General features: G+C 38.6%; 2 protein-coding genes, 1 non-coding gene and 1 pseudogene across 4 annotated transcripts; 1 reads left to right on the plus strand and 3 right to left on the minus strand.

Annotated features, from left to right (window-relative positions):
• The first annotated feature begins 22,122 nt into the window (after nt 1-22,122).
• On the plus strand, nt 22,123-45,162 carry LOC107768791 (branched-chain-amino-acid aminotransferase-like protein 1). 2 transcript variants are annotated; one of them, XM_016587943.2, is made up of 20 exons: nt 22,123-22,462; nt 23,296-23,394; nt 23,583-23,654; nt 24,668-24,760; nt 25,039-25,176; nt 27,516-27,574; nt 29,153-29,255; nt 29,786-29,974; nt 30,081-30,181; nt 31,263-31,317; nt 31,435-31,521; nt 31,680-31,731; nt 32,307-32,392; nt 33,787-33,840; nt 40,720-40,803; nt 41,110-41,181; nt 42,302-42,382; nt 43,764-43,799; nt 44,318-44,461; nt 44,691-45,162. In XM_016587943.2, the coding sequence occupies exons 1-19, from the start codon at nt 22,382-22,384 to the stop codon at nt 44,444-44,446; spliced, it is 1,671 nt and encodes a 556-aa protein (XP_016443429.1). In that variant the 5' UTR covers nt 22,123-22,381; the 3' UTR covers nt 44,447-44,461; nt 44,691-45,162. The 2 variants fall into 2 exon arrangements, with proteins under 2 accessions (XP_016443429.1, XP_075094591.1); XM_075238490.1 differs by having other exon boundaries at nt 22,143-22,462; nt 25,054-25,176.
• Nucleotides 45,163-48,990: 3,828 nt separating this feature from the next.
• LOC142173994 (small nucleolar RNA R71) lies at nt 48,991-49,097 on the minus strand. Its single transcript, XR_012703358.1, has one exon. It is a non-coding gene; the product is annotated as a small nucleolar RNA R71 (small nucleolar RNA).
• An 11,788-nt stretch (nt 49,098-60,885) lies between these two features.
• On the minus strand, nt 60,886-61,706 carry LOC142173682 (uncharacterized). The gene is made up of 2 exons (XM_075239302.1): nt 61,411-61,706; nt 60,886-61,318 (listed from the first exon to the last, which is right to left on the minus strand). The coding sequence occupies exons 1-2, from the start codon at nt 61,704-61,706 to the stop codon at nt 60,886-60,888; spliced, it is 729 nt and encodes a 242-aa protein (XP_075095403.1).
• A 1,321-nt stretch (nt 61,707-63,027) lies between these two features.
• On the minus strand, nt 63,028-92,832 carry LOC142173683 (GDSL esterase/lipase At5g03980-like; annotated as a pseudogene).
• Nucleotides 92,833-144,179: the final 51,347 nt, after the last annotated feature.

A 144,179-nucleotide genomic window follows, 5' to 3' on the forward strand; every position in this document is an offset into this window, starting at 1 on the left:
TTTAATGTGAAGGCTCCCGCGGTGATATAAGGAAATGAGATATTGTGGATTTATTTATAATTTGGGACTACGAGGCGGTACCTATAGAGTGTCCTTGTTGATATTTCTTTATGGCTGCATTGCCTTTGGTTATTTTTGGTGTTTTCCTTAAAATTGTAAATTTTTGTTTTCCTTCTGTGAGGTGTTAATTGCCCTTATTATGTGTAGTTAAATTGTGACATACTACTTACTTGATTTATCCCCATTATCATTATTGTTATTATATTGTTAAACTTTTCTCCTTATCTTTTATTATTCCAGTAGGGCCTGACCTGACCTCATCACTACTCTACCGAGGTTAGCTTGGCACTTACTGGGTACCGCTGTGGTGAACTCATACTACGCTTTTGCACATCTTTTTGTGCAGATCCAGGTACATCTTATCAGACCAGGCACCAGTAAACTAAGCTGTACGAGGAGACTTTGAGGTATATCTGACAACGTCTGCAGACTCTGGAGTCCCCTTCTATCTTATTATGTTGTCTTCCTTATTTCCTTTAGACTCTGATGTATAGAGACATTGAGAATAAATTCTTAGAAGCTTATGACTTATTTCTACCGGGTTTTGGGAGTTAAAATTGTTAAATTTGCAGTTCTTATTTATTCGACTGTTGAGGATTAAATTTCAATTTATATTTTATTATTTCGCATTGATAGGCTTACCTAGTCTTAGAGACTAGGTGCCATCACGATATCCTATGGAGGAAATTTGGGGTCATTACAAGTTGGTATGAGAGCTCTAGGTTCATAGGTGTTATGAGTCACAAGCAGGTTTAGTAGAGTCTCGTGGATCGATACGGAGACGTATGTACTTATCTTCGGGAGGCTATGTAACTGTTAGGAAAATGTTCACTTCTTGATTCCTTATCGTGCGCATTTGTTGACTTCGAAGTTCTAAACCATTGTCTTTCTATTCTCTCACAGATGGTGAGGACACACACAACTGGATCTGATGATCAGACATCCGTGCCCCCTGTTGAAGCCGCAAGAGGCCGGGGCAGAGGCCGAGGAAGACCACGTAGTGCAGCCAGAGCGCCAGCACGAGATACTGCAGAGGAACCACCAGAAGCTCCAGTTAGAGAACAGGCACCTGAGACGCCTGTTACTACTCCTCCACTTCAGGAGACTCTTACCCAGTTTTTTAGCATGTTTGGAACTCTAGCTCAGGTAGGGTTAATTCCACTTGCTCCTGCCATATCTCAGGCCGGGGGAGGAGCACAGACTCCCACCGCCCGTACCCCAGAACCACAGGCCCAAGTTGACCATGATCTAGAGGTTATACCAGTGCAACCAGTTGTCCCTGTTCGGCCCGAGGCTAGGGCAGCAGTTTCAGAGGGGGGGCAACTCAGGCTCGAGAGGTACAAGAAGTACCACCCTCCCACTTTCAGCGATTTAGCTTCAGAGGATGCTCGGGGTTTTCTTGAGGAATGTCATTGTATCCTTCATACTATGGGTATTGTGGATTCCAGTGGGGTTTCTTTCACGGCATTCCAGCTTAGAGGAGCGGCCTACCAGTGGTGGCGGGTATATGAGTTTGATAGTCCGACTGAGGTAGCTTCACTTACTAGGACTCAATTTTCAGATATTTTTTTGAGCGAGTATGTTCCTCAGAGTCTTAGAGATGCATGGCGCGCAGAGTTTGAGAAGATGCGCCAGGGTTCTATGACCTTGTCAGAGTATGTGGTCTGATTCAGTGATTTGGCTAGGCATGCACCAACCTTAGTTGCTACTGTTTGAAAGCGGGTTCGTCGTTGTGGGGATCCACCCTAGTATCAGATTCAATATGTCAGAGCTAGAGATGGACATCGCATACCAACAGGTGGTGTCAATTGCTAGGATATTGGAGGGTATGCGGATCCAGGAGAGAGAAGAGAGGGAAGCTAAGAGACTCCGAGATTCTGTCACGTACAACATTTCTCGTGCCCCAGCTGCAACCCGTCGTGGTAGAGGCTATGTGAGTCGTCCTATTCATTTAGCACTTTCATCTTCCAACGGTATTCCAGCTACTCCCAGACCTCAGGTTCCGTATTATGCACCGCTAGTGTCTAGTGTACCTCCTATACGGGGTCTTTCAGCGGGCAGTCTAATCGATCATGCCCGAGCCAGTCCCAGCAGCCACATCCTCCGAGGGCTTATTTTGAGTGTGGCGACACTCGTCATATAATAAGGGATTGTCCCAGACTTAAGAGGGGTGCACATCCACAGATTTCTCAGGCCCCACCCATTCCACAGGGCCCTAAGGCTTCTCAGGCCATGATCACTGCACCAGTTGCTACTCCACCTGCACAGCCAGCTAGAGGTGGAGGTCGGACAGGTAGAGGTCGCCCTAGAGGGGGAGGCCAAGCCAGATATTATGCCCTTCCTGCTAGGACGGAGGCAGTTGCATCCGATTCTGTTATCACAGGTATTGTTCCGGTCTGTTATAAAGATGCATCAGTCTTATTTGATCCAGGCTCCACTTATTCTTATGTGTCATCTTATTTTGCCCCGTATTTGGGCGTATCCCGTGATTCTTTGAGTTCTTCTATTTATGTATCTACACCCGTGGGTGAATCTATTATTGTTAACCGCGTGTATCAGTCGTGTTTGATTGTTATCAGTGGTTTTGAGACCAGAACTGATTTATTATTGCTCAGTATGGTGGATTTCGATATTATTTTGGGCATGAACTGGTTGTCACCCTATCACGCTATCCTTGATTGTCACACCAAGACGGTGACGTTGGCTAGGCCAGGTCTACCGCGGCTAGAGTGGAGAGGTACCTTGGATCATGTTCCTAGCAGGGTTGTTTCATTTCTTAAGGCTCAACGAATGGTTGAGAAGGGGTGCGATGCGTATCTGGCCTATGTGAGAGATATTAGTGTTGATACTCCTACCGTGGAATCAGTTCCTGTAGTAAGGGATTTTCCTGATGTATTTCCAGCGGATCTTCTGGGTATGCCACCCGACAGAGATATTGACTTTGGCATTGATTTGTTACCAGGCACTCATCCCATTTCTATTCCACCATATCGTATGGCCCCAACAGAATTGAAGGAATTAAAAGAGCAGTTACAGGAGCTGCTTGATAAGGGTTTTGTTCGGCCTAGTGTATCACCTTACAGTACTCCTGTCTTATTTGTGAATAAGAAGGATGGCTCTATGTGGATGTGTATTGATTACCGCTAGCTGAACAAGGTTACAGTGAAGAACAGGTATACATTGCCATGTATTGATGACCTATTTGATCAGCTTCAGGGTGCTAGAGTGTTCTCTAAGATGGACTTGCGTTCAGGCTATCATCAGTTGAAGATTCGGGAATCAGATATCCCGAAGACTGCTTTCAGGACTCGATATGGTCATTACGAGTTCCTGGTGATGTCTTTTGGGCTGAACAACGCCCCAACAACATTTATGCACTTAATGAATAATGTATTCTGGCCCTATCTTAATTCTTTCGTCATTGTGTTTATTAACGACATTCTAGTGTATTCCCGAAATCGGGAGAATCATGAACATCACCTGAGGATTGTGCTTCAGACTTTGAGAAAAAAAAAAAGAAGTTGTATGCAAAATTTTCAAAGTGTGAATTATGGCTTGGTTCAGTAGGATTTTTGGGTCATGTGGTAACGAACAAGGGGATCCAAGTAGATCTGAAGAAAATTGAAGCAGTACAGAGTTGACCCAGACCATTATCAGCTACTGAGATCCGGAGTTTTCTTAGCTTGGCGGGGTACTATCGCCGATTTGTAGAGGGTTTCTCTTTTATTGCTGCACCTATGACCAAATTGACCCATAAGGGTGCTCCGTTCAGGTTGACCGAGGAATGTGAGAAGAGATTTCAAAAGCTCAAGACAGCTTTGACTACAACCCCAGTATTGGTATTGCCTACAGGTCCAGGGTCTTATAATATGTATTTTGATGCTTCACGCATTGGTCTTGGCGCAGTGTTGATGCAAGACGGTAGGGTGATTGCCTATGTATCCAGACAGTTAAAGGTACATGAGAACAATTATCTGATCCACGACCTTGAGTTAGCAACTATTGTTCATGCCTTGAAGAATTGGCGGCATTATTTGTACGGTGTCCATTGTGAGGTTTATACTGATCATCAGAGTCTACAACATCTGTTTAAACAGAATGATCTTAATTTGCGGCAGCGGAGGTAGTTGGAGTTGCTTAAGGATTATGATATCACCATTCTCTATCATCCTGGAAAGGCCAATGTGGTGGCCGATGCCTTGAGTCGTAAGGCGGAGAGTTTGGGCAGCTTAGCATACTTACCAGTAGTAGAGAGACATTTAGCCTTGGATGTTTAGGCCTTGGCCAACCAGTTTGTTAGATTGGATGTTTCCGAGCCGAGCCAAGTTTTGGCTTGTGTGGTTTCTCAGTCTTCTTTGTATGATCGTATCAGGGAGCATTAGTATGATAACCCTCATCTGCTTGTCCTTAAGGACACAGTTTAGCAAGGTGTGTATTACGGATGCAGGGGCAGGCTATATGTGCCTAATGTAGATGGTTTGCGTAAGTTGATTCTCTAGGAGGCTCACATTTCGCGGTACTCCATTCATCCAGGTGCCGCGAAGATGTATCATAACTTGAGACAACACTATTAGTGGAGGCAGATGAAGAAAGATATAGTGGAATATGTAGCCCGGTGACTAAATTGTCAGCAGATGAAATGTACATCAACGACCGGGTGGATTGCTTCAGAAGTTAGAGATTCTAGAGTGGAAATGGGAGCGGATCACTATGGATTTCGTTGTTGGGCTCCCAGGACTCAGAGGAAGTTCGATGCAGTTTGGGTGATTGTGGATAGATTGACCAAGTCAGATCATTTCATTCAAGTGGTTACTACTTACTCTTCGGAGCAGCTGGCTCAAGTTTACATTCGCGAGATTGTTAGGCTTCATGACCTACCGATATCTATCATCTTTGACCGGGGTACGCAGTTTACATCACGGTTATGGAGAGCCGTACAACGGGAGTTAGGTACTCGTGTGGAGTTGAGTACAATATTTCACCCTCAAACGGACGGACAGTCCGAGCGCACTATTCATATATTAGAGGATATGCTTCGTGCGTGTGCGATAGATTTTGGGAGTGCTTGGGATCAGTTCTTACCACTTGCGGAGTTTGCTTACAACAACAGCTACCAGTCGAGCATTCAGATGGATCTGTATGAGGCCTTGTATGGTAGGCGGTACTGGTCTCTAGTGGGTTGGTTCGAGCCGGGCGAAGCTAGACTATTGGGTACGGACTTGGTTCAAGATTCTTTGGAAAAAGGTTAAATTGATTCAGGATCGGCTTCATACAGCTCAATCTAGACAAAAGAGTTATGCGGATCGGAAGGTTCGTGATGTTGCATTCATGGTTAGTGAGCGGGTCTTGCTTCGCGTTTCGCCTATGAAGGGTGTTATGAGATTCGCAAAGAAGGTCAAGTTGAGCCCGAGGTATATCGGACCTTTTGAGATTCTTGAGAGAGTTAGAGAGGTGGCTTACAGACTTGCACTACCACCTAGTCTCTCTGCAGTTTATCCAGTGTTCCATGTTTCCATGCTCCGGAAGTATCACGGCGATCCGTCTCATGTGTTAGACTTCATCTCAGTCCAGTTGTTGAAGGATCTATCTTATGTTGAGGAACTAGTGGCCATTTTGGACAGACAGGTTAGAAAGCTAAGATAAAAGAGCATTGCTTCAGTGAAAGTACATTGGAGGGGTCATCCGCTCGAGGAGGCGACTTGGGAGACCGAGCATGATATGCGTAGCTGTTATCCTCATCTTTTCACCACTCCAGGTATAATTCTAAACTCGTTCGAGGACGAACGTTTATTTAAGAGGGGGAGAATGTAACGACCCGACCGATCGTTTTGAGAGTTGTAGCCCCATTCCCTCATTTACTGCTCAATTTATGCTTTACAGTTGTTATGTGACTTGCCGGGGTGATTGGTTTGGGTTCGGTGAGGTTTTAAGAATGAATTGGAACACTTAGTTTCAAGGTTTAAAGTTTAAGTTGAAATAGTGACCGGATGTTGACTTATGTGTAAACGAGCTCGGAATAGAGTTTTGATGATAGTGTCCGAAAAATTATTTGGAAGTCCATAGTGGAATTTGGCTTGAAATGGCGAAAGTTGAATTTTTGAAAAGTTTAACCGGGGAGTTGACTTTTTGATATCGGGATCGGAATCCAGCTCTTAAAATTTTCATAGCTCCGTTAGGTCATTTATGACTTGTGTGCAAAATTTGAGGTCAATTGAACTTGATTTGATAGGTGCCATCACGATATCCTACGGAGGGAATTTGGGGTCATGACACCTACCATCCTCCAGATTTACCGAGCACATACAATCCAACTTATGCAGAAAAAGCACTGCAATTGCATTCATAACTGATGCAAAAGGTTACTGAGGCTACCAACTGAATGCTTTAAATTGAATGCTTTAAACTGAATGCTTCATAAAAGCACATACACGAATGCTTTAAACTGAGGCTACCAATATCATTTAAATTGCATTCACAACTAAAGTGTTTACAACACCAGTCACAATTCCAAACAACTAAAGTGTTTACACCTTAAAGTAGTGCCAACTAGTGACCCAAAAAAGACACAATAATCAATCCAAGTCTAGATACTTAGCAAACTACATGAACTCAAACTCAAAATAGCATAATCCTAACACAACTATGGCGCTGGAGGGGTTGGACTTGCAACTGAAGAGGTAGTTGACGAAGATCCAATTTGATTTCTCCTGTTTGCACTTAGTTGTTGTAGCTGGGAAATAGTTATAGCATTTCTTCCTTTAAAGTTAAGCCCAAGAGGTTTAAAACCAAGATCAATATTGACTGCACTGGTATCCTTCACAACCTTAGTCCCAAATGATACAACTCTTTCACCTGAACTACCAGGCTAAAATTGACATAAAAGCATATAGATTAGTCATAAAAAATGGTAGTAATAACATGTTGAAGTTATGAATAGGCAGTCCTTACATTAATGACAGTCATTCCAGTTGTAGGGTTGGTGTAACATCCAAAACCAACATTTCTTGGCCTCTTCTGTCCATCAGATGGTGGTGCAGATTCAACACCTTTCCCCCTTGTTCTTTTAACCCCAACAGTAAGTTTTTCAGGAGCAGTTGCTGGAGGTGCATTTGGAGATGCACCTCTGCCAAATTTAGTGTTGTTTCCCCTTCCTCTGCCACTGCTTGTGCCTGTATTAGTTACTGGAGGTACAAAAATGCACCCCTGCCAAATCTAGTGATGTTTTCCCTTCCTCTGCCACTACTTGTATTAGTTGCTGCAGATTCTTGAGTTGCTTGACTTCCTTGGTTTTGTTGAGTTGCTTGAGTTGACTGTCTACTTGTAAACTCTCCCATTCCACCCTAAAAAATATTCAATTATAACACATATATAAGTTAGCATTTGAAGTGAATAAAAAAGGTGAAAAACATTACAACTTACCTTGATTGGCAGGTAGACTTGTTATGGCCTGCTTGATGACATTTTGAACATGTTATCTTAACTTCTTGCTTAGAGAGCTTGCCATACTTATTTTTTTTAGGCTCATTCTTGGCCTTTTTTTTGGGGGGAGGGGAGGGCTGCCTGGCACTGACTTTGGTGCAGAAAGCTCAATTACCATATTATTAGTGTCATGCCACGTTTTCATGTTGGGGATTGGTTCAAGAAAGTATTGATATGCCTTAAGAAATATCTTATTTATATACCAGCGATCCATATAATTATATGGTTCTTCTTCTTGGTGATAGATTGCACATATTACATGTGCACAAGGGATCCCTCTTAACTGCCAGGATCTACAAGTGCATGTTCTTCTCATCAAGTTTACTATATATCTGTATTCATACTCATCAACCTCAAACACATCAGTTCCAAAGCACAAAACTTTGCATTTCCTAGAGAACTCCTTATTTTCTTCTAGAATTACCCTTGCCAGAGGAGAAATGTTTGTAATCCAAGTCTCTGCAAACTTTATCATATCAACATGTCTCCTAACTACTTTATGTCTAATGTCCTCTAGCATGCTAATAATAGACTTGTGCCTAGGTGCCAATATCCAAGAATTAAAGGTCACACACATATTATTTTCTACAATATCACATTCGGAGTGTTCAAGAAAAAAAGCTCTACACCAATACTCTTTGTTATACTTTAATAAATTTTCACATATACGTTTTCCAAGCTTTCCCAAAGCAGCCATTTCTTCTTTCAACTTCACCTCAAAACTAGCCTTAGAACACCTCCAAAATTGCTTTCTCATCTCCTTACCTCTCCAGATTTTTGACTAGTTAGACCATATGTGCCTAGCACACATTCGATGCTCACAATTTGGTAGTAACTCTTGAATGCTTGGTAGCGATCCCCAAAAACAGAAATGAATCAAACAAAACCCTACAAAATAGAGATGAAGTAGAAATTTAAAACAGAAAGTAGAGATGACTTAGAAAGTTAAAACAGAAAGTTGAGATGAAGTAGAAAGTTAAAACAGAAAGTAGATATGAAGTAGAACTTTAAAACAGAAAGTAGAGATGAAGTAAAATACCTTTTGCATATCAGACATAACTGTTAATCCAGCTTCATCTCCTAACTCCAAATAAGATATTAAGTTGTTTATAAACCAACTCCAAGATGCTTTTGACTCATTGTCTATCACAGCGCATGCAATGAGATACATTTGTTGATTCCCATTTTTTCCAATAGCTACCAACAATTCACCCTTACATGCTCCCTTTAGAAAACACTCATCAAATCCAATGATCTTCTTGCATCTTTCCAACCAACCATCAAAGCACACATAGAAATATTTAAACAGATTCTTTCTAGGCTCTGAATTTCTATCAGTTTTGACCAAGCAAGTGATACCAGGATTGGTTTGTGTAATAATATCAATATAGTCACATAATCTAGCAAACGCCATCTTCCAATCCCCCCTAAACGTCCTAAGAACTATCTATTTTGCCCTGTAACCGATGGTTCTACCGACATATAAACCCAATTTGTCTCTAACCAATTCTTGCATTTCCCAGATCCTAATATAGGGCTGAAAAGTGATCCTATCTCTGAAATTGTTAGCAATATACTTAGAATTAGAAAGTTTGTTCTTGTTAATTGGAGTGCACTTGTGAATAGGATAATACTTCTTAACTATAAAATTCCCCGAATCCCTATCAATATTTGCAAATAACTCCCACTAGCAAATCTTAGATTTACATTTCACCCTCACCCTAGATGGTTCATTGGGTTTGACTTTCAACTGTGCATGGTATTCAATAGCATAGTTAGTAACTGCCTTCCTAAATTGATTGACATTCTCAAATATCATGCAAAGTTCAAAAATAGACACAACACAATCTGGATCATATCTTAACTGTGTACTCTTCCTTCTACTTGGCAAATCAACACCAATTTCAGCTTCCACATCTAGCTCATTATCAAAATCATCACTACCTATATCAGAACTATCAACATAGTCCTCATCCCTCCTAATTTACCAGCATATTTGTCTGCCTTGTTCTTGCCAATGTCTTCAAAACCTCTATCTATTTTTCCTTTTTCTAGAGGTACTTCTACATGAACAGTTGGTTTTTTCCTTCTTCTAGCCTTTAGCTTTGTTCTCTTTTCATTCCTGACAGCTATCAACTCTTTATCAGCATCACTATCATCTTCTTCTAGTACAACATCAAAATCTGAGTCACTACTACTTTTCAGATCTGAAATAGCACCATCAAGATCCGTAACATCACCTTCCACAACCTCTTCCCTCCCCACACCATTTAAATCAGCAGAAACATCTTCCCTAACAACCTCCTCTCTCCCCACACCATTTAAATCAGTAGCAACATCTTCCCTAACAACCTCCTCACCACATCATTTAAATCAGCAGCAATATCCTCCCTAACAACCTCCTCCCTCCCCACACCATTTAAATCAGTAGCAATATCTTCCCTTACTTCAGTTTCAGCAAAAACATCTTCCCTCACTTCATTTTCAGCAGAAACATCTTCCCTCTCTTCTATGTTTGTTTCCCCAGATACACCATTCACTTCAGTTACACCTATTTCTGGACCACCAATAAGTACAGTAGGTGCCACATCATCCACTAACTCACGGTCTAGAACAATATGATGAATATACAAATGTATCTCATTTGTATTTTCTAGGTTACACACAATATTAAATAATTTTGCACCATTATCCACATAGACAAAATTCTTATTTTTCGGGTCTTGGTAATATAAGCCACCCACTGTAGCATATCCCATTTTTTAGTGTAATATAATAGTTCCGAAATTAAAAAGTGGTCTTTGTCAATATCAGCTATTAACACCTCCTGTTCTCCCACATATTTCGAGTTATGGTCAAGGGTAAAGTTACCACCATGGTGAAAATTAACAGTAATAAAGTTTGACATCACTATTTTTTAATATTCCCAAATTCCTTTTAAAAAAATCATAATTGTGGTCCCAAATCGGTCCAAAATCACGAATGCCCACCACTAAAATGACTACAATACAAAACACCAAAAAGACTTACCCTTTCAGTACTTTAATGATGAGTATCAAGCGACACTTCAACATTTCAGCACTTCCAATTGATGATGGTTCTTCAAACACAGAAGGTAAATCGAACAAATATCAATCTTTAACACTGATTACCACTGAATATCGAACGAAAACAAAGCTGACTCAATGGACATGCATCGCTTTGGACGGATTTTACTGGAATCGAATTTGGGACTCAGGTTTTTTTTGGCCGTTTGTCTTTAAGACTGTGTAAAAATGAGTGGGTTATTAGGAAGAGGGTAATTATATTTGGTTTTACCGGCAAAGAAGTCTATGTGGCATTGTAAAAAATATGGAAATGTTTCATTGGTTAGATTATTCATGCTGGTAGCGCGTAATAACATGCATGATTTTTTTTTATAAGCTCAGATCAGACGTGTTAAAATGGTGCAGTAAAGGTAGAGTAAAAGTGTTCCGGTGGAAAATAGATTAGTTGAGGTGTTCAAGTGGAATTTATGTGATAGTTAAAGTGTCTGTCTATGTATTCTGCCTAGAAAATAGCACGATTGATAGATATGGTGAACAACATATACCTAATAATAATGTTATAAAGAATAGTATGTCGTCAGACTCCTTAAAATACAATGTGAAATGAATCTAACTTGTTCAACTGCAATGATTAGAGTTTCACAATTAACGGTTTTCTTCGCAAAATCTGCAAACTATACATTGGTATAAACTTCTTGAACTCTAAGCTTCGCCCCGTTGGCCTGTCTATCAATGGATCATATGTTTATTAGCTTTATTGTGCGTAGTATGTACTTTTTTTAAAGGATAAATAGGGAAAGAGATGTTAGGTGTTTGTCATCATTGTTTTACCATATTTGATTTTCCTATTCCTTGGAGAAAAAGAAACATATTTACTATAATTGAGTTTTTCTTTTCCTTGAAGGAAATTATAATTTTTTTATATTTGGCTAGTCCTTTTTCTACGAGGAAAATGTTTGGATTTCTATAAATTGAGAATCTTCCTTCTGATTCAATAGCATCCACAATGTAGCCATAAGGAGTTTGCGAGGCTTGTTTCGGGGGAGAACTTTTCGGGGCAAATATTAGTGTGTCACTTGTGTTTGCCTCTTCGTGAGGTTGTTCTCTCAATATTTAATACTCTTTTTTTATATAGTGGATTGCTCATCTCCATATGTGGATGTAGGTCAATTGACCGAACTACGTTAAATATTTGTGTCTCTTTTGGTATATTTCTTTTTTGTTGTATGATTTATCGTCGTTCAAGATTTGTTTTACTAACTTTCGCATGTTATGATCTAACAAACAGACTAAGCAAACAAAATGGAACTTTGATTTCTGATGATGAAAATGCAATACAAGTTAAGATAAAAAGTCAACAAACAATTGGAAGAGAAATAACAATGACAGAAAGAAAGGATAGGGGGAGGATAGAGCCACAGACAGAGGAAGGGGAATATTCTAACAAACTCTTGCTTTTCCTATTCTGTGCGCACTACTGCTATTAATACTAGTACTAGTCCCAATTCCTAATCAGTCCTTGTACACCAAGGACTCTTAGCCAGCCTCCCAAACATAATCATCTAATCTTTGGGCTGGTACACGACCTCTTTTGTTCCTCCTTGGCAGACTTCTTTGCCCACTTGATGGCCCATCTTGCAATACGTCCAGGACTGGCACAATAGCTTCAGTAGCTTCTTCATCTATCCAGATTGAACCTTGTCCTCAAGGTTCTTCTGTGGAGAGTCATGTAACTACAGTGGGGTAACTTGATGATCAGGAACTCCTACGCACTTGCACAATATTGAGATGTGAAAGACTAGATGTATCTTCGCTTCCTCTGGAAAATTCAATTTATAGGCGATTTCTCCAATTCGTTTGATCACCTTGAACGGGACAAAGAATCGACGTCCCAACTTCTGATGTTTCTGCAATCTTAGGGAATTCTGCCTATATGGTTTCAGCTTGACAAAAACCCATTCCCCAACAATAAATTCGACCATGGAGCGTTTCTTATCTATGAATTCCTTCATTTTATGCTGAGCCTTGGTGAGATTGTGCTTTAAAAGATCCATCATAACATCCCTTTACAACATATACTGCTCAATAAGCTCATTCGAGCTGGACCCCAGAGCATAGCGAACCAAAGTTGGAGGATCTCGACCATATAGGGCCTAAAAAGGCGTCATCCCACCAGAAGTTTTGTTAGGATCGGGAACCCGGGTAGTGTGGAATATAGCCAAACAACGATATAATGGCAATAACAAAGACAATGGAAGTTGATAACAACGAGAATTAAAGTAGATAAAGAAGACACAAATTTAACGTGGTTCGGTCAAAGTGACCTACGTCCACAAGCGGAGAGGAGCAATTTACTATAACAATAAGAGTACAAAATTAGAGTAAACACTCTAATTAATCCCAAATACCCTAAGAGAATAACCTCACAAGATCACTCCAAATAAAGGGTTCACACAAGTGCTTTCCAACACTAACTCTCATACAAAATACTCTTAATAAAGGAAGAAAGGAAGAAACAAGAAATGAAGAAGTCTTGTTGGTGTATTTCCAAATGAGTAGAGAGTCCTCATTATATAGGAAGAGAAGAAAGAAATGCTTGGCCAACAATTGGCCACATCCTCTCAAAATACAAGGCCATTTATTTGGCCAACAAGGCCTTAAATAAAAAGGCTCCATATGTGCCAACAAGGCTCACAAATAAAAAGCCTAAAATTAAGGCCACATTTTACAAATCTCCACCTTGGCCTAATTTTGGCTGATATAGTAAATTTGCTTCACCTTCTCCGCAAAAGCCTCAATGGGCATATGTCAAAATTTAAGGCCATCAAAATCAGACAAGTTGTCTGATACCGAAACTGCAGTAGGGCCTATAACAGTGGAGCTCAATAAAGTATACAACGAACCAGATCTGTGTGCTTTCATGATCACAAGAGCATCTTGAAAAACTTTTAAAGCTCCACCTTCACTAGTGAATTTGCACCCAAGGGATTCTAAAGTGCCCAAAGATATGAGATTTTTCTTCAAATCGGGAACATATCTAACATCGGTGAGAGTTCTCACCACATCATCGTGCATTCTGAACCGAATTGTACCTTTGCCAATAACGTTACAAGTAACATTGTTACCCAGTTGGACAACTCCACCTGCAACTGAATCATATGTAGAAAACAAGTCCCTGCTAGGACACATATGATATGAATAATGGGAATCTAAAATCCACTCATTGTCTAATCTGAAACTAGTTTCAGTTGCTAAAAATATAGTTCCCTCAATCTCATCAGTTGCTACACTAGCTTCGGCGGTGTCAGCATTTTTGTGCTCATTTTTTCTTTCTTTATGGTTTTCTTTATTTTTCAATTTATAGCATTCAGAGATATTGTGACCTTTCTTATGACAATAGCGACACTGTAAATTATTATATCTGGATATGGAGTCGAATTTGCCCCTAACAAACAAGCCAACTTCCGCTTGAGTTCCACTAGCTTCCCTAGTAATATCACTATCTATTTGTTCTTTTGATTTTAAGATAGATTTAATATCCTTATAAGATATATTATCCTTTGCATAAAGCATAGTATCTCTTATATGCTTAAAAGATGGGGGGTAGAGAACAAAGCAGTAACACGGCTTGATCCTCATCTTTAATTTCAGCATCTATATTACTCAAATCCATAAGAATGGAATCAAAGATGACAAGATCAGAGAGAATAGAGGTACCTTCACCCATACGAATTGTATAAAGCTTTTGCTTCAAGTAAAGTCTATTTTCCACCGTCCTCTTTATATATAAGGTTTTCAATTTTTTCCACATGCCTTTGGTTGTGGTTTCTACAGAAACTTCACGTAAAACCTCATTTGAGAGATTTAAAATGATACATGCTTTTGCCCTTTTGTCTATGACGGCAAACTCCTCATCCGTCATTTTATCCTGCTTCTTCTCCTTTCCTTGCAACGCCAAGTCTAAGCCATCATGAATTAGGATATCTTCCATCTTTAATTGCCATATTCCGAAGTTTGCACTTCGGTTAAATTTCTCAACATAGGTCTTTGTTAGAGTCATTTTGGCTATTGAAACTAACCCGGTTAGATCCGGCTCTGATACCAATTTATTAGGATCGGGAACCCGGATAGTGCGGAATATAGCCAAACAACGGTATAATGGCAATAACAAAGACAATGGAAGTTGATAACAACGACAATTAAAGTAGATAAAGAAGACACAAATTTAACGTGGTTCGGTCAAAGTGACCTACGTCCACAAGTGGAGAGGAGAAATTTACTATAACAATAAGAGTACAAAAGAGAGTACAAAATTAGAGTAAACACTCTAATTAATCCCAAATACCCTAAGAGAATAACCTCACAAGATCACTCCAAAGAAAAGGTTCACACAAGTGCTTCTGAACACTAACTCTCATACAAAATACTCTTAATAAAGGAAGAAACAAGAAATGAAGAAGTCTTGTTGGTGTATTTCCAAATGAGTAGAGAGTCCTCATTATATAGGAAGAGAAGAAAGAAATGCTTGGCCAACAATTGGCCACATCCTCTCAAAATACAAGGCCATTTATTTGGCCAACAAGGCCTTAAATAAAAAGGCTCCATATGTGCCAACAAGGCTCACAAATAAAAAGCCTAAAATTAAGGCCACATTTTACAAATCTCCACCTTGGCCTAATTTTGGCTGATATAGTAAATTTGCTTCACCTTCTCCGCAAAAGCCTCAATGGGCATATGTCAAAATTTAAGGCCATCAAAATCAGACAAGTTGTCTGATACCGAAACTGCAGTAGGGCATATAACAATGGAGCCCAATAAAGTATACAACGAACCAGATCTGTGTGCTTTCATGATCATAAGAGCATCTTGAAAAACTCTTAAAACTTCACCTTCACTAGTGAATTTGCACCCAAGGGATTCTAAAGTGCCCAAAGATATGAGATTTTTCTTCAAATCGGGAACATATCTAACATCAGTGAGAGTTCTCACCACATCATCGTACATTCTGAACCGAATTGTACCTTTGCCAATAACGTTACAAGTAACATTGTTACCCAGTTGGACAACTCCACGTGCAACTGAATCATATGTAGAAAATAAGTCCCTGCTAGGACACATATGATATGAACAACCTGAATCTAAAATCCACTTATTGTCTAATCTGAAACTTGTTTCAGTTACTAAAAATATAGTTCCCCCAATCTCATCAGTTCCTACACTAGCTTCGGCGGTGTCAGCATTTTTGTGCTCATTTTTTCTTTCTTTATGGTTTTCTTTATTTTTCAATTTATAGCATTCAGAGATATTGTGACCTTTCTTATGACAATAGCGACACTGTAAATTATTATATCTGGATAAGGAGTCGGATTTGCCCCTAACAAACAAGCCAACTTCCGCTTGAGTTCCACTAGCTTCCCTAGTAATATCACTATCTATTTGTTCTTTTGATTTTAAGATAGATTTAATATCCTTATAAGATATATTATCCTTTGCATAAAGCATAGTATCTCTTATATGCTTAAAAGATGGTGGGTAGAGAACAAAGCAGTAACACGGCTTGATCCTCATCTTTAATTTCAGCATCTATATTACTCAAATCCATAAGAATGGAATCAAAGATGTCAAGATGAGAGAGAATAGAGGTACCTTCACCCATACGAATTGTATAAAGCTTTTGCTTCAGGTAAAGTCTATTTTCCACCGTCCTCTTTATATATAAGGTTTTCAATTTTTTCCACTTGCCTTTGGTTGTGGTTTCTACAGAAACTTCACGTAAAACTTCATTTGAGAGATTTAAAATGATACCTACTTTTGCCCTTTTGTCTATGACGGCAAACTCCTCATCCGTCATTTTATCCTGCTTCTTCTCCTTTCCTTGCAACGCCAAGTCTAAGCCATCATGAATTAGGATAGCTTTCATCTTTAATTGCCATATTCCGAAGTTTGCACTTCGGTCAAATTTCTCAACATAGGTTGTTAGAGTCATTTTGGCTATTGAAACTAACCCGGTTAGATCCGGCTCTGATACCAATTTGTTAGGATCGGAAACCCGAATAGTGCGGAATATAGCCAAACAACGATATAATGGCAATAACAAAGACAATGGAAGTTGATAACAACGACAATTAAAGTAGATAAAGAAGACACAAATTTAACGTGGTTCGGTCAAAGTGACCTACATCAACAAGCGGAGAGGAGCAATTTACTATAATAATAAGAGTACAAAATTAGAGTAAACACTCTAATTAATCCCAAATACCCTAAGAGAATAACCTCACAAGATCACTCCAAAGAAAGGGTTCACACAAGTGCTTCCCAACACTAACTCTCATACAAAATACTCTTAATAAAGGAAGAAAGGAAGAAACAAGAAATGAAGAAGTCTTGTTGGTGTATTTTCAAATGAGTAGAGAGTCCCCATTATATAGGAAGAGAAGAAAGAAATGCTTGGCCAACAATTGGCCACATCCTCTCAAAATACAAGGCCATTTATTTGGCCAACAAGGCCTTAAATAAAAAGGCTCCAAATGTGCCAACAAGGCTCACAAATAAAAAGCCTAAAAATAAGGCCACATTTTACAAGTTTGGTATGCCGTATTGTACCAGTATTCGGCCCAATGTAAAAGAGCGAACCATTCATGCGGCATGTCCGCCACAAAGCACCTTAAATATTGCTCGACGTACTTGTTTAGAGCTTCGATTGGCCATCAGTTTGGGGATGGTACGCTGTGCTCATTGAAAATTTGTGCCCCGAAGTCTATGGATCTCCTTCCAAAGAGAGTTCATGAATCATGTATCTCGATCAGTTATAATAACCTTAGCATGTCTATGAAGGCGTATAATATCTGCCACAAAGGCTGCAGCTACTGTTTGCTCTGTGAAAGTGGAAGGGAGTGCCACAAAGTGCGCATATTTGGATAGCCGATCCACCAATGTCATAATGGTAGCCTTACCCTTTGAACTAGGCAAGCAGGTTATGAAATCCATGGTAATCTCCTCAAAAACCAAATCCGGCACCGGCAGTGGTTGCAATTGACCCGCTGGTTGTCGAAATAAGTCCTTCATTTGCTGGCATACTTGGCACGCAGACACAAAAGTTTGTACATCCTTGCGCATCCATTTCCAAAAGAAGTTAGCAGAGAGCCTATGGAAGGTGCGAAATATACTGGCATATCCTCCAACAGGGGATGAATGAAACTCCTCTAGGAGCTGTAACCGTAGAGGAGAATCAGGTGGTATAACCAAGCGCCCTCGGTATAGCACCAACCCCTCACGAAAGACAAAGTCAGTAACAGATTCGGGAGCCTCCTGAATTTGTTTTTGTATATCCAATAATTCAGAATGGATTGGTTAGCGAGCTGCAAGTCGGCAACAATATCGAAGGTACGTCCAGAGAAGGCCAAAAAGGAAGTTTCAGGAGCGCGAGACAGAGCATCAACAACTATGTTATGCTTCCCAGGTTTGTAGAGGATCTTAAAATCATAGCCCACGAGCTTGCTAAGCCATTGCTTTCGGGCGTTTGTGTCACCTGGTTAGTAAGATTTTTTAGAGCTTGCTGGTCCGTGTAGATAATAAAATGCCGTCCAAGCAAATATTGCCTCCATTTGCTGACTGCTTGTGTGATAGCGAACATTTCGAGATGATAAGTGGAAGCATTTCTTATCTTCGGGCATAGTTTATGGTTGTAATACATGATTGGGTGGTTTCTCTGGGATAATACTGCCCCAATTCCAGACCCGGAAGCATCAGTCTCAATATGGAATTCCATCAAAAAATCCGTTAGAGCAAGAACTGGTGTCGAGCCTAAGGCTTGTTTAAGTGTGTCAAAGGCTGTTTGGGTTTGCTCAGTCCATTTGAAAGTCTCCTTACGCAGCAAATCTATCAAAGGACTTGCAATAGATGCATACTGCCAGATGAATCTTCGATAATACCCGGCAAGGCCCAAAAAACTATGAATCTCCTTGATATTCCCTGGAATGGGCCAATGTAAAATGGCATGTAGCTTGATTGGATCCACTGAGACCGGGACGGAGGGAGAGTAGAACCTACGGGTTCGGCCGAACCCAGTAGCTTTGGTCCAAAACATGTATTTATTTTAAAATATTCATTGAACATGTATAAATTATTAATTTAAAATACAGTAACTTAAAAAATTTAGAATCTCGAACCCATAAATTTCAAATCCTGAGTCCGCCTCTGCACTGAGAGCCCTTTTTCTGAGATAACATGGCCCAGATAGTCAATCTTCTTTTCCCCGAAGAGACACTTAAACTCTTTGGCCACGAGTTTGTGATTTTTGAGGAGCTGGAGGACAGTGGCTAAGTGTTCCAAATGCAATTCCCATGAGCCATTGTAAATGAGGATGTCGTCAAGGAAAACCAACACGAATCTCCAGAGATGTGGCCAGAATATTGAGTTCATAATTGCCTGAAAGGTAGACGGGGCGTTGGACAATCCAGAAAGCATTACCAAAAATTCATAGTGCCCCTCGTGCGTTCTAAACACAGTTTTCGCCACATCCCCAGGACGAATCCGAATTTGGTGGTAGCCAGATAACAGATCGAGTTTTGAAAAATAGCGAGCCCCATGAAGTTCATCAAATAGTTCGTCTATTGTCGAAATTGGGAACCTGTCCCTAACAGTAATGGCATTGAGTGAGTTATAATCTACACAGAATCGCCATGTGTCATCCTTATTCTTGACTAGCAACACCGGGGAAGAGAAAGGACTGGTGCTCGTCCTAATAATTCCCTCCTTCAACATATCTGAGACTAATTGCTCCATCACCTGCTTTTGGAAGTAGGGATAACGATATGGCTTCACGTTCACCGGCCCTGCCTGAGGTTGCAAATGAATTACGTGATCTTGGGGTCGGGGAGGTGGTAACCCATGGGGTTTGCAAAATACCTCTGTAAACTGCTTCAACACGGCCATAAGATCACTGGGATACGTTGGCTGCACGGGTTCCTGATTGCTAACCAGCTCAAGACGATAATAATAGGCAATCCCGCCCACCTCTAAACGCCTAATGGTTTGTAGTTGCACAGGCTGGACATCAAGGGGTGGATCCCCAGACCAACTATAACACACCCATCCAGAGAAAACTCAAAATACTTGCTCTTATAATCTGTAATCACAGGACCTAAAGTAGCAGGCCAAGAGACCCCAGGCACTACATCAGCACCATAGAAGGACAAAAGATAAAAGTCTAGCACCAAATTATAGCCTTGGATGGAAAGTGGTACAACTCGAATTACACCTTCATGTTTTGAGCCGCTGGCCAGATTCAAAACGTGACTGAAAATCGGCGACCGTCGAAGTCTGTAGCAGCTTTGATAAACGACCGGCCGGACCCAGAACCATATGCTTTTTAAAGCGGATGAGGAGCTTGTCGGCGAAATGGTCCCAGTCAACCAACTGCTTATTACGGTGAAGCTAACGGTACCAATCTCGAGCATCTCCATCAAGGTAAAACGAAGCTATGGTGAGTTTTTCATCATCAGCAATGTTGTAAAAATCAAAATAGCGCTCCGCCTGAAAACCCCCATGCCGCTGGGTTTTCTCCATCAAAACGACCTATCTCAACTGGAGGTGGTTTATGGTGTAATGTGGGATGATTTTGCCCTGCATGAGGTGGAGGTAACGCTCCCTCAGCTGGACACTGCCGAGGTACTTCGTCGGCGTGAGGTCCGAAGTTAGCTGTAAGGTTAGCGAATTGAGAGAACATTTCCTTCGTAAACCGCTGGTTATCCTCGACCACAGCACGGAACTCCGTCACTGCCAATTCCTAATCATGACGTAAGCACTATGAGTTCGAGTCACCCTTACTTGGAGGGAGGGAGCCGAGGGTATATCAGAAACAGTCTCTCTAACCCATGACATCTCTAACCCATGACAAGAGTAAAGTTTACGTACACACTATTATCCTCCCCAAACCTCACTAGTGAGATTATGATGAGCTGTTATTGCCTTTTACATCTCTTAGCCAGCCTCCCAAACATAATCATCTAATCTTTGGGCTGGTACACGACCTCTTTTGTTCCTCCTTGGCAGACCTCTTTGCCCACTTGATGGCCCATCTTGCAATACGTCCAGGACTGGCACAATAGCTTCAGTAGCTTCTTCTTATGACACCTCATGACATATAATTTCGATTGTGAGACGCAAGGTGGAAATTACTATGCATAGTATGTACTTATTTGCTGTTTACATAATACATTTCTTTGAAAGAATGAGATTTTTTTTGGCAAGTCAAGATCTTCTGAGACGAAAAAGAAGACATATAAATAATTCAACATGTTTAAAATCAAGATTATCAATCAAATAATTTTTAAGCTAATCTTAAAGACTGAAACAAAAGTTTATACTTTTATTTGGTAATTTATTTTTTGGGACAGGAGAGGGAAGGGAGTGATGAAGTATTAGTTCACATGTTCGGTAATTAGTTGGAGCAAGATATAACAAGATAAGATCAAACGTGACGTAGGGATCTAATAAAAGAAATAACTTAGTAAATAGTATTTAATACTTGACATCATCTGACATCATCTAATGAGTAGTCTAATAGAAGCGATCAAGCATTTTGCTACAAAACTTGGCGTGAAACAAATGCAAGCAATCGATATAATTGGATATTAAAGTGGAACTCGTGGCTAAGCAACTTTCTGAATCAGACTAAACACAGTGTCATTACGTAGCATAAGACTGTAGAGTTTATTTATTACTATATATTTATACCTTGTGTGGCTAAGAACAGAGACGGATCTGGAATTTAAATTTTATGGTTTCAACCGGAAAAGTTTTTAGCATTGAACTCATTGTATTTTTAAAGTTATGAGTTCATGTTGCTATCTATTGCAATATTATTAAATTTTTACATATAAATTTATACTCTGCGCTAAAAATACTGGGTTCAGTTGAACCCGGTACAAATGCCTTGCATCCGCCTCTGGCTAAGAAACATGCAGTATTATTTAACAAAACATTGTCTATTATTTCTTGTGCATTAGCAAACTTGTTCAACTGGATTTTGTGTAATGGACGAAGCACTGTTTACTATTTCTATCTCAATCTATATGACATTTAAATAAGAAGATATATCTTAGATTAACGTCCCAAAGTTTTTGACATCATTATACTAATAACATTATTTTATAATTTCCTTATTACATAGAGAAACATGAGAGGGATAGAGAGGAAAAGAACAAAGATACATTAATACCACTAGAGCATAAACTTATGTAGTTTCATATTTATTGTCTGCATTTACACTCAATTGATTTTAAATAGCCTAATGTGTTAAAAGAATTTTTACACATTGAATAAATAAAAATGATTTGTTGAGTACATTATGAGTGCAAATTTTGTATTTTGAAATAACGGGGATTCATATTATTCTTCAACCTTTTGAAACTTGAAAGGAGGAAAGTGTTGGTCTATATAATAACTTAAGAAGCCGTGTATATATTTCTCTCTTAAAAATCAAGAATCTAGTATTTTTTATAGGTTAATTATAACCTCCTCCAGCCCCTATGCCAAATTTCAAAAATTGCCGATAAGGACTATGCATTGACGATTTCTCTAATACCAAACCCCGTCAACTTTTTCTTTGTTCTTTTTTGGGCAAGGAGATAATACAAATTGTCATTATCATTTAACCACATTTCTTGTCCTCTTTAGCAACATGTGTACTTATGTTTTTTGCTGCTAAACCCAAGAAAACTAAACTGCTAGTAGTAGTACTAGTATCATTTTAAAGATACAATCGAAAAGCAAGTTGTGTAATTCTTGAAAAAATGGGAGAAGAAATTGAGGTGATCCATTCATGGTCTGCACCCAGGTCTCTAAGTACCAGCCTCATGTACTCTTTTGCCCAGGTGAGGAGTATCTTTTGGTTCTTAAATAAATGTCGGTTCTTGTATATTTTGCAGTGGTTTAAATAATGGGTTGTTCTATTTCTTGAATTGGTTGACTTTCTCCAACATTATGATGATTCATATAAATGCTTTGTGTTAATCAGTCTTGCTATACATAGTGATCCCCCTCAATTCCCATCAAAAGGAGGATGATGGGGAATGGGGCTTGGAAAGTTTGTTTTCTGGTGTGGCCTAGTGGTCAGGAACTGGGAATCTTGGAGAACTGGGTTCAGTAATTGCAGCAGAGACAAAAAAAAAAAGAAAAAAAAGAAAAGAATTAGGTGATTTATTCCTATTTGTGTAAGCCTTGGTGAATAGAGTTACCCGCTACTTCTACTGGTGTGAGGTAGTACATACCTGGTGAAAAAGTCATGGTGTGCGCAAGCTGTCCTAGACACCATCATCGTCATTAAAAAGAAGTTATAACACTGCAAAAGAAAATAATTACTCTTTGGACTGCAAGCAGTCCTAGACACCATCACCGTCATTAAAAATAAGTTATAACACTGCAAAAGAAAATAATTACTCTTTGGAACGCCCGTTTTCTAATCCCAATTTTCTGTGTAGGTAAATGGTACCTTTTTTCCAGCGTTAATAATACTCCTATTGAATTGGTACATATTTAGTAAAATATAGAATGTCAAAGTAACTCCGCCTTATATTTGCTTGAAATTGATGGTTAAGAATCCTAAGGTCGTCTCGACACTCATATCTTTGCTTAATTAACTAGCATAGTTTTGATGGATTTGTTATCCGTGATCCTTTTGACATAAGAGTGTTTTCTTGTGTTACAGAGAAATGACATCGAAGTTCTTGATGAACCACTGTATGCAAATTTTCTGCGGGTGACTGGAGCAGATAGACCTTACAAGGAAGAACTTAGGTCCAAAATGGTATGTAAGATGATTACCACATTCATGATTTCTATCCTTTTCCAGTATTGTTATTATTCAGAGCTAAGTTGCAATTTGTTACTCCAAGTATAGCAATGTTGGTGTTTCTGAATATGGTTACATAATACTTATATGGCAATAAGTTCTCTATATCTTGACTTTGAGTAACTTTTATATGAAATAAGCAGGACAATGATGGAAATAAAGTGGTGAAGGAGGTCATCTTTGGTGCCGGAGTAAAGAAGTACCGCTATTGTAAGGTAATCAAGCAGCCCATTGCTGTATGTAAGAATAAAGTTATGATTGCGCTATTGTAAGGTAATCAAGCAGCCCGTAGCTGTATGTAAGAATGAAGTTATCATTTGTTCTTTATCTCTCCTTGTTAGATCTATCGTTTTTTTACCCTTTTGAGTTTCATTCATATTCACATTCTTCTAATCCCATATCATAAGACAAGACACATCATGATGGATTTGGTTTACTTTTAGAAAAACAGTGGAAATGCGTAATTCAAACCTCTCATCTAAAGTTGATAAATCCAATTTTGAATCTGCTTGCTGCTAAACCTCAAATTATGTTTGTGACAACTTAGGCAACATATGATTTGTATGATTGAGACTTAGCGACCGAGTGTTAAGCCGGAAGGGTATTCAAGCCAGCTTTGATATATGTAGTCCCCTCTCTTCTGGTTCTTATTCTTCCCAAACTCTATCCTTTTGTGATTTATCATCAAAGATAACACTGTTCCTAGGTACCGACGCGGTCTAATGCTAGGAAATTGTAGGTTTTGTGTAAGACTTGAGTTCTTTGCTGTTATTATTTTTTTGATAAGGTAAAACCCATCCTTATGCCAGAAGTACTATCTGGAGTAGTTAATAGTTATATATTATCTTTTTCTATTTACTTGACAAATTCGGTTCGAGCTTTCTGATGAATAAGATGAAGACCCAAAGATAAGTTTCAAACACTACATATTGCTGTAGACACCTTGTTCAGGTCAATTGTTTTGGTAGTGCCTTAGACACCTGGTGCAGATTAATAGTTTAGTGCAGTCTTTCCCCATAATTCATTGGCTAGAAAGGGAAAGAAGTTTAATTTACACATCTATCCTGTAAAAGGAGACGCCGGATTTGGGCAGCTTTATTATAACATTATAGAAGCAGAACATCATACTCTTTCCCTTTCTTAACATCAGCAGGCAGTTTTTGGCAATAGATATTTATAGTTGGATTATTATTAAAATTCTCTCACTATTCCTTATTTCTTCTTGCAGCATATAGCCAAACAACGTGTGCCAGGTTTGACAAATGAATTGATGAAGAGAGGAAAGCACTTCATCCTGATAAGGAATCCCCTTGATATCTTGGTAAATTTGAGTTCAAGTCTTGTTGCTTATGGTTGGTTATAAGTTCCTAATTTACTCAATCTCTGTTATTTTGTTTTATTCTTGCTGAACTAGAATAATCAAATTATTGCAAAATCCCAACATTGATGCATCACTACCAGAAAATTCAATTAACTTTGTGAACATCGCTCATCTTATATCTCTGTTTTCTTTCATTTTTATTATTTTTCTTTTTCTATGTCCTGTAAAAGTTTAATTTCTGCTTTGACTAAGTTACCTTTCATATGATATGCTGGTAGCCATCTTTTGATAAGGTTGTGCCTCCATCCTTTGTTGAGCTGGGGTTGGCAGAGCTGGTCTCCATATACAGCGAGCTATCTGAATTAGGAAAGCCCCCACCAGTTATTGATGCTGCAGATATTCAAGAAAATCCTGAGGTTTGTTGTTCCAGTAGCATTATTCAGTTTGAAGCATAATCTCCTTTTGTTATTGGTTTATGAAAATATGGTTATCGATTCTTCTCATCCTAGTTGGGAATGTTGACAAAGTTAGATACTAGAAAAATATGGTCCGTTGGCCAGTGATACCCAAATTACTGAAAGTAAGAAGGTATTAATCACAGCTAAATTAGTCTTGCTGTAACATGTAATAACTGATTATTGCTTTGAACTGACTTACAAAATTGCCAGCTGGACATTTTTGTACATGGTATGAGAAAGTTTATAGAGGGCTGCTCATTAGGGCTATAGTCACAACTTCATTGTGGCTGCTCAGTCATTTTACCACTGCATTCATTGGTAGTCCCTTCTATGTGTAGATATATAGGTATTTATGAACATGAACGCTATTGGAGTAATGCAAAAACCTTGAATTGTGGAAAAAGAGGAAAGGAACTGTTGTGGATCTAAAATGTATAGCTATATGGTTAAACACAGCTTACAATGTGTTTTCATTATAGTAAGCTTAGGTCTAATTTACCTCTCTGCTCTCATTTGGTTTTGCTGTGTGAAACTTAATTCATTTGAACTGTGTAGGGCAGGATTAGCGCCTCCACCAATTATGACTAGTTGGTCAACTGCTATTGAAGCAATGTTAAGACCTCATTTTTAAAAGTTTGTACTGCAGAGTTCTAGTGCAGTTAGTCAATGGTCAGTCTTCTGACGAGCGCAAGACCGGTGTATAAAACTTAGGCTCGCTAGTCAAAGATAGTATAATATTAAATCGTCTCCACAGGGATTGGGTTAAATAATGCTCAAAAAAATCTTCAGCTTAACACTATTCAAGAAAATAAACCTTTGATTTTGAGTTATTAACTACTTAAGAGTAAAAACTAAGATTCTCAATTGTGAATGAATAATGAAAATTTAGTGACTAAGTAGCAACGATTGAATATCAAGGTGAGAAACAAGGGCTTTGGCAAGATATGTGATCAACTATTATTCGATTTCAGTAGATGATTTGGCTATCTTAAGGATTCAAATTCTTCTTCCGAATGAATAAGAATTCCGTTAACAACCTAATGACAAGTGCTATGAACCTATGCAAAAAATACGTTGAATAAATGATCTTACGAAGAACGTCTCTCGACTATTCCTCTAAATTGGGTCAATTAATAACTCTACAAGCTCTTTCGATTACCTATGAGAATAGTGAGATTAAGCCAAACAAGATAACGCAATGATAATTGCAGCAACACTTCTCTTCCGATTAAGTGAAACCCCAAATAACTTTGTAATTTAATTCAAAACTCGTTCAACAAATTCAAGCAACTAACAGAAAGCAAGCCCTCTTATAATAATCAAATCACAATATCTGTCAACAACCCTAATAAAGCCTACTCCATAGTGGAAAAATTGTTCATCAAAAGAGTATTAAGAGGACAAGAAAACATTACAACCCACGAATTCAAATAAACTTTCGTATTGAATGACTTAGATGAAGTATTCAAAGTTTCCGTTGTTTCCTTGCCTCCTTCTCTCCAAAATCCGAGATGCCTTGTTTTGGGACGAGCTAGGCTTCATATAGGTGAAACACTTCTCTTCCGATTAAGTGAAACCCCAAATAACTTTGTAATTTAATTCAAAACTCGTTCAACAAATTCAAGCAACTAACAGAAAGCAAACCCTCAAATAATAATCAAATCACAATATCAAATCAAAAGGCTGCCTCCAAAATTACAAAAATAGGCCTGGGTTGAATTCCCGGAGACGGACGTGCGCGGCCGCTCACCTGGGAGTATGACCGCGCTCATGGCCGCGCACCTCTGGCAGACTTCTGTAGCACTTGCGCGCTCAAGTGCGTGTTGGGGGTCGCTCGTGCGCGGCCGCACACAAGAATTTCTTCTTGCTCAAGTTTTCCTCCCACTTACTGCACTATTCGTCCATTAATCCCCTCTACGTCACCTGCATTGAATGACAACATATTAGACCCAAATCAGACCAAATCTCTATCGAATCAACCAAATCAAAGACGCAAAGTGGGCATAAATATTAAGTAACTTTAAGCTCATCATATTCTTTATCTAGTCCAACTTTTTTCCGTCACTTCCCCTGGTTTACGCCTTTCACAAGATAAATCATCTATGTTTTAAATGTGGTGGCCTGTTAAGGAAAAAGAAAAGAGAGTAGGAAAAAGAAAAGAGAGTAGAAGTACCTTCCGCAAGTTTTTACATGAGGAATGATCGCACAGCTGAGTGCCTTGATTACTTGTTTGGTTGGTTATTAAGTCACACAACTGAACATTTTTAAGAAGCTTTCTGCCAATTGTCTTTCTGCAGGCGGCCCTCCGTGGCCTTTGTGAAGACCTTGACATTCCATTTCAAGATTCAATGCTCAGGTAAGCAAAATTTGCGAAAGTTGCTGATATTTGTGTAGATTCTCTACTTTTTGGTATACATTTTGTATGCGGAAAATTTTCAATTATTGAAATTATGTTACCTTATAAGAAAAAACTCATCTCTCTGGAGTTAAACAACATCAACTATTTAGATAATCTTCTCTCCGGAGTTATTACCTTATTGACTAGAAAAAGATATTCATCTTGCTGGATCTGTAGCAGTTTACTTTTCCACCACAATGGAAATGCAGATTCATATAGCCAACAACCACTACTCATATTGTCATGCTGTTTTCTTCCTGTGGGTCCCATAGATATTGGCATATCCCAATCTCATACTTTGAAAAGCATTTGCTTACTCCCCTTTATTCATACGTGGCCTTCCACCTCCCACAGGCCACAACTAACTTCTCCTTAGAATACTCCAAACCTGGCTATAATTGCCCCTACCGTTTGACCAACCCGTGCTGATAATGGATTGAGGTTTCTTTGGATACATTTTAACCCATACACTCAGCCTTCTCCCAAAGAGCCAAGAGTAGGTTAAAAGGAGTTCAAGAGGCGGTTCTTGTGGTAATGTGAACCCTGGCAAATTATATGGAAAGGGAAGAATACATTTGCTGCTCGCTCTTGGTTTCTGCAGGCATCTCAGTTAGATAGAGATTGCGATATTGAGGAGAATGCGGGTGACAATCCTGCCCAGCCTTTTTCCTCCTGAAATTGATGGTATTCAGGTCAGCTTGCGCGTACCTTGACTATTCAACCGGGTACGTGCTACATTCCACTAGCAAAGGTACCGGGTAACTCTACCCACCAGGCTCTAGGTAGATGGGAAAAAATCATGGTGTTTTTTTTAATCTTTTCTGAGATTTGAACCCTACCCAGGCTTGTGCAGATGGAAGTGGAGATGTGCTGTGCAAGGGGTGGGGAATAAGTCTCCAGGGAGATGTGGGTGCAGGGAAGCTTCTCAAGAAGGCGCGGTCTTTTTGGTCATGATGGTGTTACTTGTCATGAAAATAGTTTATAGTATCCAATCATATTATACTGCCATATCATGGCTAGTTTTAATGTTTTAATTGATTCTTGAATGCTGATCTTTTATGAACACTGTGTGAAAAATAGACGTGCTAGTTTGTTGGGGCGAGTCATTAGAAGAAAGATGGAAGTTCCTTAAAAAGGAAAAAGAAAGAAAGAGGACATTAAGTCAGCAAAAGATATGAAGAAATCATTTGGACCGGGCGACGAAGAAGAAATATGCAGGGCATGGCAAATGGGGGACCGGGAAGCCAAATGTTGCCCCATCCTACCACATGTCCATCCATGTATCTGCGGTTGGAGTTACATCTTTTATTTGGAAATGGCATATCCCCCGGTAATTTTTGGTGACTCTCTTATGACTGTATTCGTGGAGGAACCTACAACTTGGACAGACTTCCCTCCCCTCTGTCTCATGTGTTTCTTTAGAATGAAGATGGTAGTTTAAAATTTTGATAACTTTTAAGTATATTTACACCCAAAAAAAAGAAAAAAAAAAAAGAAAAAAAAAAGGAAGAAGCCAACGTGACTTTGTGTTTTCAGGTGGGAAGCTGGGCCAAAATCATTTGATGGCATATGGGCACCATGGTGGTATAAAAGTGTGCATAAGTCAACAGGTTTTGCTCCAGCAAAGAAATACCCTACGGTATATGGTTCACAGATCTTTGGTTACTTGCTATTACATGGTTTTGCATATTTGGTAATGATCGAACAGGGTATTATAGTGACATTTTGAAAAATATCTTTAGTCTGTTAGGTTACTATGTGAAGAAGAGGGGACACTTGCCTCTTTACTTCAGTTTGTATGACCAAGTATGATTGCCATGTGATTTTTTGCTGGCATTACTAGCCCTCGGCTCATACTTTTGACTGCCAGTTATCTATTAGCGCTGAGTGAATTTGAAGTGGGGTAAACTATTTAGCCTAAGTCTCTTTCATGTCCCATGCCTGCCAATTATCTGCCGTTTTTGCATGTGCAATGTGACATGATGCGTCTTTTTGCAAAATTAATCACATGAAAGTTGAACATGTTACTTATTCTCAAATCGTTTCGAATGTTGTTCACAGCTATCTTCTTCCCTACACCATTCTTAATAAATTATGAAGAATATCTAAATATCGGAGTATCCCATGAAAGACATTTGCTTATATTCTTTTCCTTCTAAAACTTTTCAGCCATTTCCAACATCATTATATGATTTGCTGGAGCAAAGCCTACCCTTTTACAACATGCTTAAGCGTCACACAAGACGATCTTCTTATATCCTGAACTCAACTTTACCTCATCCCAGTCTTCCTGTTCCTGCTAATGAGAAGCTGCTTGCATGGGTTGGTGATGAGATTGTGCCCCGTGAGACTGCCAAGGTAAAATTGTAACGAAGTTTACTGATGATATTTGAAAATTTTCTCTTCTTTCTGCTTTCCTGCTCAACTAGCTCTAAATTACTGATCACTGCTTTACATTTTCTAGGTTTCAGTGTTTGATTCAGTTGTCCAAGGTGGTGATGCAGTATGGGAGGGGCTTCGAGTGTACAGTGGGAAGCTATTTAAGCTTGAGGAGCATTTAGATAGGCAAGTTACACACTGTAGATCCATAGAGGTATATTCAGAGCAATTCCATTGGCCATTGACAGATACATTTGGAAGGGGAGCCTTGGTGTAACTGGTAAAGTTGCTTCCATGTGACCAGGAGGTCACGGGTTCGAGCCGTGGAAACAGCCTCTTGCATAAATGCAGGGTAAGGCGGCGTACAATAGATTCTTGTGGTCCAGCCCTTCCCCGGACCCCGCGCATAGCGGGAGCTTAGTGCACCGGGCTGCCCTTTTTAGTATGTGGATTTATCTCATATATATCAAATAGGTGTAACCATTATCATTAAGTTATCTATTTATTCTCTTTTTCCTTTTATTATTTTCCTCATATATCTCAAACCTCTACAATGTGGTTGACTTAAGTAGCTTTCGTGTATGGCCAGGTGGTGACATGACTGAAGCTTTCTTCTTTTTCATAGTTTAACTATTGTAGCGACTATTCCAATGGCTCAGAAGTTGGTGTCTAGATGTAAAATATAGAGTGAAACTCTAAGGCTTGGATGGTTTTTATGGACATTATAACGGGGGGCAGGATTGAAGGAAATAGCATCAAATGTCTAAAGAAGATGAAGCATGGACAAGCTCTCTGTGAATGAGTAGCTCCAAAGATAATGCACTGCATACCTTGAGAATCAGATTTGTCAAAGCACGCCTTAATGTATAAAGCAAATACAATTATGAAAATGAGATAACAAGTCATAAGGATAAGATTCGTCAATATAGTGACCTATTCTGCCACCAGCATATGAGATGAAATATGCTTAATCAATGAAGATGTAGTAAAAAGAATATCAGTTTGTTTTTTCATCCGAATCAGAAAAATGAGCCTTGCTTATCAGTTTGTTTTTTCATCCGAATCAGAAAAATGAGCCTTGCCTATGAAACACTTTGTCTTGCTCTTTGTAAATCCAGTTTGCTGTGGTATATGTCTGATGCATAACAGCTTCCCGGTCCCAAAAAAAAAAGAAAAGAAAAAGTAAAACAGCTTCATTGGGCTATGCATGAATATTTGGCAACTCCAAACTCCATCCCTCGCTTACATTTTAGTTTTCTTTTCTCAGGTTGTTCGACTCCGCGAAAGCACTAGCTTTCAGCAATGTACCAACTCGTGAAGAGGTAAAAATGCTGTGGGATTCCCTGTTTGGCTCTGGGTCTAGGTATCCTGAGCTGTTGATTTCTACTTCACGAAATCTAGTATTTGTACAACTTGTGACTTCATGCAAGAATTTGCAGGTCAAAGAAGCTATTTTCAAGACTCTTTTAACAAATGGAATGTTTGATAATGCACATATCCGACTAACTTTGACACGTGGTAAAAAGGTAATCTTAAGAATTGCTATTAATCTATCTATTCTTGTACTCAGTAGTAATTTTCTAAATCTGATTAAACCCATGACTGGACTTCTAATCGCATTTATGTTTTTTATCTAGTTCTCTTTTCACTCTCACCTTATATTTTTTCATGTTCTTATCATTAGGTAACCTCAGGAATGAGCCCTGCATTCAATCGATATGGGTGTACTTTAATTGGTAAGATGCCTTTTGTTTATATTTTTATAGTTTGAATACCTGCTTTTAAACTCTCTCGTTGTTCCTCTGCATGAACAATGTCAGGGTTCAGCCTATACTGTCGTCTTGTAAGAATGAAAATCATTTCATTATATACTATACTTGTTAAAGATTTTATGTATCTAAGTTATAGTTGCCTGAACTTGTCAAATATCTTGGTAAACTCATTTTAAGGCAGACTAAAAACTGTGTTCTTTTTGTGAATATATTTTCTGTGTAGTCTTGTTCCTTACAGTTAGTCATAATATTGTCCTGTTGTGTGCCAAGTCCTTTATCTTGCAATTTGTAGTCATAATCTTCATGTATTTTGTAGCTAAAGTATTTTCTTTTTCTTTTTAAGTATGGAATTGTCTAGAACTTGGAATAATTTCCTCCAAACCAGTGTCCATTTGCCTCCTTGATTTTTCCTTGTCAATAAAAAGTAAAATAAAAAAGATCAAATTACTAAATGTCTGCTTTCTGTATTTTACTGGTGTAGCTAAACTCTAATTTATCCATCCTTCTTTCTCATATTTTTATTACACCTTCTTTTGAAGTTCTTGCTGAATGGAAACCTCCAGTCTATGACAATGAAAAGGGCATAACGCTAGTGACGGCAACCACTCGTCGTAATTCACCAAATGTAAGATATTGCTTCCAGTTGAACATAGTATTTTCATGAGATTGTTATGTTATTTCCATGCATCCTCTTTTCTTATTTAAAAAAATTCATTTCCTTTATACCCATATTGCTAAATCAATTTCCATTTATCTATAGACTTTTATACAATTGACAGAGCATTTTTGAGGCAAGTTGTGGTTTTGTTGATAACTCAACATTCCCACAATCCTTTGTTTTTTGCTGCAGGGAGAGGGAGAGTTTAACCCTGAAACTTTAGGAAAAGACTCGAGTTCATTTTTGTTAAACCCAGTATCAAATTGTTGCAATTTTATATGCTGTATATCACCCCAGATTAAAAATTTATACGTTTCTCCTTCCATGCTTAATTAGTTAAAGTCGCTGGTTCTTAAGTAATAACCAAATCAGATTTCTACTCTGTAGCATCTTTAAGTGCAAATGTCAGGCTCCATTTCCACTGAGACAATTTTTGCCGTCAGTTGTTTATTTCTTATAATTTTTTTGAAAAAAGAAAAAGTCAATTAGCCTGTTTTTGTGCTTCCTGTATTCTCTAATGGAGTTAGTAGCTTATCCGCTCATCGGTCGGGTAACTTGGTTTAATGGTACTGTGATTAGTTAATAGTGATCATGTCTTAAAATGGTAAGTGACAATGTGACTTTTTGTCTGCTACAGTCGAGATAACCATCATAAAGCATTATCATGTTGAGGTCTCCTGAGGAACTTCAGTTAGCCTGAATTAAGGAAAAAGAAAAGAAAGGGAGAAAATCTGACATTGTGTTATTCTCCTCTGTTTTTAGTTTATCTAAACTTCACCACCATCTTGTGGGTACCTGTTCGTCCAAGACGTGAGCCCCTTTTCAAAAATCATGCCCTATTAGCTTTAGCAATACCATGTTCTATAGTACCTTCAGAACAAACTTGATATTAAGTCCAAGTAAGGATGACGGTGTGTTACTGCAAAAAGATGCCCTGATTCAACGTGCTTCCTTCCCAACCATGTACAGAACCCCAAAAGATGATGTTGGCCAAGGATTGTAATTTCAGCCTATATTGCTCGGACACTTCAAAAATGTCGCCGGGTGAGTGTTGGATCCTCCAAAATTAGTGCATTTTTAGAGGATCGGACACGGGTGGCAGCATTTTGGAGAGTCCAAGTAACATGGTTTTCAGCTCATGATTATGTCATATCCTTGGTTAAGGTATCTAAGTGATCTATGCTTCCTACCTAATGATGTTGAATAACTTTCTATGCTAATGCTACTTTCTTATAGCCAAAGATTGAGGAAGGTGACATATAATTCCTTGAGCTATTATGTTGCTTTGAGCCTTTATAATAATAAATCTATATTTGGGTTACCTTTTGTTTTAAATCAATGACTTGTTTTGTACTCGGCAGAATTTGGATTCGAAGATTCACCATAACAACCTTCTCAACAACATTCTCGCAAAGGTATCTTTTTCTCTTCTATGTTTGAGCTGTGCAAATCTATACTTTGAGTATTCACATAATCTTTTTTTCCTACCCTTTCTGAGAAGGGGAGCCTTGAAACAACGGTAAAGTTGTCTCTGTGTGACCTATAGATCACGGGTTCGAGCAATGAAAGCAGCCATTAATACTTGCATTAGGGTAGGCTGTCTACATCACACCCCTTAGGGTGCAGCCCTTCCCCGGACCCTGCGTGAACGCGGGATACCTTGTGCACCGGGCTACCCTTTTTCTTTTTATTGTTTCTGAGCAAGTCGTAATTGTGATGTGAAATTCATATTGACAGTGCTTTATCTTATATCTACTTGCAGATTCTTATCTTACCTCTTCTTTAATTTATATACTTCGTATTAAGAACTTATAGCTTGCAATATGGAGAAGCACCTTAGAGAATAAGGGTTTTAGGATGGGTAAAAGTAAGACTAAGTACATGCACTGCAAGTCTAGTCGGCATGAGAATAGCGAAATTGAGGTGAGATTAGATAGGATTGCAGTGACAAAATGCAAATAATTTAGATATCTAGGCTCGTTTCAAGAGATTAGAATGATAGATGAAGATGTTACTTATAAGATTAAAACCTAATGGTTGAAATGGAGAAGTGCTACCGGAGTGTTATGTGATAGAAGGCTGCCTACCAAAGTGAAAGGTAAGTTTTATAGAACTATAGACCGGTTATGTTATATGGTAGTGAATGTTGGACCACTAAAGTCCGACATATCTACAAAATGAGTGTTGCACATATGCCGATGCTAAGATGGATGTGCGGCTACACAAGATTAGATAAGATTAAAAATGACGACATTCACTAGAAGGTGCAAATAGCATGCATTAAGGATAAAGTGAGAGAACGTCGCTTGAGATGATTTGGTTATGTCCTGCATAGACCTACAAATATATCGGACGGTAGGTGTGAAAATATGGTAAATGAAGGTGTTAAAGGGGACATGGTAGATCTGAAATCATATGGAAGAAAGTTGTCTCGAATGACCTAAAAATCCTTGTAATCAATGCAGATTTAGCTAAAGATAGGCACAATGGAAGAGAAAGATCCATATATGTGATACCTACTAGTTGGGAATAGGTTTTTAGACTTGGTAGGAAACTCTAATATTATTATTATTATTATTATTATTATTTATATATATATATATATATATATATATATATATACATATATGTATGTATATATATGTATATATATGTATATATATGTATATATATGTATATATATAAAATTTATTTTTTGCTTTCACTTCTATTCTGTTTTGGTAATGATGATGATATGAGTTGTGCTTAAAGAAAAAAGTGAGGATTTATATCGCCGACTCCAACTTGTTTGGGACTGAAGCATAGTTGTTATATTAAGTGTTGAATTTGACACGATTAATGTGAACTAGTGTGAACATTTGAAGCCTCCTTTTAGGAAGAAATTGGTAGATGCATTTTTTCATGCATTTACATTGTATGATCACACTTAATGTGATGTCATGCATGATATTATTAAGGCCATTTCCCTTCTATAAATAGCAAGAGTTCTCACTTGCCTTCTTATCTCCTAAGGCATTTGAATCTTCTTTCTCTCTTGTAGTATTTCACTTGTATTTTTGGAGTGAAATAAAGTTTGAGTTGATTGTGTCCGAGGACTAGGCAAAAATCAAATTTTGCCGAACCTCGTTAATTTCTGGTGTTCTTTTTTTTATTGTCTCATTTACTATTTATTATCTACCTTTAGATATAGCAGTTGTGATTTAATCGCTCTCTATATATTTGGATTCCGCAACAATTGGTATTAGAGCCAAGGTTCTATCTTAGTATGCTCTGTGGCTGCAACATAGTCTGAACTTCCACATCAGAAAAGAATTACTTTGGTGTTCTGTACTGTCAGTAAATAAATAGTATCTGTAGCAAAAATGGGAGATAATAAAAATGAAGAGTCCACATCGGGTGTCAGTAATACGTCGTTGGCATCTTCGCTTATGACAAGAATTATGTCAAATGCGAAGTTTGCAGTTGAAATTTTTGACGGGTCAGGACATTTCGGGATGTGGCAAGGTGAGGTTCTTGATGTCCTTTTTCAACAAGGGCTAGATATTGCCATGGAAGAAAAGAAACCAGACAATATCAGAGAAGGAGATTGGAAGATTATCAACCGCGTTGCTTGTGGTACCATTCGATCTTACCTCGCAAGAGACCAGAAGTACCCATACACAAAAGAAACTTCTGCAAGTAAATTGTGGAATGCATTGGAGGATAAATTCTTGAAGAAAAACAGTCAAAATAAACTTTACATGAAAAAAAGGCTGTTACGCTTCACATATGTTCCTGGTACTACAATGAATGATCATATCACCAGCTTTAAATCACCAGCTTTAATAAGTTGGCGACAGATTTGCAGAATATGGACGTGACTTTTAGTGATGGAGATATGGCCTTAATGTTATTAAGTTCACTTCTCCATGAGTACGAGCACCTCGAAACTACTCTACTTCATGGGAATGATCAAATGTCTCTCAAAGAAGTTTGTTCTGCCTTGTACAACTATGAACAAAGAAAGAGAGAAAAACAAAAGAGTGGAGAAGGAGAAGCACTGGTCGTGAGAGGTCGTTCTCAAAATCATATGAGAACGAAGAAAGGAAGATCCAAGTCAAGATCCAGACCCAGCAAAGATGAATGCGCCTTTTGCTGAGAAAAGAGGCACGGGAAGAAAAAGTGTCCAAAGTTGAAAAACAAGGCCAAACCTAACAATGGGAAGGCTGTCATGGATTCAAATGTAGCTGATTGTGACGACTCTGATTTCTCACTAGTTACAACTGAGCCATTCAAACCATCTGACATATGGTTGATGGATTCAACTTGTAGCTATCATATGTGTCCCAACCGAGACTGGTTCGTTGATTTTCAAAAAGGAGAATGTGGAGTTATTCACACCGCAAATAACAATCCTCTTACCGCATATGGTATTGGTTCAATCCGATTAAGGAACCATGATGGATTGATCAGAACATTAACAGAATCTGTTCGATATGTATCGGAATTGAAGAAAAATCTCATTTCTGTAGGAGCCCTAAAGTCAAAGAGGCTCAAAGTCGTTGTAGAAAATGGAGTAATGAAAATATGCTCCGGTGCACTAGTGGTAATGAAGGGAATTTGGCGAAATAATAACATGTACCACTATCACGGTAGTACAGTTATTGGGACAACAACAGTGACATCCATTGATGACAAGGAGGCAGAAGCAACCAAGCTATGGCACATGTGCTTGGGACGTGCCGGAGGAAATTCCTTAAAAATTTTATCAGATCAAGGATTGTTAAAAGGAGTAAAGACTTGCAATTTGGAGTTTTGTGAGCATTGTGTCAAGGGGAAACAGACAAGGGTTAAATTTGGAACAGTAATCCATAATACTAAAGGTATTTTGAATTATGTTCACTCTGATGTTTGGGGTGCTTCCAATACACCTTCATTAGGTGAGAAACACTATTTTGTAACCTTTATTGATAACTTTTCCCGGAGAGTGTGGGTGTATACTATGAAAACCAAAGATGAGGTACTTTGAATTTTTCTCAAATGGAAGGCGTTGATAGAGACTCCAACAAGCAAAAAGATAAAGTGTCTCCGCACAGATAAGGGTGGAGAATACAAAAATGATCTTTACAATAAGATTTGTGAAGATGATGGCATTTTGAGACATTTCACCGTCAGAAATACACCACAACTGAATGGAGTGGCAGAACGCATGAACCGAACTTTGATGGAGAAGGTTCGGTGTATATTGTCCAATGCTGGCTTGGGCAAAGAATTTTGGGCTGAGGCAATAACATATGGATGCCACCTCATTAATCGTCTACCATCTGCCGCTATTGGAGGCAAGACACCATTTGAAAAATGGTATGGAAAACCTGCTGAAGATTATAATTTTTTGCATGTATTTGGCTCAATTGCATACTATCATGTGAAAGAGTCAAATTGGATCCGAGAGCAAAGAAAGCTATATTTATCGGGATTACTTCTGGAGTCAAAGGATACTGTTTATGGTGTCCAGAGACAAGAAAAACTATATTCAGTAGAGATGTTACCTTTGATGAATCTGCCATAACAGATAAGGTGACAGTTGAAGATGCCAAACAAACGGATGGTGCTTCAAAGCAGGTGGAGTTTGAAGGAAAATTAATTTTCCCAACACAGGGAGAAAACGAGGAAACAATGGAAGATTTTTTCCTGGAAGAAGAGTCAGTGGAAGAGGAGATTCCAACTCAGGAACCCCAACAACTTGAATCAATAGCAACCAGCTAGCCAAAAAGAACAATAAAGAAACCTATTCGTCTCATAGAGACAGTGGCTTGTGCAGCCTCAATTGTAGCTGATGGTGTTCATACCACTTATAAAGACGCAATCCAAAGTTCAGAAGAAGATAAGTGGATGATTTTCATGAATGAAAAAATGCAGAATCGCACATGGAAATTGACCAATCTCCCGAAGGGCATGAAAGCAATTGGGTGCAAATGGGTATTTGCAAAGAAAGAAGGATTTCCTAACCAAGAAGATGTTCGCTACAAAGCAAGATTGGTGGCCAAAGGGTACGCTCAAAAGGAGGGAATTGATTAAAATGAGGTGTTTTCTCCAATTGTGAAACACTCCTCCATTAGAGTTTTGTTGGCTTTGGTAGCACAGTTGAATTTGGAACTAGTTCAGTTAGATGTAAAAACTGTATTTTTACATGGAGACTTGGAAGAGGAAATCTATATGACTCAGCCAGAAAGATTCAAAGTTGCTGGAAAGGAAAATATGGTGTGCAAACTTGAAAAATTGTTGTACGGATTGAAACAATCTTCTAGACAATGGTACAAACTATTTGACAAGTTTATGTTGCGACAGAAGTACAAAAGAAGCAAATACGATCATTGTGTGTATTTGCGCAAGCTTGAAGACGGGTCCTTCATATATCTTCTCCTATACGTCGATGATATGTTGATAGCTTCCAAAAGTCAAGAGGAAATTGAGAAGTTGAAGATTCAACTGAGAAAGGAGATTGAGATGAAGGATTTGGGTGAGGCGAAGAAAATTCTTGGCATGGAGATAAAAAGAGATAGACATTCAAAGAAACTCTATCTATCTCAGAAAGAATACTTGAAAAGAGTAATACATCGATTTGGCATGAATGACAACACAAAGTCGGTTAGCACTCCGCTTGCTCCTCACTTTAAGCTTAGTAATGCTATGTCGCCGAAAAATGAAGCTGAACGAGAGTATATGTCAAGAGTATCATATGCAAATGTCGTTGGTAGCTTAATGTATGCAATGGTTTGCACAATACCTGATATTTCACATGCTATCGGAGTTGTAAGCTGGTATATGCATGATCCAAGAAAGGAACATTGGCAAGCTATGAAATGGATTCTACGGTACATTTGTAATACTGTAGATGTTGGATTGATTTTTTAGCAGGAAGATAGTCAGGATATTGTGACTCAGATTATACGGGTGATTTGGACAAGCGTAGATCAACTACTGGTTATGTTTTCACTTTGCAAATGCACCAGTTAGTTGGAAGTGTACTTTGCAGTCAATGGTTGCTTTGTCTACTACTGAGGCAGAGTACATGGCAATTACGGAGGCTGTTAAGGAGGCAATTTGGCTTCAAGGGTTGCTTAGAGAGCTTGGTATTGGTCAAGAAAGCATCACACTATTTTGTGATAGTCAGAGTGCTATCCAATTAGCAAAGAACCAAGTTTATCATGCAATGACGAAGCACATTGATGTTCGATATCACTTTATGCGAGATATTATAGAAGAAGGTGGAGTCATGGTGCAGAAAATTCAGACTACAGACAACCCTGCTGATATGCTAACAAAAGTAGTGACTGCGATCAAGTTTCAACATTGTTTGAACTTGATCAACATTGTTGAGCTTTGAAGATTGAAGTTGAAAACACAATCAAAATTTATCAGTGAGAGAAAATTGAAAAAGTTAAATCTTGCCAAGGTGTAGATTTGTTGTATTTGACAAGATTAATGTGAACCAGTGTGAACATTTGAAGCCTCCTTTTAGGAAGAAATTGGTAGATGCATGTTTTCATGCATTTACATTGTATGATCTTACTTAATGTGATGTCATGCATAACATTATTAAGGCAATTTCCCTTTTATAAATAGCAAGGGTTTTGTTCATTTGTAAACATATCTCACTTGCCTTCTTATCTCGTAAGTCATTTGGATCTTCTTTCTCTCTTGTAGTATTTCACTTGTATTTTTGGAGTGAAATAAAGTTTGAGTTGATTGTGTCCGAGGACTAGGCAAAAATTAAATTTTGCCGAACCTCGTTAATTTCTGGTGTTCCTTTTATTATTCTCTCATTTATTATTTATTAGCTACCTTTAAATATAGTAGTTGTGATTTAATCACTCTCTATATATATTCGACTTCCGCAATATTTAGAACATACCAATTTCACTTAATAAAAAAAAATCATAGCAAATTTGCTTTTGGAGTCAAATTGATTGGTTATCCAGCAAAATTTTGTTGGATCAGTTGGAAAGTTGGAAGTACATGAAATGCTTATCCCACTCCCTAATTAAGATTATGAAACTCTTAAATGTCAATCAAAAATGTCATGGTAAGTAAAAAAATTTAGACCTCAATGGTGAAGTTCTTTTACTTTAACTGAGACGGAGGAAGAATAATGCAACTCCTGTTTGGAGAAGTCCGGAAAAGGGGTGGGGGTGGGGTGGGGGCACATACCTTAGAAATTGCAGTTGTTTCTTGTCTTTGTCGCACTACCACACTGTATGATTTATTGCATGGTCTCCTGACTGTATTTGACTTCAATTTCTCATCTGGTGCAGATAGAAGGAAATAATGCTGGGGCTGATGATGCCGTCATGCTTGATAAAGATGGCTATGTGTCAGAAACTAATGCTACAAATATAGTAAGCTCATTCACCTCCTATAGTTCCTTTTACTCTAGGTTCCCAGTCTATATCCCTCAGGAGGCAACCCACACTTTGGGGAAGCTCATTGCATGTATTGTCCAACAGATTCTCCTTTTCTTCTGTACTTTCTTCCTGCTTTTGGTGGCATAACCACGAAACTCAAAAGTGTTATCATACAATTCTATGGTCATTTAGTTAACCTTTTAATGGTTTGAGTATTTCTTTTGCTTTTTACCAACCATCAAATCTTGCGTTTCTTGTCAATTTCCTCTCTTCGATAAAATCTGTTTTTACCCTTTGCAGTTCTTAGTGAAGAAAGGGCGCGTGGTGACACCTCATGCTGATTATTGCCTTCCTGGCATAACAAGAGCAACAGTAAGTTTCAGAAGATTTCTCATTTGATATAAATCATTCTGTTGTGTTCAAAATTCTGTCGTCTCTCTCTCCCTTTTTAAACAAACAGTATGGATCATGTATTATCATGCGAAACTACCTTTTTTTATTTTCTTTAAGGTGCGCAGTCGTGTTAGTGCATTTAACATATACAAAGTTAGTTCTTGACCAAAACTGGAACAGAACCCAGTCTTTTCCAGATTCAGGCTATAAATGGTTGCGCATCCTCCAACCACCCCCCCCCGGGCCCAAAAAAAAAAAAGGAGAAACAGATCTGAGACACAGTAAGAAACAAAAGATACTTGAAGGAAAAACACAGCAACTCTCTTACTTGAAGGTTAAGTATTATGTAGACTATTTGGTTAGAAAGAAACAAAAGATACTTGAAGGAAAAACACAACAACTCTCTTATATGACAGATAGATGTTTACGGAGTCTTTTCTTTCGGCGCAAGGGTAGGGATATGGAAGATGTGAAGCTTTTTCATTTTTTGGACTCTATGTATTTGACGTAGATGTTGAGAAAGTGTTGACTTTCTCCTGTTTTGTACTCTTGCAGTACTTTCTTGATAGTCATAATAAAACTTACTTTAAAAAAAGACAAAGAAAGAAAAAAATCCCCCCCACCCTTTCTTTTCATTAGAGTAATTATGTTCTGAAAATCCATCTCGTTTCTCTCCTGTCAGAAGAATATGGATTTTGGCACAATTAGTGCCCCTGAACTATTTGAGCTGTAAATCTAATTTTCAATCTACCATCAAGTAAACCAAAAATATCTTACCATGTTAATCCACATTACATAATATTTTGTTTGGAAGCACTGCTTTGGGAAATGATCTCTGTTTGCTGCCGACCAGCTTATGATACGAAGATGTCTTAGTGATGGATTCTTGGTATTACATTACTTTCCCAATTTATTTCGAGATGACGCTTCGATTTTAGGATCAAAAATAATTTTGTTGAAAACCATCCATTGTGTTTATTAGTTGTTACAACTTACAAATGCAGCCAGAGTGGCATGGGTCTAAATTACATGGCATTTTAGTTTTTGATGAAGTAATTAATTTGTAGAGTTATCTGATGATCAATAATCCCTTTTTCAGGTCATGGAGCTTGTGCTGAAGGAAAATTTAGTTTTAGAGGAGCGACGAATTAGCTTATCAGAATTTCACACTGCCGATGAGGTGTATACTCTTAACTATGAGTTTGTTCTTTTGCAAACCTAGGAAATTTGTTGCAAGCATTACCTAACATCTTTTCTCTTACAAGACTCGCTCCACACTTTGTGAATTATGCTTGTAATGTGTCCAAGGCAACTTCTTAAGAAATTAATCAAATGAAGAATTTAGTTTTAGGGAGCATTTAGTGTATGCATCCTTCTCATCACACAACTCAACCTACTCCGTTGTCTGGAGAAACCATTCCTAACAAACTTTACTTTAACTTGAATACCTTTTTTAAAGCATCTACGACATCTTTACTATAATTGAATAAAGCAGCAGTATTGCAATAATGTTTTGGGTAGCATTGATAATCTATCAATGTACAACCACGACACCCCCATAACGAGGAAGCCTGTGGCCCTTTTCTTGTTTGCAGTTTCATCGCATATTTGGTTTTGAATATAAAAATCAGGTGAAAACCTCTTTATTGTGCATCTCTGTGCAAATACTTGCATAAAAACATATACAAATAGTAAAAAGAGGTTATATCTATGTAGGGGTAAATTCACTAATTTCAATATTATGTACATCAACAATTTTTACAATATCATTGTGCCCAGTGTTTTGCTTCCAACCTTTCTTCTCAAAGTCAATGATACTGGTGCCAAGTGTCATAATATCATTTGTTGAGTCATATTTTGTTAATATTTATAATTATTAAATGAGGTTTGTAGTGTGTATATTATGTTGAGGGACTAGGGAGCCACTTTACCAAATGTATGATTCATGAATCATGAGGGCATTAACCATTCCATGGGATCTATGATTCAGACGCTCATCTTATCTAGTTTCAATTTGGATTCCTTACTTGAATTCATTGATATTCAAAATACAAGCTTCCTTATTCTTATGCTTGACATTAATGAGTTAAAGATCTAAGCATTTTCAGGAAAATTAAGTTTTCGCACTTTATGGCACACCATGATTATACATGAAAATGCCCACTTTCTTGTTCTCTTCATTCTGTTGTTTTCTCACTTGAAGCAATTAGGATTTTCTTGCACTGCGCTGTTTAACAACTCTTAAATCATTAATTTGAGATTGTGCCCATGCTTGGAGAACCCCTTTTAGCAACGTTAATTCCAGCACAAGTATGCTTCTTCTGTTGTATTATCGGTCATACTACTTGCTTTAGAGATCCCCTCTCTTCTTTGGTTTTAGTTTCTTGCTATCTTTGTCTTGAGAAATGTTTGTGTTAAGCAGAAGCTTCTCTCGTCGTGATCTTCATTTTTACTTGTGAAATATGACCACCATCACCACCACTATTGGTTTTCACTGTTGATGATTCTTGTCATTTTTCTGTTTTTGCTTCCTCTTAATATGAATGTTGCACTTCTTGCAGGTGTGGACAACAGGAACTATGGGGGAACTTAGCCCGGTATGTTAAAGTCGTTGATTGATTTAAAACTTTTGGGTCATCTGGCTGACTCAGTGTGCAGAACTGGTTCTGTCTCCTTTTCAAGTTTCCTTCATCCATTGAATTAATATGTTTTGAGACTAAAGGTTGTCTCTTTTAGTGCCTGAGGAACCTTGGCTTGGTTTTTAATTAGGTGTCGATCCCAATTCACACACGTTTGACCTTTCAAAGTGGATTATTTGAGTCTCTGGGTTATAAATAAATCCCTGGATCATTATTGTCTTCTGTCTGAATAGCTGCCTTCCACCCAGGATCATTAACAAATAACAATAATGAGCATGCTATTGCATCTCTGGTGTAATACCTTGCTGATAATGATAAAGAGATTTCACTATCGTCACTTATCCTCATCACTCAAAAGTGTTCCAATTCTCTATACTGGACTCTGAATCTTACCTTCCTTTTGACATGTCACTTAGTATAAGATATTCTGGCATGCAACTTAGATTTACCCATCTTGATTGTTTTTACATGTACAGGTTGTCAAGATTGATGGACGTATAATCGGTGACGGTCGAGTGGGACCTGTAACACAGAGATTGCAAAATGCTTACAAAAAGCTGGCAGAAGAATCAGGAGTGTCTATACCAATCTATCAAAAGAGCTAAATAGATAGTTTCCAGGTTCCCATCTTCAACTCAATTCTCTGGGTTTTGGTTATTAAAGTTCCTAGGTGATCTATAGTCAATTGTTTCAGAAAAGGAAAGAGTTATTATTCCTCAGGCTTTTTTCTGCTACATTGTCCCCGCCTCTTCCCCTAGGCCTTTTTTTCGTTTCCTTGTGCACCAATTTAGGTTGTGAAAAAGAAATCGTGTTGCTGCTTATTACCTATTCTTTTGTTTGCAATTTCAGATGTCCAATAAAGAACTGGAGATCTAAGGGATATTCTTCTTGAATTCGTCTCAAATTGCGTAAGGAGTTTGAAGGGTTCATGAGTTGTCATTAGGAAAGCGATCCATTGAATGCCATATCAGTGGCAACAAATTGTTATTTTCCTATCATAAACGTAAGAATGATAATAACAACTGTGACGTAAAGTCATGGAATACTTGTACTCAAAACAGTTCAAGAACAATACAAACCAAGATAATAGAGGGGAGAGGGAACAAGTCAGTGTATCCCATGTAGGATACAAGTTTTTCTTCTTTTCGAGTTATGCTTTGCAAAGCGATTAAAGATGGTAATTACCCCCTCCCCCAAAAAAGATTTTTTAAGTTGAGGATTATTCATATCACCTGTAAACTAGAATTTAAAATGCTTTTTTATTTTCTGAAATACCTACCTATAGATGCAATTTTCTTCAAATAATCGAGATTTAATTAAATTAAATTTGCACTTGTTATATTGACAAGATATTCAAAGCATCTATCCCATAATAAACTTCCCTGGAATCTCTGGTGGATGATTCCAGGGATTTTTTTTCCCATTTTAGAATAATTAACTCATAAACTCTCCTGAAATTTATAGCATTGAAAATGGTGAGAAATTTGTTAAATCAAAGCATTGCATGTTCACGTGATGACTTGTGCAGGATTGATTCCTCTGTCCCACTAGATACTTTTGTCTCTAAAGATATTAAGTAAAATTGAATATTTTACTATAATGGGTGTCTATAAATGCAACTATTAATCAAGAGATAGCAACACTGCCATAAAATATATTCTTCCCCATTCATCTATAGCATCACAAATGGTTCCACAACTGAAATTTGCGTTTTTCTTGATTACCGTCCTTGTTGCAACTAGTTGCGGTGTAAATAGGGCGTGTTTGTTCGAATTTTTCAATTATTAAACTAAATTAATTGTCTCAGATTTTTAAATCTATAAACCAAACCAAACCAACAAAAGTAAGGTTTTTCAGTTACGGTTTTTTTCGGATTTTTATATTTTCTCGGGTTTTTCGAGTTTTTCGGGGGTTTTTTCCGACAAAATCTTCATAGCATAAAATTTATAATTTGTGTTCTAATATTTCTTAGGTCCTAGTAGGATATAACTATATATATAAGATGTTACCCAATAAAATAATACAAAATAATGTGAGATGAGTCATGATTATACTAAAATACTCAACAAATCGCATAAGATAAATATTGTTAATAATAAGCCATAATAAAAATAAACATAATCTAAAAGTACTAAGTCATGTTAAAATAAGTACGACTAATAAGTACTAAGTATTAATTACATGACTAAATAATATTAAAAGTGAGTTATGCATTTTCACTATCTAAATCAATGCAAAACTAAAAAAGAAATATCCAATACTATTGTAATTTCTAGTATTGAATTAATTTTTTTTGTTAGCATTAGTATTTATTTGATTTTGCTTTGGGCTTTATTTGAGTTACTAACTTTTATGGACTATAAAACATATTTGATCATTCAAAAGTTCTATGTCTAAGCTTGAAATAATACATTAAAAGAGAGAACTATTAAAGAGTTTAAAAAATATTTATAAATTATATTACAATAATTATTTTTATGTATAAAATAGTTTTAAAACTTGTATACATGTAATGTCTGGTTGATTTGGTTTCGGTTTGACTTTTTTTAGTTAATACCAAACCAAACCAATTATGGTCGGGTTTTTTTTTCTAACACCAAACCAAATCAAATCAAACCATAGTCGGGTTTTTTTTCTCGGTTTGACTCGGATTATCGGTTTGATGCGATTTGTCAGTTTCCTTTGTACACCCCAACAACTACTGGTTGATAACTTTACCTTCCTTTTTTCATCACCATTTAAATTTATACAAGCATGTGTCTTTTCTGAATTTCTTTTTTTAAATTATTCTTATGATTAATAGTACTGGCTATATATGCAGTTGCCAGTTGGCTCACCAAAAGTGCAAGTAATGGCAATGCGAGACATTATAGCTATGGATGTTGGAGTGATTGAGCTGAAACTTGTTCAAGTTGGTAAAAAACAACGTGCAATAGACCATGCGCATCAGACGTTGATTGCGGTGACGGTTTGTTGTGCATTAGGGGTAAGCCTACTTCTAAACCGGGGGATTGGTCTTGTCAAAAGTGAACAAATAAAGACAAAGAATAGGACTAGTGATGTGCGGCTATAATTTTATATTTTAGTATATTATTTATCTTACATTTTATGTGCTTTAATGTTAAATTGCACTTTATTTGCGCGTAATGGAGTTTATTTTATGTGTAGGTACAATGGAGATGAAATTAGAGCAAAAAAAATATTTGAAGTAATAAGTATGCTCGAAAATAGTGAAAAGAAGAAAGAATGAATTGAGTAGTGAAAAGATGAAGAAGCTGGCGAGGCAAGCATCTGAGCTCGCGTGGAAGCTGGCAAGGCAAGCCTTTGAGCTCGCGTGGGAGCAGGCGACACGAGGGAGAAGGCGAGGTCAAGCTCGCGTGGGAGCAGGCGTCGCATGGTCTGGGGCGAGGTGCATCTCGCGTTGTGCCTCGCGAGGCACGGTCTGAGGCGAGCCTGATCCGGATTTTGAAGGCTTATTTCGTCTCCTGTTTTGACTAATACTTGGCTTATGTCGTTTAGGTCTTTTTCTATAAATATAAATAGATATAAAATACCACTTTTGGGGAGTTTTTACGACCGGAGGCAAGAATAGCTCGTGGAACACCAGTTGGGAGATAGAATCATCGATTTCTATATTCCTTCATCTTTACTTTGTAATTTATTTACGCAAAATACTTGGGATATTGTTACTATGAGTATGAGTAGCTAAACTCCTAATCTAGGATTTTGATGGAACCTATTGGAGGATGATTTTCTTGTTACGTTAATATAGATTTGCCGTAGTATTTTCTCTATTTGTTCAATTACGTTATTATTGTGGTTGGTTGACGTGCTCTCAATCGACTGTGCCTAGTTAGTATGTATTACTCGGAAGAGAGTACATATTTAGGTAGTTGTTGAACAACATCACTCCTAACGTATATGAGTGATCAATACGGAGGGTTTAAAGGTGGGATTAGGAATAACGAAACCTTGGTGCGATCCGAGTGAGCCGTAACTTAGTGCTAGCTAGCATAATTCGGAAGAATATGTCTAGTAAGTTGTGGTAGTTACTCGGGAGAGAATTACGACACTTAGAGAGCTCATGATCGGTAGAGAAAACTTAGGCAAATTTATAGAAAACGTAGCGGAAAGGATTCCGACAATAGGGAAAATCAGAACCTTAGATCATTCCAATTCTTGTCTACAACCTGTTCGTAGTTAGTTATTAATTACTGCATTTTCATTACGTGATATTTAGTTAGTAAACATCCAATTTGTTATTTAAATATTTTTGAATATTGATTGCGTGAATATATGCGAGTCTAGTAGTTGTGTTTAATAGGTTAATTCCCTGTGGGATTCGACTCTGGACTTGTTAACCGGAATATATTTGCAACGACCGCTTAATCCTTTTTATAAGGCATAGTTGGGCGTGATCAAATATTGGCACTGTTGCCAGGGAATGGCGGTGTTATTAATCGCAGCTAAAGAAGTGCTAGAATTCTTAGTGTAGTCAATTTTCTTCATTTTAAACTAAACACATTGAAATTCTAACGTTTGTAGTCTTAGGTGTTATAGGTGCATGCCTAGAAACTCCTCAAGAATTGGTGAATTGTTTAAAGCATTATCAGATCCTGAAAAAGTTTTCAAGGCACTGAATCGTGCAAGCAAGAAGGACAAACATCAACAAAACTCAACAGAACGAATCGAACCAGACATGGATGATGTAATAGAAAATCCAAACAACAGAAATAATGCGAATGACCCGAACAATCAGGGTGTGGTGCCTCTTGTGCCAGAAGCAGCATTGTATGATTGGGCACAACCCACCGCCGAAAATCTGGCAACCGTAATTGCAGTCCCTAAGATACAAGCGGAATCATTTTAAATCACAAACAACATGCTACATTTATTGTAGAACAAGGGATTGTTCTCAGGGTCTTACATTGAAGATCCTCAGTAGCATCTAAAAAATTTTCTGTCGATATGTGTCATGCAAAGGCAAACTAATGTGATACCGGAAGCAGTAAAGTTGTTATTGTTTCCATTCTCGGTGACGGGAGAGGCTCAGACTTGGCTTAATTCACTCCCCATAAACTCCATCACTACTTGGGAGGAATTAGTCAAGCAATTTTTGAACAAGTTCTACCCACCCAATAAGACTGCCAAACAAATTGATGAGATATTGAGCTTCAGGCAGAGACCAACATAAACACTACAAGAAACGTGTGAGAGGTTCAAGGGTATGCTAGTTAAGTGTCCACATCATGGCATTCCAGATCAGATGTTGGGGCAGAGGTTCTACATGGGATTGGCAGACAACTTAAAGGCCAATGTTGATGCTTCAGCAGGTGGAGCATTTTTGAGCAAATCATTCAGAGAATGCAAGATCCTACTTGATAAAATAGCTCAAAACTCAAGATGGATGACAAGAGACTCTATGATCACTCATGTAGTTCACTCAGTGGCTTTGGACCCAAACAACTCCATAGCCGAAAATATGGCCACTCCGATGACACAAATGAGTATCCTCACCAAAAAGATCGATGAATCGGGCCAGAAGCAGCATGTACACATAGTTGACACGACTAATGGGGGCTTATGTACACCATGCATTAACCAATCATATGCATGCTCTTGGAGTGCGAAAAGTGACAACCAACACTATCAGGAAGATATGAACTATATGGCCAACTATGGAGGATAAAGGCAAGGAGGTCAGAATTAGGGGCAACAGAATCAACAATATAAACCAGCACAGCAGCAGTACAATAATAGCAGCAATCATGGAGCTATGCGACCACAGTGTCAAATTGTGCTGTACCAAAGGCAACAGGGATACAACCAGCAAAATCAGCAGCTAACCTTTCAACAACCTCAACAACAATAAATAGTGATACAAGAAGATGGGTTGTCTGAAATTAAAGGAATGTTACAACAAATGATTGGGTCCAATGGTAAAATGCAAGGGACAGTGGACGCACATGAATCAGAGATAAAAGGTATTGAGATTCAATTAAGACAGATATCAATGGCTCTGAATAATCGCCCCCAAGGGACATTACCGACAGATACACAAGTTAATCCAAAAGAGCAGGGCCCGAAACAGCTGATGGCAGTGAGTCTAAGAAATGGTAGAGACCTAGATCTAGAGCAAGAACTTGCTCGCGAAAGCCGACCAACTGAAACACTTGTTCCAGTACCCATTGAGGTAGATGATTCAACAGGGTTAACTGAGGTGACGATACAACATGCACAATAGAGCACAAGCAAAGAAAAAGAGGTTGCGAAGGAGACTGAGGTAGCACAAGAAACAACAGTACAAGTAGTGCCTGAGCAGGATAAGACTCAAATCAAAGGAAGGAAGCGACCTCCAACACCATTCCTACAGAGATTGACCAAATATCAGAAAGATGAGCAGTATAATAAATTCATGGAGATGTTGAAACAAATCCAGATAAACATTCCACTGATTGACGCCTTGAGGAAGATGCCTGGGTATGACAAAATGATGAAGGATTTGATATCTCGCAAGTTTGACTTCCAAGACTTGGCCACTGTTACCCTAACCCAGACCTGTAATGTTGTCGTGACAAGACCCATAGCTGAGAAGTTATCAGACCCAGGGAGTTTCACAATCCCATACACAATAGGCAGCTATGCTTTTGCTAAAGCATTGCATGATTTGGGGGCAAGCATAAACTTGATGCCCTTGGCTATTTATAAAAGGTTAGGCATTGGAAGAGCAAGACCCATATCCATGTTACTACAGCTAGCCGACCGGACAGTTAAGAGGCCATCAGGTATCCTTGATGATGTACTAGTGCAAGTTGGAAAGTTTGTGTTTCCAGCAGATTTTGTCATTCTGGACTGCCGGGTTGACGAGGAGATTCCCATAATTTTGGGAAGACCATTTTTGGCCACTGTGAGAGCACTGATTGATTGTGAAACTGGAGACCTAAAAATGAGATTGAATGATGAAGATATAACATTCAATGTGCAGAAGTCTATGCGGCGACCAAGTGAATTTGCTAACTGCTCTCTAATAGAGGCTGTAGATGTAATTTTGGAGGAGGAAGATGAGACTCTGGATGCTAAAGACCCTCTAGCAGCCTGTCTCACGAACTTAGAAGAAGTAAATGGAGAGGACTTGGCGGAGTGGGTGCTGGCTGTTGAAGGCCAAGGGTTCTGGAAAAGAGAGCTCGAAATTGAGTCTTTGCACTTAGAAGAAATAAAGACTCCTCTAGCTAATCCATCGATCGAAGAGCCACCACAGTTGGAACTGAAACCACTACCACCTCATCTCATGTATGCTTTCTTAGGAGCCAACTCTATTTTACCTGTTATTATCTCATCTGGTTTGTTAGATGTGCAGGAAGAACAACTTTTGCAGGTATTGATAGAGTGCAAAACTGCAATTGGTTGGACAATTGTAGACATTAAGGGTATCAACCCGGCCTTCTGTATGCATAAGATTTTACTGAAAGATGGCCACAAACCTTCCAGAGAACATCAAATAAGGCTGAACCCAAACATGAAAGAAGTCGTGAAAAAGTAGATGATAAAGTGGTTAGATGCGGGAATCATTTTCTCCATCTCCGACAGCAATTGGATTAGCCCAGTTCAATGTGTGCCAAAGAAATATGGAATAACTGTTGTGCAAAACGAGAACAATGAGCTAATCTCAACAAGAACAGTCACGGGATGATGAATTTGTATGGACTACAGAAGATTGAACAAGACCACCCAAAAAGACCATTTTTCCTTGTCGTTCATTAATCAGATGCTAAATAGATTATCTGGGAGGTCCCACTTCTGCTTTCTGGATGGATACTCGGGGTATAATCAGATCTCTATTGCCTTAGAAGATAGAGAGAAAACATCATTCACCTGTCCATATGGCATCTACGCTTTTCGGAGAATGTCGTTCGGCCTATGCAATGCACCCGCCACATTTCAAAGGTGCATGATGGCCATCTTCACAGATATGGTAGAAGACATAATGGAGGTCTTCATGGAAGATTTCTCAGCGGTGGGAGACTCATTCGATGATTGACTAAAGAATCTGAAAAGAGTGCTGAAAAGATGTGTGGATACTAATCTGGTGCTCAATTGGGAAAAGTGCCACTTCATGGTACAAGAAAGTATAGTCTTGGGGCACCTAGTGTCAAGTAAGGGCATTGAGGTGGATCGTGCAAAGGTTGATGTGATAGAAAAGCTACCACCCCCACTTCCGTCAAAGCAATAAGAAGTTTCCTTGTCCACACCGGTTTCTACAGACGGTTTATAAAAGATTTCTCCAAAATTGCTAACCCCTTGTGTAAACTGCTTGAAAAAATCACCCTTTTGTGTTTTCTGATGACTGCAGGGCAGCATTTGAGGAATTGAAGAAGAAACTGGTGACTGCACCAATCATAGTGGCCCCCGACTGGGGGCAACCTTTCGAGATGATGTGCGATGCAAGAGACTATGTTGTGGGAGCAGTTCTTGGGCAGCAAAAAGATAAAGTCATGCATCCGATTTACTATGCAAGTAGAACCTTGAGCGGCGCCCAACTGAACTACACAGTGACATAGAAAGACATGCTAGCTGTGGTGTTCGCATTTGATAAATTCAGGTCATACCTGATAGGCTCAAAGGTAATTGTTTACACTTACCATGCTTCCCTCAGGTACCTAATTGAGAAAAAAGAGTCAAAGTCGCGCCTAATTTGATGGGTGCTACTGCTACGGAACCGAAAGGGAACAGAAAACCAAGTTGCTGATCATTTGTTCAGGCTTGAAAGAGCGGAAAAAAGGTTGAGGTGGAGGAGATCATGAAGACTTTCCCAGATGAACAACTCTTAGCAACGAGCCTTGAGGCTATACCATGGTATGCAGATATTGAAAATTACCCGGCAAGCGGTATTGTTCCCTATGACTTGTCTTCCATGCAAAAGAAAAAGTTTTTTCGTGATTGTCGCATGTATTTCTGGGATGAACCATATTTTTTCAGGATTTGTCTTGATAACATGATCCGGAGATGCATTCCCGAGATAGATCAATCTTCTATTTTGCAGGCATGTCATGCTTTGCCATATGAAGGACATTTTGGAGGTGTAAGGACAACGACTAAAGTGTTGGAGTCAGGTTTTTATTAGCCGACGCTGTTTAAATATGCACACTTCTGGGTGCAAAGTTGTGATAAGTGCCAACGGACGGGGAATATTTCCCGTCGACATGAGATGCCCATGAACCCAATTCAAGAGGTGTAAGTCTTCGATGTATGTGGAATTGACTTTATGGGACCATTTGTCAGCTCATATAATGACAAGTACATACTTGTAGCGGTGGACTATGTCTCGAAATGGGTAGAAGCCGTGGCACTTCCAACAAATGATGCGAAGGCAGTTATTGGTTTCCTGAGAAAGAACATCTTCACCCGATTTGGCACTCCAAGAGCTATCATCAGTTATGAGGGCACCCACTTCTGCAACCGAGCCTTTGCAAAGTTGTTGGAGAAATATGGTGTTTGCCATAAAGTTGCTACTATGTATCACCCACAACTAAGTGGGCAAGTCGAGGTGTCAAACAGAGAAATCAAGAGTGTTTTGACCCAAACTGTAAATGCTACTCGGACTGATTGGGCGAGAAAATTGGATGATGCGCTATGGGCTTACCGCACTGCATTCAAAACTCCAATTGGTATGTCACCGTATAAATTGTTGTTTGGAAAGGCATGTCACTTGCCGGTGGAGTTAGAGCACAAATCCTTCTGGGCGTTGCGACAATTAAATCGGGACGTGGAGGCCGCTGGAACTAGTAGAGTCACAGAGCTGCATGAACTCGACGAGTTTCATTACCATGCTTTTGAGAGTACAAGGTTATACAAGGAAAGAATGAAACTGCTGCATGAAAAAAATATTCTTGAGCGAAATTTTAAGCCGGGAGATGTGGTACTATTATTCAATTCGAGATTGAGATTGTTTCAGGGTAAATTGAAGTCAAGATGGTCAGGACCATTTCGTGTGCTAGAGATTCATCCCACCGGAGCCGTAGAGATTGCTTCAGAAGATGGCTCTCGCAAGTTCAGAGTCAATGGTCACAGGTTGAGACATTATTTGGGCATGGATGAGATGAAAGTAGTATCGGTGACTCATTTTCTAGAGCCAACAATGTTGAGCGAGCCTTAAGTCGATTGCCTGTGTCGTGCCGCGATGTTAAATCAGGCGCTTCATAGGAGGCAACCCATTGTAATGTTGTATTCGTTATGCCGTGACGTTAACTAAGGCGCTCGTTGGGAGGCAACCCAATTCGTAGTTGATTTTTAGTGCAGTCAAAATTTTTCTGTTCGTTTTTAGGAACTAACATGTTTGCAGGTAATTTCAGCAAGTCTTACACTGCACTTCGTGTCGCCTGGTCCTCAGCGAGTTGGGCAAGGCGTTAAGCCTCGTGTCGCCTGATGAAAAGCTCATGTGGGAGCTTGCCTCGCGAGGGAAAAAATGAGGTGCATCTCGCGTTAGGACTCGCACCGCATGCCCAAGAGCTCACATTTGAGCTTGCCTCACGAGGGGTAAAGCGAGGAAGCAACCTCGCGTCACCAGGTAAGTGCATATTTTTGGTTATTTTAATTATTTTTTCCCTTATTTCTTTTAACCCCCTCCCTTAAAAATCTAACCTAAATGCCCAAACCTCATTACTTACAAAACACACTCAAGAACTCTGCCAAACCCCCTCCCTCACAACCCCATTGAAGACAAGCAATCTTCTGCTCTTTCCTTCACCTGCAACAGCAATTCAAAGGCAAATCCCTCCTCTTAAACATCTAAGGTATGAGTTCTACCTCCATTCTTTGGCAATTTCGAGTTGGGTGAATGCATGACATTGGACACAAATTTTAGGGATTATTTTTCATTATAACAATGTGTTTGTGTGTCCCAACCCCATGAACCCCATAGGAATGGTGTTGCTATTGTGTAAACAAGCGGTAGTACGGAACTTCAAAGATGAGTTGGGAGGGTGAGGCAATCCCTCACCCCTACAAGCACTCCCATGGCACTAGTGCATGCTAAGTGTTTGTCATAATGCCTCCAAGGCATTCTTCGTTCCCATTAGAGCCCGAGTCTCCGAGACTATAAGACTAGTGCTATGTAGTCGTGCACCACTTTAAAATTTTGAGTATGGGGTGGCTCACTGGCAGCCTGCTGCTTCGAAATTGGATGAAGCACCTGTGTGCCATTGCTTGATTCTCATACTAAGAAACGATGAGGTGAAGTCTGAGCAACCTCGAAAATTGTTGATAATAATGTGTTAAACTCTTAAGTGTGGGGTGACAAGACCATGCTTTGACATGTTGCAATGCATCTTAAACTGATTCATGCTTACTTGTGTAGGTACGAATATGCCTCCAAGAAAAGACACCAGCAAAGGCAAAGCCACATCCACTGCTCTGTCTAAAGCTAAGGCTCCCTTCGTACCTCCCCCGAAGAAGAGAAAAGGGGGGAAGCTACTTCCAGTCAAGGTGAAGGACTACAAGCTGTGGCAGCTATAGCAGCCACTTGTCCACAACCTCAAGGACAGCGGGAGTTTGGACTCAAAAGCATACCCCCACACATTAAGGATTGGTACAGGCGTTGTAGGCCAAAACATGTACATCCAGAAGCTGCTATTCATGAGCATCGCCTGCAAGCCAAGAACCAAGCAATTTGGAGAGGCATCAATGAGTTGGGGTTATGTGTTAAAAAATATAGGGGATATAAATATCAATCTGGTTTGGGAATTCTATGCCGGGTTTGATATAAAGGATCCGGAATAGCTGGTGTCGATTCGTGGACGGTTGATAGATTTTTCAGCTACGGCAATATGTAATTTCTTAGGTGCTCCGGATGTTCCTCAGGATCCATTGGACTACTTCATCGCCCGTCCTACATATAGAGAGTTGAGACACACTCTTTGCGGTGTCAATTCTGTGGCAGCTTGGGTTCGGGATAAGAAAACAAATCGGCACAAGAAATTCCCCAAGAAGAAGATGAGGGCAGAGGCTCAAGTATGAACGATATTGATTAACACACGGCTCCTACCTTGCAATCATGACACACTTATTAGCTGTGAGAGGACATGTGTGCAATATTTCCTCAAGACGGGTCAGAGGGTGAATGTGGGTCATTTGATCCGCTACCAGATGACCCAAGTGAGAATTAGTAAGAGAATTGATTGAATGCCCTTTGCAAACATGTTAACGCAGTACTTGAGACAGGAAAAAGGTGAAGGAGGAGAAAGCTTTCGATCACATCATTGATCAGATCCTACGACTAATGGATATTACAAGTGTCCGGGTTAAGGAGGAGACTGTTATGCCATCAATGACATGTGCTGAGAGCAATGCTAGTGATGACGGATTTATGGCCCATTTTTATGGGATGATGGACTTACAGCTTAGGATTGGGGGACGTTAGGCCACTACAGAGGAGAGGGCCATATTGGAGGAGCGTTTCCCGCTTAATGCTCATGCTCAACAGCTGGTTGGGCTTGGTGATGGCTACAGACTCCCAGAGGATGAGGATGTTAACACACCTGAGCAATCCGAGGCCGAGACGGAGCAGTCAGATGATGATGAGGAAGCAGAAGATGAGGAATGGGCAGCCTTCGAGGATGAAAGCGATGACGAGGATTGATCAGGGAGTTTTCCTACACCCTACTCATTGTTTTCAAGGTTTTGTCAGTTTGTGTATGCACTAAGGACATTGCATGAAAAATAAGTGTGGGGTGGTAACTTGTATATATTAGTCTTGTTTTAGTTATTTTTTTTTGTTATAATGTACTAATTTTGTTTTAGTTAGTGTCGTCTTAGCCTTTTAGAAAAAAAAATGATAAAAATGTGTAGTGTCATCTTGCTAAGTAGAAACAAATTGGACTCTTCCCGACGATGGATCTCTTAGATAGTTTTCTTGAGAGAACTAAGTCTAAAGAAAAAAAAATCAAAAAGATTTTCTTGTAGGTAGTGTAGTAATTCCCCCTTGGTTTTTCTTTGGGTCGCGATTCTTTTCCAAGCATTTTTAGTTGAACCAGGTGTAGTTAGTTTTATTTTTAGGATTATAAACCACTGGGCTATGAATTGAATTGCATCGATATCTCTTGACTGTGTTATGCCTTGAGAATAGTGAGTACTCTGGTTGTGACACTTAGACTCAATTTTTGACTCTAGTATAAGTACCTTAAATCGTAGATTCTTAAATTTGCTTAACTGCTTTGACTGGAGTGTCATGATAAAATCAATCCCGAGTGAGTTATGTGCCATGTCTGTGTGAGGTTTGCATGTATTTTGTGCATTGCAGTTGATGTCTAGAACTTGCCCCGTATGTGTGAGAAACGAAATAGTAGTCTTGTTCAGTCTGGGAAGTGATATAGGCGTTTCTTTGTTGAGCCAGATATATACAGTTTACCCGCCTAAATGCCATATAACGTAGTTAATCCCTTTAAGCCTGTAATCTTGTTTCTTTGGTAACCACATTACAAGCCTTACCTTTTGTTTAAATTGACCATATATTTGAACTTTGTCACCTCTCATGAGCACTTGAATTGTGATGAATTATGTAAAAGCTAAAGTGTGGGGTAGTGATTTGGCTTTTGAATGGAACAAATGGAATAAGGAGAAAGGTGCACCGTTTTGAAAAGAAAAAAAATATATATCAATAAAAGCCACTTGGATTGAAAGAAAAAGAAAAAATATACATATAGTTGTATTGTATGAAAAATAATTCTTGATGGTGGTGGCTAGTGATGTAATTGTGCTTAAAGGAGTATGGGGTAATATACATTGAAGTAAAGGTGTAGTTTTGGTTTGACATAAATATGGGCTTGAGTGTTAAGGTATATGTATTAAAGTACTTAAGGGAGGTATAGTCATTCATATCCAAATATATCCTACCCGACCCACAGCCTACATTACAACCAATTAAAGTCCTACTTTATCCTAGACTGAATGAGCTCGATTAGTAGAGTATTATACTGCGGGCAAGCCTATGGTGTATCATTTGTGGCATATGAATATTACTTCTGAGAGCGAGTGAATTCGTCTCATCTTGAGTTCCTACGGTCTTAAAAGGTAATGCATTGACCTCCATGTTAGAGTAAATAAGTGACTTGTGTAATCAACCGTTGAGAGTTAGAATCATCGATTTCTGCATCCTTTCATCTTTACTTTGTACTTTACAACAACAATAACAACAACCCAGTATAATCCCACTAGTGGGGTCTGGGGAGGGTAGTGTGTACGCAGACCTTACCCCTACCATGGGGTAGAGAGGCTGTTTCCGATAGACCCTTGGCTCCCTCCCTCCAAGAGCTCCCCACTTTGCTCTTGGGGTGACTCGAACTCACAACCTCTTGATTGGAAGTGGAGGGTGCTTACCACTAGAGTAACCCACTCTTGTCTAAGGTGTGATGAGTTAAGAGAATTGCTTAAAAAGGTCGTGCCTATAAGTGTAGTTTGATTGCTCGAGGACGGGCAATGTTTAAGTGTAGGGTATTGATGTGTGGCTATAATTCTATATTTTAGTACATTATTTACCTTACATTTTATGTGCTTTAATATTAAATTATACTTTATTTGCGCGTAATGGAGTATATTTTATGTGTAGGTACAATGGAGATGAAATTAGAGCAAAAGAAATATTTGAAGTAATAAGTGTGCTCGAAAATAGTGGAAAGAAGAAAGAATGAATTGAGTAGTGAAAAGATGAAGAAGCTGGCGAGGCTAGCATCTGAGCTCGCGTGGAAGCTGGCGAGACAAGCCTTTGAGCTCGCGTGGGAGCAAGCGAAGCGAGGGATAAGGCGAGGTCGAGCTCGCGTGGGAGCATGCGTCGCATGGTTTGGGGCGAGGTGCATCTCGCGTTGTGCCTCGCGAGGCACGGTCTGAGGCGAGCCTGATCCGGATTTTGAAGGCTTATTTCGTCTCCTGTTTTGACTAATACTTGGCTTATGTCGTTTAGGTCTTTTTCTATAAATATAAATAGATATAAAATACCACTTTTGGGGAGTTTTTACGACCGGAGGCAAGAATAGCTTGTGGAATACCAGTTGGGAGATAGAATCATTGATTTCTACATTCCTTCATCTTTACTTTGTAATTTATTTACGCAAAATACTTGAGATATTGTTATTATGAGTATGAGTAGCTAAACTCCTAATCTAGGGTTTTGATGGAACCTATTGGAGGATGATTTTCTTGTTACGTTAATATAGATTTGCCGTAGTATTTTCTCTATTTGTTCAACTATGTTATTATTGTGGTTGGTTGAAGAGCTCTCAATCGACAGTGCCTAGTTAGTATGTATTACTCGGAAGAGAGTGCATATTTAGGTAGTTGTTGAACAACATCACTCCTAATGTATATGAGGGATCAATACGGAGGGTTTAAAGGTGGGATTAGGAATAACGAAACCTTGGTGCGATCCGAGTGAGCCGATAGCATAATTCGGAAGAATATGTCTAGTTAATTGTGATAGTTATTCGGGAGAGAATTACGACACTCAGAGAGCTCATGATCGGTAGAGAAAACTTAGGCAAATTTATAGGAAACGTAGCGAAAAGGATTCCGACAATAGGGGAAATCAGAACCTTAGATCATTCCAATTCTTGTCTATAACCTGTTCGTAGTTAGTTATTAATTACTGCATTTTCATTACGCGATATTTAGTTAGTAAACATCCAATTTATTATTTAAATATTTCTGAATATTGATTGCGTGAATTTATGCGAGTCTAGTAGTTGTGCTTAATAGGTTAATTCCCTGTGGGATTCGACTCCGGACTTATTAACCGGAATATATTTGCAACGACCGCTTAATCCTTTTTATTAAGCATAGTTGGGCGTGAACAACTAGCTAGCTAAAGATGGCAAATATTGCAGTTCGCTTTGCTGCTTACTGCAAAAATGTATCTCTTGTTTGTGTGAAAACATCACCATGTCAATGTTTGAGTGTGCGTTCAAATAATTGCTATCCCTAACTAGATCTGTCTTCTTTTGTTCGCGTACCTATTTTCTTTTTGGGTCTTTAATTCGTGTAACAATTAACTTATTTCCCACTGTATATGGGAAAAATAATACTCCCTCCGTTTTAATTTATGTGAACTTATTTCCTTTTTAGTTCGTGTAAAAAAGAATGACCTCTTTCCTTATTTGGAAACAATTTACATTTATGTAATGATTTATAGCCACACAAAATATATGTGCCTCATTCTACACCACAAGTTCAAAAGTCTTCTTTCTTTTCTTAAACTCCGTACTCAGTCAAATAGGTTCACATAAATTGAAACAGAGGGAGTATGTTTCTACCGGTTCAAGCAAGACTATGATAGATATTGAACCTTGCAATTGGTACGACAATGTGCTAACTGAGATACTAGTGGAAAAAGAGAATATAGGCGTCCAACCAGGCCAATTGGTACGACAAAGTAGGCGTCCAACCAGGCCAATGTCAACTTTTCAGTAATATATTTTGAAATGCCAGAATCCGTAAAACATCTAATTCAATTAGATCTTAATGGTGTTACTACAACTAGGAATAGAACTAGTAGGAACTAGTGTCAATGTTATCAATAATTTGGCCATGTTAGAACAATTCTGCTTCCACTAGCTCAAGATGTAGTAGAGTCAGTCCAGTTATGTCTCTGTCCAGTCCGTTAAGGACTTCTATGTGTAATGGTTTTAAAAAAAAAGGACTTATCAATGTTCAGGCTTCGTTGTGTTAGCTTATATATTCTTATTATGAATTTGTCTCAAACTGCCTGAGGAATTTGAAGGGTTCATGAATTGTCATTAGGACAGCGGTCCACGGAATGCACCACTTGAATCGGCAAACAACCGAGCCCTTGGGATCTTCTTCAATCCGAGATATGATGAGTCGACATCGAGATGACTTCGTCGATAAGAGCTCTTGAGAGTCATCAGCCTGTTATTCCCGGTGTACCTTTGATCCCTTATAATTAGTGGCGGACCCAGAATTTTTATCAAGCGGGTTCATAATGCAAAGAAGCAAATATACAAAGAGGTCAACAAAAATTATATATTAATAAAATATATTATTACAACTGTCCTCTACGAGTTTTCATTTCCTGAAACGTATTCACAATAGTCTCATCAGAAATAATGTTAAATATTTTTCTTTCTACATAAGGTACCAAACAACCGCTCATGAATTCGTCATTCATTCGATTTCGCAATTCACTCTTGATCAACTTCATCGCCGAAAAAGTTCTTTCAACTGTAGCAGTGGTAACTGGTAGAAGCAAAGCAAATTTCACAAGGCAAAATACAAATGGATAATTTAAATGCTTCTTTGTCTTAACTAGTGTTTCAGAAAGATCAACAAGTCCTTGTAGATTTGAGAACCTTTCATCAACATCACGAATATCAACAATATAAGTTTCATGTTGATTCTTGAGCGTAACCATTATATTTTCATCAAAATCGTCAGGATACAATTCAGCCATCATCAATATCTTGTTTATGTCAAAACTGAAAAATGAATCAACTGGATTTAAGCAAGCTACTCAACAAGCAAGTTCATTGTCACCTCATTAAAACGAGCATTGAGTTCTTGAACTTGCCAATCAATAATCTTAAAAAATATATCAACACGATAGTGATGTAAAATAGTATAATCAGCAACTTTACGTTGAGATCTTCCGGAGTTAACATAGAAGTCATCAAAGTTTGGTATTAAAATATTATACTTGACACAAAATGCAGACACCTTATCAATAAGTGAATCACATTCTTCTTCTCTTAGCTTTTGCAACCGTTTCTTTGCCACTTCAACAAGTCGAATAGCATTTGCAATATCTTGCTCCTTTTTTTGTAAGGATGTATTAAGCTCATTTGTGATCCCCAAAACATCTCTCATTAGGTGCAACATGAAAGCAACCTCAAATGTGTACGTATACGCATATTCAAACCGAAAAAGAATTTCTCACTCAAAACCAACAACAACAATCTGAGATTTTCCATAACTAAAGAGAAAAGGTGCTTAACTTCTCAATATAAGCAAATTTATTACTCTCAATTTCTTACCTTTTCCTATTTTTCATTAAGATTAAAAATTATATTAAAAAAAAATATTTAACATAGAATATCTCAAATTGAAATTGAGTTTCTCAGCCAAAATCCATTAAAACAATCTGAATTTTTTTTCAAAGCATAAATTATAAAAATCTGCAATATAAGCAAGTGAAAAACCTAATAGTGACAATTGACGGGCTGACGGTGAGAGACGGAGAGAGGCGACCCAACGAGATTCGAGAAGCGGCAGTAGCTTATGGCTAATGGTAGAGATGACTATGAAGCAATGTTCTTTGAAATTGAACTACAACAAAGAGAAGAAAGCACATAGAGGTGAAGGAAATTTATTGGGATTAAATCTTTATGCAAAAGAGGAATGAATACTAGAAATGGTTCTTATTGTTATTGATTACCTGAACTTTTAGTTAGATACCAAGATGAAGCCCTTTGTCGTTTTTATGGGAAAAGAGACCTATATTAAAAAAAATCAAAAATAGAGGGCATATGCAACTGATTGGTTTTGAACGCAAGACCATGTGGAAAATTTGAACCCTCTTTACCAAAAGGCTAGGCAATTTACTTGGTTAAAGTGGGTTCAAAATAATCTTTATACCATTACGTATTCGAAGACAGAAAAAATATACCTACATACACGGTATTATTTTGCGATGAACCTTCTTGACTCCATGTGGGTACGCCCCTGCTTATAATAATAATAATAATAATAATAATAATAATAATGTTGATTTATAATGCTAGCTAACTTAAATTAATTAAGTCATGTTTTAATATCATTGCCATATCATTTACTGTAAGCTAATTATGAATAACTTCATAGTTTTAATTAACATCGGTTGCATGAAATTGATTATATCCATCTGGGTCATCAACTTCGTTCTGTTTATGCAACGACGAAGTGGATCACTAATAACTTCCTTTTTTTCCCTTCAAAAGATAATATTTTATATAAATATTATTACAACTAGGGACTCTTCTAGTGGATCATTAATTACTAGGTCAATCTGTTGTGTTTATAATGCTTAATATTTAGAAGAATACAGAATGCTCCCACACCAGTTTCTACATTCAAGCTTGGCTAGCCCGTAACTAGTAGTAGAAAAAAATGAAGGAGAGCTTGTTTGAATATGCTAACAATAAGTAAGAAGTTAAACTTGACATTTAAGTTTGGGTAAGAATTGGAGGTCATCAATTAGCCATCTTGCCAACAATTTATATGCTGCTTGTGTCGAATGAATTCCGTCCCAACTGATGTGAACATTAGGGTCAGCGCACGCTACAACTCCTGGAGCTCCACACATTGCACTTGCGTCATAATTATAATCTACTAATCCACAACAAGTTTTCTGTAATAAGTTTTTGTCAAATCCTGCAATGTATTTCAATCAAGATGAAGTTTGTAAATGCATATGCCTTTCTTAACTTAATTTGCCACTTATAGTAAAAAGATATAATAACAAACTGATTATTGAGCACTTGCCAAGACTAGCAGCATTTTGTAAAAGCTACAAATAGGCATTGTAGTAGTCACCATAAATCAGTGTAATGTTTGGATACTCTTTCTTCAGGTCATCAATGGCTTGTTGCAAGTTGATGATTGTAGAAGATTGCCAAATTATTTAAATCGTTCAAGCAATGATATTCATCGTAGGCAGTTGTGTTGTTGGTTATGAATTGCGCTAGCTAAATTGGTAAACAACCAATTGGAAAATTGCCTGGGACTACAATTCGAGTTGCCCAAAACCAATGACTCTCTGAATTCATTAGGAATTTCAACAAAAGAAAATAGTCAAGAAATTAAAGTGGTAACTAGAAAACCTTTCGTCGTCTACAAATGTAGTCATTGTAAAATGTAAAGCTATATTCAAATACAAGAACCATTTACTAATAACTTAAAGGCTAACCCAAAATTAAAGTGAAAGCAAACTCACTTTAACAGCATTAATTATGGTCTTAATGATTTCTGGGACCATGATTCTCAACTCTTCCACCGTTTCAACAACAACAACAACAATAACAACCCAGTAAAATCCCATTAATGGGGTCTGAAGAGGGTAGTGTGTATGCAGACCTTACCCCTACCCCGAAGGAGTAGAGAGGCTGTTTTCGAAAGACCCTCGGCTCCAGAAAATAAAAAGACAAAAGGACAAAAGTAGACAATATTAGTAACACCACAACAATCATAGGAAAAATAGGAACACCATGAAATCCAGAAGAAAGATGCAAAGTAAAGAGAGACAATATTAGTATCACCACGGCAATCATAAGAAAAATAGGAACACCATGAAATTCAGAAGAAAGATGCAAAGTAAAAGCGATAGCTAGTAAATAGAACCTGCACTAAAAAACGAAATAGTAAGACACAACATTGCCACTAGCTATCTTAGACAAAAACCCTACATGGCTAGTCCCACAATGGTACGAAGTAAGGCACGACTCAACTACCTCCTAATCTACAACCCTAATACTCGACCTACACATCTTCCTATCAAGTGTCATGTCCTCGGAAATCTGGAGCCTCGCCATATCCTGCATGATCACATCTCCCCAATACTTCCTCGGCGTCTCTCTACCTCTTCTCGTGCCCTCCACAACCAGCCTCTCACACTTCCGTACCGGAGCATCTGGGCTTCTCCTCTGAACATGTCCGAACCATCTAAGCCTCGCTTCCCGCATCTTGTCATCAATGGGAGCCACGTGCACCTTCTCCCGAATATCATCATTCCTAATCTTATCTATCCTAGTGTGCCCGCACATCCACCGCAACATCCTCATTTCTGCTACTTTCATCTTTTGGATATGTGAGGTCTTAACGGGCCAACACTCAGCTCCATACATCATGGCCGGTCTAACCACCGCTTTATAGAACTTATCTTTGAGTATCAGTGGCACTCTCTTGTCACACATGACTCTAGATGCTAACCTCCACTTCATCCATCCTATCCCAATATGGTGGATATCCTCATCGATTTTCCCTCCCCCCTGGATAACCGAACCAAGGTACTTGCCGCTGCCTATACTCGGGATGACCTGGGAATTAAGCCTCACATCCACGCCCACTTCACCTGGCTCAACGCTGAACTTACACTCCAGGTATTCTGTCTTCGTCCTGCTCAGCTTGAAACCCTTAGACTCAAGAGTCTGTCTCCAAACCTCCAGCCTCTTGTTAACACCGGCTCGCGACTCATCAATCAGAACTATGTCATCGGCGAATAGCATGCACCATGGCACATCCCCTTGAATATGGTGTGTTAACGCGTCCATCACCAGGGAGAATAAGAACGGGATGAGCGCAGAACCTTGGTGTAACCCCATTACAACCGAAAAATGATCAGAGTCGCCTCCTACTGTCCTAACCCGAGTCTTAGCCCCATCATACATGTCCTTAATCGCCATAATGTAGGGAACCGACACACCTTTTGCCTCCAGGCATCTCTAGAGAACTTTTCTAGGAACCTTGTCATACACTTTCTCTAGGTCAATAAACACCATGTGCAGATCCCTCTTCCTCTCTCTGTACAGTTCCACCAACCTTCTAACAAGGTGTATAGCTTCTGTAGTTGAACGACCCGGCATGAACCCGAACTGGTTGTCAGATACAAACACTGTCATCCTCACCCTCGCTTCAACCACCCTCTCCCACACTTTCATGGTATGACTCAGTAATTTGATACCCCTATAATTATTACAACTCTGGATATCGCCTTTGTTCTTATACAATGGAACCACCGTACTCCACCTCCACTCATCCGACATCCTCTTCTCCTTAAAAATAACATTAAACAACCTAGTCAACCACTCCAAACCTGCTCTTCCCACACACTTCCAAAATTCCACGAGAATCTCGTCTGGCCCGGTCGCTCTACCCCCTACTAATCTTACGCATAGCTCCCACGACCTCCTCAACCTCGATACGCATGCAGTACCCAAAGTTACGGTGACTCTCGGAATGTTCCAATTCGCCTAGCACAATATCCCGATCCCCTTCTTCATTCAGAAGTTTATGAAAGTAAGTCTGCCATCTCCTCTTAATCTGGGCATCTTCCATCAATACTCTACCATCTTCGTCCTTGATGCATCTCACTTGGTCCAAATCCCGAGCCTTCCTCTCTCTCAACTTGGCCATTCGGAATAACTCTTCTCCCCATCTTTTTCCCTAATTCCTCGTACATACGACCATAAGCCGCAGTCTTAGCCTCCGTGACCGCCAGCTTAACCTCATTCCTAGCTGCCTTATACCTCTCCATGCACACTCCCCTCTCCTCCTCACCTATGCTCCCCACTAACTTTAGGTACGCCGCCTTCTTCACTTCCACTTTACCTTAGACCACTTCATTCCACCACCAGTCTCCTTTGTGCCCACCAGAGATGCCCGTCGAGACCCCTAACACCTCTCTCGTAACCTCCCTAATACAGTCTGCTGTCGCTGATCACATAGTGCCCGCGTCACCACTGCTCCTTCAAGCTCCCATAGCCGACAACTGCCCTCCAACTCTTGGGCTTTATCCTTAATTAAGGCTCCCTACCTGATTCTTGGTCTTCCTCGAGTAGACCTTTCCTCCTCTTTAATATAATACCAACGTCCATTACCAAGAGCCTACGCTGCGTCGCGAGTATCTCACCCGGAATTACCTTGCAATCCTTGCACAACCCTCTATCACACCTCCTGAGGAGGAGATAGTCAATCTGAGTCTTCGCCACCCTATTTTGAAAAGTAACCAAATGCCCCTCCCTCTTCCGAAAGCTAGAGTTTGCAATCACCAACCCAAAAGCCTTAGCGAAGTCCAACAACGATGTACCTCCTCCGTTCCTCTCCACAAAACCAAAGCCTTCATGCACCTCACCCTAACCACCAACGGTCGACCCAATATGCCCATTGAAATCCCCTCCTATGAATAACTTCTTAGCAGGCAGAACCTGGCGCACAATCTCATCTAATCCCTCCCAGAAGCCATCTAGGCCCACATATGGTGCATAGGCGCTAACGACGTTTAGGGTGCACTCTCCAACCACCAACTTAATAATCATCAATCTATCATTCACTCATCTAGCCTCAACCACAGACTCTCTAAGTTCCCTATCCACCAAGATGCCCACTCCGTTGAGATCGTCTCCTCCTATTTCTCCAACTAGGAAAAGAGATCTAGTTCTTTAGATTTTCTTGGCAATCTAGCAGGACAATTAAAACACAAAAGTTAATGCTACTTTCCGTTAAGAGAAAATGACACTGTATAGCCGCTCTCAAAATAATTAGCTTCTTGAGCAGAAGGTGGTTTTGAAATGAGAAGACATCCAATCAAGTTGCACATTTAATGAACTATCTGTCTCCCTATCGACAATCTTTTTCTTTGTCAAGATTGAAGCAGGTAAAGCAGTACGTAGCTCCTGCTACTGCAAAATTCACACCATGTGTAAATTTGCACTTCGAAGCAAGTAAGGATTAGGGAAAGGAAGACCAGATTCCAATGCAGCGAAAACACCTTTTTCCATTTCGTACATAGATTTTTAGAATTTAAGTTCCACGCATTGATAGTGTAAAAAGTATTACACAATACTATCCAAGGTAAATTAAACATTAGCAATTAATATCTTAATACAAATAAGTAGCCTAAAAACTGATCACGCCCAACTATGCCTTATAAAAAGGACTAAGCGGTTGTTGCAAATATAATCCGGTTTATAAGTCCGGAGTTGAATCTCACAGAGAACTAAGGTTTAGCTACATTTGTTCAATATTGCTAAGAAACACAAGTCCAAATAATTTCCTAATTACAGAGATTATAATGTTTATTTCTAACTAATTAACTAACAACTATTATAAAGCAATAAAATTATCAACTAACAAGGATGAAATTTGAGACAAGACTAAGGAGGTCTAGAGTTATGATTTTCCCAATTTTCGGAATCCTTCCCGCTACGTCTTCTGTAATTTTGCCTAAGTATTCTCTACCGATCGTGGGGTACTTTGGGTGTCATAACTCTCTTCTGAGTAACTACCACAATTTACTAGACGTATTCTTCCGAACTATGCTAGCTGGCTCTAATTCACTGCTCATTAGGATCGCACCAAGGTTTCGCTATTCCTAGTCCCACCTTTAAACCCTCCGTATTGATTTATCACATACGTTAGGAGTGATGTTGTTCAATAACTACCTAAATATGTACCCTTTTCCAAGCAATACACACTAAATAAGCACAGTTAATTGATGGCCATTAAATCAACAACAATAAACACGTAGTTGAACAAGTAGAGAAATCCAACGACTCAATTATATAAAAACATAACAAGAATTTGTCCTACAAAAGGTTCTATCAAAACTCTAGATAACAAATTCGCTATTCATAATAGTATGCAAAACTACAATACTAGAATTCATAACCAATAATGAAAATAGGAAGAAGGAAGTGAAAAACTCATAGAAGAATTATTTGCCTTGCTCCTGGTGTGTTCTTTCCTTCTTAGGTCGAAATCCCATCTCCAAAAATGTCCCCTTTGGTTGAATCTTCCCTAAAAATAGCTCTCCCCCGTTCAGACATGTTTAGGGAGTATTTATAGGCTAGGGTTGAAGTCCTTGAGTCCAAATTCGGATCGGAGTCTTTTAACCCCGCGACTTTTAATTACCGGGCTATAGACCTCGCGAAACTTGGTATGTAGTGCGGTCAAGATGGCTATAGACCTCGCGAAGCCTGGTCTATAGCGTGGTTAACCTAGCTATAGATCTCGCGAAGCCTGGTCTATACCGCAGTCAACCTGGCTATAGACCTCGCGAAGCCTGGTCTATAGCGTGGTCAACCTGGCTATAGACCTCGCGAAGCCTGGTCTGTAGCACAGTTTGGGTACTTGATGATTTTGCGCTCTTTTTTTTTTTTTACATTTTTGTCCTTTTTTTGTGCAACTTTTATTCGACTATTTCTTCTGATGTTCCTACACATAAAACAACACAATTTAGCTCAAACGTTGCATAATTAATCACTAAACCAACAAAATATAGGGCGTGTAATGTACTAAAAGTATAACATTTTGGCCTAACATCACCACCCCACACTTAAATGTTGCTCGTCCTCGAGTCAACCACCAATTCACACTAACCTTGAGCACTTTATTTTCTTTTAGCACATCCGAAGCACACCATACCTATGACTATGGTTGATAGCAACAATTAAACTTTAGCATATGCCTTTAATACACACTTCCCTTTACTCTATGCCATACTTCAAAATTTATTCAACAACAAGACAACATGCTTATAACAATCCTAGTCTTACAAACCGACTCAGTATCACAATGCATTCATGGCTTGAACACTTAACATCATAGAGAAATTTAATAACGTCACATATCCCTCGCAAAATCATATGCCCTCACAACAAGAATAATAGAGTAAGTCGAATCCACACACTCGAATCAAATGCTCAAATATTTTTTAAGGACTCGGATAAATCAAAGAAATTCCTCACTCTCACAAAGAAGTCACATGCATACACAGAGTGCCACAGGCTTGCCCATTATGTAAACCTCTACTAATATAGGCTTGCTTGATCTGAAATCAATTAGGACTTTTTATGATTATAATGTAGGCTAAAGGACGGGCATGATAAATTTAGGAATAGTGACTAACCCTCTTAAGTACTTTAACACATCACAAAATTAACTTTAAGCTCATTTTTCTTCAACCCAACTGCAATTTCACAAACAATGTCATCCCAAGAGCTTTCCCTTTTTTTTCTTTAAGCACTACTTTACTTCATACCTACTAGCAAGGATAATATATCAATTTATTCGTCTACATATATTTTTGTTTTCCCTTTTTTTTGCAATTTTTCTCTCCTTTGCGACTCCCGCTAGTAGTGTATTCTTTTGCAAAAACATGCACTTTTTCTCTTTCATTGGTTCCACTAAAATTCCCTCCTTACTTCTTCTAGCGCTCATTTTATAATTAAAGTACTTTAAGAGGTACAAGGATCAAAACAATGACAATTAAAAACAAAGGGGTATAGTCTTGTAATGTGGTTGCCAAATAAAAGTTTATAGGCTCAAAAGGTTGACTAGGGATAATTTTTATTTGTGGTAAGCATTAAGCTCAAAAAGATCAAAGAAAGCCTAAAATTATTTTTCAAACCGAGCAAAACCTAAAATTTCGCTTCAACTCACATGTCGGGCAAGTTCTAGACTCTAATACAATGTCATGGACTACACAAGAATATCTTACCACATATGGCACATGACTCTCTAAGGATGGTTTCATTTCGATTCTCAAATAATAAGAGTATTGGCGGAGCTACAAAATATTAAGCATTAAGCACAAAGTGAACACGAGCTAAGAAAATGAGACATAGGCGTCAATAGACATGCTATCTAACTCAATAAGGCATCATAAGCAATTTCAAACTATAGGGAAGATAATACATATGCTATAGCCTAAATATGCTACTATCAAACAAGTCAAAAAGCTCCTAGAAATTCCATCTGCCTTCTTTTATTCCCTAAATCCTATTCTACTCTAAAAATAAAAAATTATGACCCGGTTCAAACTACATCCCATGGAAAAGAACCGAGACACAAAGAAAAATTACGGGGGATTATTACTACCTACAAAAATAAAAGAAATATTTTTGGATTTTTCTATTTTATTAATATATATATTTTTTTGTCAGACTTTAAACCTTCAAGAAAATTGTCTAGGATATCCATCGTAGGGAAAAGTCCAATCTTTTTCCATTTTTCTAAAGAAGCATTATTCAATTAAAATAATATAGCTAAAATAGCATAGAAAGTCACCCAGACAATCTCCTTACCCCACACTTAAAATTGTGCATTGTCCCCAATGCACACTGTACTAATAAGAGGGTAAAAGAAACTTCCTCGTACGCCAAAGACCGAAGCACTAGCAGCTCATGGGGTACTCAGACTGCTCCCAGGCCTGGTCCTTTGTGCGGGTACCTCACACTTAGTTCCAACCATCTAGTTTGCTGTTTCATCCTTCCAATAGCTTTACTTTCCATGCTCCTAGAAAATCAAAAATCGACACTACAAAAATAATACAATAAAAAAAATAAAATAAAAGAAAGCAGTAAAGCTGGATTGTGATCGGGCCCAAGCCTACACTACTATTGAGTAGCGAGGGTGGTTGATGCAGTTTTAACCCAACTAGGTCGGGATCGAATCCACAAGGAGTTAATGTTTGAAATTAGGTTTATATCAAAGCTAGATGCGGGTTTTAAATCTAATTATACTTCCACAAGTTTGGGTTTGATTTCTACTTCTAATTTACTCTAAAGATTGCAATAATTGAAACTAAGGACAATATTTTTGTTGTTGTTTTTCAAATATTTAAAGAGACTAGGGTAGTGACTTCTACCTAGCTGGATATCTAACGGGTAGCAAAATCTAGGGCAAGCTTGATTAGTTGGGATTGTAATATAGCTATCACACCCGGGTACTCACTCTATACCTCTCGGTAGTTTGAGTGATTTTGCCCAATTTGGCTTTCTCAAGTCCAAATGGGTATTCATGCAAATCAAGTGATATTAGCTCAAGTTGTGTATTACTATCTCTAGGTTTAACCCTTTAATTGGGGCTATCAGTTTCTTGAGTTCACCCCAATTTCTTGTCAGCCTAGTTTTCCTAGACTTAGTCCCTCTTTCTCAAGTAGAGACTAAGTCATAAAGGCATGAATTAATGTTTGCAACCATTAATTCTTGAGTTCTATCAAGAACTAGGCTAAATTTAACTAACCTATTCACATTCAAGCCCTAAAATTAAATACCAATTAAATACTCACACTAGGGTTGTGTCACAACCCTAGCTATGGGTTTAGCTACTCATGGAAATAACAAAAATTAAAGATGAAATGAAGATAAAATCCATAATATTAATTTATGGAATGAAAATCTAATGTTAAGAAGTGAATCTAGTACAAAATTTCCGAAAACAGAAAAGTCAGCCATCTCAGGTGCTCATACAAAACATAACATCCCCTAAAAAAGACAAAAGGTTCTATTTATACTAAGCTGAAAATATCTGACAAATATGCCCCTGTGGAGGTTGTGCGGTTGTGTAATTCTGAGTGTGGCTGCACTCTTGCTTTTGCGGCCGCATAATTCTGATGCGGTCCGCATTCTTCTCTTTTGGATCTGGGTTGAGCTGAACTTTCGCGGACAGCATAATTCTAAGTGCGGCCGCGCTCCAGATTATGCAGCCGCATAAAAGTGATGCTGTCCGCACTTGCTTGAGTTTGGCTTGAAATCAACTCTCTGATTCTTCATCTTGCGGACCGCATAATTTTGATCGCGGCCGCACAATTCTGGTGCGGTCTGCACTTCTCTCTTTTGCTCAAGTTGTCAGCTCTCTGAATCTCAGTCATGGCGGTCCGCGTAATTTCAATTGCGGTCGCTCAGAGACTTTCGCGGCCGCACATTTCTGGTGCGGTCCGCGCTCATCATTTAACCCAAAATCACACTCTCTGAATCTCCCTCTTACGGACTGCATAATTATGATCGCGGCCGCATCATGGCTTTCGCGGCCGCACAATATTTGTGCGGTCCGCACTTCAAACCTCTTTGCCCAACCTTGGTTTTTGTTCAACTTTTGACTCCTTTGTGAGTTGATTTTGATTCCTTTGGCTCATTTTGAACACTTCCTGCAAGCAAGCATATTTCATTAGTTTCCGGGAATACTTTCAAGCATTTTTAGCCTAAACACAAGTAAAAGAGAGCAAATAATAGGTTAAAATCCCTACTTATCAACTTCCCCAAACTTAAGCTTTTGCTCGTCCTCAAGCAAATAAGGTAATTCTCACCTCCACTAGAAAAAAAGATATTTCAGCTGGCCTAAGGCGAATCAATCATGCATCAATTGGGACTAACAATTACCCTCAACAAAAATGAATTATCAACCGCACCATGTTTTGACCTTTTGAGTACCATAGTTCTAATGTGACATTAGAGCATCAAGAGTTAACTTAATTCACCAAGGAAGCTCACTCTATCACGTAGGTCATTGTGGAACCCAAACTCCTCCTCCTCTACTCTCCATGAGCAAATCTCACTTTAGAATGTAACACTCAAAACAAGGATTGTGAAGAAGTGCGATCATCTCCCTCAAAAGAATGTCACAAGTCCGGTTCTAAGTACCATAAGCTTTTCCCTTATGTAAATCACCACTAATGTAAGCTCACTCAACTTGAAATCATATAGGGCTTTTGCGGGAATGTAATGAAGGCTTTTGGATCAAGGTAGGCCTTATCGGCATATGATGGTTTCATCTTTCCTTAAGCACTCCATTTCCTCTTTTTGGCTCATACTTTCTTGACTCTTTTAGTCATTTTCTTCTTCCTTAGGGGAACTAGAGAGACGTAATATCACTCTTTCTTGCTCATGACAATCATTTTTCTCCTTTTCTAATCACTCCATGCCTTTCATCATTGCTTTCTTTGAATCCCTTCAACTTTTTACTTTATTCACTTTCTTTTTGACATATTTCTTTTTGGCCTTTCTTCATTTTCTTTGCCTTCCCTTTTTTTTATTTCTTTTTTTTTCTTTGTACCTTTTATCACTTTCACATTCCTCTTCTCTCCCCCAAACTTATGCTTTTGCCAATTGTATCAAGAATGCCAAGGAAAGATCGGGTTCCAAGAGAGGGTCATTATAAAACGGATAACGGCTTGTAACATGGCTATTGAATGAAAAAAGGCTTAGGTTCAAAGGGGTTGACTGGGGATATCACATTGGTAGGATACATAAGCTTTCAAGTTTCAAATTGGATCAAGGAAAGCCTACAATCATTTCTCAAGTCGAGCTACACTTAGAATTTTGCCTAGACAAACATTCAGCGCAAGTTCTAGACTTATTGGCACAGAACTTGGACTTGCAATTCAATACCTCACCTCTCAAGCTACTGGATTGTTAAAGAGAATAGAGTCAAGGGCCCACAACAACCCTAGCTAAGATTGAAAATCACAAATGGCTCAAAGAAACCACTCGATAATTGTTTTAGTCAACACAAGAGTTTAAAGGTCACAACTAGAGCTATTCTTTGCCAATCAACTTGTTTCTAACCATAAGGTCGAAGGTAAATGTGTTAATACCAAGTGAATCCTGCTTGAGATACTATTATTCATTACTACTATATATACAAAAACATAAAGAAAACAGACTCAATCCCTTAAGAAGGTTGTCACGTCATCCATCGTTGGGAAGAGCCACCCGATTCACACAACATCCACCTTTGGAAAGAACCATGGCATTAAGAAAACCAAAGGCTTATTGTTCACACAAAATGTAAAAAGAAGCTAACAACTTAAAAAGAAGCTACTAAAGTAAATAAGAAGCTATGCTACTAAGGAAAAATAACAAAAGAAGTTATAAAGTAAACTACGGAAATTAGACTGAATATGTACAAAATGAAGTAAAGTGAATATATACATCGAATGGTAAGAATATATACATACCAAAAGTGAAAATAAAGATAAAGAAAAATAGTATAATGGTTATTACATACCAAATGTCATCAAATCAAAATGGACCACCCCCCAAATGAAAAATATCATTGTCCTCAATGCTCATAACAAATAAGAACAGGGAAAAGGGGTAGAGAGTAAAGAAAACTCCCTATGTGGTCTCTGTCTGCATCGGGTCCTCAACATGGACGGGGTCATCAGCACCCTCCATATCCTCTAACTGGATCTCCACATCCTCTAACTTGGGGACTACGGGGTTGTTGAGCATCTGAATCAGCTCCTCAACAGTGTGTGAAGTGGCAGCCGACTCCTCAGACTGGCCGACTGCTGCCTCTGATGCCTCGAACACTGCTGCATGTGCTGCTGGGACTGTCTCCTCCATGAGCAGGTCCAGTGGAATATCACCACCAGAAGCAATCTTCTCAACCTCTTTGCTCAACTTCTCCACCGACTCCTTATATGCCTGAGTCTTCCGCATCTTCTTCACGTGCTTCCCCAAATCCTTGATAATCCTCCCCTGTGTATCAAGAGTCTCCTGAATCTTCTTCTGGTCATCCAGAATCTTCTTCTAGTCATCCAGAATCTTCTCTGGTTGTCCAAAATCTTCTTCAAGAGTCCTCGACTGATGGAGGTACCTGAAGCTCTGATGGGGCTGAAGACTATGCTGCCACAACACTGGATATGGCAGTCAGCTTTGCGGTAGCTGCCTGCATCCAGTTATTGAGACTGGATAGTGTCTGTGAAACCCGCAGTGCAGCCTGAGGATAGGTAGAAGATGTGGGCACTAACAGTGGCACTGAGAGGGATGGTCTGAAGGAAGGAGGAGGCATGGCAGCTGCTCCGGCAGAAGTATCGGCTGCTGTGGAGGGCTCAACAACTGACCCGGTGGCCACTACCCCTGGTTCTTCAGACTGGATAGTGGAGGTAGTGGCTTTACCCTTGAATTTAGGGTTGTCTGTTCCCTGGAGGTGATACCATAAGAAAGGCTTTTTAGCCTTCACCTCCACATCAAAATGTCTCGTCTATACCCCTTGGTCTTGGAAATACTCTGTGAGGAAGTTGGGTAGGGATACGATCTTTCTTCTTTATGGACTGCATTGGAGATGTTGTAGGATATCAAGTTTCCTACATTAATAGGATAGCCTGCTATGATGGAAGCTACCAATACTGTCCGAGGGAGTGGAAGGACATTTTCATGCTGGCACGGGTCAAGACGGCTGCACACGAATGTTTGCCACCATTTTGCTTCAAAGTTAAGGGTGGCTCTGACAATTTGAACTCCTGCTGTGAGCCATGCAGGTGTTGTCCCCGGAATAGCAAGTATCTCAGCTAGCCATGGGCGAACTGCATCACCCAAGGCTAGCTTCTCCAGGTATTGCACTGCCTCGACCTCCTCAAACCCTACATATCTGTTCAATGCGTGGCCATCAAACTGGATTTTCAAGTTCTGGACCTTCTCACCTTTGTACCCTTTTTGATGTGGGAAACATTGGCATAAAATTCCTTTACGAGGTATTCATTGGCATCTTGCAACCAGCCAGTGAACCATTTCCATCCTTTTCTCTCCGTAAATTGCTTTAGGACATTCAGATTGTGCTGGCTTAGGTCTTTGGTTATGAATTGTCGCTCAAGAGTGAGTGACCTTTGGGGCCACCATTCTCAAAATTTTTCATACGTCTTCTCACTTACAAATCTATCAGCCTACACCTCTGGCTTCCTTGATCTAGCCAGGCCTCCCACAATTGTGTCACCCCCTCTCCCGTCATCCGGGACCTCATCATCATCATCTAAATTGATTAAGGTAGCTGTTGTGGCAGCTGTTGTAGCAGGTGGGGAAGCTGGTTCAGATGCCTGACTACCTCTCTCTGAGCCATCAGAAGAACTAGATGAGGAGGTAGATTCATTGACTAAACGGAGTCTATCGGGGAATTGTTGTGATTGTGCCCCTGGTTGTGGTTGTACAGAATCCCCCTCAGAAGTTTCCCGGGATGAGAGGTATTCACTGGTGTCTGAGAAGTCCAGAGGTGGTCTACTGAGAGTAGTCTTTTTGCCTACAACTTTCTGGACTGATAGTGGCATGTTAGGTTTTCCTCTACCCCGGCCTCGGGAGGATTCTGCCCTCCCTTTGGAAGTATCACCTCGACCACGAGAACGCACCATTGTCTGCAACACACAAGTAGTGAAAGTCAGTTAGAATTGGGGTTCAACATGTGTTATTGAATTACAGTTGAAAAGAAAGACACTGCTTCTCAGAACAGGGCAGCGCAGACCGTACAAAAGTGAGTGCGGCCGCGGACTGCCCATCGCGGATCGCACAAAAATGAGTGCAGCCACATAATACCAATCGCGGACCGCACAAAATTGAGTGCAGTCGTGGAGATCTTAGGTTCAGACTACTGGTTCTTTGAAGTTACCTCAGCTCGGACCGCATACGTTTGAGTCCGGCCGCGAAAACCCATCGCGAACCGCACAAAATTGAGTGTGGCCGCATAATTGATTTGTTGGGTCTCTGAAGTTTAATTGTGCGGACCGCACAAAATTGAGTGCGGCCGCAAAACCCAACCGCGGACCACACAAAATTGAGTGCGGCCACACAAACTTAGCAATGACAAGTGCCTTCAACCTAGGGTATCGCGGACCGCACAATTTTGTATGCGGCCGCATACCCTAGCGCGGACCGCACAAAAATATGTGCGGCCGCAAAATTCAAATCAGAGCGGCACTGAAGTACGATTAATACTAGGGTTTTCATAATTAGACATGATTTGTGGTAATTAAACAATAAAAGCTACTAACCCCAGCCCCCATTATGCATTCAAACATTACCCACATACTTCTAAGCAAGAATTAAGCATCAATTTGACATTTTTGGCATGAATCTAAACCTTAGATAAAAAGAAAACTAAAACAAAGAGAAAAGAAAAGAAAAAGATGAAATTAATTCATTGAAATCAACATAGCAGTATTGAAATGTAGTAGGAAATCAACACTTGATGAATATGGGATGAGATTGAAAACAAGAAAGAGTGCACTGTACTTTAGTCTAGCTTGAGAGGTCAGTGTATGTAAAGTGTGAATAGTCTCAAAAAGTCCTATTTAAACTCTGACCATGTTGGCCCACCGACTTACCTGAGTGCGGCCGCATAATTTTGGTGCGGTCCACACTCTTTACCTTTTCTAACTCAGCAGCTGATTCACTGACGCGGTCCGCATAAAAATGACTACGGCCGCACAAACTGTGCGGTCCACGAAATTTTGATCGCGGCCGTGAATCCTTAAGGAATTTTGTCAGGCCAAACTTTAGAGAGTTGGCATTTTTCATCTTTCAGCTGTGCGACAGCACACAGAATTGTGCGGCCGCGAAGGGCTTTTGCGGTCCGCATAATTCTGGCGTGGTCCGCACAATTTCACCACTTGGCCAATTTTTGTCTTGTCAATTGTTTGCACTGCACACCCAATTCCTACATACACTTCACAACTAGTTAGTCCAAAACAATGTCTAATCTAACAAGAAAATCAAAAGAAAGAAAAACACATGGGTTGCCTCCCAAGAAGCGCCTGATTTAATGTCGCGGCTCAACGCATGTTACCATCATTCATTTGAAATGGAGCAATACCACAACGTGGCCATCATCAACCTTACCAAGGTAGTGCTTCACCTGGTGCCCATTGACTTTAAAGATCTCACCATTCTTATTTTTCAAATCAAGAGCACCAAAAGGAGTCACATGTACCACTTCAAAAGGACCACTCCACTTTGATTTAAGCTTTCCCGGAAACATCTGTAACCAAGAGTTGAATAAAAGAACAAGGTCACCTTCTTTGAATTCTTTGTTCTAGATATACTTATCATGTAGGTACTTCATCTTGTCTTTATACAAGGACGAACTGGAGTAAGCATGGAACCGGAACTCATCAAGTTCATTCAATTGCTCCACCCGAAGATTGGCAGACTCAAGGTTCAATTTCTTCAACGCCCACATGGACTTATGCTCTAATTCTACCTGAAGGTGACATGCTTTACCAAACACCAACCGATACAGAGACATACCAATTGGAGTCTTGTAAGTTGTTCTATAGGCCCAAAGAGCATCGTCAAGTTTCCTTGACCAATCACTCCGATTTGCATTGACAATCTTGGATAGAATACTCTTGATCTCCCTGTTGGAGACTTCAACCTGTCCATTTGCCTGGGGGTGATAAGGGGTTGACACCTTGTGAGCGACACCATACTTGGAGAGTAAAGTGTCAAAGGCTTTGTTGAAAGAATGTGAACCCCCATCACTAATGATGGCCCTTGGGGTGCCGAACCTTGTGAATATGTTTTTCTTCAAGAAATCCACCACACTCCGTGCTTCATTGTTGGGCAAAGCCACAGCTTTAACCCATTTGGAAACGTAATCCACAGCAACAAGAATATAGGTGTTCCCACACGAGCTCATAAATGGACCCATAAAGTCGATGCCCCACACATAAAAAATATCAATCTCGAGGATGGTGGTGAGAGGGATCTCATTTTTCTTGGAGATCCCACCGGCCATTTGGCAATCATCACAATGCTTAACGAGCTCGCTAGCATCTTTGTACAAGGTAGGCCAATAGAATCCACAACTTTGGACCTTTGTAGTAGTTCTAGCCCCACCATGGTGATCACCATAGGGCGAAGAATGGCAAGCTTCAAGAATACCCAATTGCTCTTCTTCTGGAACACATCTTCGGATAACACCATCAGTGAAAATTTTGAAGAGATATGGCTCATCCCAATAGTAGTCCAGGCAGTCCCGTTTGAGCTTCTTCCTTTGGTTTGAGGAGAACTCATTCGGAACAATGCCACTCACAAGATAGTTGGCCATATCGGCAAACCATGGCATACCAGTCATAGAAATGGAAAGGAGTTATTCATCAGGAAATGAATCATTGATCTCAAGGACATCATGTGGCCTCCCCTCCTCCTCCAACCGGGACAACTGGTCAGCCACTTGATTCTCACTACCCTTTCGGTCTTGAATCTCTAGATCAAACTCTTGCAATAGAAGCACCCACCGCATCAACCTTGCCTTAGAGTCTTTCTTGCTCATCAAATATTGAAGTGTCGCATGGTCGGTGTGAACAATCACCTTTGTACCCATTAGGTACGGGCGGAACTTCTCCATAGCAAAGACAATGGCTAGGAGTTCTTTCTCGGTCACCGTATAGTTGACTTGGGCCTCGTTTATGGTCTTGCTAGCATAGTAGACCGGATGAAAGATCTTATTAATTCGTTGCCCCAATACCGCACCAACCGCCACATCGCTTGCATCACACATGAGCTCAAATGGTAAGCTCTAATTTGGCGCGGTGATAATAAGAGTGGTAGTCAACTTATACTTGAGTAGTTCAAATGCCTTCATACAATCTTCATTGAAAAGGAACTTGGCATCTTTCTTCAAGAGTTTGCACAAGGGGTTTACCGCCTTAGAAAAGTCCTTGATGAATCGACGGTAAAACCCCGCATGACCTGAAAGCTTCTCACTCCCTTTACGGAAGTAGGGGGAGGGAGTTTGGATATCACTTCAATTTTTTCTTTATCAACCTCAATACCATTCTTGAAAATCATGTGATCGAGGACAATGCCCTCCTTGACCATAAAGTGACACTTTTCCCAATTCAGCACCAAGTTAGTTTCTTCACAACGTTCCAATACCTTATCCAAGTTATCCAAGCACTCTTCAAAAGAATCCCCCACAATAGAGAAATTAACCATGAAAACCTCGAGAAAGTCCTCCACCATATCGGTGAAGATGGACATCATACACCGCTAAAAAGTTACCGGTGCATTGCATAACTCGAATGGAATCCGCGAGAATGCGAAAGTGCCATATGGACAAGTGAAGGTGGTTTTCTCTTGGTCTTCAGGTGCAATAAGAATCTGGTTATATCCAGAATATCCATCCAAGAAGCAATAATAAGCTCGTCCGACTAACCTATCCAACATTTGATCAAGAAATAGAAGCGTAAAATGGTCTTTCCGCGTAACTTTGTTGAGCTTTCTATAATCCATGCACACTCTCCACCGGTGACAGTTCTTGTGGGGGTCAATTCATTTTTGTCATTTGTTATCACAGTCATTCCCCCTTTCTTTGGGACACATTGCACTGGCGAGGTCCATGAACTATCGGAAATGGGATAAACCACCCCGGCATCCAACCACTTGATGATCTCTTTCTTTACTAATGGCCTCATTCAATCGTCTTTGATATTCCACAGAGGATTTGGCATCCTCATCCAAAATGATTTTGTGCATGCAAAAGGCGGGGCTTATACCCCGAATATCCGCCAATGTCCAACCTATTGCTTTCTTCCTCCTTTGAAGCACCGCAATGGTGGCATCTACCTGTACGTTAGTTAAGCACGAGGAAAGAATAACAGGTAAAGTGGAACAAGGGCCTAGGAACTCATACCTGAGGTGTGAAGGCAAAGGCTTTCACTCCAAAGTGGGAGGCTCCTCGATTGAGGGCTTTGTTGGTGGAGTCTTGAGGTTTTTGAGATCTAAGGAAAGTTTTCGGGGCTTATAAGTATATGATCCCATTCCTTGCAAAGCATTAATACATCCTACAAATCCTTTCTTCCCATCCTCATTATGATTCAACAACACAATTTCCAAGGTATCTTCCACATTTATCACAGCACGTGTGTCATCAACAATTACTTCGGTCACAAGATCCACGAACGAACACACTTCGTTGCTATTTGGCTGCCTCATTGATTTACAAACATGGAACACCAATTTTTCATCGCCCACCTGGAAGGTGAGCTCTCTAGCTTCCACATCAACTAAGGCCTTCCCTATAGCAAGGAAAGGTCTCCCCATAATGATTGGCACCTCGTAGTCAACCTCACAGTCAAGTATCACAAAATCTGCGGGAAGGATGAACTTGTCGACCCTAACTAACACATTATCAATTATCCCCAATGGCCTTTTCATTGTTCGATCCGCCATTTACAACCTCATGGATGTGGGTCTTGGCTGCCCAATCCCCAACATTTTGAACACAGAATAGGGCATCAAGTTAATGCTTGCCCCCAAATCACATAAAGCTTTGGAGAAATCGGTACTCCCAATAGTGCACGGGATTATGAAAGCACCCGAGTCTTCCAACTTTGGAGCCATGGAATTCACCATAGCACTCATTTGATGTGACATTTTGATCGTTTCACAGTTCATTGATCTCTTCTTTGTTACCAAATCCTTCATGAACTTGGCATATCCCGGCATTTGTTCTAAGGCTTCAACCAACGACACATTTATGGACAAACTTTTCATCATATCAATGAATTTCTTGAATTGATTCTCATTGTTTTGCTTTGAAAGTCTTTGAGGGTATGGAGGAGGAGGCCTTGGCATTGGTACCTTAGCCTTTGGCACTACCGGTTCCGGCATGTCAGTCACATTCTCCCTAGACGGGTTCACTTCTTGTTGCGTCTCCTCCATATTTTCATCAATATCAATCCTCGCTTCTTCATTAGCTTGAACATCATTGCTTGGCTCATCATCATCTTGCACCAATACATCATCACCCACATGTCTTCTTTGGTTTGAGGTACTAGCAACTCTACATCTCCCACTTCTTATTGTCACGGACATTGCATGCCCCGTATTCCCACCTTTCGGGTTCACCACTGTATCACTAGATAGTGCCCTCTTTGGGAGAGTATTTAAAGCTTGAGAAATTTGGCCAAGTTGAACCTCCAAGTTGCTGATAGAAGTGTTATGGGAGGCTAATTAGGCATCAGAGTCGACGTTTTTATCCATCATTTGCTTAAACATGTTTTCAATCCGCTCTATTTCACTATTGGAAGAACTAGGACCTTGCGATGGATATGGAGGTGGGTTGTTTGGTTGTTGATACATCGGGGGCCTCTGAAAGCCCGACCCCTGATTTCCTTGATTGCTATTGTTCCAACCCCCTTGATTATTGTTGTTCCCCCAATTACTTTGATTGTTGCCACCCCAATTACCTCGATTATTTCCTCCCCAATTGCCTTGATTACCTTGATTACCCCAATTGCTTTGATTATTGTTGTTGCCACCACTCCAATTTCCTTGGTGGCCTTGGTTGTTCCAGTTTCCTTGGTTTCCTTTTGATCTCCATTGTTGTTGATTTGGAGCATTGCTTCTTTGACCTTGATAATTGTTGACATATTGAACCTCTTCATCTTTCTCATCATATGAATCATCTTGATTATACCCACTATTACTTTGCTCAAATTGTTCCGGATGGTTTTGTACTTGTTGACCTCGTTGCCGTCTCTTGTTTACCATCATGTTCACCCCTTCCATAGCATTCACCTATTTTGACCCTTGAACCTGTTGAAGCTAAGCCTTGGCCAATTGGTTCATGGTGGTTGTCAACTCCGCATTAGCTTGCCCATGATCATGTAGCTCCTTGTGTAGGTGAATAACATTTGGGTCACCCTAAAGAACATTGGCTCTACTTTGCCATGCCAAAGAGGTGTCCGCCATCTCATCCAAGATTTCACAAGCTTCATAATAAGGCGTGTTCATGAAGTTACCCCCAGCGAGTTGATTTACCACATACTGATTTATTGTGTTGATCCCCCTGTAGAAGGTCTGTTGGATCATGGCCTCGGTCATATCATTGTTCGGGCATTCTTTGACCATGGTGCGATATCTTTCCCAAATCTCGTGCAATGGCTCATTGGGCTCTTGTTTGAAAGCTAAAATTTCATCCTTTAGTGTAGCCATGTGCCCCGGAGAGAAGAATTTGGCAATGAACTTCTCGGCCAACTCATCCCAAGTGTAGATGGAATGATTGGGCAATCTCTCTAACCAGTCAAAAGATTTTCCCCGTAGAGAAAAGGGAAACAGCCTTAACCGCAGTGCATCCTCGGAGATATTTGTTTGCTTGCTCCCCCAACAAGTATCGATGAAACCCTTGAGATGCTTGTAGGAATTTTGGTGTGGAGCTTCGGTGAAGAAACCCCGCTGCTCAAGCAGTTTAAGCATCACGTTGGTTATTTGGAAGTTGCCCGCCCTAATCCGGGGCGGGACTATTGCACTTGTATAGCCCTCGTTCGGCAACACTCGGTGCGCTGCTCTTTGGTGGAGGCGGGGGAGGGTTTGGGACATTATCTTGAGGCGGTCGGCCTCACCTGTTTACTTGAGGCTCGGGATGAACCTCATCCACTTGATCATCATCTACCTCATCCCCCAATGGCAAATTTCCGAGGGGCTCGTTGTTAAGGGCCATTTTGTACCTAAAAGCAATTCACAAACAAAATTAGTGACTCGGAAGGAAAGAAAGATAAAACACACAAATACCTAGACATATAGATAAATCCATTTAACTCCTCGGCAACGGCGCCAAAAATTTATCGGGTCCAAGCCTAAACTACTATTGAGTAGCGAGGGTGGTCGATGCAGTTTTAACCCAACTAGGTCGGGATCGAATCCACAGGAAGTTAATGTTTGAAATTAGGTTTATATCTAAGCTAGATGCGGGTTTTAAATCTAATTACACTTCCACAAGTTTGGGTTTGATTTCTACTTCTAACTTTACTCTAAAGATTGCAATAATTGAAACTAAGGATAATATTTTAATTGTTGTTTTTCAAATGTTTAAAGAGACTAGGGTAGTGACTTCTACCTAGGTGGATATCTAACGGGTAGCAAAATCTAGGGCAAGTTTGATTAGTTGGGATTGTAATATAGCTATCACACCCGGGTACTCACTCTATACCTCTCGGTAGTTTGAGTGATTTTGCCAAATTTGGCTTTCTCAAGTCCAAATGGGTATTCATGCAAATCAAGTGATATTAGCTCAAGTTGGGTATTACTATCTCTAGGTTTAACCCTTTAATTGGGGCTATCAATTTCTTGAGTTCACCCCAATTCCTTGTTAGCCTAGTTTTTCTAGACTTAGTCCCTCTTTCTCAAGTAGAGACTAAGTCATAAAGGCATGAATCAATGTTTGCAGCCATTAATTCTTGAGTTCTATCAAGAACTAGGCTAAATATCACTAACCCATTCACATTCAAGCCCTAAAATCAAATACCCATTAAATATCCACACTAGGGTTGGGTCACAACCCTAGCTATGGGTTTAGCTACTTATGACAATAACAGAAATTAAAGATGAAATGAAGATAAAATCCATAATATTAATTTATGGAATGAAAATCTAATGTTAAAAAGTGAATCTAGTACAAAATTTCCGAAAACAGAAAAGTCAGTCGTCTCAGGTGCTCATACAAAACATAACATCCCCTAAAAATGACAAAAAGTTTTATTTATACTAAGCTAAAAATATTTGACAAAAATGCCCCTGCGGAGGTTGTGCGGCTGCGTAATTCTGAGTGCGGCCACACTTTTGCTTTCGACTTGTCACGACCCAAAATCTAACCATGGTCGTGATGGCGCCTATCGTGTTACAAGGCAAGCCTATTTCCCAAAATATTACTACTAAATCGATTATAAGAATTTAATAAAACAATACCAACATTTAAATTTTTCATAAACTAAATCAACTCTAAATATAATATAGAAAATACGGAAACAAGCCCCAAACATCGGGGTGTCACTAAGTCATGAGCGTCTAAAACTATAAACTAAGATATATAAACTGTCTAACTGTCCAAAAGAAGAAATGACAAAAGGAGTAACAAGGTACTGCGGACGCTAGCAGCTACCTTGCAATCTCCATAGATAGCCGGCCTGAACTCAACGATCGTCGCGATCTAACTCACTTGGATCTGCACATAAAGTGCAGGGTGTAGTATGAGTACAACCGGCTCAGTAGTAACAGAAATAACTAAGGAATTGAGTAGTAGTGACGAGCTAAGTAAAACAGTCCAATTATTTATTTCCACAATTAAGTATAAACATGAGTAGACAGGTAATTTCATAAATCAGTAAGACTACAAGGAAAATTAACAGGTAAATGCAGCAACAACACAAATAAATACAACCTCACAGCAGTGTCACTCTAACACTTATCACTCGCACTCAGCACTCAACACTCAAACACTCAACACTCTGCGCTCACTGGGGGTGTGTATAGACTCCGGAGGGGCTCCCAAAGCCCAAGCGCTAAGCACGGACAACTCACGTGTCATCATATCAATACCTGGATCCGCACGATCAACTCACGTGCTATGCGGACAACTCACGCACTATGGTATCAATACCTGGACCAACACGGTCAACTCATGTGCTACGCGGATAACTCACGCGCTATGGTATTAATATCCTCACAACCAGCCCCTCGGCCTCAATTAATCATGTACCTCACTAGCCTCACCATCATCAACAAATAAGGGAACACAACCCACATCAAGTATCACATCATATTAGCAAATAATAGAGACTGAGGTAAACATGTATAATAATTTCTATGACTGAGTACAAATAATGTGAGCATGAATAAAGCCTAAGCATGATCTCTAACATGAAGGCAGACAAGTTCAACAACAAGTAACTACGTAAACACAGATGATGGCCATGAGGCCTCACGGGACGGACCAAGTCTCAATCCCTCAAGGTATACACCCACACGCCCATCAACTAGCGTGGGTATCACCTCCAAATAGTCACACGATATCAAATTCTTCTGGTTTATACCCTCAAAGCTAGAGTTAAAATTGTTACTTACCTTAACAGCGTAAAATCCTACTCCGGGATGCCCTCGTCTCTGGACTCGATCTCCAAAAGTTCCAAATCTAACCATAATCAGATTAATACCATCAACATAGGCTAACGAATTGAATTCCACAATAAAAACTACAAAATATGCCAAAAATCCGAAACCGGCCAAAACACAGCCCCCGGGTCCATGTCTCGAAATCAGACAAAAATGACAGAATAATAAACCTCGTCCTCTCCCGAGTCTAACCATATAAAATTCATCAAAATCGGACTTCGTTTGGTCCCTCAAATCCTCATTTAAACTCTCCAAAACTCAAACCCTAGCTCCCTCAATTTCACTTTGAAATCATCAATCATATCCCAAAAATGAAGATGGATTCATGAAATATAACCAAACGGGGTATAGAACACTTACCCCAATCCTTATGGTGAAAATCGCCCCCAAAATCGCCCAAATCCGAGCTCCCCAACTCAAAATATGACCGAATGAACAAACCCTCGTTTTATATATTTTTTTGCCAGTTATTCTGCCTCATTTCTCGTGCCAAATGATTCCAAAACTCACTTTTTATGACTCCAATGGATTTCTTGTAACTTTTTTGTCAAGTTAGGCTTTTGAATCACTCAATTTGACCTTATAATGAAGGAGATATGTAGGTTTTAATATTTACAAATCGTGCAGATTTTTAAATACACCATCAGTGGCAATGTCGTAATTAATCTGAAAAATCTAGCAACTTAATTCTTAGTAAAATGACCATAAAATCCTCATACGATGTCCAAATTCTACGATTCTTTTTGCTACGGGTCCGTAATTACGATACGGATCTAATTATTCAATCAAAAAAGAAATCGGAGCTCATTTGTTCAATATGATATCATTTATGCTTGAAGAAACGACATTGAAACATAAGAAAAACGAGCGCAACACAACCCAAACCTATCCGAAACTCACCCGAGGCCCTCGGGACCTCAACCAATAATTCCAACAAGTCATATATCACTACCTGAACTTAGTCGAACCTTCGGAACACCCAAAACAACACCAAAGCACCAAATCAACCTCGGATTCAAGCATAAGAATTTCTAAACTTCCAACTTTCGCCAATTCAAGCCTAATTCTTCCACGGACCTCCAAATTATATTCCGGACACACTCCTAAGTGTAAAATCACCCAACGAAGCTAATCGGATCATAAAAATCCACATCGAATCCGTTTACTCATAAGTCAACTTCCGGTTGACTTTTCTAACTTAACTTTCTAACTAAGAGACTAAGTGTTCATTTCACTCCAAAACTACTCCGGACCCAAACCTACCAACTCGATACAACTCAACACCGTTGAACAACATATAAAGAAGTAGGAATAAGGAAATAGGGCTATAATTCTCGGAACGACTGGCCGGGTCGTTACATTTCGCGGCCGCATAATTCTGATGCGGTCCGCGTTCTTCTATTTTGGATCTGTGTTGAGCTGAACTTTCGCAGACCGCATAATTCTAAGTGCGGCCACGATCCAGATTATGAGGCCACATAAGAGTGATGCGGTCCGCACTTGCTTGAGTTTGGCTTGAAATCAACTCTCTGATTCTTTATCTTGCGGACCGCATAATTTCGATCGCGGCCGCACAAGGGACTTCCGCGGCCGCACAATTCTGGTGCGGTCCACACTTCTCTCTTTTGCTCAAGTTGTCAGCTCTCTGAATCTCAGTCATCGCGGTCCGCGTAATTTCAATTGCGGCCGCATAAAGACTTTCGCGGGCGCACATTTCTGGTGCGGTCTGCGCTCATCATTTAGCCCAAAATCACACTCTCTGAATCTCCCTCTTGCAGACTGCATAATTATGATCGCGGATGCATCATGGCTTTCGCGGCCACACAATATTTGTGCGGTCCGCACTTCAGACCTCTTTGCCCAGCCTTAGTTTTTGTTCACCTTTTGACTCATTTGTGAGTTAATTTTGATTCCTTTAGCTCATTTTGAACAATTCCTGCAAGCAAGCATATTTCATTAGTTTCCGGGAATACCTTCAAGCAATTTTGGCCTAAAATACAAGTAAAAGAGAGCAAATAATAGCTTAAAATCCCTACTTATCAGGTTGCCTCCTAACAAGCGCTTGACTTAACGTCGCAGCACGACGTGAATCACTTTCTGCCTCCACTTCGAACTTATGAATTGAACCCCAAGTTTTGATTATGCTCTATGATCATGCTCTTGGGGCGATACAAATTGTTGCGAGCCAAAAATTAAATGATTCTTTATGCACTTTTGGCTTTCAACCGAGGAGTGGCACTTTGCCTAGACGACCTTGAAAATGTCAGAATATAGGGCTCACCTACCTCGTCCTTTGATTCTTGCATTGGCTCATACGGATCAATTTCTATTTCACCATCTGAACATAATGTAGAGAAGTGTTTGGAATGAGGCCCAACGTGCACAAATACATGAATTGCAAGATTTTCAACCTCCTTAACACCAATCACACTAGAGTCAACTAAATTTGTATCTTCAACGTCCCTGGTTGACTCTAGTATTACTTCTTCAACATTGGCATCCTCAAATTCTAGTTGGTTAGATTGTTGGTTTTTTACTATGACCTCCTCCATTATAACCTCAATTTCGGAATCTAATTCATGTTTTTCTTGGCTACTATCCACAATATTGGCTTGTTGATCATTAAATGCTTTAACTAATTGACTCACTTGTGCCTCCAGGTTGCGAATAACAACATCTTGCCTTTGTATGTGTAATTATTTCTCATTATTTTGTTCCACAAGGCACCTTAGCATATCCTTGATCTCTTTCAGGTCATCATCCTTGGGTTCTTTGTTCCTATTATCTTCATAAAAAAAATAAGAACCATCAAAGTAAGGGGTTGGGGGAAGATAAAAAATATACGCACAACCATGAAGTGACCGTCTTGACCACCACACATATCACATATATTCCACACATAATATTGAGTTGGTGCACATAACTCGCTCTCAAAAATATTTTAATAATTTTTTCACGGGTGGTTTCCTTCATTATATGCATAAGGAGAGTCAAAAGTAGAATTACCAACATCAAAACCCAAGACGCCATGTCTCTCAAGTCAAAAAAAAAAATAATTTTTAAAAAAAATCAAATACTAAAAAAATAGAATAAAACTTCAAACTTGAAACCTAATAATATGTACACCTACAACTACACTGTTAGTTTCTCGGCAACGATGCCAAAATTTGATCACGCCCAACTACGCCTTTTAAAAAGGACTAAGCGATCATTGCAAATATAATCTAGTTTACAAGTCCGGAGTCGAATCCCATAGAGAACTAAAGCTTAGATACAGTTGTTCAATATTGCTAAGAAACACAAGTCCAAATAATTTTTTAATTATAGAGATTATAAAATTTATTTCTAACTAATTAACTAACAACTATTATAAAGCAATAAAATTATCAACTAACAAGGATGAAATTTGAGACAAGACTAAGGAGGTCTAGAGTTATGATTTCCCCAATTGTCGGAATCCTTCTCGCTACGTCTTCTGTAATTTTGCCTAAGTATTCTCTACTGATCGTGGGTACTTTGGGTGTCGTAACTCTCTTCTAAGTAACTACCACAATTTACTAGACGTATTCTTCTGAACTATGCTAGCTGGCTCTAATTCACAGCTCACTAGGATCGCACCAAGGTTTCGTTATTCCTAATCCCACCCTTAAACTCTCCGTATTGATTGCCCACATACGTTAGGAGTGATATTGTTCAACAACTACCTAAATATATACCCTTTTCCAAGTAATACACACTAAATAGGTACAGTTAATTGATGGCCATTAAATCAACAACAATAAACACGTAGTTGAACAAGTAGAGAAATCCAATGGCTCAATTATAAACATAATAAGAATTTTTCCTACAAAAGGTTCTATCAAAACTCTAGATAACAAATTAGCTATTTATAATAGTATGCAAAACTACAATACTAAAATAACCAATAATGAAAATAGGAAGAAGGAAGTGAAAAACTCATAAAAGAATTCTTTGCCTTGCTCCTAGTGTGTTCTTGCCTCCTTAGGTCGAAATCCCATCTCCAAAAACATCGCCTTTGGTTGAATCTGCCCTAAAAATGGCTCTCCCCAGTCCAGTCATGTTTAGGGAGTATTTATAAGCTAGGGTTAAAGTCCTTGAGTCCAAATCCGGATCGGAGTCTTTTAACCAGTGACTTTTAATTATCGGGCTATAGACCTCGCGAAGCCTGGTCTGTAGCGCGGTCAGGCTGGCTATAGACCTCGCGAAGCTTGGTCTATAGCACGTTCAACCTAGCTATAGACCTCATGAAGCCTGATTTACAACGCAGTCAACTTGGCTATAGATCTCGCGAAGCATGATCTGTAGCACAGTTTGGGTACTTGATGCTTTTGCGCTCTTTTCTTGCATTTTTGTCCTCTTTTTGTGCAACTTTCATTCGACTATTTCTTCCGATATTCCTACATATAAAACAACATAATTTAGCTCAAATGTTGCATAATTAATCACTAAACCAACAAAATATAAGAAGAGTAATGTACTAAAAGTATAGCATTTTGGCCTAACATCAATAACTCTTATAAGTCAAACTACACCGATAATATAAAAAGTGTATATACTTAGGTGTCCTTTGGTTGAGGTTTGAAGGGATTTAATCCCAGCATTAAAGTCCAACATTATTTTGTAGGAGCTAGTACCATGTTTGCTTACTTTTTTTGTTCTAGTAAATAATAAATGCATAAGTTATGCTAGGTTTGTATATGGTCAAAACCGAGTCTGCCCTTCTTATGACTAATCGAGATTGGAACATGATGGTCCAATGTTCATCATTGTAATATCGAGCCATGTTGCGAAGTTAGGTTGTCGAGCTCGAGCCCCAGAGACCGCTCAATACCGAGATCGACAAAGATCGAGCTCGAAACCCAGAGACTGATCAATACCGAGACCAGCTAAGATCGCGCTCAAGCCCCAGAGACCGATCAATTTCGAGATCGGCCAAGATCGGGCTCGAGACCTAGAAATCGATAAATATTGAGATCAGCCAAGATCGAGATTGAGCCAAGAAACAAAAAAGTCGTTATAGCCGCAATTGGGGGGAGAATCTCGGCGAAAATCATGGCTTGAATCAAGGTAAAACTAATTAATTAATCTATCATGGGATCCCCACTATGTATTTTTAATTATATCCAAAACGAAAATTTTCCACTATATTAAGACTTGTTATCATTTGTAGAACACACATTCATTCTGAGATATATAGCAAAGAGAGCAAATACTATCCTTTTTGGCTTTTGATATTTAGTTATATCGTTTCTTCTACTAATCGTTCTTCACTCAATTTGGAGGTGATAAAACTTGAAGGCTTAGGCCAACTAGTTCATTTGGTTTGCTTTCATTTCTTTTATAACTAATTTCGATATTCATTTACATATCTTTCCTAATTTGTATCAATTTATATCGCGTATCCTAGAACTACATATAAATTCAACTCTATCCGTTTTTCGGGTAAACAAGGATCTAATTCTATTATGTGAGATAGAATGGAATACGAGTGTGAATATTAGCAATACATGGATTGAAAATACTTAAATGACAAAATTAACTCTTTTAATAGTAAACAAAATAAACAATAACAACAATAACAACCCAGTATAATCCCACTAATGGGGTTTGGGGAGAGTAGTGTGTACGCAGACCTTACCCCAAATACTATTCTTTTTGGCTTTTGATATTTAGTCATATTGTTTCTTCTACCAATCGTTCTTCACTCAATTTGGAGGTGATAAAACTTGAAGGCTTAGGTCAACTAGTTCATTTGGTTTGCTTTCATTTCTTTTATAACTAATTTCGATATTCATTTACATATCTTTCCCAATTTGTATCAATTTATATCACGTATCCTTAGAACTACGTATAAATTTAACTCTATCCGTTTTTCGGGTAAACAAGGATCTAATTCTATTATGTGAGATAGAATGGAATACGAGTGTGAATATTAGCAATACATGGATTAAAAACACTTAAATGACAAAATTAACTCTTTTAATAGTAAACAAAATAAACAACAACAACAACCCAGTATAATCCCACTAGTGAGGTTTGGGGAGGGTAGTGTGTATGCAGACCTTACCCCTACCTTGGGGGTAGAGAGGCTATTTCCGATAGACCCTCGGCTCCCTCCCTCCAAGAACACCCCACCTTACTCTTGGGGTGACTCGAACTCACAACCTCTTGGTTGGAAATGGAAGGTGCTTACAACCAAAGCAACCCACTCTTGTCTAGTAAACAAAATAAAATTTTGTTTAACAAAAATATCTTAATTTATACATTATATTTTTAATTTGTAATATAACAACTGGACAGTCAACAAGAAATAATTGATGCGTTACAATTCTTGCATTACTAATCTCTACATACCTAATCCCGACATTACTAATTTCAGCATTATAATTCTTACTAATCCCAACATGACTTATCTCTAAACCAAACGACGTCCCCTTAGTGCACTTAATTTAAATCAACTTATTTTATAATATTCTTGAAAACATAAGCAGAGAAGAATTAAATATCGCCATGAAAAAAAAAACGATATACTTATGAAATCAATCATGAGCATGCCGTTAGAACAACGTCCAGTAGTATTCTGGAACCCCCTGGAAATCCATTCCATAAGGAAGTCTTGCATATATTGATTGAGCACCAAACTGATATATTTTATCAAATTTGCATTTTATCAATAGTACTACAAGAAAATGTGTAATTTGTGGAAGTTTTTTCTTAATTTTGTGACGGTTTCGGACCCCCACAAATTGAATTGTGGGATTTTTAAGAAACGTCATGATTATCATCGCCACAAGGCTTTTTGTGACAGTTTTAAAGAACCCCCACGACGACCTCCGCAAATTAAATTTATAATTAGTGGGGGTTTTAAAGTCAATTAAGGACGGGTTATAACCTCCTTTATATAATTTTAATGCTAAAAAATAATAATTTGTGGGGCTTTGTAATTGTCACAATACGATCTGTGATTTTAAAAAAATAATTTTGTGGCAATGTATAACCACCACAATATGAGCTTTATGTTAACAATAATTAATTAGTGGGGGTCTATAATCGCCATAATATAATCTCTTTTATAAATTTTAATTTGGGGGGATTAATTACCCTCACGAGTTGAATATTGAAATGCGCTTTCTTCTTATTAAGTATTGCATGATTAAATACGATCAAGCTTGTATCATCATATGCATAAACAAATAAATAAATTATTTACTAAATAATATTCATTATATAACAGAAATCAAATTTCATTAAAACATCCACAATAGCAACAGTCACAAATTCACTGCAAATCATACTAAAACAATATAAACTAAAGTAGCACCTAAATATTACTACTTAAAATCCATAAAAATAACAGTGGTTCCACATTAAATAAATAATATTCTAAGTATTTGCTTGTTGATTCTGGTAGTTGATGCCCGATGATCCTCTTACATCCACCGGTGAAGTAGGTTCACTCTATGCATCATTACTAGGCTGAAACAATAAAAAGCATATTCAGATGAAAAATCTGACCATTATACCAAATTTTGAATGCTTCCTTAAAGCCATGATTATCTAGCTATGACCAAGATGAGGACTATATCCTCGTTACAATTCACATGCCTAATAATAATGCTTATGGCATTCTGTTAGACAAGAAGCTATTGTATCCTAAGAGATATAATTTCTATACAAGGAAGATTCTAAAGTTAGATCATACATATAAATGGCAATGCTTTCCTAAGTGACAGAAAAACAAGAAGAATTTATACCAGTATCTCCCTACTACATATAAAGGCATGTTTCAGATTCTTCAATCAACCATGCTCAAGCATGTACAATATTCTAAATCATGGTACGCAACTTAGCATCGTCAAGAATCAAATGTACAGTAATGCATTTTACAATTATCTATTATGCATCCTTCTTACGGATAGCAAATTCCATCAGAAAATTTATTTAAGATCAATCCAAATTGACAACCTTGCTTTGTGTTTAACTGGTGGGGATGACGGAAGGATTACCTCTCGTTGTAGCAATAGCAATTGCGTATTGGAAAGGGAAGATAGTATCAAACAAGGACTATTCCAAAGTTAATATAGCATTGCTCCTCGAGACAGAGTCGTCAGTTAGACAGTTACTATTATTTGTTCCGCAAAGACTGGTTGGTTAGCACAGCAGAATCATCAGGAAGTTGTCAAAGGTACTGTTGAAACTCTCACAGAAAGTGAAGTGAACATCATATTTGTCACGACCCAAAATCTCACCCGTCGTGATGGCGCCTATCTCAATACTAGGCAAGCCAAAAATCTCAATAAATCACAATTTCTCTCAAGATTGAAAATATAATATTTAAATACAATACAAACACTTCCCAAAACCTGGTGTCACTGAGTACATAAGCATCTACTATGAATACAAGTCTAGAAAATACTCATACTATAATAGTCTGGGACCAAATACGGTAAACAAAGAGATAAAGAAGGAGAGACAAGGTCTGCGGAATACGGCAGCTACCTCAAAATCTCCTGAAAATCAACCGCGCGAAAGGATCAACACCCGCTATGTCCGGGAACACCTGGATCTGCACACGAAGTGCAAGGTGTAGTATGAGTACAACCAACTCAGCACGTAATAATAATAAATAAGGAACTGAAGATAGTAACGAGCTACACAGTTATGGTTCATTTCGAGTAATTCCAGCAAAGAATAGACATGCTATCAAATCTGGCAGATTAATGTCAAATCAATTTTTATACAGTTCTTGTTCATGTAATCCATATATCAACAATCTTTCAGAGATTTCGCAATAATGACAGATAGCAACTAAGTGCAACAACAAGTGGAAATCAAGTATAACCTCTTAGGACAACAATCATTCACTGGGCTCCCAACCCTCATCACTCTCTGGGCTCCCAGCCCTCATCACTCTCTCAATGGGTACCCGCGCTCACTGGGGGTGTACAGACTCCGGAGGGGCTCCTACAGCCCAAGCGCTATAATATGCACGGATAACTCATGTGCCATAATATAAATATCTGTATCTGCACGGCCAACTCACGTGCTATAGTAATAAGGATCCGCACGGCCAACTCACGTGCTGCACGGCCAGCTGCACGGCCAACTCACGTGCTGCACGGCCAACTCACGTGCTATAGTATAATATAAGGATCCGCACGGCCAACTCACGGGCTATAGTATTTTATAAGGATCTGCACGGCCAACTCACGTGCTGCACGGATAACTCACGTGCTATAGTATCAATATCTCACAATCAGGCCCTCGGCCTCACTCAGTCATAAATTTCTCCAGTCTCTCGGGCTCTCAATAATCATGAAATCAGCCCAAACAACAATGATATGATGTATCAATAATAATAACAGAGACTGAGATAAAATATGCAAGTAAAAACTGAGACTGAGTACATATAGAATTTAGCAGGCAATTCAACAAATACGTGACCTCTGTGGGTCCCAACAGTACTATCACATAGCCTAAGCATGATTTCTAACATGATTTACAGTCAAATTTTATCAACACATAGAGAGCATATAGTTAACAACAAATTATTCAACTTTATAGTTTTCCGGGACGGACCAAGTCACAATCCCCTCGGTGCACGCCCACACGCCCGTCACCTAGCATGTGCGTCACCTCCAAAATAATCACATAATACCAAAATTCGGGGTTTAATACCCTCAGGACCAGATTTAAAACTATTACTTACTTCAAGCCGTGAAATTTTTATTCTGCAATATGCTTTCCTCGTGAATTGGTCTCCAAATGCCTCGAATCTGGTCATAAATAATTCGTTTCAGTCAATAAAATTCATTGGAACTAATTCCATAAGAAAATAATAATTTTCCAAAAATATCCGAAAATTAGCTCAAAAATTGCCCGTGGGGCCCACGGCTCGGAACTCGACAAAAATTATAAAATCTGGAAGCCCATTCAACCACGAGTCTAACCATACCAATTTTACCAAAATCCGACCCCAACTCGACCCTCAAATCTTCAATTTAAACCAAGAGGGTTTTCAAATTTTCCAACTCAATTCACCAATTAAATGATAAAAACAACCATGTATTCGGATAATTTAACCAATATTGAGTTAAGAACACTTACCACGTTGTTTCCTCTGAAAATCACCCAAAACTCGCCTCAATACGAGCTCCAAATCGCCAAAAACTGAAAATGGGACGAAGTCAGTGCCTCACTGCCCAGGCTTTTCCCAGTTTAAGTCCCATTTTCAGAACTTAAACTCACTACCCAAGTTTTTCTTCTTCGCGAACGCGGTCAGTGCCTCGCGTTCGCGAAGCACAAAATAACTCCCATCCAAATTCCTCCTTCGCGAACACGACATCACCCTACCAACGCGATGCTTCGTTCCCCCTCACTACGGGAACACGACACCCCCTACGCGAACGTGTAGACCAATTACCTGGGGTCCTCAACTGCTTCCTCTCTTCTTCGCGAACGTGTAACACCTCTCGCGTTCGCGATGCACACCCAGTCCAACCTTTGAGTGCCAGCCTCTAAGTTCCTCTTCGCGAACGCGAGGCTCTACTCGCGAACGCGATGAAGGAAACCAGATGGTGCATCAGAAAAATTCCAACAGAGTTCCAAGTCCAAAATTCAACCTGTTAACCTTTCGAAACTCACCCGAGCCCCTCGGGACCTCAACCAAATATACCAACAAGTCCTAAAATATCATACGAACTTATTCGAACCCTCAAATCACCTAAAACAACGCTAAAATCATGAATTACACCCCAATTCAAGCCTAATGAACTTTGAAATTTCTAATTTCTACAAATGACTCCGGAACCTATCAAATCACGTTCGATTGACCTCAAATTTTGCACACAAGCCATAAATGACATAACCGAGGTATTCCAATTTTTAGAATCGGATTCCGACCCCGATATCAAAAAGTCATCCCCCCCGTCAAACTTCTCAAAAATTAAACTTTCGGCATTTCAAGCCTAATTCCTCTACGGACTTCCAAATAATATTCCGGACACGCTCCTAAGCCCAAAATCACCATACAGAGCTATTGAAATCATCAAAATTCAAATCCGAGATCGTTTACACATAGGTCCATATCCGGTCCACTTTTCTAACTTAAATTTTTAATTATGAGACTAAGTATCTCATTTCACTCCGAGTTCCTTCCAGACCCGAACCAACTAACCCAATAAGTCATAAATCAATTGCAAGACATAAATTGAGCAGTAAATGGGGGAATGGGGTTATAATATTCAAAACGACCAGTCGAGTCGTTATATTCTCCCCCTCTTAAACAAACATTCGTCCTCGAACGGGTTTAGAATAATACCTGGAGTCTCAAATAAGTGTGGATATTTGTTCCGTATCTCCTGCTCAGTCTCCCAAGTAGCTTCTCCGACTGGCTGGCCTCTCCACTGCACCTTCTCTAGACTGTGCCGTGCGAAGCCGTTCCTGAATTACTTTGACCTTCTCTAAAGCATCCTGAACCAAGTCAGTACCCAATAGTCTAACCTTACCAGGCTCAAACCAACCCACCTGAGACTGACACCGTCTCCCATATAGAGCTTCATACAGAGCCATCTGAATGCTTGACTGGTAACTATTATTGTAAGCAAACTCTGCGAGTGGCAGAAACTGATCCTAAGAACCCCTAAAATCAATGACACAAGCGCGTAGCATATCCTCTAATATCTGAATAGTGCGCTCGGACTGTCCGTCCGTCTGAGGGTGAAATGATGTACTCAACTGAACCTGTGTGCCCAATTCTCGTTGCACTGCCCTCCATAACTATGAGGTAAACTGCGTACCCCGATCTAAAATAATGGACACTGGCACACCGTGTAGACGAACAATCTCGCGAATATAAATCCCAGCCAACCGCTTCGAAGAATAATTAGTACCGACTGGAAGAAAATGTGCAGACTTGGTCGACCGATATACTATCACCCAAACAACATCAAACTTTCTCAAAGTCCGTGAGAGTCCAACTACGAAGTCCATGGTAATACTCTCCCACTTCCACTCCGGAATTTCAAGTCTCTGCAGAAATCCGCCCGGTCTCTGGTGTTCGTACTTTACCTATTGATAATTTAAACACCGAGATACAAACCCAACTATATCTTTCTTCATCCGCCTCCACCAATAGTGCTGTCTCAAATCCTTATACATCTTCGCGGCGCCTGGATGAATAGAGTACCGCGAACTGTGAGCTTCCTGGAGAATCAGCTCACGCAACCCATCTACATTAGCTACACAAAGCCTGCCCTCCATCCGTAATACACTGTCATCTCCAATAGTGACTTCCTTGGCATCACCGTGCTGAACCGTGTCCTTAAGGACAAGCAGATGTGGATCATCATACTGGCGCTCTCTGATGCGATCATATAAAGAAGACCGAGAAACCACACAGGCCAAAACTCGATTCGGCTCGAAAACATCCAATCTAACAAACTAATTAGCCAAGGCCTGAACCTCCAAGGCTAAAGGCCTCTCTTCTACCGGTAAGTATGCTAAGCTACCAAAACTCTCTGCCTTACGACTCAAGGCATCGGCCACCACATTGGCCTTTCCGAGATGATAGAGAATGGTGATATCATAATCCTTAAGCAACTCCAACCACCTTTGCTATCGCAAGTTAAGATCCTTCTATTTAAACAAATGTTGTAGACTCCGATGATCGGTATATACCTCATACCGGACACCGTACAAGTAATGCAGCCAAATTTTCAAGGCATGAACAATAGCTGCTAACTCACAATCGTGGACTTGATAATTCTTCTCATGTACCTTTAACTGTCTGGATGCATAGGTAATTACCCTACCATCTTGCATAAGTACTGTGCCGAGACCAATCTGCGACGCGTCACAATACACAGTATAAGACTCTGAACCTGTAGGTAACACCAATACTGGAGCTGTAGTCAAAGTTGTCTTGAGCTTCTGAAAGCTCTCTTCACATTCATCCAACCACTTGAACGGAGCATCTTTTTGGGTCAATTTAGTCATAGGCGATGCAATAGACGAGAAACCCTCCACGAAAAGACGATAATAACCGGCCAAGCCGAGAAAACTCCGAATCTCAGTAACTGAGAATGGTCTGGGCCAATTTTAAACTGCCTCTATTTTCTTCGGATCGACCTTAATACCTTCACTGGACACTATATGTCCCAAGAATGCCACCGAACTAAGCCAGAACTCACACTTAGAGAATTTGGCATAAAGTTTCTCCTCTCTCAGCCTTTGTAATACAATACACAGGTGTTGTGCATGCTCCTCCTGGCTACGTGAGTACACCAGAATATCATCAATGAATACCATGACAAATAAATCAAGATATGGCTGAAATACACTATTTATCAAATACATAAATGCTGCTAGGGCATTGGTTAGCCCAAAAGACATCACAAGAAATTCATAGTGGCCATAACGAGTCCCGAATGCCGTCTTTAGAATATCCGAATCCCGAGTTTTTAATTGGTGATACCCAAACCTCAAATCAATTTTGGAGAACACCCTCGCTCCCTGAAGCTGGTCAAATAAATCATCAATACGTGGCAATGGATGTTTATTCTTGATTGTAACTTTGTTCAACTACCTATCAATGCACATCCGCATAGTACCATCTTTCTTTTTCACAAACAGAACCGGTGCACCCCAAGGTGATACACTAGGCCTAATAAACCCCTTTTCAAGGAGTTTCTGAAGTTGCTCTTTCAATTTTTTTAACTCAGCTGGTACCATACGATACATAGGAATAGAAATGGGGTGAGTGCCCTGCACCAAGTCAATACCGAAATCAATATCCCTATCGGGTGGCATACCCGACAGGTCTGCAGGAAATACATCCGGAAAGTCTTGCACGACCGGTACTGAATCAATAATAGGAGCATCTGGTGTCCTGCACCAAGTCAATACCGAAATCAATATCCCTGTCGGGTGGCATACCCGGCAGGTCTGCAGGAAATATATCTGAAAAGTCTTGCACGACCGGTACTGAATCAATAATAGGAGCATCTGCATCAACATCTCTCACAAAGGCCAAATATGACAAGCATCCCTTTCCAACCATACGTTGGGCCTTCAAATAAGAAATTACCCTGCTAGGAACAAGATCTAGAGAACCCCTCCATTCAACCTTTGGCAACCCCGGCATCGTCAACGTCACGATTCTTGCGTGACAGTACAGAATTGCATGACATGGAGACAACCAATCCATATCTAGTATTACATCAAAATCAACCATACCGAGTAATAAGAGATCGATTCTAGTCTCCAGTTCCCTAATAGTTACTACACACGATCGATACAAATGATCTACAGTAATAATATCGTCCACCGGTGTAGATACACAAACAGGTAAACTAAGGACTCACAGGGCATATCCATATAATGAGCAAAATACGATGATACATATGAATAAGTGGAACCAGGGTCAAATAATATAGAAGCATCCCTGTGGCACACTGAAACAATACCTTTGATCACTGCGTCTAAGGCAACAACATCTGGCCTAGCAGGAATAGCATAGCATCGAGCATGCCCACCTCCTGATCGGCCTCCCCCTCTTGGGCAACCCCTAGCTGCCTGACCCCCACCCCGATATGGTAGGGCGGGTGGTGTAACTGCTGGTCGTGGTACCGTCGGTCGAGAACTCTACTGTGAAACCCCACTCAACAGCCTAGGACACTCTCTCTTGAAATGACCAAATTCTCCGCACTCGAAACAACCCTTCCTCTGATGGAACTGCTGCTCGTGATAACCCGAGGGATGACCTGTAGAAGGCTGTGCGGACGAGGCATAATGAGAACTCTGTGCTGGTAGTGCACTGAATGAAGACTGTCCTGAGTGAGCACACTAAGAACCATGGCTAGCTGATGCACCACGATGAACTGGACGACCCGTCTGAGCGTGTCTGTAAGAACGACCCCTACCACGGTAAAACTGACCCCCTGAAGGAACACCGCTGTAATCACCCGGACCATGAGGCCTCTTAGCCTCTCTCTCTCCACGTTCCTGCTACGAACCATCTCTATCTACCAAGCAATATCCATTACCTCATCAAAAGTAGCACTAGATACTCTCTCCCTAGTCATAAGTAATCGCAGCTAATATGTGAGGCCATCAATGAACCTCCTAATCCTCTCCCTATCAGTGGGAACCAACCAGATTGCGTGACGAGCCAACTCAGAAAATCTCATCTCGTACCGCGTCACGGACATATCACCCTGGCTAAGCTGCTCAAACTGTCTACGCAGCTCTTCTCTGCGGGACTGAGGTATGAACTTCTCCAAAAAGACCACAGAGAACTGATTCCAAGTAAGGGGTGCTGCGCCAACAGGCCTACATCTTTCGTAAGTCTCCCAACATCTGAGTGCAGACCCAGAAAACTGAAAAGTAGTGAATGAGACCCCACTGGTCTCCAGAATACCCGCTGTCCGAAGCATCCGTTGACACCTATCCAGAAAATCCTAAGTATCCTCTGACTCAGTACCGCTAAATGGTGGAGGTCGAAGCCTCTCAAAACTCTCAAGTCTCCTCTGCTCTTCATTTGCCATAACAGGAACTACCGGGCCCTGAGCAGCTGCAACCGGCTGGGCTGGTAGTGCCCCTGGTATCTGAAGTCCTTGTACTGCCTGGTCTGGAGTACGGGCAACGGGGGTATGAGTACCTCCCCCAGCCTGAGAAATGGCAGGTGCGTCCTGAGCCGAAACCACCTGAGCAAGGCTAGTGTAGGCTGCCAATATCTGGGCCAGAGTCTCCTGAATGCCTGCAATCTCAATGGGCACAGCTGGTGCCTGAGCTGATCCTGTCGGCTCAACTACATCTGGAATCTGCTCCTGTGCTGGAACAACTGGTGGTACTACATGTGCTATTCCAACTGTGGTACGAGCTACACCTCGGCCTCTACCTCGGCACCGACCTCTACCATGGCCCCGGCCGCTCGCGGCCCTAACTGGTGGCACTGGTGGCTGACTGTCCGATCCGGTAGTACGTGTCTTCACCATCTGTGAGAGAATAGAATAGCAGAAATTTAGTTTCCAGAATCAACAAATTCGCACGACAGAATACAAGAAAGGGAAATTTTCCTAAGGGTGCTGCAGCCTCTCGAAAATAAGTACAGACGTCTCTGTACCGATCCGCAAGACTCTACTAAACCTGCTCATGACTCGTGAGGCCTATGTAACCTAGGCTCTGATACAAACTTGTCACGACCCAAAATCTCACCCGTCGTGATGGCGCCTATCTCAATACTAGGCAAGCCGAAAATCTCAATAAATCACAATTTCTCTCAAGATTGAAAATATAATATTTAAATACAATACAAACACTTCCCAAAACCTAGTGTCACTGAGTACATGAACATAAAATATGAATACAAGTCTGGAAAATATTCATACTATAATAGTCTAAGACCAAATACAGTAAACAAAGAGATAGAGAAGGAGAGACAAGGTCTGCGGAACATGGCAGCTACCTCAAAATTTCCTAAAATTCAACCGCGCGAAAGGATCAACACCCGCTATGTGTGGGAACACCTGGATCTGCACACGAAGTGTAGGGTGTAGTATGAATACAACCAACTCAGCAAGTAACAATAATAAATAAGGAACTGAAGATAGTAACGAGCTACATAGTTATGGTTTATTTCGAGTAATTCCAGCAAAGAATAGACATGCTATAAAATCTGGCAAAATAATGTCAAATCAATTTTTATACAGTTCCTGTTCATGTAATCCGTATATCAACAATCTTTCAGAGATTTCACAACAATGACAGATAGCAACTAAGTGCAACAACAAATGAAAATCAAGTATAACCTCTTAGGACAATAATCACTCATTGGGCTCCCTGCCCTCATCACTCCCTGGGCTCCCAGCCCTCATCACTCTCTCAATGGGTACCCGCATTCACTGGGGGTGTACAGACTCCGGAGGGGCTCCTACAGCCCAAGCGCTATAATCTGCACGGACAACTCACGTGCCATAATATAAATATCTGGATCCGCACGGCCAACTCATGTGCTGCTCGGCTAACTCACATGCTATAGTATAATATAAGGATCCGCACGGCCAACTCAAGTGTTGCACGGACAACTCACGTGCTATAGTATCAATATCTCACAATCAGGCCCTTGGCCTCACTCAGTCATAAATCTCTCCAGTCTCTCGGGCTCTCAATAATCATGAAATCAGCCCAAACAACAATGATATGATGTATAAATAATAATAACGGAGACTGAGATAAAATGTGCAAGTAAAAACTGAGACAGAGTACATATATCATTTAGCAGGCAATTCAACAAGTATGCGACCTCTATGGGTCCCAACAGTATTATCACATAGCCTAAGCATGATTTCTAACATGATTTACAGTCAAATTTTATCAACACATAGAGAGCATATAGCTAACAACAAATTATTCAACTTTACAGTTTCCCGGGACGGACCAAGTCACAATCCCCTCGGTGCATGCCCACACGCCCGTCACCTAGCATGTGTGTCACCTCCAAAATAATCACATGATACCAAAATCCGGGGTTTAATACTCTCAGGACCAGATTTAAAACTCTTACTTACTTCAAGCCTTGAAATTCTTATTCTGCAATGTCCTTTCCTCGTGAATTGATCTCCAAACGCCTCGAATCTGGTCATAAATAATTCGTTTCAGTCAATAAAATTCATTGGAACTAATTTCATAAGAAAATAATAATTTTCCAAAAAAATCCGAAAATTAGCTAAATAATCGCCCGTGGGGCCCACGTCTCGAAACTCGACAAAAGTTATAAAATCCGTAAGCCCATTCAACCACGAGACTAACCATACCAATTTTACCAAAATCCGACCCCAACTCGACCCTTAAATCTTCAATTTAAACAAAGAGGATTTTCAAACTTTCCCAACTCAATTCACTAATTAAATGATAAAAACAACCATGGATTCGGGTAATTTGACCAATATTGAGTTAAGAACACTTATCCCGTTGTTTCCTCTGAAAATCACCCAAACATCGCCTCAATCCGAGCTCCAAATCGTCAAAAACTAAAAATGGGACGAAGTCCCATTTTCAGAACTTAAACTCAGTGCCCAGGCTTTTCTTCTTCGCGAACGCGGTCAGTGCCTCGCGTTCGCGAAGCACAAAATAACTCCCATCCAAATTCCTCCTTCGCGAACACGACATCACCCTCGCGTTCGCGAAGCACAAAATGCCTCAATGCCTTCTACGCGAACACGTTCAACCCATCGCGAACGCGATGCTTCGTTCCCCCTCACTACGCGAACGTGACACCCCCTACGCGAACGCGTAGACCAATTGCCTGGGGTCCTCAACTACTTCCTCTCTTCTTCGCGAACGCGTAACACCTCTCGCGTTCGCGATGCACACCCAGTCCACCCTTCGCGAATGCGTTCTTCTCTTCACGAACGGAAAGAGCAAATATTTCCATTCTCTCAGTTCCTCTTCGCGAACGCTAGGCTCCACTCGCAAAAGCGATGAAGGAAACCAGATTGTGCATCAGAAAAATTCCAGCAGAGTTCCAAGTCCAAAATCCAACCCGTTAACCATCCGAAACTCATCCGAGCCCCTCGGGACCTCAACCAAATATACCAACAAGTCCTAAAATATCATACGAACTTAGTCGAACCCTCAAATCACCTAAAATAACGCTAAAACCATGAATTACACTCCAATTCAAGCCTAATGAACTTTAAAATTTTTAATTTCTACAAACGACTCCGGAACCTATTAAATCATGTTCGATTGACATCAAATTTTGCACACAAGTCATAAATGACATAATAGAGGTATTCCAATTTTCAAAATCGGATTCCGACCCCGATATCAAAAAGTCAACCCCCGGTCAAACTTCTCAAAAATTAAACTTTCAGCATTTCAAGCCTAATTCCTCTACGGACTTCCAAATAATATTTCGGACACGCTCCTAAGCCAAAAATTACCATACAGAGATATTGGAACCATCAAAATTTAAATCCGAGGTCGTTTACACATAGGTCCATATCCGGTCCACTTTTCTAACTTAAATTTTTAATTATGAGACTAAGAGTCTCATTTCACTCCGAGTTTCTTCCGGACTCGAACCAACTAACCCGATAAGTCATAAATCAATTGCAAGACATAAATTGAGCAGTAAATGGGAGAACAGGATTATAATATTCAAAATAATCGGCCAGGTCGTTACAATATTTGTCTCAGAAGATGATATTGATGAACTTAAAAACATCGTCTATGAAGCTGGGTTGGTTAATAACCCTGACTCGGACGATACTCTAATGGTTAAAGGTGAGGATTTTCATCAATTCAGTGATGAGGAAAGGATGGAGAAAGTAGATAGAATCTTCATAATGGGAAATTCCTCCCTACTCACAAGCTGCTTCTTGTAAAGTGTTTGAAGCTAAAAGGAAAAGTGGTTCATGTGCTTGGAGAATGCATAGTTTATGGTTCTAACCAAACCAAATTAAAAGATAACACAAAAGATATATACAAAAAGCACAGAACTTCTAATATTCTTCTTAGTTGTGGTTGAGGAGAAAACAAACCAGCAAATTGTTCAGGAACTCTTCCTTCCTTTGATATCATGTAAGCTTTTAGTGCAGTTAAGGTGATGGCTAATTGGGACTTCAAATGAGTGACCTCTTATTGCAAATAGCTGAAAGTTGCAGATGATGTGCCGAAGCTAGATGAAGAATGGTTCAGCCTATTAAGTCGTTGCTTGATATTCTTGAATGTATTTGAAGGAGCTGCTCCCATACCCATATATCGTACCCTCCCAGAATGCTCTGCCCCTAACACCTTGCCAATAATATCATCTGGGGAAATTTCAGATTCATTGCTATTGCCTTGAGTCGATTCAATTTGTTCCTACAAGCAGAGAAATTATCAATTAGTATATACGGAAAGTAATTAGATTGAGATACAAAATGTTAAATAGAACTACAAATAATGTCAGAAAAATACACCACAGTTGAACTTACCACTATAGTCCTTGCCTCATCATTTACAAATGATCCATCCTTTCTCCTATGAGTTTTGATAAACATCTTTCCCCGAGTAGGATTTTCCCCAGTTTCCAAGAACTAAGAAAGAGATAAATTAAATAGATTGTAATAAAGCATTTAAATTAGAGAACAAGTAAAACTATTAAGTTAACATGAATACCAGCTCATGTCATCGTCTCGAGTTAGCTTTGAAACCGCCAATGTGAGGCATTGTTTTCTTGCGGCGAATTTCTATATTTCTTCTACAACTTTCCTAACAACAAAATAATAACTTAAAAAGTTAGTCTAGTATTTAATCATAACAACAACAAAATCTATTCAGATAATCAGAATCTTACAACTATTGATGATTTTAGACGATAAGCAACAAAACCAGCCCACTGATCTCTATTTATACCCGATGGCTTATTGCTTAAGTTCTACTTTTGGCTAGGTCATAAAATTTATCCCACAACCTATGTCTATGTGTAGCCCATTTCTTGTTCAAACTAGCATTGCAATATTTGTATGCAATGGCATTAGTAGTCCTAAAAAAGAACTGAGGTTTCAAATGAAAAAGAAAAACAAAGTTAGTTTTCTATACAATAATAAAAATCTAGTTACAATAAATAGATATATGTGTAATACCTTTAGCATTGTTTCAAAGCAGTCTTCCTTGTATTTTTTAGGAATGACTGACGGTCCTGACCACCTGTCAAAATTAATTGGAAAGAAATTATCATCAATAGCCAGTAATCCACAATATCCAGCGAGCAACCCTTGCGCTTCCCCATATGCCACATCGTAGTTATCAAAGTGTAACGACCCGACTTGTTGTTTTAAGAATTAATGTCCCGTTCAATGACTTAAGGTCCCAGTCAACTTCATAATATGTATTATGACCCGCGGGTATGGTCGAGTTTGATTTTCAGAAGATTTAGAATTTAATTGCAAGAGAAATTCTCATTTTGAAGCTTAAATGGAAAGAGTTGACCAAAGAGTTGATTTTTGAGCAAACGACCTCATAATAGAATTTTGATAATGTCAATAGTTTTGTATGGTAATTTCGGACTTAGGGGCAAGTTCGGATTTGGATTTGGAAGTCCGTAGGACAATTCGATGCATTTTGGCAAAAGTTGGAAAATAGACGATTTTTGAAAAGTTCAATCGAAAGTTGAATTTTTGATAACAAGGATGGAATCTGATTCTGGAAATTGAAATAGGTCCGTTATGTCACTTATGAATTGTGTGCACAATTTGAGGTCAATCGGACTTGATTCGATAGGTTTCGGCATCGAGTGTTGAAGTTGGAAATTTCATAATAGACTAAGGTTTCAAGTGAGTTCGCACAAGACCTAACTTCAAATGAGCATACCTCTCTTGATATGAAGATTTATATGGTGTATTATCTATCAAAAGAAATTTCTATGTGTCTAGTTTTCCAACGCTTCAACCCGTTCATCATTTGGACATTCCTACAAGACGTTATGACCAAATTATCAAAGGCTGATAGAATGCGGTTCTGCGACCAATTATGTGACAACTATGCGATCGCAAAATAGTTATGCGACCGCAAACTGGTCGCAAAATGGTCCAGAACAGCCCAGTTCTGGGCACCGATTTGTGCGATTATTTTGCGACCCGCACACCAATTGTGTGGTCCATTGTGCGACCGCATAACTGAGTTGGGAGGGTTAATTTTTCTATTTTCATAACCCGACCCCATTTTGATAAATAAGATTTGGGGTTTATTTTGGGGCAATTATCTAAGGTTTTTTTAGAGAGAAGTGAGAGTGTTTTAGATAGAGGAAGTAGATGAAGTGTTTTGTTCATCAAGATCTTGTCCAAACTTTGAAATCCAACAAGAAAATCTCACAAGTTCTTCATCTAAGAGATAAGGTTCCATACCCTAGTTTTCAATTTCGAATTTGGGTAGAAGATGGTTGATTAGTAGTATGATTCTTGGGTATGAGAGTATTATTTATACATGTATGTACCAATAAGATTTGTGGGAAGATTTTTGGGCTAAAATAAGTAAAGATTGGGTTGAGGAGTGAAGGAAATCTTGTAGAAGAACCTTGTAGCCAAATTTGCACACCTAGTGATTGATAAAATGCTCAAATGAGCTGAAACCATGAAAATCTCCCTAATTATGGTTCACTTTTGTTAAGTTTCTAAATAGATTGAAGTTGCTAGGATTTTCGGAACCTCGTAGTAATGTAAGGAAGGCTCAAGAAAGATTGGAGCCGTCCGGAGATCAATTCACGTGAGAAAGCTATTTTGGAATATCGACCTAACTTCAAAAAAGTAAATGTCTTGCTTAACCTCGAGTGGGAGAATTTTTTCTTAGGCATTGAGTCTTATGTGCAATTTGTGTAATTGAAAACCATGTACGCGAGGTGACGAGTACGTACTTGGTTTATATGTGCAAATTTTATTGAGTTAAAGTCTTGAGAATATTGTGTAGTAAATTGGATAATTGTTGGCATATATTTAATCATCTATTTGTCGTGCCTAAATCCTTGTTGTTGACTCTGTTGTTATATGACAATTTGATGTGATTGTTATTTGATTATTTATGAAATTTCGTGAATTTGCTGGTTTGATAATTATTGGAATTTAATTTTATTTTGGATTTTTTCCTCTGCAAATAATTAATTAAATGAGCTTAAGAAGAGGTGTTTATATAATTATTGAAAATTTGGAGTTAGTGAAGACTTTGCTTTATGTTGAGTAATTTCTATCTTTGTTGATTATTTTTGGGTGTTGTACACATTGTGTGGAGCCTTCGGCTATTTGAGGTGAAATTAATTGGCTTGGCTGTATATTTGGAATTTTGGTTGTAGCCATTGGGAAAATTGTGATGTGAATTGATTTTGTTATGTTGCCGTGATAATTTCCCGTGTAAATTGTTGTGTTGTATTAATTATTATTTTGAAGATATAAGGGTGACATTTCACCATTGATATTATGTGGGTATAAGGGTGGCATTTCACTGTGGTTGTGTTTGTTGGAATATTGTCTGGGCGGAGCGATAAGGGTGGCAATAGGAGCGATAAGGGTGGCAATATAAGCGATAAGGGTGGCTATTAATATTGTCTGGGCGGAGCGATAAGGGTGGCTATAGGAGTGATAAGGGTGGAAATAGGAGCGATAATGGTGGCTGTTGTGAGGGACGATATATGATGATATGGGGTTGTGGGGTTGATGATTTTCATGTGATGTTGTGATATTCTTGCGTTTATTTTTATACCTTGTGCAACATTTCTTGTTGTTGGTAAATTGATGACAATCTTATTTATGTTGAAATTGAGAGCTTGTGGCTATTGCCAGTCAGATTATAAAATAAAATGTGGGCACGAGGTGCTATGAGTAAATAATGAGGATATTGGCACGTGAATTGTCCGTGCAGTTGTGATATGAATTGTGGACACGAGGTGCTATGATTAAATGATAATGATATTTGGCACGTGAATTGTCCGTGCAGTTGTGATATGAAATAAGGGCACGAGGTGCCGGGAAAATATGATGATTTAATTATGGGCATGAGGTGCCGTAGAAATATGAAAAATGGGTTGAGACCCGTGTTTACCAAAAATATGGAAATGGGCTGAGACCCGTATTTTTATGATTATGAAACGAGGTGTCACGTGGTGACTTTTTAATTGAAAGAATTATATTCAATATATTTATTTGAAAGGATTTTTATGTAGAAGGTATTATATGAAAGAATTATATTTAAAAGGTAATTATTTGAGAAAATTATATTTGAAAGAAAGTTATTTGAAAGAATTATGTGTGAAAGACATTTATTTGAAGGGTTTGATTTATTGTGTGTAATTGTATTTATTAATTATTGAGCGATATTAATAATATTCTTGTTGTCTGTTGTGCATATTACTGGTTGTTTTATGTTGCCCTTATTGTTACTTGCTTCCTATTATTTTGTATATTATATTGCACAGGCTATTAGACTAGTGAGTGTCTTGACTGTACCTCATCTCTACTCCACTGAGGTTAGTCTTAATACTTACTGGGTACCGACCGTGGTGTACTCATACTAAACTTCTGCATATTTTTGTGCAGAGCCAGGTATTGGAGATATTGGACTTCAAAATAGTTAAAGCGGGATCGTAAGGATTCAAGGTAGAGCTGCTTGGTCGTCGCAGTCCCTTTGAGTCTTTTCATTTCATTGTATTGTTAATTTTTAATCAAACAATATTGTATATTCGGTCCTCGTGATCATTCCATGTATTCAGTTAGAGTTCGTGACTCAGTACTACCAGTCTTGGGAGGTTGTACATTCATATTTGTTCTGCTATTAGTTTTGGTTACTTATTTAATTTTAAAAAAATGGCTCCAAAAATGTATTTGAAATCGGCTTACCTAGTCTTAAAGACTAGGTGCCATCACGACGCCTGTGGTGGGATTTTTGGGTCGTGACAAGTTGGTATCAGAGCTCTAGGTTTATAGGTTCTACGAGTCACGAACGAGTCTAGTAGAGTCTTACGGATCGGTACGGAGACGTCTGTACTTATCTTCGAGAGGCTACTGAACAGTTAGGAAATTTCCATTTTTTTCATTCCTGTCATGCGAAATTTGTTGAATTTGGAATTTGAACATTTGTATCTCCATTCTCTCACAGATGGTGAGGACACATGCTACTGGGTTAGCTGAGCAGGCATCCGCACATACTGCTAGGGCTGCAAGAGGTCAGGGCCGAGGTAGAGGTCGAGGAAGGGCACGTGCTGCGACTAGAGCACCTGTCAGAACAACAGTTGAGGAGCCACTAGTAGCTCCAGTTGGGGGACAGGTACCAGAAGCACCTGTTGTTACCCCAGGACTTCAGGAGACTTTAGCACAGTTCCTGAGTATGTTTGGTACATTAACTCAAGCGGGATTGATCTCTGTTGCACCAAACATTCAGCAGATTAGGGGAGTAGCTCAGACTTCTACCACAACTCTAGAGCAGTAGGTTTACGTTGGACAGGTTCCGGGTGTACTACCGGTACAACTTGTTATTCCGGTTCGGCCTGAGGTCAGGCCCGAGGCATCAAAAGAAGAACAAAAGAGACTTGAAAGGTTTAAGAAATATGATCCACCAACTTTCAGTGGCACAACTACAGAGGATGCCCAAGGATTTCTGGAAAATTGTCATCGTATTCTCCGCACCATGTGTACTGTGGAAGTGAGCAAAGTTTCCTTTACTACATTTCAACTGTCAGGCGCAACATATCAGTGGTGGAAAATCTATGAAGAAGGTAGACTAGTTGATGCTACACCACTAACTTGGGCTCAATATTTGGAAATATTCTTGAAAAAGTTTGTTCCCCAGACTCTCAGAGATGCGTGGCACACAGAGTTTGAACGGTTGCGTCAGGGCACTATGACAGTGTCAGAATATGCTATCAGGTTCAGTGAGTTAGCCCGTCATGCACCTATCTTAGTTTCTACAATCAGAGAATGGGTTCGCAGATTCATTGAGGGGCTCGATTATGATATTAAAATATGCATGGCTGGAGAGTTGCAAACTGATGCTCCATTTCAACAAGTAGTGGAAATTGCAAGGAAGATTGAGGGTGTTTTAGGAGAGGAAAGGGAGTCTAAGGAGGCCAAAAGGTCTCGAAGATCTGGAGGGTTCAATGGGTTTTACTCTTCAGCTAGAACCCATTATAGCGGAGGCTCGAGCAGTCAGTTAGCTCAGTCCGCACATTAAATTACTCGGAGTGCTCTAGTTTACAGTACACCACCGACACGAGATTCTTACAGTGATTATTCCAGTTATTCGGCACAGACTCAGTACGAGCAGTCGTGACCTCAGAGGGGTTGTTATGCGTGTGGTGATACTAGGGATATCATGAGAGATTGTCCCAGACTTTGGAGGGGTGGATTTCATCTGAACACTCCAGCCACAAGCTTTATTTTAGTTGATACTCCACGTGCATAGTCAGCTAGATGTGGAGGACAGGCGGGTAGTGGGCGCTTAAGAGGTGGAGGCCCGACCCTTTAATTTAATCACTATGATTTGGCTGAGGCCAATACACCAGATGGTGTTATTATAAAAGGATATTTTCCTTAATTTTATTCGGTTCTAAATATTGAGATGAGTCCTCCTATTATGCTCCTCTTATGGGTGAGCTTCGTAAATTTGTGACCCACTTATATGTTTATCCCTATTGGGAGATTTAAAGATGTGAACCCGTGTCTATCATTTTATTTTTGGTACACCATTGAAGGCTATAAGCCCAAAAGTAATTTTTATTATTCATTACAGTGGGTTTAATGTGTTTCGGAATAACTGATTCTAATTTTTATGAATTGTATGCCCTACCGGTAGGAGGGTTTATTATATGTTGTGAAAATCATTTATGAAATATATTGAAAAGAAGAAAGAAAGAAAATTGAAAATTTTAGTTGGCACAATGTGCAACATACTTATGATTCGGAGTTGAGGATGAGATCCTCGCATTTTTACATGATGTGAAATATTTAAACCGGACTGCAAGCCGCGATGGAAGTTATGTAAGGACGAGGTCCTTATGATGAAATATTTATGAGTTTAAAATTTTCCCTTTGTGAAATTTAATTGTACAATAGTATTAATAGGGAGTCATGCCTGTTAGGCTTATTTGATAATTCTTGTATATTTTTCTGTGCATATTCAGTCATTTTCGTGTTGTAAATATTGAGTTTTAACCTATGAGATGAGTGCCCAGGTGACGTTAAATGTGACTCATTAATCCGATTAAGCAATCATGAGGTCTTCATGCCTCACATTCTGTTGTCAGTGTTGTGAAGATTTAAAATGAGGTGGTGGTTAATATGAGATTAATTGATGATGCTGGAATTAAATATGAACAACTTTTAAGACCAGAGATGTGGTGATGAGCATACATATGATGTGCTTCATGTCCTGATATCATTATGATAATGCAGTGCTTGTAATGCTGAGATTGGTGTTATTGATATATACCTTGTGGTATTTTGTTGGGTTGTGGATGTGTTGTTAGGAGTTGTTTTGGTGTTACTCTGGCAGGTGGATAGGCCAAATTACAGGGGGAACTCTGCCGATATTTCTGAAAGATTTGGGAGTTAGTAAAAATTTGGAGGATTGAGATTTGCAAAGGAAGAGATAAATATGTTATGTGTTTGAGGGCGAATGATCCTAAGCAAGGAAGAATGTAGCAACCCGGAAAATTTTTGAAGTACTTCAACACTATCAAAAAAGTTGATGTGTGTGTAGGCACGAGTTACTATAGCCAGTTGAGACTAATACCGTGTGTCGAAGTGAAAATCAGGCCTTTTGGAAATGATTGGAGAGTTAGGGAATTTGCTTTAAAGCTTATAAGAATGGAGAAAAGAAATAATCTCAATTGATATGGTGTCGTTGGACCCGTGTTAAATTGCGAAAACGTAGAATCACCCACAAGTATGTGTGTAAGACTACACTCAGTAATTTAAAGTCCTCAGAAAGATTCTTGGCACGTTCGAGGACGAACATATCTTTAAGAGGTGGAGAAGGAAAAGACCCGACTTGTTATTTTAAGAATTAACGCCCCGTTCAACGACTTAAGGTCCCGAGCAACTTCATAATATGTATTATCACGCGCGGGTGTGATCGAGTTTAATTTTCGGAATATTTAGAATTTAATTGAAAGAGAAATTCTCATTTTGAAACTTAAATGGAAAGAGTTGACCAAAGAGTTGACTTTTGAGCAAACGACTTCGGAATAGAATTTTGATGATGTCAATAGCTTCGTATGGTGATTTTGGACTTAGGCGCATGTTCGTATTCGGATTTGGTAGTCCGTAGGACAATTCGACGCATTTTGGCGAAAGTTGGAAAATAGACGATTTTCAGAAAGTTTGATCGAAGGTTGAATTTTTGATAACGAGGTCAGAATCTGATTCTGGAAATTGAAATAGGTATGTTATGTCACTTATGACTTGTGTACAAAATTTAAGGTCAATCGGACTTGATTCGATAGGTTTCGGCATCAAATGTTGAAGTTGGAAATTTCATAATAGACTAATATTTCAAGTGAGTTCGCACAATACCTAACTTCAAACGAGCATACCTCTCTTGATATGAAGAGTTATATGGTGTGTTACTTATCAAAAGAAAGGTCTATGTGTCTAATTTTCAATGCTTTAAACCGTTCGTCATTTGAAAATTCGTACAAGACATTTATGACTAAATTACCAAAGGCTGACAGAATGCGATTTTGCGACCAATTATGCGACAACTATGCGACCATTATGCGATCGCAAAATGGTTATGCGACCGTAAACTGGTCGCAAAATGGTCCAGAATAGCCCAGTTCTGGGCACCGATTTGTGCAATCATTTTGCGACCCGCACACCAATTGTGTGGTCCATTGTGCGACCGCATAACTCAGTTCAGAGGGTTAATTTTTCTATTTTCATAACCCGACCCCATTTTGATAAATAGGAATTGGGGTTTATTTTAGGGCAATTATCTGAGTTTTTTAGAGAGAAGTGAGAGTGTTCTAGATAGAGGAAGTAGATGAAGTGTTTTGTTCATCAAGATCTTGTCCAAACTTTGAAATCCACCAAGGAAATCTCACAAGTTCTTCATCTATGAGGTAAGGTTCCATACCCTAGATTTCAATTTCGAATTTGAGTAGAAGATGGTTGATTAGGAGTATGATTCTTGGGTATGAGAGTATTATTTATACATGTATGTACCAATAAGATTGTTGGGCTAAAAAAAGTAAAGATTGGGTTGAAGAGTGAAGGAAATCTTGTAGAAGAACCTTATAGCCAAATTTGCATATCTAGTGATTGATAAAATGCTCAAATGAGCTGAAACGATGAAAATTTTCCTAATTATGGTTCACTTTTTTATGTTTCTAAATAGATTGAAGTTGCTAGGATTTTCGGAACCTCGTAGTAATGTAAGGAAGGCTCAAGAAAGATTGGAGCCGTCCGGAGGTCAATTCACGTGAGAAAGTTATTTTGGAATATCGACCTAACTTCAAAAAGGTAAGTGTCTTGCTTAACCTCGAGTGGAAAAATTTTCCCTTAGGCATTGAGTCTTATGTGCAATTTGTGTAATTGAAAACCATGTACGTGAGGTGACGAGTACGTACTTGGTTTATATATGCAAATTTTATTGAGTTAAAGTCTTGAACATATTGTCTAGTAAATTGGATAATTATTGGCATATATTTAATCATCTATTTGTCGTTCATAAATCCTTGTTATTGACTCTGTTGTTATATGATAATTTGATGTGATTGTTATTTTATTATTTATGAAATTTCGTGAATTTGCTGGTTTGATAATTACTGGAATTTAATTTTATTTTGGATTTTTTTCCTCTGCAAATAATTAATTAAATGAGCTTAAGAAGAGGTATTTATATAATTATTGAAAATTTAGAGTTAATGAAGACTTTGCTTTATGTTGAGTAATTTCTATCCCTAACGAAGGCGTCAAATTTGCGTTCGAAGCAAGGTGATATATCACCTATTGTTTGTATCTGGTTCGAATAAATTTACTAAGCAGCGAAGGTGGTAATATATATGTCACTGCCTTATTGGTGCTCGATAAATTTATAACTTCATATTTTAGATTTAAATTTGTTATTATTTTGCCAAAAATTAGAGAATATTAATTGATTCTGAAAGCATTGTGATGATAGCTACAAAATGTTTGTATATGTTCTGCAGGTTGTTCTAGCGGCATCCATAGTTTCGAAATCTGATAAAGGTATGCCTCATTCTATATTATATTTTTGGAGCCTCCTGATTTGTAAAGTGATACAACAACAACCCAATATAATTCTATTAGTGGGGTCTGGGGAGGGTAGTGTGTAGGCAGACCTTACCCCTATCATGAGGTAGAGAGGCTGTTTCCAATAGAAACTCGGCATCCTTCCCTCCAAGAACTCCCCACCTTGCTCTTGGGGTGACTCGAACTCACAACCTCTTGATTGGAAGTGGAGGTTGCTTACCATCAGAGCAACCCCTTTTGTCTAAAGTGATAAATAATGTTAATGACTTTTCAGGTGGGTTTCTACCCAAGCTATGTCATATATACAAGAAATATCTTTTTTTGGTCAAACGGTGAGAATAAAGTAGAATTATTAGTTTTCTCTCTTTTTAAAGTATATAAAGTTTGAAAAAAACAAATTGGCTTTAGAAAAGTAATGGTGTACTTGAGTAACGGCACTCTCCATTTTCATTTGTAAATCTATTGAAAGACAAGTGAAGATTGCAGGCACCGTGGACTAATTAATTAAGATATAGACGAATAACTAACCGCTAAGGCTTAATTTTGTGAGACACATGAAAAATGTAACTTGTGCACAATGACAATGCTGGACGATTGAATTATTTTTCTTCTACATCCTAGAGGTAATTCTTTTCTTTTTTGGATATTTTAGTTTTTTTCTTTCTTTCATATATTATCTCGTTTGTTTTAGATGAATGCTTAATTTGTAAAAAGTGATGCTAACTTGTGCACAATGACAATACTGGACGATTGAATTATTTTTCTTCTACATCCCAGAGGTAATTCTTTTCTTTTTTGGATATTTTAGTTTTTTTCTTTCTTTCATATATTATCTCATTTGTTTTAGATGAATGCTTAATTTGTAAAAAGTGATGCTAACTTGTGCACAATGACAATACTGGACGATTGAATTATTTTTCTTCTACATCCCAAAGGTAATTCTTTTCTTTTTTGGATATTTTAGTTTTTTTCTTTCTTTCATATATTATCTCATTTGTTTTAGATGAATGCTTAATTTGTAAAAAGTGAATTCGGTTAATTGTTTTGAATTTTTTTAAAAATATTATCTGTTAATGTCGGTCTCTAATTGTCGGTAGATAGAATTTTCGGCGTTAAAAAAATACCGTTAGTATGGACATGTTGGATTAGGTGCTCAGATTTATTTGATCATTTCGTTTTGAATATTTGGCTGCTAAGGTAAAATTTCAACACTCCTTTCTTAGTAATATCTCATATGCAGATTAATTTGGGATTTTTCATTTTATTCTCAGGTTATTAGAGTTTATCTTGTAGCTAAGGTTTTAGCTGAAGGAAAAAAATTAAATAACTAAATTTATGTGAATTAAGAGTTCGAGATTCGATGCAAATGAAGATGACTGACTCGTGTTCAAAAGTACTTTGACCCTAATATCAATAAGGAGATAATAATCTCAAGATATCTTCTTTTGGTTGTGAGGAAGGATGAGCAATAGGAATATGCCTTGGTGGTGTGGCTATTGCACATGGTGGCATTCTATCAAATTCAACCCGATTTTATTTCCTAAGACCTTTTGTGGGGCTAATCAAAATGTTTGTATTTCATTAATATAAATTTTCATATTCTCAATAATACAATTACTATTGATTTAAATGGTTTAATTGTATGGCAATTAGTAGTTAGAATATCAAATTTATTTAATTTAATTGTAATGTTTTTTCCTGTTTATACTCCTTGAATCTTTCTTAGTTAGATAAAACTTAAATAAGCTTGTAAAATCTTTATCTATAACATATAATTAATTATTATAAATTATACAAAATTACATGTTCTAAATAACCCAAATGCATGGCGTTTATGAGTGTTTTTTTTTCCATAGAAAAGAGATAGTATCTGAATTAGTTATTGCCCAGCTAATTATTTTGTAAATTTTCTAACATTTTTAGATCGCGCGAATAAATTAACTAGTGATAAAATAAAACAAATGACATACATAATTCATGAATGTTAAACCAAACGAAGATAACAATCATAAATAGCAGGCAACAGTACGAGGTTTTAGTTTTATAGCAAGTAAATGAATACCATAGAGAATTCGTCATTAGGTTGAAGTCACATGCTCTCTGAATAACCCAACTCCATACTTAGCAAATGGATTAACATCAGGATAACGACATTTCTAAGATCTAGCAGCAAAGTGTCATTTACTGAATAAGCTATTTAGCACAGGACCATGATGTAGCACATAGTTTACGAAATTAATTCAAAGTTTATCTCTTAAATTTTCATTTCTAGTCAAAAGTCAGTGTTTAACATAATGAAGTAGCACACGATTTACCTGATTAACACAGAGGCCTACATCTCGCCTGTATAAGTCAGCATATTTGTTCATGGACACACCACTATAAAATTAACAAATATAAAGTAAAAGAAAATGAAGAACCAAATAGCATCTTAAATAACTCAATGTCATGCATATAGGAAAATCTAGCAACAGCCTTAAGATAATTGGGTAAACAAATGGCAAGGAAATTTTAAGTTCAAAAACATCAGAATATCTAGATGCATAAGGTAAGCAGAAAACAAATGTGACCATCTCACAATTTCTAGCCATCGAAACCAGTAAATTTAAAGATTGCAGGAGCAATATGAGATGATTGACTTGGATATAACAATTCCATGTAGGCATACCATATCAAAAATAGTAGTTCACACCTACAAAAAGAGGGGTCACCGGCACTGGAAAAATTTCGTAAGAATTTGGTGGATATGTCTTTAGAAAATAGTACTAATATATTAGTGTGGCACCCTATGTACAAATCAAATTTTGGTTGAATGCAAAAGTGTCCCCGCAACGCGGCTAGAAGCAAGTTTCTAAAACTAAGAGATATTAAGTAACAGTCACAAATTCCTAATCAAGTGGCTTAATCAATCTACCGCATGGACAATGAAGTTCCAAAATATAGTAAACACATGAGAAGACAGAAACTTGTAAGAATAGGAATTGTAAGAAAAGACAGAAACTAATAAGAAACTATCTGAGCTTCATTGATCCAGTAAGTATCCTATCTTCTATTTCATTTTCTCTAATTTTCACGTCCAAAATTTCCCAAACAGTTGTTCTATTTTGTTTGTGCTACAGATATAACAATCCCATATTTCTTACCGTACATCTATTCTTATAAAACACTGCAATGATGATTTGCAGATATAAATTTTCATTACATACTTCCATTTTACCGTTCTTCTCTGTTCGGGATAATATCTTCATGTTCAAATAAAAAACATAGATGATGAATAACAAACGGCTTAATAGCCTCATTTATCTCAAAGGTGTTTCCATTTGAAATTTAACATGTGAAATAACTGTAATCTAACTCGTAAATGAAGGAATTAAAACTACTCAACCTATGAATGTCTGAAACTAATATATCATCTTTCAAAAACTTAAGGAACTACTCAGAAACACCAAGCTCAATAGTATTATTGTTCTAGTGACAATCGCTGTTGTGACATTGTATCAAATGCCAAATAGGCTTCTTAAGGTAATTGTAGAGACCGGACTTGTCGTTTTAAGAATTTAAGCCCTGTCTGGCGGCATAAGGCCCTGAGTAGCTTCTTATTATGTGTATTGACTTGCGTGCGTGGTTGAATTCAGTTACCGGATGATTCTGAGTGATTTGGGATACTTTGTCCCCAAAACGGAAGCTTAAGTCTTAGGATTTTTACCATAGTCGGAACTGTGTAAAGACGACTCCGGAATGGAATTTTGATGATGTCAATAGCTCCGTATGGTGATTATGGACTTAGGAGCGTGTCTGAAAAATTATTTGGAGGTCTATAGAGGAATTTAGCTTGAAATGGCGAAAGATGAATTTTTGGGAAGTTTGACCGGGGGTTGACTTTTTGATATCGGGGCCGGAATCCGATTCTGAAAATTGGAATAGCTTCGTTATGTCAATTATGACTTGTGTGCAAAATTTAAAGTTATTCCAGATTGATTTGATGTGTTTCGGCACAAGATATAAAATTTGAAATTTCAAAGTTCATTAGGCTTGAATTGGGGTATGATTCGTGGCTTTGATATTGTTTGATGTGATTTGAGGCCTCGAGCAGGTTCGTGTTATGTATTGGGACTGGTTGGTACGATTGGACGGGGTCCCGGGGGCCTCGGGTTTGATTCGGGGTGGTTCGGACCAAGTTTGGGTATTTTGATGTTGCTGATTGCTAGTTCTGGTGTTGTTCGCGAAGAAGGATTTTGCTGTTGGGACTTTGTTCTTCCGATTCGCGAAGAGGTTCTCGCGTTCGCGAAGAAGGAAATTTTGCTATTCGTCGTCTGACTTTAGAGGCTCATATCTCGCAATCTATAAGGAATTTGGAGATGATTCAAAAATAAAAGTTGTAGCCCTTTGTATCTAGTTTCTAGAAAGGTAAACCATTTGTCATTTGGAGTTGTGTACAAAAAGTTATGATAGATAAAATATAGGCTGTCCGGGAAGAATTTGGAAATCTTGTTACACAGGGCTGACTTTTGAAGCTTATATCTCGTAATCTATAAGGAATTGGGAGATAAGCAACAAATAAAAGTTATAGAACTTGGAGTCTAGTTTTCATAAAGTCAAACCATTCATCATTTGGAGGTCTGTACAAAAGGTTATGACCATTAAACTAGAGGCTATCTGAGAAGAGTTTGAAAATGACTTTTGAAGAATTTGTTCATCGCGAACGCGAGAGGGTGTCGCGAACGCGAAGAACAAACCCCTGGGCAGCAGAATAAAGTCTAAATTCGTGTCATTCTACTATTTTTGGACCAAGAAAGCTCGGGTGAGGTGATTTTTCGAGAGTTTTTCAAGAAAAACATTGGGGTAAGAATTCCTAACTTGATTTTGGTTAAATTACATGAATCTATTGTTGTTTTTATCACTAAATTAGTGAATTGGATTGAAAAAATTTAGAAAACCCTCTCGGTTTAAATTTAAGTTTTGGAGGTCGATTTGTTATTGGAATTCGATAAAATTGGTATGGTTGAACTCGTATCGGAATAGGTGTTCGGATTTTATGAAAATTATGTCGGGTTCCGAGAGACGAGTCCCGCGTTGACTTTTGTTGACTTTTTGGAATAAAATTTTAAGTCGATATATTATTATCCGGAATTATTTCCGATGAATTTTAATGAAGTTATACAATTAATTTGGAGAGATTTTAGCTCTCCGAAGGTCAATTCAAGCAAGAAGGCGATTTTGGAATATCAGCATAACTTCAAAGAGGTAAGTGTCTTGCTTAACCTCGAGAGGGGGAATTACCCCTTAAGCATCGAGTCTTATATGCCATTTGTGAAATGTGAAAAGTCGTGTATGCGAGGTGACGAGTACGTACTCGGCTTATATGTGTAAATTTTTATTCAGTTAAAGTCTTGAGCATATTGTGTGGTAAATTGGATAATTATTGGTATATACTTAATCATCTATTTGTCGTGCCTAAATCCTTGTTGTTGTTGAATCTGTTGTTATATGACAATTTGATGTGATTGTTACTTTTCGTGAATTTGTTGGTTTGATAATTATTGGAATTGAATTTCATTATGGATTTTTCCTCTGCAAATAATTAATTAAAAGAGCTTAAGAATAGGTGTTTATATAATTATTAAAAATTTAAATTTAATGAAGACTTTGCTTTATGTTGAGTAATTTCTATCTCTATTGGTTGTTTTTGGGTGTTGTACACATTGTGTGGAGCTTTTGGCTATTTGTTGTGAAATTAATTGATTTTGTTATATCCTTGGAATTTGTTGTGGCCATTGAGCAAACTGTAATGTGAATTGATTTTGTTATGTTGCCGTGATAATTTACCGTGTAAATTATTGTGTTGTGTGAATTATTATTTTGAGGAGATAAGGGTGGCATTTCACCGTTGATATTATGTGGGTATAAGGGTGGCATTTCACTGTTGTTGTGTTGTTGGAATATTGTCTGGGCGGAGCAATAAGGGTGGCAATAGGAGCGATAAGGGTGGCAATAGCAGCGATAAGGGTGGCTATTGATATTTTTCGGGCGGAGCGATAAAGGTGGATATATGAGCGATAAGGGTGGCAACAGAAGCGATAAGGGTGGCTATTGTCAGGGACGATATGTAATGATGTGGGGTTGTAATGTTGATGATTTTCATGTAATGTTGTAATTTTCTTGTGTTTATTTTTTTTACGTTGTGCAATTTGTCTTGTTATTGGTAAATTGATAACAATCTGATTTATGTTGAAATTGAGAGCATGTGGCTATGGCCAGGTGGATTATAAAATAAAATGTGGGCACGAGATGCCGTGAGTAAATAATGAGGATATTTGGCACGTGAATTATCCGTGCAGTTGAGATATGAAATGTGGGCACGAGGTGCTATGATGAAATGATAATGATATTTGGCACGTGAGTTGTCCGTGCAGTTGTGATATGAAATGAGGGCACGAGGTGCCGGGGAAATATGATGATTTAATTATGGGCACGAGGTGCCGTGGAAACATGAAAAATGGGGTGAGACCCGTGTTTATGAAAAATATGAAAATGGACTGAGACCCGTATTTTTATGATTTTGAAATGAGCTGTCACATGGTGACTTTTAATTGAAAGAATTATATTCAAAATATTTATTTGGAAGGATTTTTATTCAAAAAGAATTATATGAAAGAATTGTATTTGAAAGATATTTATTTAAGGAAATTATATTTGAAGATATTTATTGAAAGAATTTTATATTCGAAAGATGTTTATTTGAGGAAATTATATTTGAAAAAGAGTTTTATTCGTAAGAATTATGTGTGAAAGATATTTAATTGAAGAATTTGATTTAACTAGGTGTAAATGTATTTATCAATTGTTGAGCGATATTAATGGTGATTTTATTGTCTTATTGTGTACATCACGGGTTGTTTTATGTTGCCCTTATTGTTATTTATTTTTTATTATTTTGTATATTATATTGCACAGGCTATTAGACTAATGAGTGTCTTAACTGTACCTCGCCTCTACTCCACTGAGGTTAGTCTTGATACTTACTGGGTACCGACCGTGGTGTACTCATACTACACTTCTACACATTTTTGTGCAGAGCCAGGTATTGGAGACATCGGACTTGAGCAGAGTTAAAGCGGGATCGTAAGGATTCAAGATAGAGCTGCTTAGTCGTCGCAGTCCCTTGGAGTCTTACTATTTCATTGTATTGTTAATTTTAATCAAACAGTATTGTATATTCGGTCCTCGTGATCATTCCATATATTCAGTTAGAGTTCGTGACTCAGTACTACCAGTCTTGGGAGGTTGTATATTATAATTATTTTCGCTGTTAGTTTCAAAAACAAAATAGCTTCAAAATGTAATTGAAATCGGCTTACCTAGTCTTAGAGACTAGGTGCCATCACGACGCCTGTGGTGGGATTTTGGGTTATGACAAGTTGGTATCAGAGCTCTAGGTTCATAGGTTCTACGAGTCACGAACGAGTCTAGTAGAGTTTTGCGGATCGCTACTGAGACATCTGTACTTATCTTCGAGAAGCTACAGAACTGTTAGGAAATTTTTATTTCTTTCATTCCTGTCATGCAGAATTTGTTGAAATTCGAATTTGAACCTTTGTATCTCCATTCTCTCACAGATGGTGAGTACACGTGCTACTGGGTTAGCTGAGCAGGCATCCGCACATACTGCTAGGGCTGCAAGAGGCCGGGGTCGAGGTAGAGGTTGAGGAAGGGCACGTGCTGCGACTAGAGCACCTGTCAGAACAATAGTTGAGGAGCCACTAGTAGCTCCAGTTGGGGGACAGGTACCAGAAGCACATGTTGTTACCCCCGGACTTCAGGAGACCTTAGCACAGTTCCTGAGTATGTTTGGTACATTAACTCAGGCGGGATTGATCTCTGTTGCACCAAATATTTCGCAGATTGGGGGAGTAGCTCAGACTCCTACCACAACTCCAGAGCAGCAGGTTCATGTTAGTCAGGTTCCGGGTGTAGTACCGGTACAACCTGTTATTCCGGTTCGGCCTGAGGTAAGGTCCGAGACATCAGAAGAAGAACAAAAGAAACTTGAAAGGTTTAAGAAATATGATCCACCAACTTTCAGTGGCACAGCTACAGAGGATGCCCAAGGATTTATGGAAAATTGTCACTGTATTCTCCGTACCGTGGGTATTGTGGAAGTGAGCGGAGTTGCCTTTACTACATTTCAACGGTCAGGCGCAGCGTATCGGTGGTGGCAAATCTATGAAGAAGGTAGACCAGCCGATGCAACACCACCAACTTGGACTCAATTTTTGAAAATGTTCTTGAAAGAGTTTGTTCCCCAGACTCTCCGAGATGCGTGGCCCACGGAGTTTGAATGGTTGCATCAGGGCACTATGACAGTGTTAGAATATGCTATCAGGTTCAGTGAGTTAGCCCGTCATGTACCTATCTTAGTTCCTACAATTAGAGAACGGATCCGCAGATTCATTGAGGGGCTCGATTATGATATTAAAATATGCATGGCTGGAGAGTTGCAAATTGATGCTCCATTTCAACAAGTAGTGGAGATTGCAAGGAAGATTGAGGGTGTTTTAGGAAAGGAAATGGAGTCTAAGGAGGCCAAAAGGTCTCGAAGATCTGGAGGGTTCAGTGGATTTTACTCTTCAGCTAGAACCCATTATAGCGGAGGCTCGAGCAGTCGGTCAGCTCAGTCCGCACATCAGATTACTCGGGGTGCTCCAGTTTATAGTGCACCATCGACACGAGATTCTTACAGTGGTTATTCCAGTTATCCAGCATAGACTCAGTACGAGTAGTCGCGATCTCAGAGGGGTTGTTATGAGTGTGGTTATACTAGGCATATCATGATAGATTGTCCCAGAGTTGGGAGTAGTGGATTTCATCAGAGCACTCCAGCTACAAGCTTTTTTCCAGTTGATACACCACGTGCACAGTCAGCTAGAGGTGGAGGACAGGAGGGTAGTGGGTGCATAATAGGTGGAGGCCCGACCCATTTATATAATCACTATGATTTGGCTGGGGCCAATACTCTAGATGGTGTCGTTACAAGTACGATCCTGATTTTTATTATAAAGGATAATTTCCCTTAATTTGATTCGGTTCTGAATATTGAGGTGAGTCCTCCTATTATGGTCCACTTATGGGTGAGCTTCGTAAATTTGTGACCCACTTATATGTTTATCCCTATTGGGAGATTTAAGGATGTGAACCTGTGTCTATCATTTTATTTTTGCACACCAGTGAGGGATATAAGTCCAAAAGTAATTTTTATTATTCATTACTGTGGGTTTAATGTGTTTCAGAATAATTGATTCCAATTTTTATGAATTATATGCCCTACCGGTATGAGGGTTCATTATGTGTTGTGAAAACTGTTTATGAAATTTATTGAAAAGAAGAAAGAAAGGAAATTAAAATTTCAGTTAGCACAATGTGCAAAATACTTGTGATTCGGAGTTGAGGACAAAATCCTCGTATTTTTATATGGTGTGAAATATTTAAACCGGGCTGCAAGCCGCGATGGAAGTTATATAAGGACGATGTCCTTGTGGTGAAATGTTTATGAGTTTAAAATTCTCCCTTGTGAAATTTAATTTGTGCAATAATATTAATAGGGAGTCATGCCTGTTAAACTTATTTGATAATGCTTGTATATTTTCTGTTCATATTCAGCTATTTTCGTGCGGTAAATATTGAGTTTTAGCCTATGAGGTGAGTGCCTAGGTGACGTTAAATGTGACTCATTAATCCGAGTAAGTAATCATGAGGTCTTCATGCTTCATATTCTGTTGTCAGTGTTGTGAAAATTCGAAACGAGGTGATGGTTAATATGAGATTAAATGATGATGCTGGAATTAATTATGAACAGCTTTTAAGACTAGAGATGTGGTGATGAGCATACATATGATGTGCTTTATGTCCTGATATCATTATGATAATGCAATGCTGAGATTAATGTTATTGATATATACCCTGTGGTATTTTGTTGGGTTGCGGATGTGTTGTAGGAGTTATTTTGGTGTTACTCTGGCAGGTGGTTAGGCCTAATTACAGGGGAGACTCTGCCAAAATTTCTGAAAAATTTGGGAGTTAGTAAAAATTTGGGGGATTGAGACGTGCAAAAGAAGAGACAAATTATGTTATGTGTTTGAGGGTGAATGATCCTAAGCGAGGAAGAATGAAACACCCCAGAAAAATTTTGAAGTACTTCAGCACTATCAAGAAAGTTAATGTGTGCGTAGGCACGAGTTGCTACAACCAGTTGAGACTAATACTGTGCATTGATGAAAAATTAAACTTTCTGAAAATGTTTGGAGTGTAAGAAATTGGTCTTAAGGTTCACAAAGATGGATAAAAGAAATAATCTTAAATGAGATGGTGTTGCCGGACTTACCTCCAATGCAGTAGCGTGGGACCAACCGTGAGTATATATGTAAAAGTAAAAATCATCAATTCGGTAATCTCAGGATAACTATTAGCACGTTCGAGGACGAACATTTGTTTAAGAGGTCCTAGAATGTAACGACCCGACTTGTCGTTTTAAGAATTTAAGCCCCGTCTAATGGCATAAGACCCTGAGCAGCTTCTTATTATGTGTATTGACTTGCGTGAGTGGTTGAATTCAGTTACCGGAGGATTCTAAGTGATTTGGGACACTTGGTCCCCAAAACGTCAACTTAAGTTTTAGGATTTTTACCGTAGTCAGAACTGTATGAAGACGACTCCGGAATGGAATTTTGATGATGTCAATAGCTCCGTATGGTGATTATGGACTTAGGAGCGTGTTCGGAAAATTATTTGGAGGTCTGTAGAGGAATTTAGCTTGAAATGGCAAAAGATGAATTTTTGAGAAGTTTGACCGGGGGTTGACTTTTTGATATCGGGGCCGGAATCCGATTCTGGAAATTGGAATAGCTTCGTTATGTCAATTATGACTTGTGTGCAAAATTTGAAGCCATTCCAGATTGATTTGATGTGTTTCGGCACAAGATATAGAATTTGAAATTTTAAAGTTCATTAGGCTTGAATTGGGGTATGATTCGTGGCTTTGATGTTGTTTGATGTGATTTGAGGCCTCGAACAGGTTCGTGTTATGTATTGGGACTGGTTGGTACGATTAGACAGGGTTTCGGGGGCCTCGGGTTTGATTCGGGGTAGTTCCGGACCAAGTTTGGGTGTTTTGATGCTGCTGGTTGCTGGTTCTGGTGTTGTTCTTCGCGTTCGCGAAGAAGGATTTTGCTGTTGGGACTTTGTTCTTCGCGAACCGCGAAGAGGTTCTCGCGTTCGCGAAGAAGGAAATTTTTCTTTTCGTCGTCTGATTTTAGAGGCTCATATCTCGCAATCTATAAGAAATTTGGAGATGATCCAAAAATGAAAGATGTAGCCCTTTGTGTCTAGTTTTTAGAAAGGTAAACTATTATTCATTTAGGATTGTGTACAAAACGCTATGGTGGATACACTATAGGCTGTCCGGGAAAGGTTTGGAAATCTTGTTGCACTGGGCTGACTTTGAAAGCTTATATCTCATAATCTATAAAGAATTGGGAGATAAGCAACAAATGAAAGTTATAGCCCTTGGAGTTTAGTTTTTAGAAAGTCAAACCATTTATCATTTGGAGGTATGTACAAAACGTTATGACTATTATACTAGAGGATGTCTGAGAAGAGTTTGAAAATGACTTTTGGTGAATTTGTTCATCGCGAATGCGAGGGGGTGTCGCGAACGCGAAGAACAAACCCCTGGGCAGCAGAATAAAGTCCAAATTCGTGTCATTCTTCCATTTTTGGACCAAGGAAGCTCGGGTGAGGCGATTGTTCGAGAAATTTTCAAGGAAAACATTGGGGTAAGAATTCCTAACTTGATTTTGGTTAAATTACATGAATCTATTGTTGTTTTTATCACTAAATTAGTGAATTGGATTGAAAAAATTTAGAAAACCCTCTCGGTATAAATTTAAGATTTGGAAGTCGATTTGTTATTGGAATTCGATAAAATTGGTATGATTGAACTCGTATCGGAATAGGTGTTCGGATTTTATGAAAATTATGTCGGGTTTCGAGAGGCGAGTCCCGCGTTGACTTTTATTGACTTTTTAAAATAAAATTTTAAGTCAACCTATTATTATCCGAATTATTTTCGATGAATTTTAATGAAGTTATACAATTAATTTGGATAGATTTTAGCGGTCCGGAGGTCAATTCAAGCAAGAAGGCGATTTTGGAATATCGGCATAACTTCAAAGAGGTAAGTGTCTTGCTTAACCTCGAGTGGGGAAATTACCCCTTAGGCATCGAGTCTTATGTGCCATTTGTGAAATGTGAAAAGCCGTGTACGCGAGGTGACGAGTACGTACTCGGCTTATATGTGTAAATTTTTGTTGAGTTAAAGTCTTGAGCATATTATGTGGTAAATTGGATAATTGTTGGTATATATTTAATCATCTATTTGTCGTGCCTAAATCCTTGTTGTTGTTGAATCTGTTGTTATATGACAATTTGATGTGATTGTTACTTGATTATTTATGTAATTCCGTGAATTTGTTGGTTTGATAATTATTGGAATTGAATTTCATTATGGATTTTTCCTTTGCAAATAATTAATTAAATGAGCTTAAGAAGAGGTGTTTATATAATTACTAAAAATTTAAATTTAATGAAGGCTTTGCTTTATGTTGAGTAATTTCTATCTCTATTGGTTGTTTTTGGGTGTTGTACACATTGTGTGGAACTTTTGGCTATTTTTGTAAAATTAATTGGTTTTATTATATCCTTGAAATTTGTTGTGGCCACTGAGCAAACTGTAATGTGAATTGATTTTGTTATCTTGTCGTGATAATTTACCGTGTAAATTGTTATGTTGTATGAATTATTATTTTGAGGAGATAAGAGTGGCATTTCACCGTTGATATTATGTGGGTATAAGGGTGGCATTTCACTGTTGTTGTGTTGTTGGAATATTATCTGAGCGGAGCGATAAGGGTGGTAATAGGAGCGATAAGGGTGGCTATTGATATTTTTCGGGCGGAGCGATAAGGGTGGCTATAGAAGCGATAAGGATGGCAATAGGAGCGATAAGGGTGGCTATTGTCAGTGACGATATGTGATGATGTGGGGTTGTGGTGTTGATGATTTTCAAATGATGTTGTGATTTTCTTGTGTTTATTTTTATACGTTATGCAATTTGTCTTGTTGTTGGTAAATTGATAACAATATGATTTATGTTGAAATTGAGAGCATGTGGCTATGGCTAGACAGATTATAAAATAAAATATGGGCACGAGATGCTGTGAGTAAATAATGAGGATATTTGGCACGTGAATTGTCCGTGCATTTGAGATATGAAATGTGGGCACGAGGTGCTGTGATGAAATGATAATGATATTTGGCACGTGAGTTGTCCGTGCAGTTGTGATATGAAATGAGGGCACGAGGTGCCGGAAAAATATGATGATTTAATTATGGGCACGAGGTGCCGTGGAAACATGAAAAATGGGGTGAGACCCGTGTTTATGAAAAATATGAAAATGGACTGAGACCCGTATTTTTATGATTTTGAAATGAGCTGTCACATGGTGACTTTTAATTGAAAGAATTATATTCAAAATATTTATTTGGAAGGATTTTTATTCAAAAAGAATTATATGAAAGAATTGTATTTGAAAGATATTTATTTAAGGAAATTATATTTGAAGATATTTATTGAAAGAATTTTATATTCGAAAGATGTTTATTTGAGGAAATTATATTTGAAAAAGAGTTTTATTCGTAAGAATTATGTGTGAAAGATATTTAATTGAAGAATTTGATTTAACTAGGTGTAAATGTATTTATCAATTGTTGAGCGATATTAATGGTGATTTTATTGTCTTACTGTGCATATCACTAGTTGTTTTATGTTGCCCTTATTGTTATTTATTTTCTATTATTTTGTATATTATATTGCACAGGTTATTAGACTAGTGAGTGTCTTGACTGTACCTCGTCTCTACTCCACTGAGGTTAGTCTTGATACTTACTGGGCACCGACCGTGGTGTACTCATACTACACTTCTACACATTTTTGTGCAGAGCCAGGTATTGGAGACATTGGACTTGAGCAGAGTTAAAGCGGGATCGTAAGGATTCAAGGTAGAGTTGCTTAGTCGTCGCAGTCCCTTGGAGTCTTTTTATTTCATTGTACTGTTAATTTGTAATCAAATAATATTGTATATTCGGTCCTCGTGATCATTCCATGTATTCAGTTAGAGTTCGTGACTCAGTACTACCAGTCTTGGAAGGTTGTATATTATAATTATTTTCGCTGTTAGTTTCAAAAAAAATAGCTTCAAAATATAATTGAAATCGGCTTACCTAGTCTTAGAGACTAGGTGCCATCACGACGCCTGTGGTGGGATTTTGGATCGTGACAGTAATGTAATATAAACAAATAAAATCAAACTAAGTCACAAGCAATAGAGTGTAAACAAGTGAATCAGATATGAACTCTATCTCCTGTGGTTATTTCTAAACATACTTTTAAGCAAAATAAATGAAATAAGCACTGCTTAATTATGCAATAGTGTTACCTTTTGATAAAGCACCATATAAAGTATGTTTGCATCTGCTGCTAAGTTAGTAACAACATTTTTCTCGTTAATCAGATGGTTTGTAGCCAATTGTATATACTCATTTCTATGGCCAAAAAACTGTTCAAGTTCTTGCTCTCGGTAAGGCTCATTCTCATATACTTCATCTTCCACTACTTCTTCTCCCATTTCATACAAATTTCTTGGCTTTAGATGCAGAGCAACACTCCACCCTTTATTGACTATATCATCCACATAATATACCATTTGTGCTTGAGATGCTTCGATGTAAGGCTCATGTTCTTCACGTTCACCGGTATGAATCAATCTATCAAAATTAATACAATTAAAACTCCAACGGTCCTTTTTATACCCTCTATCTCGAGTAGTGTCAACCCATTTACATTTGAAAAGAACCACCCTGAACCGACCATTATAATTAATCTCAATTATATCTTCTAACTTTCCATAATATGGTAAGTCAACTTGCTGTAAATTTCTGTCAACACTGCTTGCAACACATGATGTGTTAGAGGTTAAAAAAACTCTACTATTCTGTGTTTTCAGGCCTTTTTCTCGATCCAAAGTTCAAAATTTGAACCCATTAATATTATATGCAGTAAATCTTCTTGCATTTACCGATGGATCTCGTGCTAGAAATTTTAGATCAGTAGATATTATGTCCATTATGTCTGGATTCATAATCTAAATCAAAAAAAATTGTCTTAGTCAAGTTTCCCTATTCGAAAGGAAATATAAAATCATAATTATTGATTGCTTACTCACCCTCCTCAGGAACCAATCAACAAAATCTTTATTTACTCTCCTCTCGATCTCTGTAGGTGAAGGTCTTCTTCCTCTTGAACTCCTCCTTATGAACTGCCTAAATTCACTACATGAAATAATTACATTAATGTTAAAGAACATAAACATTACAACGATAAAGATGTAAACTTTGTAAGTGTTACTCACTCCACATATGGAATGACTATTGCACAATTCAGAAGCACACATATCGATGAGCTTGTAGTTTCTGCATATGTGTTAAAGGGAAATTTTCAGAAACTGATCCTGGTTTACCTAATTGAGGAAAGATAGAGGACATTTCAGAAGGCTCCGTGACATTTGGGTCATCACGAACACGCCTAGGTCTATTAAACCTTGTCTCGATATCCTCCATATACCGAGAACAAAAGGTAAGAGTCTCTTCAGCTAAGTAATCCTCTACTATAGAAGTTTCTGCCTGTGCCTTATTCCGCACAAAGGACTTAAAATGGCCTAATTCCCTATAAAAATAATAGGCAATAAGTATATAAACTGTTTAAATTGACCCAGAATACATATGGATTTACATTGGAAATGCTAATGATTTACCTCTCCACAGGATACATGGACCTACGAGTTTTGCTTCCTGTACTAGATGGACAGTTAAATGAACCATGACTGTAAAAAATGATGGAGAAAATAGTATTTCTAGGTGGCAAAGTGTAAGTTCAATGCGCTCTTGGAGCTTATCAAGATCTCAAAGGTTCAAGCTTTTACTAGAGAGGGCTATGAAAAATGAACAGAATTCCACCAAAACTGCAGTTACATGGTCTGGCAATACATTACGGATCACCAATGGTAGCAATTGCTCAATAATAATGTGACAATCATGGCTTTTCAATTCAAAAATCTTTTTTTGTACCAAATCAACACATCTATAAATGTTACTTGAGTAACCATCTGGTACTACAACATTTTTCAAAGTTGTAAGAAATAACTTTATGGTATCACGCTTATTATCACGTGTAGGCGGCATAAGCGAAAATACAACAAGGTGATATGTTCCATTATCATCCGGCCAAAGATCATGCTTTATGCCCATTTCTCTTAAATGCTTCCGGACATTAATATTGTCTTTTGATTTTGATTTATCATGGAGCAATGTATATATGATATTGTCGCATACACTTTTTTCAATATGCAAAAAATCTAAATTATGACGCAATAAGTTGGACTCCCAATATGGAAGTTCAAAGAATATACTTCTCTTATTCCATTGCTTAGTTGGCCGTCTTGATCTTTTCCCACTATCATTCAACTCTACTCCTCTCCCTTCTTCTATTTGCCTCAAAATATCATATCCTGATAGTTTTAATGGTGGATTTCATTCCTCTATGCTTCCGTTAAAGAGAACTCGATTCAATCTAAATCTATGATTTCTTTTCAGAAAGCGTCGATGACCAATAAAGCACCACTTTTTACTGTGACGAAGACGACAAGGTTCTGTGTCGAAGTTACAAGTTGGGCAAGCAAATCCAGTATGTGTGTTCCAGTCAGATAGGATACCTAACCCAGAAAATTCACTAGTTGTCCACATAAGCGCTACTCGCATTCTAAAAGCTTCATTAGATGAGGAATCAAATGTTTCCACACCATCATTCCATAGCTCACGTAATTCTTTCACGAGGGATTGCAAGTATACATCAATATTATTTTCAAGCATCTGCTTGCTTGGAATGATCATTGATAGGATGAAGGAGGTGTGCTTCATACACATCCAAGGAGGAAGGTTGTATGGAATCAAGAAAACAGGCCAAATACTATAGGTAGTACTCATTGTTCCAAAAAGATTAAAACCATCACTAGCAAGGCCTAAGCGAATATTTCGAGAATCTGAAGCAAATTCAGAGTGAGTCAAATCAAATGTCCTCCAGGCCTCGCCATCCCTTGGATGCCTTATCACCCCATCGTTGTTACTCCTTGAAGCATGCCATCTCATATGCTCAGCAGCGCAGTCTTACGACATATATACAATCTTTGCAACCTTGATTTCAATGAAAAGTAATGCAAAACCTTTGGAGCTTGCTTTTTCTTCTTCTTGGGATCCCATTTAGATGTACCACAATACTTACATGCTTCTAATTCTGAATCACCTTCCCAATATAACATACAATTATTTGGACATACAGGTATCTTGGTGTAGTCAAGGCCAAGTTTGTTAATGTTTTTTTGGGCCTTATAAAATGAAGGAGGTAACTTTGCATTTTCAAATGCATCTCTCAACAAATCCAGTATCATAGTCAATGCCTTGTCACTTAATCCACACAAGACCTTTATATGATATAATTTTACTACAAACTCTAGCTTTGTGTATTTGCTACCTTCATACAGTGTTTCATTTCCATCTTTGAGAAACTCGTAAAAATCACTCGGATCATCCCTATGCTCCTCGTTTGATATTTCATCTTCATCCAATGGTTGAGATATCTCTACATCATCAGCTTGGAAACTATGGTATCCAAATGCATCATGAATCATTGTTTCTATTGGATCTTCTGGGTAAAATGTCTCTTGCATTACATTTATATTTTCAGAAAATTCCGCCGCCTCTGTTACCCGTTTCTCATCGTGAAGATCCTAAATAACATAATTTTGAGGGAATGGCTTGCAAATCAAATGATCGTGCACTATATCTCTAGTTTTCCATTTACCAAAACCACATTTAGGACATGGGCATCTTATTGTATCTCCTGCTGCCGAATTATTAAATGCAAACTCTAAAAATTCATCCAAACCAAGGAAGTACTCATTTGTGTTCCTTGGCTTTCCAATCCAAGATTTATCCATTGAAAACTTTATGTTTTTATTAGGGACCAGTCGAATCAATCAAGAAAGAGGAATCATATCTGTCAATGTATTGGGCATGAATGTATAGAGTATACCTCAAAAAAGCAATCCTTCAGATTTGGCTACTTCCACAATCTACTCCAACAATTTCAAGAGCTCCTTCAATCCAAGTTAATTATTTCCAGAAACGTAGAGGAAAGAAAAATTCAATGAGGAATCCAAGCAAAAAATTTTATTACAGCAATCAATATATAGTTATTTGCACATGGCGAACGACCAGAACAAGCAGCAGAGAGAAGGAGGATCTACAAACCAAAAGAAAACCTAGTCAGAAAGAAGGGATGGAGCAGGAGAATGTATAAGTTATTGCCGCTTTTTCTAGTTATTGTTGCAGTGGAAGTATCTGTTTAGAGAACTGATACACTAAATAAAAGAAAATAAAATAAAAACTTCAATACAAAAAACAAGTTTTATTTATTAACGATGTTATACGTGGAGTTTTTTTTTCCTCCAAAACATGTGGTGGTTAATAACCTCAAACCTTCAAATATGGTATAAAAAAGTGGTACTATTATTGTGACGTTTTGAAATTTCCAAAAAATTGAACTAATTTGTGTGAGTTTCCAAAGCCTCCACAAATTGATGCAATTTGCAGGGTTACCCGTAACCCCCACAATATGACCCCCTCAAATCTACCGTTTTTAGTAGACATGAAGCATTAGTACTTGAGCATCGATTTTCTGAGAATATTCTTGAATAACCAAGAAAATAATCAAAGAAAGCAGAAAGAGATCAACAACTCTTATGGTCAGTGCCATGCTCAATTGTAATTGCAAAGGAAATTGCACTACATAAGAAAACCAAAACTCCAACTTTATAAATACCACAAAGCAGCATGCATGCATGGTCCAGTACGTACCATTGCTAATAATAGTAGTATTAAATCAATTACTTAGTGTGTCGCTCCTTTAATTTGTGACGGAGTGGAATTACTATGAATAAATATATTAACAAAACTATGAATAAAATATGAAAGGATTTAAGATTGATGTTAACAAATATCTACCATTGTACATGCAATAGACCTATCAGACAACTAAGAGATGAGGTAATTAACAGTCGTTCTTTTTAGGTAACAGTCGTTAAACTCCTATTGTAAAGCTAAGCCACATGCGTATGCAGACTGCAGTGGACCTATCCATGTGAAGTAAGAGATAATTTAATGTAATAGTTGAGGGACAGCCTAGAGTTGGCGTTTGTATGCAAGTCCTAGTTGCAATGTGTGTGTGTATATATATATATATATATATATATATATATATATATATATATATATATATATATATATATATATATATAGTGTCTTTTTTTCAATAATGTCTTTCAAAAGCGAATGTTAGAAAAAGACACGCACCATCAACTCGAGATCTAAGTTCCAAACTGAACAAAAGAGAGAGAGATACAGGAAAGTGTGAAGTCATAACGGCTGTTGGTAATCCGAGAGGCAGACTAATTAGTAAATAGGGAATATGACTTGGAGAATTGGATTACTACGTGTAGGAGGGTATTGGATCATATAATTGTCCCATATGAGTTGCATAAGGCCTTTTCAGCTGAATTTTGCATTACAAACTTTGTAGCTTTCCATAACAAAGTAGTGTACATACCTGTGAGAGTTTACAAATTACAAATTGAGCTACATATATCCGACTTATATGAAGACAACCACAGCGTGATGGAGAAACGCAATACATTTAAATATATATTCGAGCCTATGAAGACACTGAAAAGTGCGCAATTTATAAAAGACACAATATATTTGAAATGTTCACTATTTAAAATGTTTATATTGATATATATATATATATATGAAATGTTCACTATTTAAAATGTTTATTTTGAGGTTAAAAAAAATGTTCCTATTGGAAGACGTGAAATATAAACAATTGCATTCAAGATATTAGCTAGTGTTGTTTGATGCACTTCGCATATAAAAAAGAAAGCACTTAACTTGATTGGTACTCCATGTTTCATTTGATGTGATATATATTCTGTCACGTCCTAAACCGATGGGTCGCAACGGGCATCCGGTATCTTATTCAACCGAGTACCAACGTAACGTATCTTTCGTATCATACTATTATAGTTAAATTTGCCGGAGAGGCTGTCGTGAGATAAGTAGAATAAAACATGAGGAAATACTCGACATTGGACGACTCAACATGTAATCCAAACTTATACATATGACATACGGGCCTATAAGACCAAAATGATCACTCGTACACTGAACATAGGCCGACAAGGCCATACAATCTTTCACGTACATGGCATATGTCTACAAGCCTGTAAGAGTAGATAAACACCATAAAGGTTGGGACAGGGCCCCGCCATACTAATCAATACATGACCAAATTATACTGACCAAATAAGTAACTCCAGAGCAAATGGAGCGCACCAATACCTTCCGCTGAGCTGATAGCCTACTTGGAGGACTCTCAACTTGTCTATCGAGACCTGCGGGCATGAAATACAGCATCCCCAGGCAAAAGGGATGTTAGTACAAATAATGTACCGAGTATGTAAGGAATGAAAATCAGTAAATAAAAGACATAGAGAAACATGGAGTAAAAGACTCAACATGTAAGTCTGAATAGCTCTGTGAATCATTTCATATTTATAATGTCATGCATATACGTATAAATGTCATACCATGCATAGGTATATGCGTACATAACATCATCAAGCCTCTGAGGTCATCCCATCATATCATCTCGGCCACTTTGGAAAAAATCATCAACATATACCAGCTGATCAGGCGGTGGTGCGTATATAACGCCGTAACCTTTTTTTATATCCCATAAACATATAATATACGCGTATATAATGCCATCTGGTCATGGGTCAATGTACATATATAAATGAACGAAATACATAAGAAGTACATTAATAAGATTTCTCGGAATGTCATAAGATCAATATGCCTTTCGGATAAACTTTATTAACTACGTATTTTTCTGAGACCCATGAATAGAAGATATAATAATAATTCACATGGAGAATCAAGAACATAGGCATCTCTAATACTTCTATGAATAGAGTCATTTATGAAAGTTGTGCATTTGCTCATTTCGTTTGTATCGTACGGATCATGTCAAAAATAAAGAAGGTATAGCCTTAACATACCTTTGTTGGCTTTCTTTTGTAACCACAACGACAACCCTTCCAACACACGTTAATCTGCGAGAGACGACAATGGATTAGCGGTAAGCTTGTAGAAGGTCGTTGACGATGGAGTGTACTTTTGTTTCCCTCTTTTAAACTTCCTTCCAATTTACATCACTACGAAATAACTTCGATCCGCTAACAACTATAGGGAATCGATATTAGAATCGTAAAATCGACGGGAGAATCAAGTAGAGAAAGCTTAATCTTTTCTTGCCTTAAATAGCAAAACATTTTTGCCCTTAATGACATGTTGTTCATCTTGCCAATGTTACATTACGCTGCTGCTCCTTTAGAAAACAATGCTACAGTAACTTAGTAATAGAGACATTGTTCAACTTTCCCCAAAATGAACTAATATATCCCACTTTTTCATTTACGTTGCCGTTGCAAATTATCATCTTTGCTGAAGCTTTCTTTCTTAACTTAGTAGATGTGAGCCTTTCATTTTGTGAATTAGAAAGGTTATCTTTAACCTTTAAGTGTGGGCCCCACTTAGGATGACTAATCTTTGCCTAAAGGCCCCTAATTAGGCCACCTATTGCAATGAACCTTAGTCATTACATGGGCCTTGATCAAGACCCCTTTGGGCTGCCACGTTGGGGTTCCTTAGTCTTATCCAAAGATCTTAATTAATTATCCACCAATTTCTTAATTACATGGTTAATTTCTCATTAAACCAATAATTAACCAATTACCCACATAAGCAAGAATTATTCCAAATTACTTAAAATATTAATCATTTTCAACACACTTCATACACCTTACTATTATGGTCATGTGGTACCTTGTATAGCACTAGTTCATAAATACGGTGTATTATAGCTTGAACCATATTTTATCTCAAAATGACAACCTTCAACGGAACTCATTTTCTTTGATATGTTTACCCTCTTACCTTCAATAATTTACTTATCCCTTGTTTGAAATAGCATAAATGTTTATAACCTCAAAAATAATCTCATTTTCGAGTCTACACCGATTAAGTTACGACGAAACCTTAACGTACGAAAATGCGGGATGTAACTTCTCATTTTCGAGCTTTCATCAATTTACTTATGGCGTACTTTCACGTACGAAAACATGGGGTGTAACATCATCCCCCCTTTGGAGCATTCGTCCTCGAATGTTGACTAATGCACTTATCATTATCATAACCTATAGCCTCTTTCTCACATCACGACTTGTGGTCGGAATTCTTCCAATTTCGTAACTATTGCTACCTTCTATCATGCAGTCTGTACGACTTTGTCCTTGTATGTGCGCCTATGCGACTCTTCCATCCATCTTTTAGCCAATCTCTAGGCCTCACTTTATGAACATATCAAAATCGAGTTCCTCTGACTCAACTCTTCCACAACGACATTCAATCTCTTACCAACTGTCTTTTGGATGTATGTATCGTCTTATTGCGAATACAATAGAATTTAGGAGTTTAAATTCTTACAACTGAGCTTTACCACATGATCTAGAGTAAGAAGAAAGAGTGACAGTCCTAAATGCCCTGTAGCCTCCTGCTTATAAGTGTGGTGCACAACATACCCATAAACAAGACTCTACTAGACACGGCTTGTAGACTCCCTAGGACAGAACTGCTCTAATACCACTTTTATCATATATATATATATACTTTCAAGATAGTGCACATGCATCATCATTTGATCTACAAGCATATATAAGTATTTTTCATAATTTTTTAATAATTTTTAAAGGGTTTAAATCAATTTATTTCGGCATTTTTGTATATATAAATATCTATTAATTACCTTACAAATTATTTTATAATGGTTTTATCATTTAAACTTATCATTTACACCCATATTAGGTTTTAAATATTTTTAGTACATTTGTTATAATTACGTTTGCATTTTTTAAGGCTAAATTACACATTTTGCAATAATAGCCCATACATGCTTATAATTACTTTATTTATACAAAAAATAACCTTTTATATTTTTATAGTGTTAAATAATTGTTTTTAATCATTTTTATGCACAAATAATATTTTTGTTATTTATTCATTTTTTTAATAAATTATTTATTTAATAAATTGGGTATTTAAAATCTGGCCCAAATTTTCAATTAAATTTTCGGACCTAAACTACCCAAACCTACCCAACTACCCCAAGCCCAATACCCCTGGCCCAATTACCCTTACCCACTCAATTAAACCCAACCCAGTCCGCTCAAATCCCAACCGTTGATAAAAAATGATCAACGGCTCATAAACGATCCCTCCCTTTCCATATATCTCCACCCCCCAAACCCTAACCCTTATTTCCCAAATCTTCCACCTATGTTTCCCTCCTCTGATGAACCCTAATCCCGCCGCCTCACTAAAATCCCCCCAAATCCCGTTCCTAATGGGATTCTTTCCCCATCCACCTACCATCTCGAGGTATTTCCCTTATTTGGTGCTATTTTATGGAATAACTTAGGTACTTGCCTAAACATAGCAAGTACTCCATCTTTGATTCTGTCCAAATCGATCTTTACCTCTTGAATCTGGATGACGTTAAGTCCAAACGTGTTATTTTGAACCATGTAAGCCCGATTCGTTCGTATCTTGCTGATACCCTAAGGTTAGGGTTTCAGATTCTCTTTTGATTCGAACCAAAACTGGTTCAAGCTTGATTTTTAGTATTATTTCGTCTATATTCATTCTATTGCGCATCAATCTGCCTATTTCTGTTGATTCCTTTTACTTGCCTTAAATTAGGGTTTCAGATCTTCTCTAATTAAACCAAATCTGATTCGATTCTGTGTTTCTTTTTGAATAATCTCCTATCTATGTTCGTTTTATGCTAATATGTGATTCTTTGCCTTCATTTTTCTGTTGATTTTGTGATTTACCCAAATTAGGGTTTCAGACCTTTTTTTACTTGAACCAAATCCGGTTCTACTCTGTGCTTCTTGTGAACAATTTTCTATCTATGTTCATTGTATGCATTATGTGATTCTTTGCCTTATTTTCTGCCAATCTTGTGTATTTTTACCTAAAATTTAGGGTTTCAATTTTACTGATTTAAGTACTTGCCCTTTTTGGTGTTTAAACCAGTTATTTTCCATATTTATATTCTAATCCCTGCACTATTTAAATCCCTCCCCACTCCCCTTTTTTTTAAAAAAACTTGGAAGTTCTCAATTCGAAAATCTTTCACTACTATAACAAAGTTGTGTGCTTCCACTCTTGAATAATCTCATTCTGTATTTTGATTCCTGGTCGGCTAAAAGCCAAGGCCAGAAATCTCCAATTTCTTGCTTCTGTTGGTGATATTTACCACACTGTTGGATCCATTTCTTTCCCATTTCATCTCAACTGGTGAGTTATTAGACCCTCTGCCATTTCACTGTGATTATTTGATCAACGTGTTATTTCAATTAGACTATGTTATCCTAAATGCTATTACTTGTAGTTTTAGACATGTTTGAACCTATTTTGAGTTGATTAATGAAATTCTGCTTAAGCTCTATATTATTGATGACTATCTTTTAAAGTTAAGTCTGTTGTGAACCTATTTATAAACATGCTCTCATACCTTTTCCTGTGGACTGGTTAACCATGTATAGATGTGTGCATTAATAGATTTATAAGCCTGTTTGTTGAACCTGTTATAATATGGCATGTTTGACTTTGTTATGACACCTCTAGTAACTGCCTTAATGAGTTTTCACATGTCCTGACCTATTGTTAGTTAATGGGATCCCTTCTTATGATGCTAGTTCCTGCACTTAGTCTAATATGGATCTTTTGTTATCACTATGAATCTGCTTATGAACTTGCCTTGTTAGCATGTGATTGATTTAATTCCTAAAATTTGATTAAGTCTGCTTAGGATTAAGCATGTCTACTATTTGTTCATATATGCAAAATATGTGATTCCATCCTTCAGTAGATTCCCTAATCCCATTCTACTCCCCTCATCTTTCTGAATTCTTACTCCTAGCCGGCTGAAAGCCAAGGCTACTTAGGTTCTGTCCTCTGATCTCTCTAGTGTGAGCACTGCTCTGGGTTCTTGAAGCCCTCCGAAACTCTGACACACTAGGGATTTGGGTCCTGTATATTTAGCCTTCATATATGAGTGAATCACTCAACAACTGGTTACTTTGTATCTATGAATATGGGTTTTGGAGTTATTGTGAGTGGAAGGCCTGGCATGTCTAGGTGTATTTGGGCATGTTGTAGGCTCCGTATAGTTACACTTACTTTGTAATTTATTTATTAAATTCTGGTCTGTAATAATTATTTGTAATAATAATTCTGGGGTGTTAGTGAAATTGGGAATGGGTTCCTATTTTACATTTGCAATAAGTTGGGTAGAAATCTTGCCTATAGGTTCAACAATGTGTTATCATATGTGATGTTTTAAAAATCATGCCTATAGGTACTTTATTATGTTCAGTCATTATGTGCTAGCAGCCATGTCCATAAGTTCAATGCTTGGTTCAATTATGTTCTGGTGTGATCCAATATGTATGTAAATTTTTGTTTACGCACTGTTCTGATCAAATTATAGAAACCATGCCTATAGGATCTAAAACTGGATCAAATTGTAGAAAGCATGCCTATAGGTTCGAACCAATTTAATTTATGCATGTTTATTCATGAGTTTCCAAATACTGTATATTCACCCTCGTTGGAAAACATGCTTATAGGGCTAAAACAAATAATTCTGGGTCTGTTTCTATGACTTGCCACTATTTACTATCGCATAAAACACCTAGATACAATGCTAATAGGCTTAATCGTATTATGCTAAAATCAGTAGGCAAATTTATGTAGGTTCTAATAATCGTATTAAGAAACTGATTTCATACATGACGGCCTGCTCGTTCATTCAATATCACATAGATATCCTGCCTATAGGATTCTGCAATTAGTAAAATCTGTCAATGCTAATCAGTTTGGCGTGCATTTGATGTCTAAATGCGGAGGCTAACTTGAGCCCATACTTGTTTCTATTTGAGAGTCCTAATTATTTTTTTCTGTCACTTAGTATTTTTTTTCTTCTTTTGAGCAGCCTAAGTTAAGGTCTAGAACCACCCTGAAATAGAGGTCCAAATGCCTCCTGGACCATAGGCATGTCACGTGTAGTAGTCGCATAGGGCACGACTTAGAATTAAATAGGGCGCTTTAGGTAAACAACTTAAAGATAGTAATCGGGTAGCAGGAGATGATAGTCTGTGCTCGCTGAATAATATGAGTAACTCCCCATCTTGAGGGAGTTACGAAATATTATTTATGTTGCACGGGGTGATCCTTTAGGCTAAAAAACTTAGGAACCCCCCCCCCCCCAATTCCTATTAAAATATTTCTTTATTTGTCCAAACTGTTTCTTTTCTCTTAGACTAATTCACATAATTCGAGTTCGGCCGGGACCCACCATTGTGGACCTCGAAGAGTACCTAATACCTTCTTCTCGAGGTAATTTGAGCCCTTACCCGATCTTTGGTGATACACACTAGTAAACCCGAGTCATTTGCAAATAGGTGCCCTAACGCACCTTAATCCGTTAGGTGGCGACTCTCTCTTTTAATTACCTTCCTTTAAAAGAGTTGTCATATGTCGAAACCCGATTTCGCGAGAAAGAGGTGCGCGACAGCATGGCGACTCCGCTTGGGATATATATTAAGCTCTTACCATTGCGAACTTGATCTATATGAATTAGTCTCTCTCGATAACCGTGTCTTTATTATTTTGCTGATACTTGAACATCCCGCTCCCATTCTCCCTTTTATTGCTACATGCACACCCTCTTCCCTCATATGCAACTCTTCGCTTAATCTGGTTACAATATGCATCCCACTGGCTCCAACTTTTTAAATTTTGTTATATCATGACTTTCCCAATCCTTACCCCTTTATTGCTTCATTACAATATATTTTTTATATTATACGAACTAACTTTTTCCCTGTTTTTCTTTCTTTTCTGTCTTTACATTTATTAAATACTGCATTTGTCACTTTTATCATGCAAAATACTTGACAACGTGTTATTTTATCTTTGCATAAAGCATGCTCTACATCATATTCCACTTGTGCGCAATTATACCATAGCGGCACTTGATGAGTGTCCGCGCTCTTCCTATATTACCCTTTTAAATTTGGAAAGGCTTATTTGCAGTAAAACTAGTCGATCAGTGGTGCAATCGACGGTTCCATGCATTTCCCTCTCAAGTTGTCCATTTGAGAGTACCGGTCTAAACTCTCGTAGAAACCCCACTCTAATATTAACTGTGCACGCATCATGTCTAAACCTAGTATGGGTTAGAACGCTGTCCGCGTAATAACTCTCTAAGGCAAGCCTTGTCCAAAGCCCGCCGGGATTTCCTTAAATTCCAATGGGTACCATCATGATATGTGCATTATTTGGAGAAATTGTGCCGATATGCTAATCATTAATATGTAAATAGTCAAATCCGGAGGGGGAAAGGGCTAACTTTATTTGTTTTACAGGAATGAGGCACGAAGTCCCCAAGTTCGGCATGGTTCGAAGTATCCCACCTTTGTTGCTAGATTGGTGGGAAAATCTCTCGCCAAGCAACAAAAACCATGTGAAAAGAGTTCTTGGAAATTTACCTTCTTTGTTAGACATTCAGCCAAACAATGTACTGATCGAGGCCGCTACTATGTTCTAGGATGAGAAGAGGGTCGTCTTCCATTTTGGTGATATAGAAATGACTCCCCTTCTAGAGGAAATAGGAGGCTTTGCTGGGCTTCCCTGGGACAACCCTAGTCTATTGGTACCGGAAAATCGCACTTCTCGAGGTTTTCTGAAAATGATGGGTTTCAGGAAAAATGATGAGTTAGTCTGTCTGAAGAAATCCTACATACCATTCGACATCCTTTACGAGCGTTATGGGCACAGCAAGTCCTACCGTCTTTATCATGATGAATTTGCTATCACCTCTCTGGGTTGGACTCATCGCCGGGTTTTTGTGTTCATTGTCTATTTTCTGGGGATGCTGGTATTCCCAATACAAGGAGAAAGGATTCACA

This window comes from Nicotiana tabacum, chromosome 19 (genome assembly GCF_000715075.1).
Source record: "Nicotiana tabacum cultivar K326 chromosome 19, ASM71507v2, whole genome shotgun sequence".
Classification (NCBI taxonomy): domain Eukaryota; kingdom Viridiplantae; phylum Streptophyta; class Magnoliopsida; order Solanales; family Solanaceae; genus Nicotiana; species Nicotiana tabacum.

Excerpts from the sequence above, each read along its gene's own strand:
- LOC107768791 (XM_016587943.2), top strand. The coding sequence starts at position 22,382 with ATGGGAGAAGAAATTGAGGTGATCCATTCATGGTCTGCACCCAGGTCT. Across the intron at positions 32,393-33,786 it reads CTCGTCGTAATTCACCAAAT|AATTTGGATTCGAAGATTCA; the intron begins GTAAGATATTGC and ends TGTACTCGGCAG. Across the intron at positions 41,182-42,301 it reads CTGGCATAACAAGAGCAACA|GTCATGGAGCTTGTGCTGAA; the intron begins GTAAGTTTCAGA and ends TCCCTTTTTCAG.
- LOC142173682 (XM_075239302.1), bottom strand. The coding sequence starts at position 61,706 with ATGAGAGATGTTTTGGGGATCACAAATGAGCTTAATACATCCTTACAA. Across the intron at positions 61,319-61,410 it reads TTTTTTAAGATTATTGATTG|TTTTGACATAAACAAGATAT; the intron begins GCAAGTTCAAGA and ends TTCATTTTTCAG.